The sequence below is a fragment of the Mercenaria mercenaria genome, chromosome 4 (genome assembly GCF_021730395.1).
Source record: "Mercenaria mercenaria strain notata chromosome 4, MADL_Memer_1, whole genome shotgun sequence".
Classification (NCBI taxonomy): Eukaryota; Metazoa; Mollusca; class Bivalvia; order Venerida; family Veneridae; genus Mercenaria; species Mercenaria mercenaria.
Genome location: NC_069364.1, coordinates 83,592,399 through 83,736,577, shown reverse-complemented (window position 1 = coordinate 83,736,577; position 144,179 = coordinate 83,592,399). Strand labels below are relative to the sequence as shown.

The 144,179-nt window shown below is 35.5% G+C and overlaps 7 protein-coding genes, 1 long non-coding RNA gene and 1 other non-coding gene across 13 annotated transcripts in view; 6 read left to right on the top strand and 3 right to left on the bottom strand.

Moving 5' to 3' along the window:
- The window catches only part of LOC123553543 (acetylcholine receptor subunit delta-like), a 16,529-nt gene extending 13,659 nt beyond the window's left edge, over positions 1–2,870 (top strand). The window contains exon 3 of the mRNA XM_045343250.2: positions 1,417–2,870. Within this exon, the coding sequence (XP_045199185.2) occupies positions 1,417–2,255 (839 nt within the window). The 3' untranslated portion in view covers positions 2,256–2,870. The remainder of the gene's footprint in view (positions 1–1,416) is intronic.
- A 12,453-nt stretch (positions 2,871–15,323) lies between these two features.
- On the top strand, positions 15,324–24,917 carry LOC123553542 (uncharacterized). The gene is made up of 2 exons (XM_045343249.2): positions 15,324–15,560; positions 21,957–24,917. Exon 2 carries the CDS (start codon positions 21,975–21,977, stop codon positions 22,965–22,967), a length of 993 nt encoding a protein of 330 aa, XP_045199184.2. The 5' UTR covers positions 15,324–15,560; positions 21,957–21,974; the 3' UTR covers positions 22,968–24,917.
- A 12,929-nt stretch (positions 24,918–37,846) lies between these two features.
- Positions 37,847–51,686, bottom strand: LOC123552329 (neuronal acetylcholine receptor subunit alpha-5-like). 3 transcript variants are annotated; one of them, XR_008370712.1, is made up of 8 exons: positions 51,043–51,686; positions 50,622–50,703; positions 49,819–49,957; positions 46,352–49,419; positions 45,233–45,391; positions 44,841–44,946; positions 44,173–44,296; positions 37,847–39,498 (listed from the first exon to the last, which is right to left on the bottom strand). XR_008370712.1 is itself a non-coding variant. In XM_053541843.1 (7 exons), the coding sequence occupies exons 1-3, from the start codon at positions 51,187–51,189 to the stop codon at positions 48,602–48,604; spliced, it is 1,104 nt and encodes a 367-aa protein (XP_053397818.1). In that variant the 5' UTR covers positions 51,190–51,678; the 3' UTR covers positions 37,847–39,498; positions 44,173–44,296; positions 44,829–44,946; positions 45,233–45,391; positions 46,352–48,601. The 3 variants fall into 3 exon arrangements, 2 of the variants coding, with proteins under 2 accessions (XP_053397818.1, XP_045197832.2); XM_053541843.1 differs by lacking the exon at positions 50,622–50,703 and having other exon boundaries at positions 44,829–44,946; positions 51,043–51,678; XM_045341897.2 differs by lacking the exon at positions 50,622–50,703 and having other exon boundaries at positions 51,043–51,678.
- Positions 45,709–45,781, top strand: Trnat-agu (transfer RNA threonine (anticodon AGU)). Its single transcript has one exon. It is a non-coding gene; the product is annotated as a tRNA-Thr (tRNA).
- Positions 51,687–61,627: 9,941 nt separating the features above from the next.
- On the bottom strand, positions 61,628–65,972 carry LOC123553541 (ninjurin-2-like). The gene is made up of 3 exons (XM_045343247.2): positions 65,801–65,972; positions 63,740–63,906; positions 61,628–62,891 (listed from the first exon to the last, which is right to left on the bottom strand). The coding sequence occupies exons 1-3, from the start codon at positions 65,808–65,810 to the stop codon at positions 62,502–62,504; spliced, it is 567 nt and encodes a 188-aa protein (XP_045199182.2). The 5' UTR covers positions 65,811–65,972; the 3' UTR covers positions 61,628–62,501.
- Positions 65,973–79,769: 13,797 nt separating this feature from the next.
- LOC123552327 (uncharacterized) lies at positions 79,770–100,532 on the top strand. Its single transcript, XR_008370711.1, has 5 exons — positions 79,770–80,066; positions 81,686–82,222; positions 99,113–99,180; positions 99,633–99,733; positions 100,406–100,532. It is a non-coding gene; the product is annotated as an uncharacterized LOC123552327 (long non-coding RNA).
- A 639-nt stretch (positions 100,533–101,171) lies between these two features.
- On the top strand, positions 101,172–103,974 carry LOC128545965 (uncharacterized). The gene is made up of 3 exons (XM_053541841.1): positions 101,172–101,263; positions 101,722–101,822; positions 102,495–103,974. Exons 2-3 carry the CDS (start codon positions 101,742–101,744, stop codon positions 103,023–103,025), a joined length of 612 nt encoding a protein of 203 aa, XP_053397816.1. The 5' UTR covers positions 101,172–101,263; positions 101,722–101,741; the 3' UTR covers positions 103,026–103,974.
- Positions 103,975–109,731: 5,757 nt separating this feature from the next.
- Positions 109,732–113,006, bottom strand: LOC123552326 (uncharacterized). Of its 2 annotated transcripts, none has more exons than XM_053541840.1 (3): positions 112,794–113,006; positions 112,235–112,568; positions 109,732–111,573 (listed from the first exon to the last, which is right to left on the bottom strand). In XM_053541840.1, exons 2-3 carry the CDS (start codon positions 112,427–112,429, stop codon positions 111,106–111,108), a joined length of 663 nt encoding a protein of 220 aa, XP_053397815.1. In that variant the 5' UTR covers positions 112,430–112,568; positions 112,794–113,006; the 3' UTR covers positions 109,732–111,105. The 2 variants fall into 2 exon arrangements, with proteins under 2 accessions (XP_053397815.1, XP_045197828.2); XM_045341893.2 differs by having other exon boundaries at positions 112,235–112,491; positions 112,794–113,004.
- Positions 113,007–116,857: 3,851 nt separating this feature from the next.
- Positions 116,858–142,317, top strand: LOC123552325 (E3 ubiquitin/ISG15 ligase TRIM25-like). 2 transcript variants are annotated; one of them, XM_045341889.2, is made up of 9 exons: positions 116,858–116,965; positions 123,888–125,013; positions 125,804–125,932; positions 126,724–126,871; positions 131,188–131,267; positions 135,938–136,119; positions 137,348–137,462; positions 139,407–139,563; positions 142,179–142,317. In XM_045341889.2, the coding sequence occupies exons 2-9, from the start codon at positions 123,900–123,902 to the stop codon at positions 142,183–142,185; spliced, it is 1,932 nt and encodes a 643-aa protein (XP_045197824.2). In that variant the 5' UTR covers positions 116,858–116,965; positions 123,888–123,899; the 3' UTR covers positions 142,186–142,317. The 2 variants fall into 2 exon arrangements, with proteins under 2 accessions (XP_045197824.2, XP_045197825.2); XM_045341890.2 differs by having other exon boundaries at positions 142,166–142,301.
- Positions 142,318–144,179: the final 1,862 nt, after the last annotated feature.

Genomic DNA, 144,179 nt, shown 5'->3' with positions numbered 1-144,179 from the left:
ACTGATGACGTCAAGCGAAGTTCGTAGCACATGGTTGATTTTGAATATCAGTATCGACATTTTTGTATATTTATGGATTTAACTGATTTATTAATGTAAGCATTTTCATCAAAGTTAATAAATACATACCTTAGAGAGTCTAAATATAAATAACGATTCTATACTGCTTATGGTTTATTTTATGTCAGATCAAAAGAAAAATGGATTCAAATATTTTAAAATTTTGATGTGAGCCCGTGGCATTTGATTTGATGAAATTATAGCATGACAGATTTCTAGCATGATTTCTGTTTAGGTTTCAATACGGGATTTGTTTCAGCTCAGAGGTCCGTAGCTTATAACCATCCCTGAAGCTGAAATGTTGTAGCTAGTAAACGACAAAGTTCATGCATATTTATATAGGACATTTTGTTTCTTAAATAATACGATTTGCTTCTTAATATTGTACAAGTCCTGTAATGGCCTGGAAAGAAGTTTATGCACATAGACTGTACATTACCAGTACAATAAAGTTTACTTTCTAAAACAAAAAATAGCATCTAAGGTTTGCATTGAAATCATGTTTTTATTTATTGTTGTTCATATAAAGTTTTAGTACACAAAACATATTTTCCTTTTGTGTTTGTTCTGTTACTGCATAAATCTTGCATAAATATTACGTACACAAATCACATGATGAATTCATAATTTTAGGCAACATGCAAATTATTTTAGTTTTGCTACAGTCAAAGTGCTCCGCCTACTTCAATACGAAGTTGGATCAAACTGTATGTTGTCACTTACGACAAAATGAAATTGTCAGTGCAAATGCCATTAAAGAACACATTTACCAGCAAATTGCAGGGGTTAACAAGAATACTCTTGATAATATCGCTTTCCTTCATTATGCGTCACAATGAAATGTTCATTGCATCGAGAAAATGCCTGACAAAATATGACATCAGTGACACCACAGCATGAAGTCAACATCTTTTCACAGGTCCACGACTTTCTCATCAAAATACAAAATTTAGTTAAAGTATTGTGCACCGGGAAAAGGCACGTCTCCGTTTTAAAATGCGCACCCGACTTCTTAAGATCCATTTTAATAACTTTCTCAATATTGAGCTAAAAACGTTATTGCGTAAGTTGAAAATACGTGAAAAAGCTAAAGTGACTATAGTTCACAAGATAAAGTGTTTTCTTTTGGATGTTATAGTTTCGAAGTTGTAGTAAACATAGGGCGAACTTAATCTGTGCAATAAGTAATTGTAAATAGGTTGATCATACAGATGAAAAAGATATTTGAAAGAATAAAGAAACATAGTGGCCATGAAGCTCACTGTTCTTTTTACCGTATGGCCATGTATTTGTTATTCTCTCGCGTAATATCTGTGTTATACATTGTATAATACATATGTTTTCTAAATATTTCAGGTGATATATTCAAATGCGGTTGTTCGATTGACCTGACGTCATTTCCATGGGATAAACAAAAATGCGCATTAGTTTTTCTTGTGTGGGGATATTCAGCGAAAGAAGTTGAACTTGTGGCAGCCAAAGACACTATAGACCTTCAGGGTTACCAGTCAAACGGTGTCTGGACATTGCTTTCAACAAAGGTATATTCTAAACGCCATCCGCAGAAATCACTTCTGGTCTTTGAAGTGGTTCTGCAGCGACGACCTGTGTTCTTTGTGGTCAATATACTCATACCAATAATGACTTTGAGTGTGTTAGAATTGTTTGTTTTTATCATTCCTATTGATTCTGGAGAAAGAATCTCCTTTTCTTTAACAGTCCTCCTTTCCATTGCTGTTTACATGACTCTTATCAGTGATAATTTACCACCTCGCGCTGAAATAATGGCGGCTATTTGCTACCTTCTGGTGTTTATTCTTATCCAAAGTGCATTTATTTGTTTGTTAAATATTGTGAGCGTGGCACTTTATCTCCAAGATATAGAAAAGCACCAAATTAGCACATTCTGGCGTATCTTTGTTCACATATTTGGTAGGGCTAATAGTTGCCGTCGACCAAGGAAAATTGATAAGAAGCCAAACATATCTGATGAAAACGATGATGCAGGGGATGAAGGCAGTTTTCAAAATATACAAACATCTGAAATGAGAGAGGAAAGTGCAATATCATGGAAAGAAGTTAGTAAAACCTTTGATCGCGTGGTTACAATATTCATGGGGTTGCTACTGTGTTTCGGATTTGGGATGTATGCATACCATGTTATTACAGGGGTAAATGATATTGAAACTGAATAGAAAAAAAAGAAGTGCGGTTGTTCTCAAAAGAATTAAAGTGAACCAATAGGTGTAGTAAGTATTTGTAACTTATCTGTAATTTAGCAGTATATTTAGCAGCTTGGAAACTGCAGATTAATATAAATACACCTTTTCTAATCTGCAACACAAGCTTATAAATGTGACATTTTGTTACAAGCAAAATGTGGAATCGAACGCTGATATACTGAAATATCATCAAGTTGTAAAAAGTGTTGTTTTATCATTAAATAGACGGAAAAGACAGCTGAAGCAGTGACTGTATCTTTATTGTGTTTGTTGTGATTAAAATTATGATATTGTGTCTAAATCCGTTCTCAACTCAAAATTTCAGCTATTGATATAAACAAAACTTTCATAAAATTCTCATTTGTGAAAAAATAGCCATTTAAAGTATGTAGAAATCAATTTCTACGTTGCTATCTTTGGAACTTTGAGACTGTATCTCAAAATGTATGTCTGAAAAGCAAATAACCTAGATTTTTGAATCTTAGCATATTTGTTTACTAGTAATGCAAAATAGCTTGAGCTCATGTTTCAACAAAAGACTGAGAAGTATGTACATGTTCAACTAGTAATATACAATTTTTGACAGCAATGCGACCTGGCAGTTGCACAATGTTTTTGTATTTCACTTTCACTTTCCCTTTCTCAATTTCACAAACATTTGGAAAACATGACAGCCAGTGTTATCTTAAATCACTAGCCCCTCACCAATATGGGCTCGATCCTCACTCGGGGCGTTGAATTCTCCATGTAAAGAAGACAACCAGTTGGCTCACGGAGAAGCATCTGGGATCTTCCTCAAACATGAAAACTAGAAAGTCGCCGTAAGACCTATAATTGTGTCGGTACGACGTTAAAGGCCTCTTGCCAATAAAGATCATTCCGGTCCGTCTCGACGCGTCGGTAGTACGATAGAATTTTTGTTTAAAAAAAAAAGAAACGGATCCCATGGAAATCGTTTTCACTTTACTTTCTATGTGAGGAATTGCAATTGCATTTGCAAGTTGAGAACCATTGTCGTTGTACTGCTGAAGGAAATTTCATCCTTGCGACATTTGATTCTTCCGTCGTTTTGTTTATAATTATAGTTTACAGACTGTCGACTTGACATTTTATTTTCTGATCAAGACACCATGACTTTCATTTAAATGTTTTAACAGTAAAATGAAATTTTAAAGTAATTAAAAACAGCCACTATGTTTAAAAAACAATTTTTTTCAGTGAACTGTAAATACAAAATGCAATTTGAAAGAAAAATGTTCTGTTTTTAGAAGACGTATACATAATTTTGACGTGATCAGACAAAAGAAAAAATACAAACTAAACAAATTTGACTATATTCAAACTGGGATTGCAGAAATTAACCTATCAAACCCCAATACATAAAAAAAAGTTCTAACCTAAATGAAACCGTTGGACAATCAAAACGAGATCTACTTTATTTTAAAGAGATAAACAGATTCAGTTCTCAATAACTAGCCGATTTTAATAAAACAATAAAATCATCTAAACTTTTGCTTACTGTTAACAACTGAATACCTCCACTTCATACTTCTAAAAGGATTTAGTTCTCGAAGTTCACCTTTATTGATGAAAGTCATTATTAACTCCGTCACACGTGGAAAAATCGAACGCTGATTCTACCGGGACTATTTCAATAAAAAAATGATAATATTTTAAGGCAGAAAACTGCACTACAAAGGAACCTTATATCGATGTTAACATAAAAACGCCATCAAATCCGGAGTCATTTTTTAAATTACTTAAGGGCTCAATTATACGGAATACACCACAGGGATAGTAAATTGTCACATCAAACTTATTATGAAACAAGAAGTATCTTTAAAAAAGATACACGGCCGCATTAGTCTACGCACACTTTAAGCTACGAAACGTGCATGCACTCTGCACTTTTACATACGATCGGGTATTTATAAAGCAAAAAAAGATGTACTTTTTAAAGTAAATTTTTCATGCTTTTATGTAGAACATATTTTACAGAACGCATATTTTACATCTTAAATATAATGATCATAATCTAGGAAACTTTGACAAAAAATAAGATTAAAGGAGGGGCCAAAAAGACGAGGGGGGGGGGAGGTGAAATTACCATTTTTGAAATCCGATCAAGGGATACGAAATGACCAAAATGGGGACTAATTGAATGGGGGAAGAGTTGACTAGGGGACGAGTTCACTGTAAATCGTTTACGGGAGATCACTCTGTATCAGAGTAGCCGAGCCGCAGAGGATTCCGTTTTATGACGTTTTACAAGCTATTTCCACAGGAGCCTTGCAACGGATTATACTGTCTAACAATACAGCTCAGCGCATCTGCACGCCCCTTAAGAGAATATTATCTATTCCATTCGGAAACCTGTGGAATTTTCATCCACCAATCAAAATGCACAGTTTTAATCAGCTGTTTAATGACCTTCACTCCAGATATAAACAGGAAGCAAAGATAAAATCAGTACCGGCCTGCGGCTGGAAAAAAATGCTGACCGCAATTATTACATCTTAAATGGCGGGTAAATGTTGTCAGATGTTAAAAATCAGAATCAAAATAATTATAGATACGTATAAATAAACTGCACTCTTTCTGTAGTATTAGATAGTTTTAACGACTAGTAAAAACCTTTCTTCAACTAATCCACCAAAACAAAATATCTGGTGCCGAATGTCAAAACCATCCGCATCTATAAGAAAAACAACTTTAAAATATATTATTTAGTGAAACCAGAAAAACAACTTTAAAATATATTATTTAGAGATAAACCTATTTAGCGTTGTAAAGATACCATCTCCTATACAAGCAGTTGCCCTATAAATGTTGGTCAAAAACTCACTGCAGAAACGTTCCTTCTTAATTTAGTTCCATCCTAACTGCCACTTTGTCTTAAATTTTATTTGAGGTTGCTTACTATAACAATGTTACCTGTTGACAATGAAATGAAATATACGTCTAAAATTTAGAATGAATTTTTGAAAGGTGTTGAAAAAGTGTTAAGAGATATATAAACGGAGCTACGAATCAATTGGAAAAGCAGAATAGTAGCAATAAACATAACGATTGTCGTGTATATTAGTTAACGTTGAATGTCATATTCTTTTTACTCGCAAGCGGTCTTGTTCATTTTCTTCTTTCGGTAGGAATTGATTCCCGATATATATGTATATAATATTAAATATCAGATATTGACTGAAATATAAATACAATTTACTATAGTTATTGTAAGACAACCAATATGTACACCTCTTTTATTGTAATCATTTTCTCATTCGGGATTTGAAACCCTTTATTATACGCCTCTTGTTTAAACAACAAAAACATCAATAACCATAATCCCGAATTATATATTCTAGACTCTAAACTCAATTCGTAATGCATAAAAAGATGAAAAGAAAATATTTTAAGAACATTCACTTTGTAACAAAGGTAAGCAAATGCAGCTTTAACTGTTTACCATGAAAAAAGAGAGCATTCTCTATACTTAGAATATTTAATTAATATTAACGTAGAATATACTTAGGGAAAAAAAGTCGAGATGTTGCTTTCAGTTGGTCATACGTATTCTTTATATAGTAAAATTTCATTCTAAAATATTTATCAAAGAACGTTTTCCAACTAGCAACGGATGGTGGTTATTTGCGTTCGTTTTATTTTCTTCACAGAAATTGTATGAATATCACGGTTACTTGTAGTCATTGCTTTAGGGGAATACTTTAAAAAGAGCCTATGGTATAATCAAGAGTCATCCATTCTTTACCTGAGCAAGTCTTCGCTTTCCTTGCATCCTTCCTTAGCAATCTTTTCTGAGAGGTGGTGTTTTGAGCTCCATTTGGCACATATAATGTATTTCATAAAGTTATTAAATGAAACATATTTCTACACTTTAAGCCATTTAAGTGGAGTTTTAGCCTCTGTCATATCAAGGATAGGATTATTATTCATCTATTATCTTCATCCTTGACGACACCCACCAAGTACTAGTCCTGTAGATTGGGCAATTCGCGATTATACTTCCAACCGACAGTGTCGGGAAGTTACGAATTCGCGAACAGACGACTGTAAAAATTGCCGAAATGTCTGTCGTTCATTGAAAAATTATGAACGATTATATTTGTAATTGTTTACTGCTTGAAACAGGTTTGCTGACATAATGGCTTTTTATTGGTATGGAGCTGCAGCTGCTTGTAAATAATGGATAATCGTATCAGAAATTAATTTCATGAAAAATGAAAAAGAATTACATATGTACCAGCAAGAACAACAAAGTAAATGTCAACAATATGAAGATGCAAAATAATCTGTAAGTTTGTTTAGAACTGCTAAAGTATTTCGAACAAAGATATTGTGACATCAAATTGGTTTTGCTTTACACAGATAAAATGGACAGTTTTGCTAAAACCATAGAAAGACTAAGAATAAAGTGCTTTTCGTTTTTTCGTTTTGTCACTTAGGCTGCATGGCATCAAATTTTCATACACCGCTCCAAATTACACAAGACGGTTTCAATATGCATTAGACGGCGCCAAGTTTTAATCATTCGTTCCATTTTACACTGCCGACTTGGGATCTAAGTGTTCCGGGTTCGAGCCTCACCAGGGACTGGCGACTTCACACATTGGGGCTAAGTACTGGTCATTCCCAGGAAAGAAAACCCCTGTGTATCGGTGCTATACATCAGACACGTTAAGGAACCAAGGGAGTCTATTCGAAGAAATGATAGGGCTTATTGCCCGGATAACCTTGTATCTTCACTCTGTCTTAAACTGCTCTCCCTTGAGCAAAACGTGTGAGGTAAGTCACCTACCTATACCTCAAAAAGACCGCTCGGGATGGCTAAACAATTACAAAGACTTGCAGAAGGCTTTCCGAAGATGCCGAGTAAATAACGACGGGTTTCCGAACATGCCGATGGTTTGCCGAAGATCCCGAAGCCATCCCGAATAAAACATTCGGCGTCGAAATTTTAAAACTTTTAAAAATTTGAATGCCGAAGTTTTTTCGATAGTGACTGCCAGAAGGGTTGCCAGAAGGACACGGAATGGTTCCAGAACATCGCGAAGACATACGGAAACATCCAAATTTTGCGCATTCCGCATTCTGGAAGCCTTCGGGGGCCTAGTGGACGGCAGGTCTAACATGAAAACGTGTCGCGTGTAAAACCCAGGTGCACATTTGAACTTTTTTGATTTTCACTATATAAGTATGGTGATAGGCATGTGACTTTGTCATTCATGATGAGATTAAAAAAAGCTTAATCATAAATATTAAGTGTAAAGTGTATTGATGGTACCGTTTGCGTTGACTCATACCTTCTAAGCAAATAACAGGCTTTTAGTCCCCTACTAATTATATGTTCACCTTATCAGAACAACATTCAAAACTCATGTTTCAGGGACCTTGTCATGGGATTTTGTGCCTTCTCCACAAGTCCCAAACCCGTTGAATATTTTCTTCAAATTTGGGTCAAATGCTCAAATCATCGAAACGACGTGCTCCATGTTCTAGGCACACTGATACACGGTCAAGGTCACTATTGAAGGAAGCATTGGAATTTCGTTTCCGTTCCATATGTCCTGGACTACTTCAGATTTTTCATGAAACTTGGCGTAGAGCCCTTAGGTAAAATCTTACCATGGAACCTGGCATTAACAACAGTAATTTTTCGGATGATAATATTAGCCGGTTAGGGACACTGTATTGCATGGCAATACTCCATTCACTTGTTTAGGACTATGTCAAGGTCACTGTCACAGAAATCGTCAATACGTAAAGAGTTTTTGTAACAGAGTTTTATTATTTCGCCGAATGAATAGATGTACAAGTGAAGTTGTTTGAAAGTACACTAGATCTAAGGTCAAGGGCACTAGGTAATGACGGCCAAATCCTTCTATTTGATTATAGGTCAGCTAAGATTCGTGGATGAGCATTTTTAAATCTTACGGCATGATTTTAGTGGTTTATTTATTCAAAGGTCAGATCATTACCTGTTACTTGCAAGTAACATCATAAAAATAACTGGCATAGAAATTACAAACAAAATATTGAATTTCATACTTTCATCTGTCCCTAAATATTACGTCATTTCCATAACTCATGTGGAATCCCTGTGATAGCTGAACAGATTTAAGTATTTATTTTTCTTTCAAAGAGGTTTCATAGAAGAATGTTGTGATGTTTTCATTGTAAGAACTATGTCCTTTACAAAATAAAATGTAATATGTATATTCTGATGGTCAACATGTTTTATTTTTAGTGAGTAACTTTTTGTCTGTCATTACCGTAACTATCATTTTAGCCTCATTGCTGATTTAAGATTTAAGAGCATAACACCCATTTGTAGATTTTGCCTACATGGTTCCACACCTTGAATTTAAAATACTTATTTAGACTAAATAAAGCAGTGATGTGACAAAATGTAAATAATTTGTCATTTCCGTAACTGTCATTTCCATAACCTGGTAGTTACGGAAATTACATTTTGTTATTAATAACAGAGATTATATTACAGAAAACAATTCTTCAATTAATGTTTTATACAATTGTTAAAAAGTGTTTTTGGAAGCCTTACTTTAAAACGGAATGCTAACGTCAAATATAGCACTTGCTAACCGTACTATGTCATTTCTGTAACGCTGATTGCGAGCAGATCTCTCATAATCTGTGTAAAAATATTTTTCATTTTACAAAGTCTTTGAACCTTTGAGACACGTTTGTTTTGCAAAATAATGTTTTCAATAATGTTGACAGATTCGTGTTCTAGTTAGGGGAAATTATAAGAAAATATCTGTGGTTACGGTAATGACAAAGTGCTTGGAAAAGGCAAACAAGAAACATATTTAAAATAATGCTATTTTCCCACTATGGATTAGTTTTCTACTTAAGCATAACCAACTGTACGTGGCTAAACCAAAATTTTCTAAATTACAAAGCTTGAAAATTATCATTTTTTATCCCTAAAAGTTAAAGAATTCATAGAATGACCCACAAATAATTACATACGCACTGTTTGTGTGTGGTGGTGGGGGAGGGGAGGGGTGGTGAGGAGGACGTCACTCATAAACACAGCTTGTATTATTCAAACAGCTAGATGATAAAGAGCGGCCCCAGCAAGAGACGAGTGGGAAAAAAATAATCTGAAACCAGGCATTTTCACTACCTATCTAACCTATTTGACCTCTTGTTTTGTCATGGCCCAAACTGTCGTTCTGCTATTCTGCTGGAGTTTTTCTACTATTCTGCCACCTTTGACCACCCCTACTCACCACTCCCAAAATACCTCCCGCCCCATCAAATAAAATATTTTCCAAGATATCCACCTCTGACCTTGACCCCCCCCCCCCCCCCCCCCAAAAAAAAAATCCCCCGCCCCGCGAAGATGTTCACTTTTGACCCATTGACCCCTCTCCCGCCGAATATGCCCTTGAAATTTCTCGTTCTGCTATTCCGTGGAGTTGTTTTGCTATTCTGTTAACTTCGCACAGACCCTCTGTTGAACCGTAATTTTCATACAACAATTCGTCAGATGTGTGAAAAAAATCGTACGAATTTCACACACACATTTGTGAAAATTTTGTTGGTACTAAGAGGTGGTTTAAAAATGGGGCTTGAAAATTTCACAATACCTACTTGTGACATATTCGTATGTATTTGTCAAGCAATGTATGAGGAATTCGTACGAAATTTTCACACGTGTGACGAATTCGTTTGTTTGAAAATTGCGGTTCAACAGAGCTCACCTAGTAGGCACAACTGCTATTTACTTTTGACCATTGTGAGAACTTATGGTGAACATTCAAGTAAAATCCACTGTGGTATTTTTGTCACTGACCGTTTCAAGGCGATGTTCATTGGTATTACTTCATATGTATTAATTGTCTTAGTTGTCTGTTTGTTAAAGGAATAACCATTTCTGATTTTTTCTCGCTAAAATACTTCATACATTTTAGAACGTCACATCTCAAAGATAGCATTAAGTTATTATAAGACATGGGAATCGCCATACATATACTTCGTTCACCTCTTTTATTATGTTCTACATCTTCTCTTCATCTGTCTAAAGAAAATGGTTACATTTTATACACCGTCTTCCAATTTTTCCTCATGAAAGATACATTCTGAATAGTCATGTTATATTTCCTGTACTAATAAAGAAATAATAGCCAAACCGTCTTTCAAAACCATTTATACACGATGGGCGATTAAACGTTGAGCGTAATTGTTTCGTACCACGTATAAGCGCCTGAGTGTATAAATAGTTTTAAACTATGGTTTTGCTATAAATTATTTCGATTCCTATACATCTTCTTTGTTTATACACGTATCGACCGGAAATGGTTATACGTATTGCTGAATAGTTTGAGTGCAAGTGATTGCGTTTTATACCCCAGTCACACATACGGCGCGGATAGCTACGTCTAACCACGGATAGAAACGCAGTAATTCGTATCGATCCGTACCTGAGCCGTACCTAAAAGTAGTAATCCGTATTAACACTTGGTCAAAACGTATTCAAGGCGTACTCAAAACTTGCAAGTTTCTCCAACTTTTGAACATAAACAAAAGTTTGAGCGATCCGTGGCCATTTGAGCGTGACTTAGTCCAACTTGGTCGAAACTTATTCATGCGTAGTTAAACGCACTAAACGTAGTTATCCGTACCGAAACGTACCTTGCCGTAGTTTGACATGTTATAAAAGATAATCGTAATGAAAACGCTGGCTACACGTGGCCTATTTATATCAAACTTACCGTCCCGTTATTAAACCTTAATGCGAACGTAGTCATGCGTATTGATCCTTAGCTTAACGTAGTTATCCGAGGCTGTCCTTACTTAAGCGTAGTTCAACGTAGTTCACCGCAGATCCGTCAACGCGCTGGGCAAGTTGTCAAGTCTAGTAAAACGTAGTTCAACGTAGTACGCCGTACCTATCCGTACTTTTTCGCGTCCTGTATCTTTTTGTTCCCCATTTCTCACCATTTTTCCCGAACTAAGACGTACTGCTCCGTACTTATCCGTGTCCACTCCACCACAGATCATTCCCATCCGCACCGTACCTCAACGCACGGACATATCCGTATGTGTGACTGTAGCTTTATTCTGCACAGCAAATTACCAACTCAGTTTGCGGGCAAATAAATCAGGACAGTTGCGCTAAGTGACATTTCGTTTTAAACTTGTTTTAAGTAATATATGAATATTTGATCAAATTTGGAAGCGCTATTTCTCGATGCGTACGTGACCAGATATCACGTCGACGTGATGTCAACATTATATTGTTGTGATGATTTAAGCATTGCCTAGTCATATTAGAATACAAGTCAAATGGTTTATCGCGGCCAGAAATTTGTACAAACCGGACAGAAGTTGCGAAATTGTCATTTGTGCAGGAAAGAAGCGTTTACCATAATGTCCAGTACTGGACAGGTATAGTGACCATGCACGAGGGGGTCCGATCCCCTGCCCCCCGCCCCCCCCCCCCCACCCCCCGCCCTTGAAATTTTGAAATTTAGCATTTCATTTTTTGCATTCTGGGACAGTTTTATGGACTAACCTGTTAAATTTGGGAAAATGATAAAATCAAGCTTTCTTGAAGGTAAAATTCTTAGTTTCTTTTAGATAAATGATATGAATTATGTCGGGGTCGTATGTAGCAACAGCCGCATATACTTTACATGCAGTCCTAATGTTGCCTTTTTCGAAAAACATTTTCTTTCCTTCTTGTCTTCTTTCCTTTTTTAAAGATTTTCCAGAGGGGTTCCCCCCCCCCCCCCCCCCCCCCCCTCTGGATCCGCGCATGGTAACATATCATGCTTTCTGTTTATGCAGGTAAACTTGTGTTTGGTTAAATTTCAACAGAGCACAATTGTCTGAACTGTGTACAAACTCATTACTGTTTTCTCAGGCAAGGGTGGAAAAAAGTGGTAGACAATGAAAGCACTAACAGTTTTATTAAAAAAAATAAACAATGAGACAAACATTTCCAACATCTTTGGACGGTTCAAAAATCCCATGTTAAAGATGACATTGGTAAAAAATGAAATCTGGCCAGATGATGGTGGGAATGGGCTAGTTTGATTAGAATTTGATAGAAAATGACAAATTAATTGCAATTTTGTTGAAAATGAGGAAATATACCAAAATACCACATTTTCACTGTTTTGAGTGTATTTTTTTCAAAAACTGCATATTTATAGGTTACTGAATGCTATTTTCTGGCCATCAGAGATAAAAGTGAACATATATAACAATTTAAATGTGTAATTTGCATGCAGATCAGAGTAGAAAATGTCAAAACAGGGCAAAACAAGGCTGAATTTAGGATATCTGCTTACAAAATCTGACGCTTTGTCTTATGGTACTGAAAATGCCGTAAAAACTTGGAAACTGTTGATATCAAGCTAAAACCTTGTATTTCTTCTTGCATTTGGGTTTCTTGTACATTTCAAATGAAACTGGCACACTGTCAGAGAAAAACGTTTTTCTTATAGGCATACAGACACTAAATAGAAAAATGGCGCGAAAAAAATGGTAGTCGCATAATGGCGGACACAAATAGTCCTCAGTTTTTTTGCTTTGTAGAGCTATTTTCCTTATTTTCTTTGCATTTTTTTTTGCTAAAATCACGTGACAAATCTATGCTTGACATGTAGGTAGCATTTTCATAATGAAATAACAACATGACAAAATTTTTCATGGAAACTTAGATCATACACCACCAGTATAATTTGGGGTCTCATTTTTTAGCTGATTTTGCAGTTTGTGTGTTTGACTGAAATTATTTTTCTTGCATCAAACATGACCCCCACTTTTCTTTTGATTTTTAGTTAACACTGACAATATTCTTCAAGAAAATGTAAGTTACAGAAATTTAAAATGGGTCCTGATGTGTGCTGCGGTCATTGGAAATAGGTCAATTTTATATAGAATAAAGAACAACAACTATTTAGTGTGTTATAACCTTAAACATACGATAAAGCCCGAAACGCGTGAAAACGTTCCGAATGTAAATCGGGTGAAGTAGGCGCTCTTATGTATAGAGTTAGATTATGCGTCTAGATTGATTAAACTGGTCGAGTCTACTTACTTATTACTTGAGGATGAAAAAAAACGTGTTTTTTTAAATGTTGCTCTTAAACAAGGGTGACGGTTGAACTCCTAAAAGTACAACAACATTTAATTCACAACAAATCGTACGGTATGTTCTATAATCAGTAGAAGCTAGTCGTATTTACGCTTATGAGACCTGTTTCACCCATAAGTAAAGAATTCACAGGTCCATCATGAAATATTTTCCCATTTTCCCCAGCGCGCATATACTTTACCTACTCAATATGCATCATCGGCCGCGATCAATAATTTTTATAAACGTTTTACGAATAAAAGTGGGGACTCGAAGTATTCGTGCGTATACGAATTCTCTATGTATACTTTCAGCATTATCGGCCATTACAGCTGAATAACAAAATCGCCTTCAGAGACAAAGTAAATAGAACAGAATATGCTACTTTATATGCGAATTGATCTCTTACAATATTAGGTAAATGAACAGGTTATACAACTTAACTAACCTGTTTTAATTTTGCAAAGTATGTTTAATTAAATCGGAATAGCCACTTTGCTATTTGCGATATGCACACTTGACCATTCACTTCGTAATTATTTGAAAAAACACATGTTTCCCAACTGTTCACTACTGATCATATATTGCACGTGCATGTAATAATAAATAAACGAACCATTTTAATGCTGAAATCATTTTTCTGAGAGTTGAACTAGAGTTCTGCTGAGAAGTAACATTGACAGATGATTTAAAAAAAAATTATATTAAAACAGGGCAGTTCATATGCAAAGTTTGTTTTATAGGAAACTCGCAACTAAAGCGTATATGTAAAGTAGATTTACAGCTATTAGTTGTAAAGTTAGCAAATGAAATTTTCAAGTCATACCAATAGATGTACTCAATAACATATCATTGCTCATATTATCAATAAATCAGATCTTTATACTTATATTTCTTTCTACACCATTTACTTTTCGACAACCGAATGCAATCAAAATACCTGCATTACAAAATACCAATATCATTTTATTAGCTCACTTGAGCATGGAGTGTTTAAGGTGAGCTTTTGTGATCGCCCTATGTCTGTCGTCCGTCGTCGTCAGTCGTCGTCCGTCGTCAACAATTTGACTGTTAACAATCTACAGGTCACAATTTTGGCCCAATCTTAATGAAACTTGGTCAGAATGTTACTCTAAATAAAATCTTGGACAAGTTTGATATTGGGTCATCTGGAGTCAAAAACTAGGTCACCAGGTCAAACCAAAGGAAAAGCTTGTTAACACTCTAGAGGTCATAATTTTGGCCCAATCTTAATAAAACATGGTCAGAATGTTCTCCTTAATAAAATCTTGGACGAGTTCGATATTGGGTCATCTGGGGTCAAAAACTAGGTCACCAAGTGAAATCAAAAGAAAAGCTTGTTAACACTCTGGAGGCCACATTTATGACTGTATCTTCATGAAACTTGGCCAGAATGTTATTCTTGATGATCTTTGAATCTGGGCCAAAAACTAGGTCACCAGGTCAAATAAAAGGAAAAGCTTGTTAACACTCTAGAGATCACAATTTTGGCCGAATCTTAATGAAACTTAGTCAGAATGTTACCCTAAATAAAATCTTGGACAAGTTCGATATTGGGTCATCTGAAGTAAAAAAAAACTACGTCACTAGGTCAAATCAAAGGAAAAGCTTGTTAACACTCTAGATGCCACATTTTTGGCAATATCTCTATGAAACTTTATCAGAATGTTTCTCTTGATGGGTCATGTGGGATCAAAATCTATGTCACCAGGTCAAAAAATCAAAGGAAAAACTTGATAACTTGTTAACACTCTAGAGGTCACATTTTTGTCTATATCTTCATGAAACTTGGTCAGAATGTTAATCTTTATGATCTTTAGCTCAGGTGTGAATGTGGGTTATGTGGGATCAAAAACTAGGTCACTAGGTCAAATCAAAGGAAAAGCTAGTTAAAACTCTAGAGGCCACATCTTAATGAAAACTTGATCTGATCTTTAGGTCAATAGGTCAGGTGAGCGATACAGGGCCTTCAGGGTCCTCTTGTTTTTTAATAATTTTGAACGCAATGATCGGTCGGCAGATCCAAAAACAATTTGTTACATTCTAGTTGTGTTGTCATTCGCTGATTATTCTAGATAAAGGACCCGAAACAGACTGTATGCTTTAGGATACTTTTTTAAAAAAATAAGGTAATTAAAATTTTATTTCATGGATAATCTAATATGCTCATAAAGCATATCTTTAATATACATTTGCTTATAAGAAATTCTTTTTTACTACTTATGACATTATGTATAATCATATTTAGCGCAATGTATTTGAAACAGAAGAACTTTAAAGTGATTTTTTTTTTCGGTTGTATATTTTCTGGTTAGTATACGTGTAATTAGGTTTCGCTTTAGCCGTTGCTGGAGGGGTTGACGCATGAGGGGTGTTGCATTTTTCATTACCTCTCATTAACAGAGTTACTAGTAATTAAACCGAGTCTGCAATTACTTTGCTCGTTGCATTCAATGCTTACAATGGATCTTTTAACAGAATATATTGGCATCAAGCTTAAAGTCAGTTCTCTTTTTGTAAGCTACAATGTGCGTAATATATAAGATTTAATATTTGTCTTAAGTATTATATATATATGAGTTATTGTAGTCTTACGTAATCTTGATATGCTAATGTGGCACTTCATTCCACTACCAATCTATAAAATATTTTATCTGCTTCCTTCTTATGATTGTTAAGTACATGTAAAACAGTTCTATAAACGATTGAATAATTTCTAAGTGTTGTCACTTTCTGAAATATACAAGTCTGACAAGTGCATTAAAAAAGGCCGAAATGAATACATGTGTTTCTAAACTTTATTCACATTCTATTTACTGAAAACTTAATGTTGTTATATTTTCTGGTTATGATGGATCATGAGTACATTTAATGCTTATGGGCAAAAGAGTCATGTTCAAGTCGGTGCTATGGGCGTGGGGTGTAGCACGTATTATCTGTTATGAACAGACTCGGTCAAGCTGAATCTGCTAGCATACACACTATCTGTAAGAATATAACATAATTGCTCGTATAGTTTTCTTTCTTTTCTTTTTTTTTTTTTTTTTTGCTAATCATAATGGTCTTAATACCACTGACCAGTTTTTAACTTTAAAATCTACCATCATCTACTTTCAGTTAGTTACACGGCAAACGAAGTGTTAGTTGTAGAATAATTAACGTCCGCAGTTTTTTATTATGTTAAGAACACATTGGCAGGACAAGGTCATTCTATTGGTCTATAAAGAATGCTTCCTTAACAAAATAAAAACAATTAATTTATCCTTACTGCTGACTGCTATTTTACCATCCCAACTGTTGAAACGAACGAGGCAGATTTAAAATGATTAGGGCAACTGGCTGCGTTTATGCACTGTTTGGCAACGTTAAGTGCAAAGTTATCACTTTTAAATCTGCATTGTATGTGTAAACGCACTTTACTACGGTTAATGTATCTAAGTGCGTGTTTATCCAGATAGATATGTGTGGATTTATGTGAATAGTTTTCTAAAGAATTAAAATTTCGAGTCATTAACGTATATTTGTAAAAACCTAGGTTAGCCTGTGTGAAATTTACCAATTATGTATTACTTTGTATTTTTAAATGGTGATTAGAAATCATTTTTGTCTTCAGTCTTGGGATTATTAGTCCATTTCCACAAAATACAAGAGCTCTTATGGAAATGATAAATAGCGGAATAGATCCTGATAAATCAAATGTGCAAATATTTGTAGTATAGACCAAGAAGAAATCAAATGATAGCGAAAGTGAACGTCATTGACAAGTTACGAATGATGAATTGTCATCCTTGCTTCCCCCCCCCCCCCCCCCCCCCCCCCCACACACACACACTCTCTCTCTCTCTCTCTGTCCACACACACCATTTATTCTATCTTTTACCGCCACCCCACCCCCAATTTTGTATTTTGCATGTAATGAAAAAGTACTTGTTCTTAGATTTTCGAAGCAAGCCGTCGTCTTTATTTTCCCGTTTCAGTTCCTTGGCGAGGCATGTCTGTATGAATGTGTTTTGGGTGTTCTTTGCTTCCGGGAAATCTAACGTTCTTACACACTGTATTCGTCTCATTGCCATCCGTCAATACGTGTATGATATATATGCCTTAGTTATAAATTTACTGAAGCACTAATAAATGTTAAAGATATACAAATAATTACTTATCTTACTAATTTCAAGGTTAGAAATAAATTCCGATTCTGAATAAATTCATTTGCTGCATAACGCTAGCTATTGCATTGAGAACAGTGTCGAAATAGGTAAGTCTATACTTATTCTAAACAAAGATCTATAAATATCCAGACTTACATATGTTCAAATATGGACCATATTTTTTAGAAGACTGCTAAAACAACTTTTATAGTTCATGAGTGGCCATATTTCAAACGGTTGTAACTTATTTAACCTTACATTATGTGCATGTTCACTTTATAGATTTGTTATTGTTAGGATTTGAGAGGTCCCTGTATAATATTGAATAGGATAGCAAAATTTGAAAAGAATTCAAAAAGCTATAGAATGGTCAGAGTATACTCAAAACAAAAGTAAGTCATCAATTTTATTTCATTGTAGTACAGTTCTGCAGATTTGGACTAGATCAGTAGTCAATCTTTTTTTCCTTCTCATTTTTAGCTTCGTGCTCAATGTGAGCTTTTGTGATCACTCTGAGGCCGTCGTCCGTCGTCAACAATTTCACTGTTAACACTCTAGAGGTCACAATTTTGTCCCAATCTCAGTGAAACTTTGTTAGAATGTTACTCTAAATAAAATCTTGGCCGAGTTTGATATTGGGTCTTCTGGGATCAAAAACTAGGTCACAAGGTCAAACCAAAAGAAAAGCTTGTTAACAATCTAGAGGCCACATTTATAAAATATCTCTATGAAACTTTGTGGGAATGTTAATCTTGATGATCTTTAGATCAAGTTCGAATCTGGGTCAGGTGGGGTCAAAAACTACGTCACCAGGACCAGCTTGTCAACACGCTAGAGACCACATTTATGACTGTATCTTCAAGAATCTTTGTCAGAATGTTTATCTTGATGACTTTTAGGTCAAGTTTGAATCTGTTTCTGGTGGGGTCAAAAACTAGGTCACCAGATTAAATCAAAGGAAAAGCTTGTTAACACTCAAGAGGCCACATTTATGACCATATCTCCATGACACTTAATCAGAATGTTAATCTTGATGATTTTTAAGCCAGGTTTAAATCTAGGTCAGATGGGATGAAAAGCTAGGTCACCAGGTCAAATCAAATGAAACGCTTGATAACAATCTAGAGGCCACATTTATGACTATCTTCATGAAACTTGGTCAGAATGTTAACCTTGATGATCTTTAGGTCAAGTTCGAATCTGGGTCATATGGAATGTGACCTACTGACCTACCTTCTTTTTATTAAGATACAGCCTTGAAATTTGGATGAAATGTACAGTTTTGCACGCCAATCTTAAAACTGACTTTCAGTGACCATGAATGTGACCTACTGACATACTTTCTTGTTTTTTAAGATACAGCATTGGAATTTGGATGAAATGTACAGTTTAAACACACCGATTTTAAAACTGATTTTCAGTGACCATAAATTTGTCCTACTGACCTACTTTCTTGTTTTTTGCTCACCTGAGCACAAAGTCCGTCGTCGTCAACAATTTGAGGGTTAATAGTCTAGAGGTTACAATTTTTGCCCAATTTTAATGAAACTTGGTCAGAATGTTACCCTTAATAAAATCTTGGACGAGTTTGATATTGGGTTACCTGGGGTTAAAAACTAGGTCATCAGGTCAAATAAAAGGAAAAGCTAGTTAACATTCTAGATGCGGCATTTATGAAAATATCACAATGAAACTTGGTCAAAATGTTAATCTTTATGAATTTCAGATCAATTTAAATCTTGGTTAGGTGGAATTAAAAACTAGGTCACCAGGTCAAATCAAAGGAAAAGCTTATTAACACTCTAGAGGCCACATTTATGACTGTATCTTCATGAAACTTAGTCAGAATGTTTGTCTTGGTGATCTTTAGTTGGAATCTGATTTATGTTGGGTCAAAAACTAGGTCACCAGGTCAAATCAAAGGAAAAGCAAGTTAACGCTCTAGAGGCCGCATTTATGACAATATCACAATGAAACTTGGTCAAAATGTTAATCTTTATGATTTTCAGATCAATTTAAATCTTGGTTAGATGGAATTAAAAAATAGTTTACCAGGTCAAATCAAAGGAAAAGCTTATTAACACTCTAGAGGCCACATTTATGACTGTATCTTCATGAAACTTAGTCAAAATGTTTGTCTTGGTGATCTTTAGTTGGAATCTGATTTATGTTGGGTCAAAAACTAGGTCACCAGGTCAGATCAAAGGAAAAGCAAGTTAACGCTCTAGAGGCCGCATTTATGACCATATCTTAATGAATCTTGGTCAGAATGCTAATCTTGGTCATCTTTAGATCAAGTTTGAATCTGGGTCATGTTGAGCAAAAAACTAGATCATTAGGTCAAATCAAAGGCAAAACTTGTTAACACTATAGAGGCCACATTTATGAAGTATCTCTATGAAACTTGGTCAGAATGTTAATCTGTTAATCGTGATGATCTTTAGGTCAGATTCAAATCTGGGTTATATAGGGTTTAAACCTAGGTCAAATCAAAGGAAAAGCTTGTAAACACGCTAAAGGCCATATTTACGACTGTGTTTTCATGAAACTTAGTCAGAATGTTTTTCTTGATGATCTTTAGGTCAAGTTAAAGTCTGAGTTAGGTGGGGTCAAAACCTAGGTCACCACGGTATATCAAAGGAAAAGCTTGTTAACACTCCAGAGGTCACATTTATGACTGTAACTTCATGAACCTTTGTCAGAATGTTAATCTTGATGATCTTTAGGTCAAGTTCAAATCTAGGTCTTATTGGGTTAAAAACTAGGTCACCATGTCAAATCAAGGGAAAGGCTAGTTAACACTCTAACAACCTGTATGACCATACCCTTATGAAACTTGGTCAGAATGTTTAACCTTGATGATCTTTCAGTCAAGTTCGAATCTGAGTCATGTTGAATGTGACCTACTGACCTACTTTTTTGTTTTTAAGATAAAGCCTTGAAATTTGGATGGCTTGTACAATTTTGCACACCGGTCTTAAAACTGACTTTCAGTGACCATGAATCTGACCTACTGACCTACTTTTTTGTTTTTTAAGACACAACCTTGAAATTTGAATGACGTGTACAGTTTAGCACACCGATCTCAAAACTGACTTTCAGTGACAATGAATGTGACCTACTGACCTACTTTCTTGATTTTTAAGATACAGCTTTGAAATTTGGATGACATGTACAGTTTTGCAGATCGATAAAACTGACTTTCAGTGACCATGAATGTGACCTACCGACCTATTTCCTTAATATTTTAGCATCTGTTTGACATTTGAAACATGTAGCTCATATTAATCAGGTGAGCGATCCAGAGTCATCATGGCCCTCTTGTTTATTTTCTTCTAACTTTACTTTTCTACATCGTTTTGATCATTCAACAGTGCATATCTTGTTGCAACCTGTCATAACAATAAAAATCCAGTTGTATGTACACAAAATGCTAAGGAAAAGGATTCAGATAAGTTACCTTGTAATATATTTCCTAATCCTAACAGTATTTGTTACAGTGCTGTTTATGTTATGTTTACTTGATTAAAATAAAAACTAATCTTTGGAGGAGTTGTTGGGAATGAGTATATTTTGGTTACGATTTTAAATTCAAACTGTTTAACAATTCTGTGTACGTCCTAATGAAAATATTTAAGATATGGAATGGGGATTTTCTACTAAACTGTTTTATCTTTATGTATAAAATCCTCTTCAAATGTATTTAACTTTACATAAATATATAAATTAAATTTGCATATAGAGCTACATTCATACTTAAATGCCATGCAGTAACAGTTGATTGTTGAGTAGGCATTTGTTTTATATGTCTAGACTTGCTTTATTAAGCAAACCTAAATTGGCACTTTATATGCCTGGTTGATAGAATGGAACCTAAATTGACAACGTCTGGTTGTTTGTTCGGGATTTTTTTAATTGGTGTGTTTGGTAGTATTTAGTTACGCAATATCTTTTCAAATTTATTTATTCACTTCTTATTTGTGCAGTCTGAAAATATGACAGCGTGAGATAAGCATTGAATCGTGCCATGTCTCAATTTAATACGAACAAAAGTGTCTGCATTTGAAATAAAATAAATAAAATACAAAATATAGCAATATGATATAATTTTTAAAACCAGTCAAAGATTAAATATACACTAGATTTTTTTTGTTAAATTGAGCAATCATGAAAAACGTTTGAAAATATCCAGTTTTCTTCATTAAGTAGACACGTTTGTCACACACGCTTGTTTTGCATGTAAATAAGCGTTCGCGGCATGTTAACATTATTACATATAATGCATTAAATACATTTAATGATCAATAAATCTAAATTCTGCACCTGCGTACACTATTCAATTCATATGGGATGTAATTGATGGCATTATTCTTTCAGGACAAAGCACAGCAGCAAATGTTTCAGTCAGAAGTAAATAAAAGTCTGCCTAAAATTGAAAATATAAATCGGCCGGAACAAGATAAATTTGACATGCGACATCAATCGGCCAAATCGTCGTCTTCTCGCTTAGCTTCATACAAGTCTGATCTGGAAGCCAATGTAGATTTAGAAGTGATCCAGCAGGAACAGCAGTCAGCTATGCAGCAGAGATTCCCGCGAACAGTTCAAGACAAAACGACACGGAGTGGATGTTCCTCAGATGTATCAAGTACGTCAACTGAATCGGAATCAATAACAGCAACGGCAGACCAGCAGGAATTACCAGGGGTTTTGAAACGCCCGAAACCATCTACTGGACGTGCTCTTAAGAGATCACTTTCGTTAAATCCAAGTAACTTATCAGCGGCTGCGGCACTGTCTAGTAAAAATCGACGGGCCTCGCAGTTATCATTTTTACGAAATCAGCAAATACTGGAAGACACTTTTGAAGAATTACCGACGTCGAAAGGAAATATGTCTGCTTCAGCTACGTCCCCTAACAGTACACGCGATTTAAACCAGTCAAACCCCAACAGTGCTTCGGAAGGACCCACATGCGAACAACCTGGTTCTAGAAAAAACTCAATAGCTGGATCGGAAAAGAATCTATGGGGAAGGAGGAAGATTTCAGTCCACAACATGATGGATTTTTCTCTTATGATAGCCAATATTGCTCAACTAAGAGCTCTCCTGACATCTGAAGGAAGCAAATACAAAAACTTTATACTCAGTTGTATAATCATATCTATGACTTTTCAAATTATGTTTGCAATCTGTATGATAAGACGTCAAAACATGAACGAGCACATAAATCAAGCGCTGAACAGCGATGAAATCAATGAAGAAGAGGAGGAAAGAATAAGAAACAGAAGAAGGTTAATAAGAGTCCTCGACGAAATTGGAAATTATCTGGTTCTTTTTATACTCGTTGCAAATGGACTCATAACTGGATTCGGATTCTTAAACTGATCTTTTGAATTCCTTGAAATACTGCAACAAAGCTTGTTTGATAGAAATAACACCCACAAATGTATGTCTTTGAATGTAACTGATAATACCCGCATAAAATCATTCATTACAAATGGAAATACTTTGACCACAAAGCTTAACATTATATTCAGAAAAATGCAAATTCACATACTCGCTAGACTACTAGGCATAGACAACGATTTTAGATAACAAATAGCCTCAGTTACGTTATCTATTGAATAAAATGTAGTTTTATACTGATCTGTTGCTGTGTCGAACTTTTGCCGCTATATCGCTATGATGATAAATGTTCAGATCATGGCTCTGACATAAATAATGTGTCCTTTATACTATTTTTACATTGTTTTCCAGCGTCGGTCTATAACGACTGGTAGCAATATAGTATCTCAAGGAACTGTGTCAATAATCACGTTTAATAAAATTGGAATATTATCAATTGACACGTATCTATATATTATATGAAGTTTAGCATTTTTAGGAAATACATAGATATATATTTTTTAAACCACAATTATATCAATTATACTTATTATAGAAAGAGGCGTTTTCTACTCAGCGTTATCATATTTCCTCCTTTGGGATCAAAGAGTCCATTAAATTTATACAATATATTACCGTCTACGCATATGCTGCAGGACATATGAGATTCCACCTATTTCGTTACATCTCACGAAAAGACTCTATTAAACCGAGTCCGTGATCGAGTGATTGTCACTGACTTCGACGTTGACTGGGGTCAGCAATTTTTAATAAAGCAAAGGAAACCAACCGCTAGCTTCTGGATTCTTGCAAAAAGCAGGATGGAGTAATGTTTCTTGCTGAACAGAGTCAGCTTTTGATGGTGAATACGTGTTGCAAATTTTAAAACAATAGCTTTGATAGTTTAGGAGAAACTTTGACCTAAACGCAAAACTTAACCAAGAAATCTGATATTTTCTAAGTCCAAAGTGGGCCATAATTCTTGCAAAAAGCAGGATGGAGTAATGTTTCTTGCTGAACAGAGTCAGCTTTTGATGGTGAATACGTGTTGCAAATTTTAAAACAATAGCTTTGATAGTTTAGGAGAAACTTTGACCTAAACGCAAAACTTAACCAAGAAATCTGATATTTTGTAAGTCCCAAAGGGGCCATAATTCTTGAAAAAAGCAGGATCAGGTTATGTCTCTTGCTTTAGAGAGTCAGCTATGGATGGTGAAAGAAGTGCTGCAAGTTGTAAAGCAATAGCTTTGATAAATTTAAGAGAAAAGCTGACCTAAACATAAACCTTAACCAGGCAACGTCGACGTCGACGCAGACGCCGATCAAGTGATGACAATAACCCATCTTTTTTTTCTCAAAAAAAATCAGATGAGCTAAAACTGCAAATAAAACGGAAACTCATCAAATACTGAAACAGCGCAAATAAACTAAATTGACGCAGAGCGATGTTGGTTTATCTGTCTTTCTGTCTGTCTCAACGTTACTTATTTTAGAAGAAATATTCCTTTTGGGGGCTATTATTCCTTGTAAAGCATTTCTAGCATGTGAAACGAATGTGTAGAAAAAAGAACAAAGATAGTTTTTGTCTTGTATATTCTATTATAAGGTACCAGATACCATTCTGATTTGAAAGAAAACACTCTGGATATCAAAATTCAATCAAGTGTTCTTTAATATAGTGCTCAAATTAACAACCGTAGGCTGTGCCTTATGTTCCACGGAAAAAATATAAAAAAAAACGTTGTGTACATTTGCGAGAGTTGGACAGAACCAATCCAAGACAAAAAACCTTTCAAGTTGGACGAAACCACCCTTCCCCCCGTTGAAATATCAAAACTCCAGTTAGAAAAGAAATATTATGATATTTTATATGTAATAATAACATAATAATCGTAAAGAATTACACCATATCAGATATATTTGCTTTTTATTTCTGAACACATAAAACGAAAATAAAAGAATATACATATTAATCTGCTTGATTTATTTCATGATTTAACTTTTTTATTTCAATGATTGTTACTTTATTGATTGATTTTCCTTTGATTTTTGTCACTAACGCATGCCAAAATATATCGATCAGGGGAACGATTAATTATTTCAAACCTTTCTCAAAACAGAAATTTTTAACAATATGCTTGTTTTGTCCAGTCCTTTTTCAAAATGGCAGGCGTTGTCAACCTTTGATTTTTTTTAAATTGCGAGAGGGTATCATGATCACTTTCTGCTGATCTTATATTTGCATATATTTTGTGGAATGGATATATAAAGTCTTCACACAAAAAAAAAACAGTTGTGATCCTTCTTGCTGATTAGAAAGTGCCTGTAACTTTGTTACGATATTAATCCTTTTCTACCCCTTCCCCCACCTACACCCCCTTTCTATATTTTACATAAAAATTAAAATGTACTTGCTGGATTTTTGAAGCAACCCATCTATACTTTTCTTCCGTTACAGCTTCTTTTTGTCGTGGGCCTACTTTGCAAATGCGTGGTTCTGTGGCTGTGTTTGTGGTGTTCTGTGTTTCCGAAATCTACCCTTACCTTTTATCTCTTGTATTGGCAAGTAATTAATAAATCATCCCAATGGACACATTCTAGTTATAGGCTCTAATGGAGTTGTAATTAGTGTTGTGGAAACACACCTTATACATAAATAGTGATTGCATCAATACATTTTATAACTTAAAAGCTCTTGATGGAATGCTTTTAACGAGGCAATTAAATTTTTCAAAAGTATGTAAAAGTCTAATATGGTTGGCTGACAAGATGTTTTAAAAACATTATTTCATCTAGCCGACTTCGGGGAATATAAATTATTTATAGTTTTAATGCATCACGCTATATTGCTATTGGCCCCATGCATTAAATGAAACAAAAATATTTTTGTTAGACTTTTAAAAATGATACAACCAGTTGTTTGCAAGTACTTCTCCCACACATTTGTTTGCTGTTTGAATGTTATCTGTGAAAAAATGTGATAGAATTGTCATGAAAATAAGATAAAGCTTGCAAAATGGCTATTTATGTAAGTATTTACATAGTTTTATAAATTCAAGTGTGAATATTTCCTGTCGGCACCAATTTAGAAAATACAAATGTAGCTCAGGTTTTACACAACCTAACTGTATGCAACACATAAAGAAATTAAGATATTGTGTTTTTTTTAACTATGACATTTGTCGGACAAAATTGCTGTGGAATATGAAACAGTTATCAAAAAATCTGGAAAGTAGATCCCTCGGAAGCACCGAGGCAAACAGTGAAAATTGCAGACTCACTTTGATTGAGTTTGTTCATGAGCAGTAATGCAAAGTTCATTTTAATCATACAATATGTAAGAGGCATGAAGGGGCAATTAGCCGGATTTGCCTCCGTGGTCCACTCAAATGTAGTCCATATCAATATATAGTGCAATTTTCCCGCCTAGTAAAGGCCATTTTTATGCCAGATATAAGTTTTATTGATGCTTGATTGTAAAAAGGAATGTCCGCAGATGATTTTAAGCTACGTTATATGCTTCAAAAGTTGATTTGAAGCTGCCTGGTGAAATGAAAGTGAAAGTAGGTATTTCCTGATGTCTACCTACGCAATATTAGCGTTTTCATCACGTGTCTCAGTCACGTGACCATGGTTTCACTGCATTATGGTCAACCCCATATTTTTTGGGTATATATTGATTGCCAAAAGGCGGACCTTCAAGACAGGGGTAGTCTCGCAGGAAGTGAAAGGCTAGAAATCTTGATAAAAGTATGTTATAAATTGTTATTTGATATAGAAAATAGTAGCGGAGGCATGTAATACCTTCATACCTAGACGGTGCTTCGTACCATCTTGGCGGCCATCTTGAATTTCTCGAAGGCTGAGCACCACTAAATCCGGCTGTTCTTTATTTCATTTAAAATCTACTTACATTATAACGGTTTTCCGACATTTTCTAGCATATCAGATTTTGAGAGACTTGTATTGTCATAAAGAACTATATAGCTACTTTAGAAAAACAAAAAGAAAAGGGGTGTTAACGTTTATATAAGAAAACTACAGTTCGTTAAATACAACCCGCTAAATGTTTCTTCTTTTCGCTTCTTTCAATTTCTCTATTTTACCTAGCATGCGATAGGAACATGCCGATTTTGATAGAATGTTACCGAGAGTAAAAGAAAACATGATGCTGTTGATAAAGGGCACGAGGAAATGGAGAAAGATTAGCACTATTTATAGTTGGACTACTAGACCAGCGGAGGCTTACATTTGATTTGGTAGTGGTCTGCCCCGAAGGGCACCTTAATTTGAGACTATCACCCTAGATTTTCTTGCACGTTAGCTAACCATCTTCACTATTCTACGACGACTTTAGGAAACCTCTCGTGTGCAAAGAACCTCTCTCAGATACTGTAGTAAGAAGCCAGGATACGTTTTAAATTGAAATCAGAAATAAAAGTTACTTTGAATGCAGTCCAGCGACTGCAGGTTATTAGAAAAGAGCAACGAATTTCACGCAGCATCATAAAACAAGAATAAGGTTTCTAAATATTTCCCATTCAAGTGATACAAAAACATAAAACATGCTGGTTTGTAAGTCACAATATGTACAAAGCTTTCAAAAGTTGTAATAAATTTTATTAACAGGAGACCTAGCTATTTTGATGATAGCTTCAAATGGTTTTGTTTACTCGATTAGATAGTTTACTTCAAATGTAGAAAATCCTCAACAAATATAATTAACTTTTAATTACTAAATATATAAATTAATTATGTATTTAGAGCTACATTCATAAGGAAATGCCATGCAGTAACAGTCGATTGTTAAACGTGGTAGTACATTTATTCTTGTTCAGCTATACATGTATACAGTGTGCACTAATTTCAGCCTAATACAGATTACTGTAACGTCACATGAACTTGTTAATTTTGTGTTTACATAAACTATATGTAATATTTATTCCTATTTTCAAATATTTTCCGGAAGGCCATTAAAAAGGATTTTCAGAATTGCTTTCAATGCCAATGTGATCCCGCCAAGAGAGAGTTTCGAAAAATCGATTATGACATTAAATAGTTTTGCCGTCTCTATATCATATCGCTGGTTTTATCTGAAAACCATTTGTGCTTTCAATACACATTATTCTGTGCAAATAATTGAAATTAAAAAGATTTCCTGAAACGCAGAGTACAGGAAACACAGCCAGATAGACACGTCATAAATAGAAATTTTTAACTGTAGTGGAAAGATTTAAAAAACAAACATCAACTACACATAAGTAAGATAAAACGAAACAAATAAACAAAATATATTTGGGCACGGCTCAGGGACTACCGGGGTCAAGGTCATCGATGTAAAGCTCAAATTGGTATATAGTATAAGTACCAAACATCAGGGGCTGTTCAATGCGTTTGAGGCATGTCAAGTAAGTCGTCCTTTAGTCTAGCAATCACATACTAGTAGTTTGAGTATATTGCATTGATATTGTGTTCCTTTAGGCAGCTTTCAAAATGATTATGATAGAAGTTTGGCCTTTATATCACAAACACTTGGGGCCTGGACCCCCCCCCCCCCCCCCAATTACCTACCACCCCCCCCCCCCCCCCCCCCCCCCCCCCCCCCCCCCCCTGGTTAAGATTAGCGAATATTATTAAGCATTTTAACATGTACTGAGCATAGGAGACGATCATAAAACGCATTTTGTAATAATTGTTTTAAAATGCATTTTTACCATCAATGCTCTTAAAATAAGAAGACATGAAACGGACACAGGGAACACTTGCTTGCCGCTTGAATCCCCGCTTTATACTGTGGATATCATAAACCGGGTACAAAAATTAATACGCTTATGACTATATTATACCAGATCATCACTTTTATGCTCAATACATATTAAAATGCTAAAACATATTCGCTAAACTTAACCAGAAATGTGGGACTGACGGACGAAGTGGCAACTATATGCTTACCTTTCGGAGAGCATAAAAATGACTGTTGCTGTTGGTTTTTGAAATGTGTGTGGTAAAATTGAACGAACAGTATGGCATAATTTAACTACTCTGTGAACCGTTCTGTTTTCTTGATGTATTCTTGGACATGCTTGAAGATAAGATTGTTATGTCAGATCCTAAGTTGTTATCGCCAGATAACAGTGTAAAAAGTGAGACAGTAACAGTCGAGAAGTTCCTGTCGATCGGTGTTGTACCATTGGAAAGCAAAGAAATATTTGTTGCTGCCTTCGATTTCGCCGCATTCGCAAAGTGGACATTGGACAATATTTTTCCGGAAGAGATCTTCTTTGAGAGAACTACAGTGTGTTCTAAGTCGTGTGTGCATTATTTAAAGTACCCGATCTCCAGTATAGTAATATTCAGGAATGTTTGCATTTAAACCTTTGATCCTGCTTTTTAAAAAAAAAATAACTAGGGACGAGGCATCTCGTACGTGTTGTAGAAGTGAATTTCATTCACGAATAGAAAAACGAAGGAAGGAATTTGAATACAGCTGTATGTTGCAAGGTAAGCTTCTAGTATTTTGATAATTTCGGAGTCTGTAATTAGAAAAGTCACCGACATTGACTGGAACGAGGTTAGAGAGGTAATGCGGAGAGAGGTTATTCTGCATTCTATAGAAAAGAATATGTTTATGTTTGCGTCGTCTAGGTTTTAAGGGTTCTAGTCCTGTCTCTGTATAAAAGTTTGCAATAGATACCAATTTTGTAGCTCCAGATATGATTCGGGCTGCCTCTTACTGGATTGCTTCAAGTTGTGATTCTTCATAGTTTGTTATATTATCCCAAACAACATCTGAATATTCCAGTAAGGGTCGTATGGAAGATGTGTAAATAGTTTCCAAAGATTTCCTGTCAGTTATGAATTTATTGTTCCTCATTATGTTTATCCGTTGCCATGCTTTCTGCTTTATATTGTCTATGTGTTGATGCCAGGTCACATCATTAGAAAGTGTTAATCTAATGTTTATAGGTGTCAGCTTCAGAGATTGCTATATAATTCATTTTCAAAGGAGGGTGAAATGGTTTTGTTGACTTTCAAGATATAAGAGGAGATTCAGTTGTGTTTGGATTGAAAGCCACCAGCCATGTGTCAGCGATATTTTCTTAAGGTCCGAATTGAGAGTGTCGGCTGCAATTATTGGATTGTCAACAATTATGTATCATCTGCAAATAGGCGAACAGTAGAATTTATCTGTCAAACAATACCATTAATGTGCACAAGGAATAAAAGGGGACCAAGGATGGGTCATTACGGGGCACCGTCAGTGATAGAAACAGTTTAGGAAAAGGCTCCAGGTAACACAACTTTTGTTTTCTATTTGACAGGTAATTATTAAACCACAGAAAGAGCTGACCAGGAATTCCTGTTGCATTACGTTTATGCAGAAGCCAAGGCCCCGATTCCAGAATGTGTCGAAAGCTTTGGATATGGCACAGAAAACCGCATGGACCTCTTTTGCTTCGTCAAGAGATTTGCAGAAGGTACTATATATAGTAACTAGTTGATTTACAGTTGAGTCGCCAGAAATAAAACCAGATTGCAAAGAAGTTATAGCATTATTAGAAACAAACGTTGAATAAATGGTTATAGATAAATTTTTTTCCATCACTTTGCTAATTGTACTAAGTAATGATATCTGTCTGTAGTTTAACACTTCCGCGAACAACCTTAATATTACCCGGACCAGTAGCTTTTCCTAATGTAAGTGATTGCAGTATCATGGCAGCCTCCGCTTTGGTTAGTGAAATAGAATATAGGCTTGGCGCAGTGTGATTTATATGTATGAATGAGAGTGGTTTGTTACTGTCATCAGTTGTAGTCTGTGCTTGAAAAAATGTGTTGAGTGAGTTAGCTTTATCAGCATTGTCAGTGTAGTATATGTATATGTCACTTTTCCAAAGACTGGTATTTGAGAGTTGACTAAGCTTGATTTAATTAATTGTTTGAGTGTTTTCCAGTAATCAGAGGGTGATAGTTGCTGAGATTTCAATGTGTCAGTTAGTTTAATAGACATGTTTGTTTTCGCATTTGTAATCAGACCGACAGTTGTTTGTACTGTGTCCAGTGTTCTTAATTCTGTGTTCTTTTAACTCTATCATACATCCGTTTTCTTTTCCTACTTTCGTTATGCATCCATTATGGGTCCTTCTGGCGAACTGTTATTTGTTTATGTGGTATAAACTGTTCTGAAATATGTTTAATTTTCTCTGTTATATTTTAGTGTATATTTGACCCAATCAATGTCATGGCGAAACAGTGACTCCCAGTCTACAAGAGATGCTTCCCGTCGCAGAACGCCATAATCAGCATTATCAAACTTCCAGGTTTAAATCTCCAGTTTTAACCATGTGTTGTATACCAGTACCGTAAGCTAGTCCGATTGAATTTTCAATATTAGTGAGTACCATGGGTAATGAATTAGGAGGGTGATAGAATGTCCCATAAAGTAACTTTTTGTTAAAAACCCTTATTTAAATCCAAATGCATTCAACACAATGTACTTCTGAATCATATCTTCTTCTTGCAGGAATGTAATTCTTGACACAGACTAATACTCTTCCATGAAAATCACGCGTCATCTATTTCCGCTTCTTAATTACAGCTAACGAACCTAAATTAAGTAGGAGAATGAAAACGGCAAGGAAACTCTAAATTTACTCTCGGGGCCGTCTTATCAATATCGTAACTTTACGAGAAACTTGCGAGGTCCATTTCTCGTAAGTTCCGATTTACGAGAATATTTATGATTCTCGCAAACCGTCTTATCAACGTCCTCGTAAGTCCGCATATCGCAATCCTCGTAACCTCGTAACTTTCTCGTAACTCGTTAAACACAGTGACGCAGTCTACATTTTTTTTAACGTCGTGTAAATAAAACGGGCACTTGCTTAGTAACAAAACAACCGGCATAATTTAAACATAAGCATGTAATAAAATTTATGAATCTTATTTAATAAGCATAGTTTATAAAAGTTTTCTTCGGCGGAGAGTTAATGTTTAAAATAAATGTGTTCCAAAACACAAACAAAAATATTCGCACCGGAAAACTAGTTAGTTGACATGATATTCAAGTGTTCATATTTCGTCTGTTTGAATTCGGACTGGTAAAAAAGCAATTTTTATGCGTACATCATATTCAGAAGATCTGACGTTGTGTAAAATGAACAAAGCACAGGGTGTAGTTCTCACCTGTACGGAAGCCTATTAGGGACATTTTGTCTTAGTTTTTATGCATAACCTCTTATATATGACATATTATGTGTTACGTGTTATCAGTTACCTCTTACATGTTACGTATTACCTCTTAGGTGTTATATCTTGTGTGTTACTTAAGGTTAGATTTGCCTAGTTCTCAATAGGGAAACAAAATTGGCGGATGTAAACGTTAACTGCTTGTGGCACTTAACCCCTTTTGGTGACCACTAGAGCTAAAACTAGAAAGAAGTTTTAAACGACCTATGCTATGAACAGCATGATGGATCTTGATCAAACTTGCTCTGTACCACCATTATAAGGTCATTTCCAGATTTGTTTCAAAACGCGCAATGGTCCCCTTTTAGGGGCCTCTAGAGCTAAACACAGACATACCTTTAAACATGTTTTTATGAAGTCTTTTGCTGAATTATCATTAACCTTTGTCTGTAGTTTAAACTTGGGGCATTTGATCCCTTTCTGAAACCATTAGAGACAGAAATAGAAGTACTTTTAAACAACTTTTTCTGCTGACCACTTGTTTACTATCATAGTATACATATGTAGGCAAGACTGAATAACTAGGACAAGGTCTTTAGCTTAGTTATGGCGTTTTCTTTTGGCATAGAAATTAGTTACGGTTCGCATACAATTCCATTTTTTTTTCTAAAATGCTTGATATATAACTTCGAAACTTTGAACACTTTCTTACCATCATTGCCACACATTGCCTTATAGTTCAAGATATATCCTGATCCACAAATACAGGTAGATTGTTTGTCTTATCTATCTTTTATTTTTTGTCAGATATTTTGAACCCATACTTCAATCAATTCTTCGAATAGTCCAGTCAACCGACAGCTTTTTTTATTGTTGTTTTATGGGAGACCTAAAATTGTTCTTGTCAGTACGTCTGTCCGAATATATATCATGTATATCTAAAAAAGTATTTAACCTAGAGTCACCAGACATAGGATTGTTATTAAACATTTTACGTTGTACTTCTGGTGTTGTAGTTTGAGTTTTCAAAGCCAGACCATAGCCATGACTTAGATAAAATATACTTACTGTAAAAGGAAGTCGGGGTTTGACTGTTCCTAAAAATAGAGAATGGCTTAAACTGGCGCAAATGGGCATATGCAGTATAATGTATTTCATTACTGCCCATAAACAGACTCGATAAAACCTTTTTTTCCCCCTAGTGATTCATTTCAGTTTGTTGTCGTGCAGGATTATATATTTCATTACTGCCCATAAACAGGCTAAATAAACCAATTTCTTATCTTGCTGCATTATATATTTCATTACAGATCTTGTGCGTCGTCTTTTCTTAACTGCGCAGTTAGCAATCTCTGAAATAACTTATGTGACTGAACACTATATTTATACAAACTATTATAAAGTACGATAGCCATAATAAAGAGTGTCGGTGCGACGTTCAACCTAACCAAAAATAAAAAAAAATAATAAGGAGTATATAAGTCCTTAGACATTAGATGAAATACCTAATTCCTAATACCTTTGACTTGGCATAAGATGAAATACCTAATGCCTAACACCTTAGACATAAGATGTGAGATAAAACATCTAATGCATAATTATATATATTTTATATATGCAAGAGCTGATAAATAAGTCATTAGTAGGAATTCGCAGTTCGCGCCGTACTAAGGACTGAAGTTTTCTTCCAGCGTATTTATAACTTCACCAGTATTAAGAGCTATTTAACACCTTACACCAACGTTTAAAAACAAAACATTTATCACTTCATCAGTTTAGTGTCCCTTTTTCAGCTAAGAATTTCGATGAAAATATTTTTAAAGTGTACGTGCGATTTTTGCTACAAATCAATGTACTGCGTAAACCCAAGTTGTAATTTACATAAAACTTCCCTGAGGCAAAGGAATTGGTTCAAACGTCATAGAAGTGTCCCCTAACCAAATCTGTATCATATCCAATAGTTTCTTTATTTTCACAGATGCAATGAAAACTAATATGAGCCGCGCCTTAGAAAACAAACATAGTGGGTTTGCGACCATGCATGGAAACCAGTCAGCATGCTCATACCGCGCATCGGTCAGGGTCCTTCTGTCGATTTAAAACCTATTGCAATTAGTAAACTGTTATCGTACGCATGGACTCTGACCTACAGGCAGATGCCAGGTGGTCTGGATATGCTAGGCGCAACCACTAGTGTTTCACATGGCGCGGTTCAATGATGATGAAATGAAAGATATTTCCATTTCGTTAATGATTAAATCAGCATTTTCTTCAACAATGTTAATTGTCTTCTAGCATTTGTACATGTTTGAATTTGATCCCAAATTGGTTTTGTGCGCATATATAGACATTCTGAGTCTTGGATATATAGTATATCTTCTATGAATCCACAAAATTTCACAGATTATGAATCTTTTTGCGATCTCCTTGCCAATAATCTGGTAACAAATTACATTAGACCATGCGGAATGTAGATTCAAGTTAACAGAGCTATTCGGTCGAGCTTTGTGAAAGAAAACTTTAAACATTCCACATATCAGTAAAGGATTCAGTTCGTGTTTCCCGCTTTACCTCTACCTTACGAGTATAATCTAAGAGGTAATAAATAATACGTAGCGCATAATACATCAAACATAAGAGGTAATGCATAAAAACTAAGACAAAATGTCCCTAATAGGCTTCCGTACACCTGGGATAAACATGTCACTTTTTTTTTCAAAACTAGTAGGAAGTAATTGTACGGATGTGCAGCCTATATTGATCCTCGATGTGTTTTCTGATCGCCCGAGAATTGGTTTATCGTGCGCAAATGATAAAGCATGTTTCATTTTTAAATGATCTGATAATATTTTAAGTAGATATATTTTACAATGATCGATCCTACCATAGAAGAAATTTACAAACAATTCGAAAAATCGTGATTTTTGCGAGTCTGGATTGTGCGTTGGTGTATAATCTGAAATACATTTTCATTTAAATCACAGTCATTTGTATATAATTGTGTAACCACAAGGCATTAAGTCATCTTTTTATCAAACTATAATAATGTCATAGCCTTTATTTTACTATTGTCATAGCAATTCCCGGCGTCGGTTCGTTACTCTCTTTCTTATTCCGTAATATAAAAAGCCTAACATAATATGAAATAGGCCTAATACAAAATTGCACAAACAATAACTCACGCATTGTGTAAAGAAATACAAAATACAATATCAACAATATATCTAAATATTTTTTACCACAACTGAAGTGAATTAAATAATTCAAAATGATTTGAATTCAAAGTAGGCCTAATAGTATATGTAAGATTTACCATCTTACAATTAGGAGTAGAAATATATCTGGAAATTAGATCCCTGGAAAGTAAATCGTAGGAGTAGAAAGACTGTTCTGAGGGCCGAAGGAATTCGGCGGTGAAAAGTGCAAAGGGATTTAAAAAAGCAGACCAATGTATTTCTTTCTCTCATTCAGTTTCTCATTAAGACACGACGATTGGACATATTAAAAAGAAAGAAAAAAAAAATGGCAAGTGTGCACAAAGACTGCATGGACAAACACACGGATGAATTGCCTCTGGAACCTACGTTAATATCTGTGATATTACGTACATTACCGTGGATCCCCGATTCAATAAAATAGCAGACGACACAAACATAACCCTCGGGAACCTCCGTTAATATTCGTGATATAACGTACATTACCGAGGATCCCAGATTCAATGAAAACGGAAGAATAGGCGAGCGGATTGATCAGGCGACGCTCAAACCACTAAAGCTTACTGGTATCGTTTGAAATGTTAAAATAAAGATATAAGTCATCAATTACGATATTTTCGGTTTACTCCGAGCTACAGTAAAATGCTAATGTTTGCATTGTGAATTTGGATGACGAAAACGGCCATGTATTATGAAAATTTAAAATCATCACCAACTTTCTTTCTTAATTTTTCACGGGAATGATACCTCCAGATCTTTCTAGAAAACTCACTACTCTCACTCAAAATCTTGGAGCCATCATTACCATCACCCGTCTTATACTTCCTTTACATACGTGTATTCCCTAACTAAATTTCAGTTTTTCAACGGTCTAAATCCGGAAACGCGCCTTTTGTGAAAATTCACTTTCATTTCCAAGAAATAATGTTTATTTCAGACAGAACTGTTATGTGAAAATGATACAAAACAAGACATTTAAAACTGACTGCTGAACTGAGACCTATGCATGTATCATTGAAGACTTTATATAAAATTTATAGATGTGCCATGAAATAATGTATAGAAGTATGGTTCCTTGTTACGGTCTGGATATTGATAAGTATCACGCAAACGAATTGTTATAATTTGAAGGATTGTGTAAGAAAAAGAAACTATTGATGTGTATAGGAGGTCAGGAACATACCCTGGACATAACTTGAGGCAATTTTCGGACATTTGGGAAAACCATAGGACAGGCAATGGAGCTGATATACAAACTTAAAATCAGTACAATTTTTTTTACATAACCTGAAATGATTTTGGCCCTGTTAAATGCCCTATAATCAACAGAGGATAGATACACCATTGAAAAAGATCCGATCTATCAAGGCCCAATTTGCAAGATTTTCAAGTCCCTCTGGGTAATACATATGAGCCGCGCCATGAGAAAACCGCATACGCGCAGTCTAGTCAGGATCCATGCTGTTCGCTTTCAAAGCCTATTGGAATTAGAGAAACTGTTAGCGAACAGCATGGATCCTGACCAGACTGCGCGCATGCTGGTCTCGTTCCATGCTGGTCGCAAAGCCACTATGTTGGTTTTCTCATGGCGCGGCTCATATATGCTTAAAATAACTATGAATGTGTAGAAATATACACAAGACAATGTACAGTACCATGTTTCCATGCATTGCGTTGCACCAGTTGCTTGGTAAGATTAATGAATGGTGTCTCCGAGTGGTAAAGGTCGCTGACTTCGAATCACTTGCCTCGCTGTGGGTTCGAAACATCACGTGAGGATGTTGTCAGTATGGCTAACGGGAGGTCAGTATTTATAAAAGTGTCCACTCGTTCTTAAAAGAATGCCCGGATGGGCACCTGTGATTAATTATTGCATGTACTATTCAGAATTTTTCTAACTGACAGACATATCTGTCTTACTCTGTCGAAATACTTGAAGTTGACAGGACAGGTGTACAGAAACAGTGTGCTAGTTTCTATGATTTCAACTAGTGACGTATATTTTGCTCGCAGATGAACAGTTTGTAACTTGAATTCATCAAAAGAAAAACATAAAGTAGAAAATGTGACATTAGTTGTAAACGTGTATTTTTGCGATTTGATCTAGTTTTTGATCCAAATTTCAGACTTGGTCGCGATTTTATGAAAATAAACATTCCGGCCTTGTTTCGTACAGATCATGACGAAATGACACTTATGGCTGTTTCTTTCCTAACCTAGTGATAACAAAAAACTTCCCATACTCCAATACAGGTTCAAACCCCGGCTTAGTATGTAAATCATATGAATGAGCATCTTTTTCGCTTTGACTTTGACTCATCAACAGCAAACACCTCAAGTGTCATATGTTGAAAATAGAAAATAAGTCTGTGAAGTTAGGTTTTTGTTGTTGTTTAATTCACACCGACAATTATTTTCCAGCTTTGATGGTGAATGAAGACCCCAGGTGCCCCTCCGTGCATTATTTCATAATAAGCGGGCACCGACCTTCCGTAAGCCAGCTGGATAGCTTCCTTACATGAAGAATTCAACACCCCGAGTGAGGCTCGAACCCACGTCGGTTAGGGGTAAGTGATTTGAAGTCAGCAACCTTAACCCCTCGGCCATGGAGGCCCCCTGTGAAGTTAGAGTAGGAGCAAGTGTTCTATAGTTATTAAGCAGAAACTTTTCAGTCTAAGGGTCAGTGACCCTGACCTCCGACATACTGACACGTAAAAAGTATAGGTCATTTACATTCAATCTTCCTAGGACGTTTAAAGGCTGTAGGCTAAAGGGTTCTTCAGGTATTGGCCAGAGAACATTTTCAGTCTAGAGGTCACCATGACTTTCAAACAACTGACCCGTAATGATCATTTGATGACGACAGGAAATCATATTGTAGTTCTAAATCTGTCAGCTACAGTACTCTTCAAGTATACAGCAGACAAAGTTTTCAGTCTCAACGTCCTTGTGACAATAGAAGTCTACTTACCACAGACAATTCTATAAAGCTTAGCGTCAGTAGGCCAACGCACTCTTGAAATATTGGTCGGAAACCGTTTACAGTCTCAAAATTACTATGAAAGTTATTCCACTGATCCCAACTACAGTAAAGGTCATCTGCTGTCTACAGGTAATAGTCCCATTAAGTTTGACTACTGTAGGCACAAGTATCATCTAGTTATTGATCAGACAAGGCAATCTGAAAGACAGCTGTCCGCCGCCGCTGTTATAGATAGTGAAAGGGCTGATGGTAATGGGTGGAAGCACTGACGTTGTTAATTATATGACAACATCTATGAATTTGAAAATTCTTCAAGGGGTTTAGAAGATACAGAGCAGACCCAAAATGAAGGCTCAAACATTTGACCTCAAGTTGTGACCTTGACCTTCAGCCAACATGGCTGACTCTTAAGTTCTTAAAATTGTCTTGATGAGGTGATCAATTGACCAAAGTTTCATGAAAATAATTCAAGGGGTTTGGGAGAAACAGAGCTCAAACCTTTGACATTGAGCCAAAACGGCTGACTCGCAAGGTCTGCATATTGTCTTGATGAGATGATCATTTGACCTAAGTTTCATGAAAGTCCTTCAAGGGGTTAAGGAGAAACAGAGCAGACACGGTTGACTCATACGTTCTGCACATTGTTTTAATGAGGTGATCATTTGACCCAAGTTTCATGAAAATCCTTGGAGGGGTTTAGGATATATACTTAGCGATAGAAATGTAACGGACGAACGTCAGGACAGAGACCATTCCTATTAAAACGATGCCGACAGACCAACAATGAGCAAAACAATTCACCACATATTCTTCAAAGTTGGGCATAAATATGACCTTTTGACATCTTCTCCCTATACGAGATTCAGAGACAAAAGCATTTGGCTTGTGAATAATGGCCTTAGAGCTTGACCTTTCAGCTATTGACCAATCCTCCTGTTACAGCGTTTATGTTTAGTCATTTTAAACTGAACTTCACGGCATACATTTATGTCTGTAATCATTCAGTTAAGTGGTAGCTTAAAAACACAAGAAGTTGTCTGTGTTTTTCAAATTGTATTTCCATTTAGAACTTTATAATAAATTTTCAAAAATCACAGCTTGGCATTCAGTTCTGTAAACACCATGGCCAATCTTTGATGGATACCTGAAAAATAAAAAAAAAGAAATCAGTCAAGATACACATATTCGTAAGAGCTGTTAGAAGAACGTGTATGCCCCCATGATGGATTGTTCCTCTGATCTGTATGACCTTGACCTACTAATCCCCAAAACATTTGGGATCATCTACTTCTTAAGCCTAATCATACCATGTATGGTAACTGTAAGTGCAATTGAGTACACCAGCTAATGTGACGGACGAATTAAGAAGGTCCAAGACCTTCACCATATGACAGTGAATATATTTATGACACAGAGAATCATGAATAATAACATTTGTGATCAGTATAAAAGCATAAAACAGATCATGTGCCCTCACTTGAACAAATTTGAGAGATGACCTTACAATGATGCTATAGATCAATTTTAATGAAAACTAGAGTTGTCACAGGAGTGACGAATTATACCCCCACAATATGTCCTTGTCACAAAAACTAAGCCAATGTTGACAGTGAACATGCTTGACCTTTGACCTACTGACCTCAAAATCAATAGAGGTAATTTGCTGGTCATGATCAACCTCCCTATGAAGTTTCATTATCCTCGGCCCAAGCGTTCTCAAAAGGTTTAAATGTTCCGGGTCACTCTGACCTTTGACCTTTGGAACTCAAAATCAATACAAATCATCTGCTGGTAATGATCAACCTCCCTATTAATCCTAGTCCCAAGCCTTCTGAAGTTATTGTCCGAAAACCGTTTAAATGTTTCGGGTCACTGTGACCTTGACCTGTGACCTACTGAACTCAAAATCAGCAGGGGTCATCTGCTGGTCATAACCAACCTCCCTAAAATTTTCATTAAACTAGACCCAAGTGTTCTCAAGTTATTATCCGGAAACCGTTTAACTGTTTGTGTTATTGTGACCTTGACCTTTGACCTACTAGCGTCCAAGTTAAACTTGACCTGTATTTTATCATGTTACACCTGATCTTAGACCCAAGCGTTCTCATGTTGTCATCCGCAAACCGTTTAACTGTTCCGAGTCACTGTGACCTTGACCTATGACCTGCTGACCTCAAAGTAGAAACTGACCTGCATTTCATGATGTTACACTTGTGTACCAAAATTTATGATCCTAGGCCCAAGCGTTCTCAAGTTATCATCCGGAAAGCATTTAAATGTTCTGAGTCACTGACCTTGACCTTTGACCTACTGAACTCAAAGTAGAACTTCACCTGTATTAATTTTCATGATGTTACACCTGTGTATCAAAATTCATGATCCTAGTCCCAAACGTGTTCTCAAGTTATCATCCGGAAACCATTTAACTGTTCCAAGTCACTGTGACCTTGATCTTTGTCCAACAGACATCAAAGTCGAACTTAACCTGCATTTTATGATGTTACACCCGTGTAATAAAATTAATGATCCTAGGTGCAAGCGTTCTCAAGTTATCATCCGGAAACCGTTTAACTGTTCAGGGTCAATACGACCTTGACCCTTGACCTACTGACCCCAATTTCGAACTTGACATGTATTTTCTAATGTTACACTTGTGTACCAAAAATTATTAAAATCGGTCAAGCCTTTCATGAGTTATCTTTCGGAAACCATGACCCCACATGACCCAGTTTCAAACTTTACCTAGAAATAATCAAGACAAACATTCTGACAAAGTTTCATAAAGACTGGGTCACAACTGTGGCCTCTAAAGTTTTCACAAGTATTTCCTTTGATTTGTCCGGGTGACCTAGCTTTTGACCCCACATGACCCAGCTTCAAACTTGACCTAGAAATCATCAAGGCAAACATTCTGGCCAAGTTGCATAAATATTGGATAATAACTGTGGCCTCTAGAGTGTTCATAAGCTTTTCCTTCGATCTGGCCTACTGACCTAGTTTTTGACCCACATGACCCAGTTTCAAACCTGACCTAGAGCTCATCAAGACTAACATTCTGACCAAGATTCATAAAGATTGGTTCACAAATGTGGCCTCTAGAGTGTTCACAAGGCAAATGTTGATGCACGACGGACGCCGGACAATGACCGGTCACAACAGCTCACCTTGAGCACTTTGTGCACTGGTGAGCTAACAAAAAACAAAGTTCCATAACTCAGCAGAATATATGTTAACTCTTATCATGCTGGACACGACTGATTCTGTCTGCGACCAGTGTAAATCATGATTAACCTGCACATCCATGCAGTCTGATCATGATCTGCACTGTTTACCATTCAGTCAGTTTATTTTTCATAAGTACCCCTTTTTACAGTTAATGGTACTGTGACTAATTCATTATAGGAATTAAGCAGGATAAGGGTAAGACCCTAACATGCACAATGCACAACTAGGGTTTGTACTGATCACATCTGAACTAGCTTCAAGACAAGGAGTTATCTACTTCTTATGTATTTTTAGCTCTGGATATACCAAGTTTGAAGAAGATACATTCAGCTGTTCATGAGAAGTGTAGGTTAAAGGTATTTCTATTTTTAGCTCAGCCTCTAGCTGCCCATAAAAGGGGACCCAAGTGCCCTCACTTTGAACAAACTTGGGCGAGGACCTTTAATTAATGCTACAAACCAAATTTAATGAAGATCCATCAAGCGGTTCATAAGAAGAAGTCATTTAAAAGTTTTTCTTCCTTTAGCTTTTGATGGCCACTAAAAGTCAAGAAGAATCTTAGAAAACTATTTAATTAAAAGTCCATGACAGGATGTTACTGACCAAGTTTTGTGTAATTCTGACCGGTAGTTTCAGCGAAGAAGATGTTTAAACGAAATTACTAACACAGGAAGCCGGGCGATGTACAACGAACCATCCATCTACACTAACAGCTCAACCTGAACAAAGTTCAGGTGAGCTAAAATGGTGGCACCATTCATGAAATACCGGTGCCAGTTGTGGACCTTGTGTCATGTGATGTGGGTGATGATGCCAAACAACTATTTTAAGTTTGAATTAAAACCATTTAATAATAACAAAGGTAGATTGAATGTTCATCAAAATAAAACTTTTACCTAACATTTAAGTAACAAGATGGCCAAGATGGCCTAAGGTTGCTCACCTGAGTAACATACCATAACAGTGTAAACATGTTTAACCTAGTGATTTCATGGAGACAAATATTCTGATCTATTTTCATTAAGATTGGACCAAAAATGTGTAAACAAGCTTTTTCTTTTATTTTACCTAATGACCTAGTTTTTGGCCCTACATGCTTCAATTTAGAACTCATTCAAGATTTGATGAAAACAAACATTCTGACGAAGTTTTGGGAAGATTGGAGCAAAAAAGTCGCCTCTAGAGTGTAAACAAGTTTTTCTTTTGATTTTACCTAGTGACCTAATTTTTGACCCCACATAACCAAGATTCTACAACATTTAGGACTTATTGATAACAAACATTCTGACAAAGCTGTATAAAGATTTAATCAAACATGTAGGCCCTAGAGTGTAAACCTTTACTTTGATTTGACCTGCTGACCTAGTTTTTCATCCGAGGTGACCCAGATAAAAAAAAATCATCTGAGATTTGATGGAAACAAACATTCTGAATAAGTTTCATGCACATCAAATGACAAATGCAGCCCCTATTGCAGACACAATGTTTTTCTTTGACTTGACCAGGTGACCTAGTTTTTGACCCCAGATGGCCCAGATTCAAACTTTATCTGGATTTCATCAAGAAATTAATTCTGATAAAATTTCACCAATATCCATTAAAAACGCAGCCCCTATTGTACATACACCCGTTTTTTTGTTTATTTGACTAGGTGACCTAGTTTTTGATCCATATTAACCCATATTCAAACCTGACCTAGAATTCATTCAGACAAGCATTCTGACCAATTTTCATGAGTTTCAAACTTAAAATGTGGTCTCTACAGTGTTAACAAGATTTTCCTTTGATCTAGCCTAGTGACCTAGTTTTTAAAACCACATGACCCAGATTCAATCTTGGCATTAAGATCATCAAGATAAACATCCTGACAAAGTTTCATGAAGATTTACCTAGTTTTTAACTCCAGATAACCCAGATTCAAAGTTGACCAGTCCTATAGATTATCAAGACAATTATTATAACCAATTCTCATCAGGTTCCAACTTAAACTGTGAACTCTAAAAGTATTGACAAGATTTTCATTTGATCTGGCCTAGTAACCTAGTTTTTAATTCCACATGACCAGTTTCAAACTTAGCCTAGAGACCATCAAGATAAACATTCTGACCAAAATTCATAAAGATTGAGTCACAACTGTGACCTCTAGTGTTTACAAGCTTTCCTTTGATTCGACCGAGTGACCTTGTTTTTGACTCAACATGACCCAGATTCATTCTTTAAGTAAGTACAATTTGGCATAATTCATTAAAAATTTGTGTATTTTTTGGGACCTTGTGTCATTATGATGTGGGAGATGACGTGGAACAACTGCAATGTATTTCAAGTTTTAATCAATTAATAATTAATAGAATGAAAAGTGCACTGAAAATTTAAACCTGGAATTTTTAGTACAAAAGGGGAATAATTCATGGAATACTGTGCCAGAGTTTTGTCCTTGTGTCATATGATGTGGTTTTAAGTTTGAAGAAATCCACCTTGTACTAACAGGTGTAGACATGGATGCTGATGCCGGGGCAAGTAGGACAGCTCTCCATATACTTCATACAGTCAAGCTAAAAAAGCTTCAAATGAATTCAGTTCAGCAAGTACTTACTTGACTTGCATGTAGAAACTCAGTAGATAACAGGGCAGCATTAACAAGGAGGTGTCTTGGGCCGTTGTTCACTCAGAACTGTCTTCAATAGGATGTCTTGTACAGTTGTCAACTCATATAATACCTGAAAAAAAAAACATATATACATGTTTTTCCATCAAATAATGTAAAGAACCACCCTTAACTACTTCAACTGACTGACCAAAATTGTTCCAACCCTCATTTTAATTTCTCTAGATGAAAACAAATATCCTATTATCTTCTTTCAGTCATAATCACTGTGTTACTTTAGTGCAATTTTCTGAAAGAAGTTTAGTTGAATGTAAGAATTGTTTACAATTTGCTCTGTCTGCAATTCTAGTTTAAACACTGTATTGTGAAAAAAAAATATGAAGAAAAAAAAACTGATGATCTACCCATATCTAAAACTTTGGTATGGGCAAAACAATAATTTCAACCTACAGTAATATATAGAATATGTATATGCCACTCTGTTAGTTTCTACAGGATGCCATAATGAAAATTTGAAATTTGAAATTTACAATTACTTCATTTTGAACATTTTATAAACCTAAATTGACATTTTCATGGTTCTATATGACTGTATGAATTCAAGAGGAAGAAAAAAAAACTCATTGGCTTTTTTTGTCACATACCACCAAGAATACCTGACTAAAATTGGACTGGGAAACAAGACGTCTGCTTTACGCCATGCTGCTATCTGCAGTTGACCGAGATTCCAGGACCTCAACTCTGTTCAACATTGTCCACTATCTGTTACAAAAAAAAATGTCACTGTTTAGAACTTTATTTATAATACAATATTAAGAAAACAGAAAGAGTTGATTTAATGCAACAACTTACCTTTGAAGGGTTATAATGACTTTGGTTATAATTTGGCAGCCAATTTTTTTTATCATGAACATAAAAAAAATATCAATTTCTTGCTATTTCCTATTTTTTATAATTGTTACCTCAATAATAACTCATATATTTGTCATAGGTTTAAATATCTGCTTAACAGTTTAAAAGGTATTATGGATTCCATTCCTTTTATTACCTCTCTTTATGACTTTGACAGTTGACTTGCAAAATCTCAGTTTGTGCATAAGCCCATGTATGCAGCACTCTGTCCCAAAAGTTTGCCTTGAGCAGTGTTTTTTTTCAGGTCTGGTTACTGCACTGAGCAGTATTGTTGTCTGTAATTTCTTCTGGCATTCTGCAACATAAATAGTTTTAAAGACATTATAATAAACTGTGATACCAAGCTTGTGTGATAAGAACGTTTCATTTGTAACTTACATTGCATGACATATGTAATATCACAAATATGTCAAATCAAGATTTCAAGCCAGATACAAAACCCCTAGAGGACTCTCGACTAGGCATTGGGTTACCTGATGATTATCATGCAGGCTAGGCGGCGTCCTGTTAATTTATTGGAGGGCAAGAGAATTCCTTTACTTTATTATCCAGTAAACATATGTTCAATACAGACAAGTCATATTAGTTGTGTAGCGGTTCTCGTATCGGGTGGCCTCGGTAGCTCAATTGGTAGAGCGTTGGCACAGTAAGCCGAAGGTCCGAGGTTCGAATCCCCGCTGAGGCTGCACATTTTTCGTGAGACTGTTACATTTGGGGGCTCGTCCAGGATGCTCACCCTTGAAGCCCATGCAGGGCAAAACAGTTTGGCTGGGGTGTGAATCTGAATTCGGTTAACAGTCTGCGGCAGACATTGGCCAGGAGTGCTAATGTCTTGCAATAAGAGGGAAGGTGTGTAGCGGTTCTCGTATCGGGTGGCCTCGGTAGCTCAATTGGTAGAGCTTTGGCATGGTAAGCAGAAGGTCCGAGGTTTGAAACCCGGTCGAGGCTGCACATTTTTCCTGAGACTGTTACAGTTGCAATACTGTCAAACATACCCTTCGAGTTCAGGCATTTGTCCGTATCGAATATACTCACTATAGATCATTGATGCCTATTTAATTTATTTTGTATTTTTATATTAAAATCAAGTCTCATGCACATTCAGTTTCTTTTATTATATAGATGATAAAAAACACTGATACGAAGTAAATAGGGTACGAGTCGACCCCAAATAACCGTTGATGATGAATGTCTGCAATATCGACACTAATAAAATTATACCTAAATAACCGAATATTTCTACAATAATTATTACCAGCATGTCCCTCCAACTGATCTGTCAACACAGGAAACAGCGAAGATAAACAGAATTTATGTGCTCAATATTTCCTTTACACTCGCTTCCGCTTCGTGTCGCACTGACCCAAAGCGCGTGCTTTTGTATGATCGATGACGTAGTTCATCCACTGTTGTGCAACATGTACACGGAAAATCAAGTTTTACTGCTGAACAATCTGCAGTATTTTCGACAGAAAGTTTCGTCGTGGTTGCTCACACGGATGCCGCCATTTTATTTACGATATCGTAAATATTTACGAGACCCCTGACAATCTCGTAACTTTACGAGGATTTTATGTAGAAACTTACGATATCGTAGCTACGATAATTTTCATAAGACACCTGTCAGACTTACGAGAACCTTGCGAGAGACTTACGAGAAAGATACGAGAAATATTCTCGTAAGTATCTTGATAAGACGGGCCCTATGTCTATAGCTGGAGCTAATAATCTGACTTGATTCAATTACGCCAGCGATGCGGCAGCCATTTTGTCTTAATCAAAATTCATGTCGGAAAATTACTAGATCTAGCAGGATATGGAGTATATCCTGTCTGCACGTGACGTCTTTTGACCAATAGATATGCAAGAAATTTGTAGAAGGCGAGATATAGAGAATATTAGGTTACTGTCTTTCTTTACTTAATTTATCCACCTCGCCTCCGAAAGGTTTATCCCCCTCGGCAAGCCTCGGGCGGATAAACCTTTCTCCAAATCGCTATTTATCCTGCAGTCAATAAAATATGTGTATAATATATATTTTCTTATAAAATGTTTTCTATACAAAAATAATCCAGATTTTCACTCACTTGTAAATTCCTACGCCCTTGACTGCTTGATCCAGTTACTCATAATTCCTTACAATAAAACATTATTTCGTACCTCATACTTTGCCTTCTGAGGTTCTGTGCATTATAGATCATCGTGCTAACAGGGCATTCGTGTACAAAACAAGCAGAATGGTTTTGACTCTATATCTTAAATTTACTCCGTTTCCGTACAAGACAATGTGAGATAAATGAAATTCCTTCCACCATGAATGGTTTAGATCCAACAATTACAATAAACGACTGCTTAAATCTGGTTATTTGTGTAAATTTTTAACTAAAATGAGTGAACGCCAAAAAACACAAAGTAAGGGCGATTCACCCAGACTTTAAAAACCGTCACCGTGCCATTCTGTATTGAGGTTTACTTGGATAGAGACAACCATTGTTTTTATTTTTTTACCGTGGCTGTCCTCGTAAAATGATAAAATGTTCTGAGCTTCGAATAGTCGGCCCAGTTTACACTGCCTATAGCACATATACTTGAAAAAGTAGTCCGTCAGTTGCATTGACGGTATAAACCTGTATTGACCGAATAAACCTCAAGTTTACACGGCAGGCAGATATGGCCGGATAAATGCATAGTGGTAGGATAAAAAGTCATATATTTTACATTGCACTCTACACAATAGACTGCTTTTGACAGGAAAAGTCTACGTTATTTTTTGAACAGCCCTCGTATGTATCATTAGCTGTACAGACATTATATGTATAATTATCTGCACAGAGATGGCTCGATTTGTTTGGCAGCTAAACAAAGAAGAAGTTCAAGCTCTGTATATTCTGCGATAAACAACGGTTGACGCTCGGACCGGTAAGAGAGCATTATGACGTCGTATTGCCACATGACGCCCGGTTCAATACAACTCAAATAAATGAAGCCCGGCATAATTTTTATCAAAATATTTAAATAAACGCCCTCGTGGATCAATTCCTGCGCATCTGAAATCTAAACCGTGATAAATTAGACAATAAACCACTCGAAGCCCTTAATTGTTTGTTAATTACAAAATGAGCACAAAACTTTAGCAAACATGTTCCAACTTAATTAAACTTTATTATCATTTATATCGATTTTCGAAATATTTTATTTCTTACCCATTACTGTATTTTGCCGTTCCTAAAATTAATGTGAAAAGGAATTTACCATAAAATTTAAACAAAACGGACCCGGTTTTTTTTGTTCTGTTTTAATTCAAACCAATTAGCAACATATCTAAACACAAATAATACCTCGACACTTAAGATATATATTTTATTCATGCTAATATCAAAGATACGTGTTTTAAATATAAATTGATATATAACAAACATTTCTTTTTTTTATAGAAAGGTTAAATTGTGTTTGTTTAGCATATTTCATTACGGCATATTCAGCAAGACAGCCCATAATGGTATATTTATATGCCGTTATATGCATGAAATGTAAACATTGAAAATGCAAAAACTAAAAATATTATCATAACTACTAAGAAAGTTTGATCAGCCATTTTGCTAATATCTTTCCAAGAACAAGATCGCTGCGTCTTGTCATTGAATTCAGAATGATTCATACAAGCATCGTCTGTCTGGTCCGATGCGTCTTCCGGCGTCTCTTCTTTTCCGGTTGTTATTTTTTTCTGAAAACAACATTTTATTGTGTTGCAAAGCATAAAACACCTATTCCAGGCTTTGTTCGGCGCCGACTCGTCATTGGCTTTGAAATAAAGCTTTATGCTTATGATATTTAATAAACATATCACGGTACTTTGCACCATCACAAAGAACAAAAAGTAACAAATGGATGCCATTGTTTCGGCATTGGGAGGTAAGTTTGCACTAATCAGTGTTAGGAAAACTCCAATGGAAAGAAGCAAAGTCAGAGAAAAGGAGATTCTCTCCCCTGAGTCAATTGGTATTATAAAAACTGCTAAATTTAGCACACTGAATGAAACAATTGGCAATAGAATATTGACAACAAAAAACAAAGGCCGGCGTTTCAGTACGAATTCAAATGCCAGAACGGATTTGACTGGATGATACTTTGTGTAAACCCGCTTACTTAACAATATCCACTGGCCGTTAGTTTCAAACTGATTCAAATCTATAATAGCTGGCCATGCTATCAGCTGGATCTCATGGACCTTATAAGCCCAAACAGTAAACTCGAGAGTACATGTCTGTATATCCCAAGGAAAAGATGTTAGATCAACTGAACATGTGCAGTGGAAAACATCAGCTGAAATATAACGGACATATTGTATATTAAGCATTCAGTCAGCATTAAAGTCATTATATAAAATACTGCCCCCTATCCGAATTGTCGCATAGTTAGATTTGCTTTACCCGGTCTTTATTAAATATTCTAGAATCATTACCTTCCTCAAATTAATAAGATAACTGTATGAAAAACTTTCAAAGGCAATTGACTAAACATAGATTATTGTAATATAGAACTTGGGGATCTCAATGGTCTTAAAGCAACTGAAATGGCATTGACAAACATTGTTGTTGTTAAAAGTTTTCGAACTTCAAAACTGTCATACACCGTCGGATATATCAAATAACAGAAAACTTATATAGGATTTGAAGGACTGTAATTTACGATTAAGTTGATTAAGTTGAAATGAATCATTACCAACAGACCACTGAGCTACACCGTTATAAGAGTGCTTGGTTAAAAGCCTTGAAATTTCGTCGCCAAGGAATTGTAGTGTCTTTGATGGATTAGCAACCACGAGTTCAGGTCTCCATACAGTGTCAGCGGCAGCATACACCTGCACAATACATAAATGAAAATCGAAGGTTATAGCAACCCATTGTGCCAGTTTAGATATACTTTATCTGAGTTTATGATTCTCTATTTGATAGTTATGCATTACATATAATGGTAAATGAGAAGCCATACATTACACCGGTATTGATAACGTTTCATAAGTATTGAACTTGCAAAGTTGTGGCAATTTGTCTTTCGACACCTTTCGGGGTTGTTTTTTTTTCGCAGAGATTGTAGAATCTGTGTGTTCGAATGTCCGAACAAATCTTTACCCAAGCCTCGTCAGTGGCAAATCTATGTATTTAAATTTGTCTTTTGTTGGCCATTATTTTATTAATCTCGTTTAAATTAAATAAATGCAATACGAAACGACACTCATGTAAAATGCTCTATATAAAGAATACTACTAGTTCTGTAGTTTTCACTTACAATCTATCTATTTCTGTGATAAGGTTTACAGAATCTGTAACAGAGTCCATACCTTAATTAATTTACATTTTTTCTTTTTTCACAAAAACTGTCATATGATACCATAACTCCAATTCAGTAAAGGTACCTATGTGTGCATTAATCGCAACGGTCTACGTATTTAGTGGTTATTTTCAAACTGGGATAAATATAGATCTATACCATACATTTGCTCCTTCTATACGACAGGATTTTACCGTATGTTTGTTGTTTCTTTTTTGTTGTTGCCGATGCTGGAAAATCTCGTCTTACACCCAGGGGTGTAAGATAACTCTCGTGCTGTAATTTATGAATGAATGCGTATATTCGTAAGCTACGATAATAAAATAGTGCTTAAAGGAAACGCATTCGTTTTATTTTATTTATTCTATTTATTAAAGAATACGGTATGCAAGAAAAAGAACCTACCACTTGTTCAAGGGACGGATGGAAGTATCTGCCGCATCACCGCCTAAACAATTACCCTCGATCCAGATATTTCCATCCGCACCTTGAACCAGGGAAAGATTCTTATAATATTTTATTTATTGTTTCTATCATCTTATCTCTTTCCAAATTCTATCTCATGTATTCCATTCTGTATTTCTGCTACAGCTTATATTTTTCAAAACTACTCACCACTTTTGTATTATTATAAGCTTCCGGGATCCAAACTAGTCTTTCATCAGTCCATTCTGTAAAGAGGATTCCTTGCAATTGCAGCGTTTCATGAAGATCATCTAGCTTTTGAATATACTGGAGCGCAAAACTGAGCGTAACATTCATCGTTTTAGAAAGGTCATTCTGACCACGAATTTGTTTATTATAAACGGTTGGTTAAAATAAATTACTTAACAATTTATCCACGTCAGAAATCGTTTCTGCTGTTGAAAAATTTACATTTGTAAGAATAAAAGCAGAAAATAATGTATTCAAGAACACCACAAGGGTCTGTTTGTAAAACATACTTAGACTTGCCAAGTTATTTGATATTTCAGTGCATGAAAAATAAATCGTTTAACCTCCTCGTGAAATTTCCGATCCAATTATAAATTGATGATAAGCAGTCAGAAAACTTTGAAACCTGCTTTTAATAAATTGTCCGTTGTTTCGCACGAATTTTTTACTTTAATCATTTATCAATTCTCCCATTTCGCATCATCATGATACAAAAAAGTACGTTTTCACGTTTAGAGCACTTATATACATAAAAACCTGTCAGTAATGACAACTGAGCCGTGCCATGAGAAAACCAACATAGTGGCTTTGCGACCAGCATGGATCCAGACCAGCCTGCGCATCCGCGCAGTCTGGTCTGGATCCATGCTGGTCGCTAACGGTTTCTTTAATTGCAATAGGCTTTGAAAGCGAACAGCATGGATCCTGACCAGACTGCGCGGATGCGCAGGCTGGTCTGGATCCATGCTGGTCGCAAAGCCACTATGTTCGTTTTCTCATGGCACGGCCCAATTGTTATTTCTCCAAACTAATGGGATTGACTAATTGCCTATCGATTTAACTCGTCTATGGTCAATTTAACATTTGTTCAATGGAAACTTTTATCATATTTGTATTTCATTGATTTTGGAAAAAGCTTTTATGTATGTTCTTTACGTTTTACCACCATGCCATTGTCTATATTATGACCCTATTAGATATCTGTTACAGCCTACAATCGCGCTATGATTTTGATAATTAAGCGTCTATCACGGACGATTGTATGATATGAACAAAACAGAAGTCCGTAAATTATACCGAGTAAAATGAATTAATTCTGTTTATGTTATATAAACAATGGCTATTATTACAGGACTCCAATACAGTTTATTACATAAATTGCCGGTCCATAGTCTGCGCTATGTGAGAAGATATTTTACTGTAAAGTGTATTATTGTGTTTATATATAAGAAATCAATCATTGTATATAGCCCTATATATGAACAATTTGTAGCCGTTTTCCTTTTTGTCATGTGATATATTTATAGGTTATTAGCTTTGTATCGGGAAATATGCACGAGTTCTTCAGCGGAAATAGCGCAATATTCTTCCACTGAAGAACGAGTGCATATTTCCCGATTCAAAGATAATAACCTTTTTATTACATACGCATCTACATGTATAAACATGTATAAATATTATTATTATTATTATACCAGATTTGTTGAGCGCCCTTTTCATATGGAATATACGTTCAAAGGCGCTTTACAATTAAACATGTGACACATCGAAGATATGTAGGAAAATAACAAAACATGACATATGCAATCACAAAACTGAAACTGAACAATTTGATTAAACGCCTTTTTTATAAATGATATATTCAATGGCGTTGTACATAATAATAATAAATAATAGTTATTACAACAATATCAAGAATGAACAATGATAATATTTACAGCCTTACTGTAACAAACAGCCATGACCGCACCCCTATCCTTGAGGTCGTTTTACCCCTATTGCCAGTACCAGTGCTTTAAACATCTGGTACGCCCAGACGGGCTGCATATAGTGGTTCAACCTCCCGGTAAATGGTGCCATCATGTACTGTATTAGATAGAAATACCACACACTTCAAGTGAAACTCAAGTCTTGCGAAAAACACACACATAGAACGTCATAACCCTTAAAATGTGACATGATGAAATAAAAGCTGGATTGTCAATTTAGTTAATTACATGATGAATTGTACAGTTAAGAGATCTTCGTCAGCGACGAATGACTTGCCGTGGTTCTGTATTACAAAAATAACAATGGCATATTTATTATGGGTAAAACAGTCACAGTTGGTATCTATGTGTTGTAGAAAATTTTGAAAAGGTGTGTTTTGAGAGCTCTTGAATGAATTAAGTGATGAATCTTTTCTGAGATTGTCAGGGAGAGAGTGCCATAGTTTTGCGACGGCAACCCTGAAACTTCTACCCCCGTAGGTAACCAGTCGACATTTTTGTGGCACAAGGGTTGTTGCTGCACTTGCTGACCTCAGATTTCTAGTTGGCACGTACACCTCCAGTAAGTCTCTCATATACACCGGCGACTGTCCATGCAAGGCCTTGAATGTTTGAATGAGAATTTTGTATTTGATTCTATCTTGTATTTGAAGCCAATGAAGATCTTTAAGGATTGGTGTTATATGTTCAAAACGGGTTGTTTTCGTAATAAGACGTGCAGCTGTGTTTTGGACATTTTGCAGTTTGCTCGCTGTTGATTTTGGCACGCCGTACAAAAAAGCATTGCAGTAATCTAATCGTGAGGTCACAAGCGAGTTTATCAGGGGTTTTGTGGCTTCAGTTGTCAAATATGGTCGAATATGACCAACGTGTCGTATTTGGCCGTAGCATGTTCGAGTCACAGAATTAACATGATGGTCCATGTGCATGTTCGAATCAAGCGTAACACCAAGGTTTCGAACAGTTTTTGATGGTCTTATGCTCGATTCGCCAACTTTCAGTTCTAGATTTTCAACATGTTTGGAGTGTTTTTGACTCGAAAAAAGAATTACTTCAGTTTTGTCTGCATTCAATTTTAACATGTTTGAATTCATCCATGAGATGATTTCTTTTAGGCATTGTTCAACTCGTGTGATTGTGGCTGCCTTTGATGCTTGGTCAACTGGTTTAAACGATAGATAGAGTTGGGAGTCATCTGCATAAAAGTGGTGGTTTAGACCGTGGTTTCTACAGATGGACCCGACTGGCTTTGTGTACATCGTGTAGAATTTTGGGTCTAGAACAGATCCTTGAGGAACACTGAATTTCATAAGAACTGGTTCAGAGAGTTTGCCATCGATGCATACTGTTTGGTAGCGGTCTGTTAGATATGATGCCACCCATTGAAGGGGTTTATCGGCGAATCCAAAATTAAATTCGAGTCTGTGAAGAAGGGTGTTATGGTCAATGGTGTCGAATGCAGCCGACAGGTCCAACATCACAAGTACTGTGACGTCACCTTTGTCGAGGGATTCGAGAATGTCGTTCTGAACTTTTAACAACGCGGTTTCAGTTGAATGAAATTTTCTGTATGCTGACTGGTTTATTTCATGTAATTGATTGTTCGTCAGCTGTTCCTCAATTCTTCTGTTTACCACTTTCTCAAGGATTTTTGAGAGGAATGGCAGATTGGAAACAGGCCTGTAATTCTTGAGTGTGGTTTGGTCAAGACTTGGCTTTTTTAACAATGGTCTTATTCGTGATGTTTTAAATGATTCTGGCACGGTTGCACTTTCTAGAGAGATGTTAACAATTTTCGTCAATACTGGGAGATGTTCGTTTATACAAGATTTCAAGAGCCATGTAGGAAGAGGGTCTAATTCACATGACTTATTAGCTGACTCATGTAAATTTCATATATATGTTCAATAGCCTGAATAAAATTGACAATACTGAACTAAATAGGAAAAAATAGTGCAACAACACAAACTGAATTACGTCACGCACCCGATATGAAATCCAGGCGTCAGTGTATGGAAAAATATTGACGTTTCCAGTACCAGTGTAACTTAACGGGGAATAGAAACGAGTATGTAATAATACTGAATGTATGCATTATAGAAATGTATATGCTGATGCTCCCCACATAAAGTGGGACTCGTGCTTATTTGTAAATAAACTTGTATGTATAAACTTGTATGATCGATCTACATTTAGGCTAATAAGTAAAATATAAAAAATAAAACCGGAAATTAATTTCTAATCTCTATAATAAAACATGTTTTGAATGACTTTTTAGTATTGATCGGCAAGTCATTTAGTGTGTGTATATTATTTTATTTCATACGTATGTAGATTTAACCAGTTGATAGCTTTTCTTTCTTCCGTGTGACTAGTATTGCAAAATGTATGTTCCGTCTTTTAAGAGTATATAGAGCATTTCGTCTGCAGATAACTGTATTATTTAAACACAATGGGATATCTTTCATATTTCTGATTGAGACATTTAAGTGTGAACACTCAATATCTTAGTAAAAACATTTCGTATCCGATAATCATGGTTTCGTATGGAAATCTGATGAAAAGTTGTTTGAATTTAACAGTGTTGAGTATAATTTTAAACTGGACTCGTACACAGCTACAGCAGTAATAACCCATACTCATGCAAATACATGTATTCATCCATGTATTCTTAGCACTTAAATAACCTCATAAGATCAGTCAGTAAAATGCCTTTCAATCGCATGCAAATACATGTATTCATCCATGTATTCTTAGCACTTAAATAACCTCATAAGATCAGTCAGTAAAATGCCTTTCAATCGCGATCTACCAAACGACCCTATATAATTATGGCCACTAAATTCTCCGGGCCTTTACACGCTTGTGTATAGGAAAAATTAGTAATGCGTTTTGTGCATTCTGTGCGGGCAAACTATGAAAACACACTGCGTGGTTACCAGATGTATGCATATAATTATTTTGAAGATGTATTTGTAACTGACAAGAGAAATCTATAAAGAGAGAAACAGCAAATAGAAAATGTTTTTATTTTCACTAAAATGTTTTTGTCACTCTAAGGTCAAACATGCAATGTGACGTTTGTCGTCTTTGAAAGGTCATTCTTGCATAAAACTACCTTTAATCCCCCCGAACCTGGGCATTTTAAAATCGCACTGTCCATCCGTCCACGTGTGTGTTCGTCCGTGTGTCCGTGTAAATTCTTGTCCGGGCTGTAACTCTTCCATTCATAAAGGGATTTTGAAATAACTTGGCAAAAATGTTCACCATAATAGACCTTCTGAGTAGGTCTTCTGAATTAATAGAGTATTCAGAATGGTAGGCTGGAAGACCATTCCCTTCTTGGAAGGCTTAAATCGAGTCCGTCTAACGTGTCATGCACAAGTCCCAAACCCCTAGCACCAAGGTCAAGGTCACACTTAGAGGGCAAAGGTTAACACGGCCTGTTTAGTGTCCGGTCTATAACTCTGCCATCCATAAAGGGATTTAATAAATAACTTAGCATAAATGTTTACCATAATGAGACGACGTGTCATGCGCAAGACCCATACCCCTAGATCCAAGGTCACGGTCACACTTAGAAATCAAAGGTTAACGGTGTCTATTTCGTGTCCGGTCCATAACTCTGCCATTCATCAAGGGGTTTTAAAATTACTTGGCATAAATGTTCCCCATCATGAGACGACGTGTCATGTGCAAGATCAAGACCCCTAGCTCTAAGGTCAAGGTAACACTTAGATGTTAAATGTTAACATGGTCTGTTTCTTTTCCGGTCCATAACTCTGCCATCGATGAAGGGATTTTAAAATTACTTGGCATAAATGTTCCCTATAATGAGATGAAGTGTCATGCACAAGATTCAGACCCCTAGCTCCAAGGTCAAGGTCACACTTGAAAGTCAGAGGTGTTTCTTGTCTGGTCCATAACTCTGCCATTTATCAAGGGATTTGAAAATAATTTGAAACAAATGTTAACCATATTGAGAAGGTGTGTCACGCTTAAGACCCGGGTCTCTTAGGACAAGGTCAATGTCACGAAATGATATGTGATATTTGCGCAGACAACTGTAGCATTCTTGGGCACGCTTCGGGGGCATTTGTCACCAATAGTGACAGCTCTTGTTTTTACTGAAATCGCCCATGTATTAAAAGGGGGAAAAATCGTGTACAAAAAAAAGGCAAATCACATACTGTTAATACATGATTTTATTTTTGAAATGATTTTCCAGGAACGGATATATCCTTGCGCAGACGGAAATCTGGTATCTGTGACTTGTTTCTTCCATAAGGCGTAAAAAAGAAATTGTTTGTTTCCGGTATCCCGACCTACCCTAAATTTTTGGCCCGACCCTAAATGTTTTTATGGCCTTGGAGAACATTTTTTTCAACTTTTTGACAAAAAGTTGCAATACTGCACTTTTTATGCTTTAAACATGGTCAGTGATGTTATAAATCAACTTACTGATGCTCGAGAGGCACAACCCCCCCCCCCCCCCATTTGTATTCATTTTTTGACACAAAAATAATTTCCGAAAGGTCTCCCTTCAAAAAAAATCCAAAAAACAAAGTTTTTCCGACCTACCTACCCTAATTTTTTTAGCATGTTACCGGAAACAAAGAATTTTTTTTTAGGCCTAATAACCTTTTTGTAGCAAACACGATGCAATCTAATCCATTATCAGTTACCAACCCAAATCGCACTGCCTCCAAACAATGTACTTACTCGCTCCATACCTTTTTTGAACATCAGCGTAGTTCATTTTTGTCGATAACCATGAATATTTTGAATTGCGTGTAACTTGTGCGATTGTTTGATTTTAGGAATCGTATTCATGTGTTTGGTAAGTATCAATGGGTATGTTGTTTTTTTTTTCTATTTTGTCGCACAGTTCATATCAATTTTGATAGCTTGTCATTACGTTCGTACTCATCCGTACTCGAAATGTGTTCGTATGAATAATTCGAAAGTAAAGTTCGTTTTCCTGTTTGCCAAATGTTTTAAGTAATATGCAAAATTATGGGTAATGTCATGTTTGTAACGAGAAATAAAAAGCCTTCAGTACATGCTTTTGTTATATTGTTGTTGATTTGTTGACCCCGGTTATGGATATTTAAAACATGTTTACCGTTTCTAAGAACAACAGACTGAATTTGGAAATGTACCGGAATCGTAAAGTCATTACATAAGAAAACAGTACATTTAGTCGTCGTGTCATGTTTTTATGCCTTCGGTCTCGGTCACAAGCATTTCAATGGTCTTCTTCAGACGTTAATACACGTGTATTATCCCAACATTCCGACCGGGAATTTGTTTGTCATAAACAGCTGGATAAGATGCATCATTTAACATCATATCAACGCTAGAAAACAGTATCTCCTTTTGCGGGATCTATGTTCATAAGAATACAAGTTGTAAGCAATATGGTCACTAAAATCTAAAGCTTTTGACGGTTTTGATCAGAAAAGTCTGTTATGCCAAGTTTTATTTAGAAGAAATCTATTTATTATTTTTCTGTTTTTATAAGATTTTGGTGAGATGATATAGGAACAAAAAAAGGTTTGTTTTTTTAATTCGTACACATGTTTTGATCCACGTGTTCTTTTTCTGTATTGTATTACTGGTTTGTTTTCTTGTTGTTTTTTTTTTTTGTTGGTTTTTTTTTTAGTTTTTTTTTTGTATGTTTTCTGCTACTGTTTTTGTTGGGTTTAACGTCACATCGACACAATTATAGGTCATATGGCGAGTTTCTAGCTTTTGATGGAGGAGGAAGAACCTTGCATTATTTCATCACGGTGGGGCACCTAGGTAAAGCCACTGACCTTCCGTAAACCAGCTGGATGTGGTCCTCACATAAAGAATTCAACGCCCAGAACCCGCATCGAATAGGGGCAAGTGATTCGAAGTCGGCGGCCTTAATTACTCGGCCTTGGAGACCCCTATTTTATTAATAGTGTAAGTATTTATTCATTCATTTAACTAATACACACTTTGCATGCTATCATTCACAATAATGCTAAAACAATCTTTAAAATATTTTAAGAAGTTTTTTTTCCATCTCTACACACTCAGAAATTGTCTTCTCAGAATTATTTTGAACGAATAATTACTTATTGATTTACTTGATATATGTCAGATTCTCATCTTCAGTAAAATTATTCATTGTTTATTTTAACATAATATATCGATTTTAGACAAACAGCTTTCACCTTCAGTAAAGTAAACTGGATGATCCTTTCCCGGATTTGTAACTTACCCTAACACTGAGTGAAGTATTGTGGTTAATAAGGCATTAAGGTATAAAACTATTAGATATCATTTTAAAACATGCATAAAAAAGATTACCATTGTCTGTCGGGAAACAAATTTACATGATAGTTGGCCCAATTTTGCAGTGCTGTCTTTCGAAATGTATTCAGCAAACTTTCAGTTATTTACTGCGGCAACAGATGTAATATAAGACATTATTATTCAACTTTACAATATTACAGACTGTATATTGCAAACATCATATGAAACAATAATACAAAACATAACTGAGCCAATATGAGAAAAACAGGGCCAATATGAGAAAACAGGGCCAATACGGAATTCAAGCATTTTGATTGGTTTAAAAGAGAGGGCCAATACGGAGAACTCATTTCCGTTAGATTTTTAAATGACGCCATTTTGTTTTACATCAGAGTTATAGGAATAAGGTCAGTAATTCGGTCGAAAATGTGCTTCCGTGGTGTTCGAAAGAAGTCCATAATAAATAGATCCTAATTTTCCCATTTTTTGCGCAAATTCGTGTAGAATGAGTGCTTTAATCACCATTTTTCACTACTAGAATACATTCTGCATGAAATGAGACGGTTTTCATGTTCATACACCCCACATGGCAAGTTTTGCAGATCGAAACCGGAAGTAGGTGTTTACTGCGCGGACGAGAACAAATATGCGCCATTTTTAGGGTAGCAGACCACAACTGACTGGCATTTCACTAGGAACTACATAACCCCCTATTTTCTTTTCATTTTTTCGTTTATTTGTGATAGAACTTTCATGAAAAATAGGTGTAGGAAAAAGTGATGTTCTCTAAAGAAAAGTAAAGACGATCTGAAGTTGTTGTTTTTTATATGAAACAAAGAAGGATTTGAATTACTGACCTTTAACCTTATAGATTACAGGTTTTTTTTCACATTTTGACAAAAAATAATCTGACATGTTCATGTAATAACCAAGTATGACTGAGCGGATGTACGCCTTCAATCATAGATTACAACGATATTTTCACTTATTCGGTACTGTGTAAAATGCAAGTGTTTCCTGTCAGAAATTCTGGCAGTTGTCAAGGAAAATAATGTGAAAATACGGAAACTCAGATTAATTTAAAGGATGAGACTTAGTTTTAGCAGACATTTTGATATTATGGACTATCTGTGCAATGATAAATAGCGATTCAAATACTGGAAAGTGGATGAATAAATTGGCGACCAAGAGTGTCAGTTGTGAACTGCATAAGAATTAAACGAGGCATGGGAGTGTATTATATGTGCTTGGTTGGTTGTATTATCTTGATCAACACATATGTGTACAATTTTGTGTCTCGTTGCATGCAGCCTAAAAGGAAATGACTTAAAAGCAGTTTTACCACAATTCATATGATAAGATAACTCACTAAAGAAAATAAATCAGAATTCAAAAAGGACATTCAAAAAACAAAGGTAAGTTCTATCTACTCTTGATTATATCACATCAAAAATATCTCTAAAAAATTATTCTCTAGTACCTACATACAACTCATTAAGTTTTACCGGCTAAAATGATTATGATTTCTAAAATGAGTCTAAACAACTTGTCAAGATCTTTCACCTTAATACCCCAGTCACACATACGGCGCGGATAGCTACGTCTAGCCACGGATAGAAACGTAGTAATCCGTATCGATCCGTAACGATCCGTACCTGAGTCGTACCTTAAAGTAGTAACCCGTATCAATCCGTACCAGTCCGTACGGCTCAAGTACGGATCGATACGGATTACTACGTTTCTGTCCGTAGCTAAACGTAGCTATCCGCGCCATATGTGTGACTGTGGTATAACGTGCAGAGCTACCATAAGGTAACTCACAAAGTTCTTATACTTTTACCGCCAACAGTCGAAAGTTGAATAATAATATTACCTAGTTATTTGTCCTCGGGCAGTCGTATTGGCCCTCGGCCTACGGCCTCGAGCCAATACGACAACCTTTGGACAAATAACAAGGCCATTATGAAATTGCTTGATTAATAACATTATATTACAATACGTTCTACAACGGCAGAGTCCGTGGCATATTTGAATGAGCCACATAGATTTTAATGAAACTCGAAATCATATAGAAACGGTTTTCATTACAGTTTCGTTGCAGTCTTGAATGGACCCGTAAACGTCGTTCTTGTTTTAAATATACAACTATTACTCGTTCGTACATATATTTGTGTCTTTGTATCCAATCTGTTGTTTGTACCCATGACAACATTCGAAAATACTTGACAATCCGATATGATTTGATTATAGACACACATATCCGATATTATGACGCTAAACGAACGGAATTTTGCAATAGACACGCGCGATATTGTCTATGTAATCAATTATATATGGATGTGAATACCTATTTAGTCGACACTAATTACATTAAATCCTTTCAAAATGTATCTAAGATCTCCACCATCTGATTAGGAGTTTTAGTAATTTTATTTGTCAAATCAATTTTGAAGCTAAAGATGATATAAAATTGTAAATAAATGAGAAAAATAATTTGATTTCGATTTAATAATAAAGTTTGATTTGTCAAAGGAAAAAACACAACATCCAAGTAATAGTTACACTTCTTATACAGCATTATGGATGACTGATTAAAAAACAAATTGTAAGAAAGCATACAAAACAGATAATTCATATTTACATACACTTTAAACCCGTAAGACAACAGAAACTTACAAAATAAGAAAGTCATTGACTACGAAACAGATTGTTCTTGTATATGTGTACATACTCTAATACCACCAAAGTTATTACAACAGTCAGTCTGTGCTAATGTTCCATTTTCATGTAGACTCAGTTACAGTCACATACATCTAAAATGTTGAGTTGTTGCTAAACAATAATTACCAGACAAAGGCAACGTTTTCTGTGGCACCAAAATATAAGGACACAGTCATTTGTAATCACATTGCATCATTCAGATGGCGACAATGTAGCCATATTCGTTGAAGTGTAAAATTCAGCATGAAATACATTGCAGTGAGACAAACGCAATTATTCTTCAAATCAAATATCACAGAAACAATTATGAAAGTTGCGGCATTAATTTAAGTGTCCCTTTCGCTACCTATCAACTAAGCACAAGTTTAACTATAAATCATTGGAACTACGACCAACAATGTAGTGGGTTTACAAAACGGATTTCCTTATCATACATACATGTATATACATGTATATAAATTTCGAATGAATTTGAATAATTTTGCATATTGTATTTCGTCTAGATTCGTTTGTAAATATAATTCAAAAGTTATCTTATTCTGTGTCATTTTTAGAAATATCGTCGAAAGGCGTTTATTACGGCTTTGTAGAACTGTGTTGTCCTTTGTAACATTTAATGGTTTATTTTGGGCTGCTGTTGTTCTAACTTTCCACACCAAATCCAGCGATGAAAACGTTTGACACAATTATAAAGAGAACGAGAATACTGCCAGATCTGTCCAGCCATTGGGCAAGCCATTTCTTCCGTTCTATTTGTGGACCTGGTTCTTTAGGTAATATTTCAGGTTTGCTTTGTTCTTCCAGAGTTTTTTCGACAGACCAGATAACTAGCATGCAGATGGTGAAAATTACTTGCAGGCCGATAGACATGCAAATGAATGTGAGGAGAAGGTAGTAGTATTTGTTGTTCTCCGAGGCAAGAAGTGCTTTTAGCTGAGACACATTGGCCATCATAAGAGCGACGTCCATCAGTTGGTGAATAAAGTTGCGCTTACCAACATAAGCGTTAGGAGCTGGGGCAGGTTGTAGGTTCTGAAAAAAAAGTGTTTTCATTTAGTTAAACTAAATTTTGTTAATGCAATATGTTCGTGTTTTATATATAGGAATAAATTGGCTGTTTTGACCGTTTCTTTCTTCGATATGGGGTTTTCACGTTTTTCAAATTTATATCATTTCTTTCAGAGAATTTGGTTACTTGTTCACCACAAGCGACTCATAACGTTTTAGATATGAGCCATATGCAGACAAAACATCGTTTGGTTCCAGGACACTAATAGTTATCTCCAGCCAAAAAGTCGTGGAGAAAAAAAACTTACCGGTTAATTGAACTCGTTTCATCTCTGTATCTGCAGTATTGTTCCCTACTTTCTATGATGAGCAACGACACAATTTCAGGAGATTTTTTTAAGTCAAACTGATTTGTTTTAAGAGGCTGTATTACTTCATTTTTTTTTCAAAACATTTGTTCTAATGCAACAGCTAAACCAAAACTTCTGTAAGTTAATTACAGAAAACTATTAAACAGTAAAGTGTTTCATATATAATACGACAGTAAAAAAGCAGTGTCTCTAATTAGTCCGCATCTATACATTCTTATCTTTAGCCCAGTTAATAACCTTAATTTATACTATAGTACTATTTACATTTATTCATTTGAACTCGATTGTGCTGAAAGGTGTAAATTTATTTGAACTAGTGTGATGAGAAGTTTCGATCGACACCCTGTAGAACCCAAACCACCTCCTGTGCTATGTGGCCGCGACCTTAACAAATACCAATTTTTAGTTCAATTTACTTTACATTTAATAGCAAAGTTGGAGATTCCCTACTACAAAATATAGCGGTTTTGTTAATCAACATATTCAACTTATTGTAGATACCTTGCCTGTATCAACTTCTTCCTCTCCTAGATGAACACTATTCATATGTACAGTCAATGTATCCGCCTTGTCTTCAGGTGCTTTCGCTGCTGTATTATCTGCTGCCGGAAGTGCGGTCATACCGCTCTCATATCCCATTTCTTTTGGGCCACCATTCAATGCGCTGTCTACAAAAATGTCATTCTTTTTTTGCATGATGGTTTGTCAATATAGTTCAAAACGAATGAAATGGGATTTCCACAAATGTAATAGGACAAAAGCAGTAACGGAAACTAAGCGTTTTCTGTTGTCGACCGAATCAAGCATTCAGATTGTGCCTCCATTTGATAATGTTTTCTCCGTATGTGATATGGTATTTCCAGGCTAATACGGGAAACCGCTATAGTTACGGCCGAAAAATACCGAAGTAGATTTTTTTGGAGATTACATTATAGCAAGGAAATTGTCGAGCGTAATTACAGTTACGTCAAAGAAGAATGTTGGTTGTTTCGACATTTAGGCAGCTACAAGATATAATTATTGGTCTAATTCATTAAAGAAGCCACCAATCTAATCTTTGAAATTGTGTGTTGATCAGGCAAAGGAAATACTACGTAACTATCTGTTTCAACATTTCTATTTACCGCTCTTCAAATTTCAGCTTGAAATTATATTGATTTGTGACTTTTTTTATATCTAATATATGTTGCAATCTGATTTCGACAGATCCTCGCAGTTTATTGTTTTATTCGTATAATAAATTCAATATGATCACACACTCGTGTAAAACAGTAGTACATTTGAGCTGCGCCATGAGAAAACCAACATAGTGGGTTTGCGACCAGCATGGATCCAGACCAGCCTGCGCATCCGCGCAGTCTGGTCAGGATCCATGCTGTTCGCTAACGGTTTCTCTAATTGCTATAGGCTTTTAAAGCGAACAGCATGGATCCTGACCAGACTGCGCGGATGCGCAGGCTGGTCTGGATCCATGCTGGTCGCAAACCCACTATGTTGGTTTTCTCATGGCACGGCTCATTTGTACAAATTAGCTGCTATATGATGATACTGCGAAGTCATTTTGTTTCATTGACGTGCAATTCCGTGGGGTTTTGGCAAAATGGCTAATTTTGTTGAATATGAATTCGTGAATTTCAAGCTTCGGTATTAAAATGATGGGGTTACATATTTGTTGAGAATGATGAAAACTAAAAACATCAACGAAACTTTGTCACCCACGAATATCAATAATTTTACAAAATGGGTTTTTGCGTGAAAAACGTAACTGAACGAAAAACACTTGATAAGGCAGTCACTTAAATTTCTTTGTTTAGTCATTCTTAAAGCAATGGTCTTTGTTATAGCATCGTCTAAATCTATCATTCTTTTTCAATTGTCTTGAGATGAAATGTGTCATTCTTGTCCGTCTCAACGGTTCGGTTTAACGATAAGATTTTTCTTTAACAGAAAAAATACCAAAGTGTTCGAGCTTCCCGAGCAATCGCAAATGCACTGGCAAACTGGGAACAGCTGTAGCAGTACATAAACCCAAACAGACTCTTTCTAAATTGAAGTGCTTCTCCTTACCACGTGCTTAGTCGATGGTATACCAGTAAGCGCAATTCGTAGATATTCCAGTCTCATTTATGTGCATAATAAACGGGTTGCTGACTGGCTTTTACACACAGCCAACCTTGTCAGTCATTGAAGATTAGGAGCTATGTTTTCTAACGGTTATCAAATTATGTTTAAAGGAAATTGTTTTAAACATATCGCGATGTTGCGCTATTACTTCGGGCACTGTACGCTGTTTATTTGAAACATTACGTATTTTTCAGCCGTGTATTGTCCAGTGCGTAAATTAACATGTACTATAACAAACTTTTCTTGTATGTATCATACATATATTGATCAGTTTCTTTGTCTCGTAAAATTGTTTTATAACTTTTTACTTGTATTTATCAAAATAGATTTATCAAAGGTAGACAGAAATATGTATTTGTCCACATTGCATGATAAAAGTACTAAAACATTGAACTGTGAGGTTTTTATGTGATTAAGTATAATTTGAAAATTTAATACCTGCACTCATTTTCTGTCAGAAATTAATCAGCAAGACGTGTCTACCCTAGTTAAGTTCCGCACAAAAATATGTATATTTTCATTGTTATTATATTGGGGTTTCTTACTTTAAATCCATTTTACGACGCAAAACACTGTGCTGACATAACTTTTAAAAATAAGTTTTCCTAATAGATATATGGCACGATAAGAATAAATATATTGGATCAAATTAATCAAAAGTGAAAAGCTATTTGATACAAAATAAATATAAGCTTCGATAACACACGTTTTATCATTGAAGCCCCAATTTCAATGATAAATCTATATATAACTAAAACACAAAGAAATTGTCCTTCTTTGTTCCAGCTAAAGTAGAATAAATGTAACATATGCCTTTGTTGTTTTCTTTACATTTTGCAAAGAATGTACCGTGTGGACAGGATATAGTAGCATAATGACTATGGATTCATATATATGTTTGATCATTCGGACGGTATAAATAAGTATTTGTTTTTGAGTGAATTTAACTCTTACAACAATAGCTTTGATAGTTTAGGAGAGAAGTTGACCTAAATATAAAACTTAATCAATAAATCTGATATTTTCTAAGATCAAAAGGGGCCATAACTCTTGCAAAAAGCAGGATGGAGTTATGTTTCTTGCCATGCTAAATTTCTAAAATGGACTGGTCCATCATTCAATTTGGGCAGTACCATTTATTATTTGATGGGGTGTTCACTGGAAATTTACTGACTAAATAGCGAACAGTGCAGACCAGAATACAGACTGGCAGATATATTAGAAATCAAATTCCTCGGGAGGAAAGATATTGTCTATGTTGCAATAATTTAGACTTTGAAGACGAATACCATTTTGTTTGTATATATATAGATGTTACGCTGATATTAAAAAGACATTCTTAAATAGTAAATATTTTAGACGTCCTACAGCGTATAAGTTTATACAGCTCCTAAATTCTAATAACAAAACCGAACTTATTCAATTATCTAGATATGTAACGGAAGCTCTAACTATCAGAAATGTAATTGTAACTGTCGAACGATGATATTTCATGTTCATTCTCCACATGTTTTCTATTGTATCTGTAAATATATTCAAGTCTAAAATACTAAATATACAGTATTCCTTATGCCATGTTTATTGTCACGTTTGCATTATATATGTAAAGGATATGTTTCGCAGACGATGTACTAAGTCTTAATAAAGTATTTGTTCTGTTTTGTTCTGTTCACAAATATCTCGGTCTTCCACCAATAAACCAATCAAAAATAAGTGTGTTCATTTGTACTAACACCAGCATTTTTTTAATTTTTTGCACTAAATGTTCTTTTTAGGAAATATCTCGTATAAAGTGCAAAAAGTACAAGTATTTAAATCACAATACGCTGACTATTATGTCATCTTCTGATTTTAGACAGATCATACTAACAAAATGATGATCGGAGAAAAAAATACCTTCTAAGAAATTAAAGGTCGTCATTGACATTTAAGGGCTCATAATGCCTTTGTGTATAGTATGGCTGTCACCTTTTTCGTTGTAAACATAAAATATCATAATTTCTTGTTAAAACCTACTTCTGATAATTATTTTCTGTCATATTTGTCAAAGGTTTGAATATTCTTTAACACAGGAGAGAGTAACATATTGTTTTTGGTTACCTCCCTTTATGACTTAAACTGCAAAAGTTTATGTGCAGTATTAAAAGTAGCGATTTTCTAATCATGTAATTTTGCATAGCATCTATTTGTAGAGCTGTTTCATCTGTTTTTAACATAAAATTGAAAACCTTATGGAACTTTAAAAATGGTGTAGTGTTCAAACTCATTAAATTATAGGAATAAAATCTTACTTAATTTTATCAAACGCATTATAAAACAAAAAAAAATTCTAATATTATTATTTGACAAAGACAGCCATACCGTTAAACTTTTAGCGCCAACTTTCCGAAAACTGTCGATTTTTGGTTAGGTGAGTGTTTGTTTAACCCTTACGCTGCTAGATTTCTATACTGAACTTGCCCATCTTTCATTTTGGACAGCACCATCAACTTCTAAAAGGGGTGCATATACTGACTGAATGGCAAACAGAGCAGGTCATTTGCAGGCGGATCATGATCTACACTGGTCGCAAAAGCAGGATCAATCGTGTCCAGCAGGAAAAGAGTTAAAAACCAAAATTGGTGTATCATTTCTACAAACGAAACATATCAGATAGTAGACGAAATTTGAAACATGGAAAGAAGTTGCAATCTCAAAAGATACCAGATAAAAGGCGCAATGTGAAACATGGAAAGAAGATGGAATCTCAACAAAAATATCAGATAAAGGCGCAATGTGAAACATGGAAAGATGTTGCAATCTCAAAAATATCAGATAGTAGGCGCAGTTGCAATCTCAAGCAATATCAGATAGTAGGCGCAATTCGAAACATGGAAAGATGTTGCAATCTCCAAAATATCAGATAGTAGGCGCAGTTGCAATCTCAAGCAATATCAGATAGTAGGCGCAATGTGAAACATGGAAAGAAGATGGAATCTCAACAAAAATATCAGATAAAGGCGCGATGTGAAACATGGAAAGATGTTGCAATCTCAAAAATATCAGATAGTAGGCGCAGTTGCAATCTCAAGCAATATCAGATAGTAGGCGCAATTTGAAACATGGAAAGAAGTTGCAATCTCAAGCAATATCAGATAGTAGGCGCAATGTGAAACATGGAAAGAAGTTGCGATCTCAAGCAATATCAGATAGTAGGGCTAGACGCAATGTGAAATATGTAAAAAGGTTGCAATCTCAAAAAATAGCAGATAGTAGGCGCAATTCGAAACATGGAAAGATGTTGCAATCTATTTCCCGCGATCGTGTCATTTGCGGTGAAAAGCGATAGGCCAAAATATTGCGTAGAAAAATAGTAGCACTTCGCTGTTTTTTTTCAATGTATAAAATGTGGAAATTTATCGACGGTGTCGATCGAAAATCCCGAAAAATAAAAAGTTGGTTTTCAGGAGAGGCAAAAAATAATTTTTAGTGTTTTCCCCGCCTTTTCTAAATCAAAAATAAAATACCGAATAATGAATTTTTCAGATCAATTTCTGAAAAAAGTAAACAGCACAGAGCATCCATACTTGCAATGCTAATTGGTATTTGGATGAGCTACGTGCTTGAGTACTGAAAAGTATCAAAAAGACACTTGTAACTTAAGAAAATGTTGAAATTCACTATTCGGCATTTTTTCCAATCAGCGAAATCAATCGGCATTTTCTATTTTTCTCATTATCCGGCATTTTATTTCTTCATGTTTCACCTCTTTCTCATTGGCTAATTGACCCCAGATTTGGAGAGTATGTGCGCGGGAAAATGCTGAACATTATTCGGCAAAGAAAAAAATAGGCATTTTCGTTATTCGGGATTTTCGATAGACACCGTCGTTATGTATTTAATTATTTAACAATATGTTTTGTATTAAAAAAATCTTTTTCAATCAGGCATCCGTACTTTATTTAAAGGTATAAAAGACCCAAATTTAAATTTCGAATATAAAAACATGAACAGTTACAACATATACTAGTAGTTTATGTAAACATAAAATTAAAAAATTTATGTGTATTAACAGTACTATGCATTAGGTTTAAAATGTACAAACTGTATACATGTAAAGCTTAACAGAGTATCAAATGTGTACAACCACTATTTAAAGATGGAAGTGTTTTGACAATCGACAGTTACTGCATGGCATTTAATTATAAATTAAGTAACATATATATTTAGTAAAGATATATACATTTGACAAGGGTTTTCTACATTTGAAGTAAATATCTAAAGATAAAATATTTTAGTGGACGATGGCCATTGGATATCTTATATGTTATGAACATAGGCGAAATCTTATAATAATAGTCCATTTCAAGGGGGAAAATATAGTGCAGATATAGTGGACGCAACTTGACCCCGATGGTTGACCTTTGCATTATAATACATAATGAGGCACAACCTATTATTGAAAAGGAGTGTACGTAAAAGACGAGCTGCACGAAAAGAAGGAAATATAAATTTATGTAAATATAAATTAGTGTATTTGAAAGTTTTAACTGATCAAATGTAAGTATATATACTTTGATACTGCAATGTATACACACTTATTCAATATAAATATACATGGCTACCCTAAGCACCATTGATTACTATAATGTAATAATCGATATGAATAATCAGCCTAAGGTCAACCATCGCGGTCAAGTTGCGTCTACTATACATACGACTAATGGAAATGTTCGGTAAATAGTTTATAAAAAAGAACATGTATGCATCATTTATCCAGACAATTTTTTATCACTATGATATAATGTACTGACGGGGCCTCCGTGGCCGAGTGGTTAAGGTCGCTGACTTCAAATCACTTGCCCCTCATCGATGTGGGTTCGAGCCTCACTCGGGGCGTTGAATTCTTCATGTGAGGAAGCCATCCAGTTGGCTTACGGAAGGTCGGTGGTTCTACCCAGGTGCCCGCTCGTGATGAAATAATGCACGGAGGGGCACCTGGGGTCTTCCTCCACCATAAAAGCTGGAAAGTCACCGTATGACCTATAATTGTGTCGGTGCGAGTATCTAGACTCTCACTCATCTGTGGATATTTCGCTAGACTCAGTTGTACACGGGTGGGTGTGGGGATCTATTTGTTGACAGTTTTATCCCATGTCAGGGTAGTTTTTAAGTGAAACACTCCGCATGGTATTACTACACCCTTAACACTAGATTTTAGTGTTTAATTTATATGATTTCAAAAAGAAACTATACTCTCAGAACTGAAAGAAACGAGCAGTACTTCACGAATGTAATTGTATGGTTTTCAAACTATGTTTCAGAGATGACAATAAAGTAATTGAATACAGCTACGTATTGTAGCAATAACTTATCAACAAAAAAACGATATGTGGATGCTTTCAAATTTTAAGTGAAACGGCTTTCTTGTCCAAGAGAGGTGTGTAAAGCGAAAAACCTTGTTTACACACTGCGTTTATTCTTAAAATGTAAAGGATCGGTAACAGATCAAGGAGATCGGACAGTGCAAAACTATACTAAGTGGATATCTTATTATCTTATATGTTATTGTTATTGCGCCAAGCGTTGGCAGCAGAAATTTGTGCTCTTGATATTTTGATTATTCTGTGAAAACCAGTGACTTTAGAACCAGGAATTTTTTGCATAGTGTTTTATGAATATATGTAGATAACATTTCTTTGTTTTTAATTGTATTTATTCATTCGATAGTGGATTTTATTCAATAAAACAATTGGATGTACAATAGAATAGACTGCTTTTACCTGTAAAATAGTGTATATTTTTAGTGAACACAATTTCACAACATAATGTGCTTTATAAAGTATAATAGAGGCCAATTATTGAAATTGGAAAACATACCCAGAAGGTTGTTACGACCCGACAAAGAAACTCTGTCAATTATCAAAGGATTAGTATTTTAATGACAATCATGGCCTGTGTGTTAAAACAACATTACACGAATTTGGGGTATCATCAGGATTAACGCCAAATTTGAACTAACCCAGAAGTACAATGTAATTCAGACTCGCGTACCACTTAAGTAAGAAATATCAACAAAGAATGTTGATTAAAAAGAACAATGATTATTATCCAACAAATAAATAGTGAACACCAAAAAAGTTAAGCCAAAAATATAAAAATTTGTTGCACTTACCCATAAGATCCTTGAAAACAAAACGACAAGCCCGTACTTTAATACTCGAATATCAATCTTACTGCTGTGACAGAAGACATTTTAGAGCACGCATTCACTCGATATACGCCGTTTGACTGTTTCCAGTACAAACAAGAGCAGGTGAACAGCCTGTCAAAAGTCAGCTGAGTTGGGATTGACCCTCAATGTTTGAAATTTGTTGATAATGGTAAAAGTGTTCATTCAACTAGTGCAATCGTGTTTGAATCATTAAAATCAGATGATGTTAAAGTCAGTACTGACAAACAACTAGAATTACAGGCCGTTTTCAATGCCTTTCCCCCACAAAGAAAAATGGTCAAACAAAATAAGAAATCTGGAACAGCCAAATACTAAAAAACGTCGCATACAGAAATTCATCATAACTGCGATCTGAAATTTCCATTTAGAATTCCTTACTAAGGTGAACTCACAGTTACATGGTGTTGGACTGTGGCTGCATCAACATGTGGAAACCCTCCACGCTCGATACGGTTCATAACCCTGAACGGTGGTCATTCACAGAGACAAAAGTATTATAATCTCTGCAGTTATGAAATTCAGTGTTATCAGGATAGTCAAGGAAAAATATACCACATGACCAATGCCGCGGTCATTTATACTGCACGAAACCCCTCCGGTTAAACGACAACTTTGTGACATCCAAAATCTATCGTTACGTTGATAGCACAAAGGTGACAATCTATCATCCCAGTTGAATTTGCCAAAAACATCAGGGTTCAAAACCCGTATCATTTTTACAATTCGAATTCCTTATCTAAAATTAGAAATACAGAAGCGCTCTTTGGTCAAAAACTGACGTCACCACACTTAAATGACTCATCTGCGTCCAGGTGTTTCAGCGCATACTTCTACATTAAAATTGAAAAGTAAGTCAGAATGTAAATGGGAGACTTTGGACTGTGCCTTTAATTTTGTATGCAGATCATCGCATCGTGTAAAACAGTTAAAAAAGCAAGAACTGATTTTACTTCTAAAAAATAGAATCAAGTGAACGATACCAAAAAAGCTTGTTCAAATAACGAAACATTCATTGAACGGTCTCAAGTGAAGCGGCACTTCCATCAGGCAAGAACCCAGAACTACTAGCACAGGAGTTCAGCGATTTCTTCATAGATAAAATAGAAAAAATCAGAACTAATATTGCATCCCAGGATCAGAATGAATCATTTACTCCAGAAGACGGACGCATATCACTCTGTGATACCGCGCGTTTGACTAGTTTCAGTCCAGCAACAGAGGAGGAGGTGAAAAAGCCTGTTCAAAAGTCAGCTAATAAGTCATGTGAATTAGACCCTCTTCCTACATGGCTCTTGAAATCTTGTATAAACGAACTTCTCCTAATATTGACGAAAATTGTTAACATCTCTCTAGAAAGTGCAATCGTGTCAGAATCAGTTAAAAATCACGAATAAGACCATTGTTAAAAAAGCCAAGTCTTGACCAAAACACACTCAAGAATTACAGGCCTGTTTCCAATCTGCCATTCCTCTCAAAAATCCTTGAAAAAGTGGTAAACAGAAGAATTAAGGAACATCTGACGAACAGTCAATTACATGAAATAAACCAGTCAGCATACAGAAAATTTCATTCAACTGAAACCGCATTGTTAAAAGTTCAGAACGACATTCTCGAATCCCTTGACAAAGGTGACGTCACAGTACTTGTGATGTTGGACCTGTCGGCTGCATTCGACACCATTGACCATAACACCTTTCTTCACAGACTCGAATTTAATTTTGGATTCGCCGAAAAAACCCTTGAATGGGTGGCATCATATCTAACAGACCGCTACCAAACAGTATGCATCGATGGCAAACTCTCTGAACCAGTTCTTATGAAATTCAGTGTTCCTCAAGGATATGTTCTAGGCCCAAAATTCTACACGATGTACACAAAGCCAGTCGGGTCCATCTGTAGAAACCACGGTCTAAACCACAACTTTTATGCAGATGACTCCCAACTCAATCTATCGTTTAAACCAGTTGACCAAGCACCAAAGGCAGCCACAATCACACGAGTTGAACAATGCCTAAAAGAAATCATCTAGTGTTAAAACACGATTTTTCTATATTTTTTTTCAATTCTAATAATAGTATGCCCTTAATCTAAAACAGTAGATAAAATAAAGAAGCGCTCTTTCTTGGTCGCAGCAAAAACTTTGACGTCACCACACGTTAACATGACGTCATTCTAGCGTCAGAGTGTTTTAACAGAGACAAACATACTAGATCTATAATATTATTAGAATTGTAAATCAGTAGTGGTTAGTCAGGCAGATGATAACATATGTGGAGAATTTGAATGTGCTTTATTTTGTATGCAGGTCCATCTGCATCCGTGTAACGCCAGATAATGAATCATTTTTATGTCGCAGTACATTAGCTTATCTTGCATGTTTTCTACATATTTTCTCAAAAATACCGGGAATGCAGTTTTGGTGCAATCTAGTATTGCTTAACACTAAACCACCTTTTAACGTTATGACATTTTTCACTTTTATATATCCTATTAATAGATTTTTAAGGAGTATAATGGTCTTCATGTGAAACCTGCCGCTCGCACCAGATAAAACATTACCTTAAATAACTTAAATTTCAGTAAAAATGAACAGGTTTTCTTACTACACTCAACAGTGCTGATAATATACCGAAAATGAGCGTACAATATACCGTGACGGGGAACGCTCAAAATCCCCTCAGTCAAAAGTCTGAACAAAAAATGACATAGTGGTCAAAACCTCATCAGCAGAAATAACAAGGTGGTCATAAACCCTTCAATGGATAGTTAAAATCCCCTTGGTAGAAATGATTAGTTGGTCAAAATCACCTTGGAAGAAATGATGGGGTTGTCAAAACCCCCTCAATATGATAATAATCCCTTTTACTCAAACTTCTAATTTCTCTTTGATTTTTGTCATTTTGAAGACAGCAATTGTGCTGACTAGGGGACTATTAGGAAATAGCAGTTACGTGAAAAGAGTACCATTTCACCATGAAATAGACCCTTCTCTACAAAATATTGAATGGACCAGGTGAGAGGTTTTAGAAGCTAACTTTTATAAAGAAAAACTTAAAAGATAAACAAATATACATTTCTATATCATTTTAATGCATGTCGTAATTTTACTATTTTTTGCATAGAGTTTGGCGAAATATAATAGATTTCATGATAATGTAACATAACATTTTCAGGAGTTTAGGACAAAATCCCCTGCGGACAAAACCCCCATCGAATTTTTACCAGGAGGACGAAAAAACTTTCGCTGAACTTTACAGGGAGGACAAAACACCCTTCGCTTTTTTACAAGGAAAGAAAACTCTCCATCCTAGTATCAAAGTATAGTACATATTATTTTTTATTATATTCTGCTGTTATATAATCATCATTTACTTTTATCATTACTTCGATTTGTAGTTTATCAGTGTAGTTAAGCCAATATATTTAATATAACACAAAATAAACAAATTTTGAAAATGTTAATGTTTCAATCAATATAATATTTCCAAAATGTTGACCTTTATTCGTTTTGGGGAAAATGTTAACACTAATTGGAATATTTTATACAGTAAAGTTATTATCATCTGGACCTTTCTTTTTGCTTTCGTGAAAGGTTTACGGTGATCTTGTTTTTGAGGTATGATTAATTATGTATATGTATATGTATATATTTCTCTAGGTATGACATTGTTTATGAACATGGCAGAATGTTTCTTGTAGTATGGTTACATATAATTATGTGTCTATGTGTAACAAATTGACATATGGGCCTTATTTTATCTGTAGTGTAAATGCAGGTATTGCATCATCTTTTTGTAAATTTTTGAGTTATTGAGGTAAATGTCAGATTTCACGCATAAAATACCTCTAATGTTTTTCTGTATTTCATAACTTAAATGTCCATGTAAATTTCATTAAATTCTGTTCAGTAATAAGGTGATATTTTATAAACTTCAGTAATTTATGTTTTTATCCCCAAAACCACTACAATGGGCCTCAAATTGTCAATTTAAATTCGCGCCAAAGTAGTTAGATTCCCCGGCTATATCGTGAATCCCATGAAAATAGAAATAGTAAGAGTTCACGCATAGGCCGTGAATCCCATGAAATTTAGTATTTGGCGGGACATTACCCTTTAAATAGACTGGACTAGATATGCCTTGCGCACACCACCTTCCGACATTATAGACGAATCTATGTCTGAATTATTTTCTTGCTAGAAATTTATGCTCGATCGAGGTAAGAAATTTATTTGTTAGATTTTTGTATGATTTTTGCATTACGATTTTTATTTGGTAAATTTTTGTTCATTCTACAGAATTCTGTAACATTTACTTTTCGGCACATGATTTTAGCTAGTTTCGGTATGTTAGGATAATTTATTAAATTTTTTAGACTTTTGTAAATTATTTAGAAAGAGGAGTCTAAACGTTTCGTTTATATAAGATGTTAGATTTATACTGAAATTTGTATCGTGATAATTGTAAAGCACTGTTTCAAAAACTTATGTCAAACATTTTGTTAATTATGGAACGCCATTACTGCATTGTATTGTTATGTTTAAATCTATATGGCAAGTCTAGTACCATGTATGTAATATATTATTGTAATTTGTAATTGTGTGCCAGTCTATAGCACATCTAATTAATGTCCGTTGTAGTGTATGGCATTAGATATTATATGGATGCCAACTATCATATAACGTTTGATTTACATTGAATTTTGTTAATTTGTAGTTGTAAATAATGGCTGCAGTTTATCATGTTCGTATCTATAATGTTTCATCATATACTTTTCATATCTTTTTCATACTTTAACTTTAGTCTTTTAAGTAAGTAATCTTTGTAATAATGGAAGTAATAAGTGACGTATTTTAATCATGTGACGTTTGAACTTAGTAGCACATATGTTTTGTATAAGTAGCACGTATTATTTATGGAGCCTACGGAGGTATGTGGTACCCAAAGGAGCAGTTATATGCCCTGACTTATTTGTTTTGCTATGGTGCTTACCATATGTTATATATTTTAGCTTCTTCCGCCAGACGATTTTTCCTGGTGATGTCATAACCCGGAAGTACAATGCCCGGGGTTCACTTGTCTTCACTCGCCTGGATGTGATATTCCCAGCGCAGAGCTTACATCCCATGGTTGTGCCGTAAACCGCAAAGACGCTGATTTTTGTTATCCTCTGAAGTCAGCTCAGGGATGCAATCACCTACCACCATAGAGAGCCAACACGGAATCAACGTATTCACGGTTTAAAGGGACTGAATTTAGAGATATGTTTTGTTTGTGCTACTTAAAGTTCACAATTAAATTAAAGAACTGTGTCACGTCAGATTAGAATGGAACTATAAGAACTTTTGTATCTAGAGATACTGAACTTTTTTTTTTCTTCGTATAATCAGTTTTTTTTTCTTTTCATATCTATTCATTGTTAATAATCATCTTTTGTAAATAAATTTGTAAATATTGTAAAGGGTGTTGATTTGTTCTGATGGTTACTGTCGCCGGTACGGCCTTTCCTGTCACACTATTTAGATACCACTTCTGTTATTTGAATTGCATATTTAGCAAAATTACATGTAACCTTCTCCGGCTATTTAGAACATTTGTCATTAAGTTTCAATATTATTTGTTAATATCACTGTTCGTCATATTACTACCATGCAATGTTTTTCCTCATGGGCTTCTTAGCCTAATGGAATGAAATATAATAAACTTGTAAACTTGTATATTAAGGTATGATAAAAGGTGTAACAAATAATTATCAGCAAAACTATTGGTTAAATAAAACACTTTTTGATTGACAAATTTATTAATTAATGGGTGAAAATGTATTGCAAATAATTACCAATAAAACATATTATAGTCGAGTCTCATTATGCTCGAACCCGGATCGCTCGAATACTCCCGTTCGCTCGAACTCGTCGTCCGGTCCCGATCTTATTTCTCAAATATTGTGTATTGTTCGACTCTAGATGGCTAGAACACCGATAACCTGTATGGTCCATTGAGCTTAATTACAATGTAAATCACACCTGATGGGTCGAACATACAATTGTCTGCCACATATCTTTTCATGATACAAACAATTCGCACCTCTATTACACGCTGTTATTTCTTATGTCAGTACGCCACTGCTGCAAGTAACAGTCTAATTATTTTAAAACTCTGGCAGACGAGATCAATATTACGTTTGATGACGAAAGTGAAGATTTTTTAGTGAAAAAGAGGTCGCCGGATGACTTTATTTTTGATGAATTAGACACTATTATAATAATTGCTGAAGTTCAACGCGCGATTAAAAACCAAAAGCGCGCCAAGCAGGCTCAAGTGATGACATGATTAATGAATATTTCATTGAGGCTGGGGATATTCTTGCTGCACATTTGGTGGACTTGTTTAACATTATATTTTCAAGTGGTTATTTTCCGTCTGCTTGGATGGATGGAATAATCATTCCTTTGTTTAAAAAAGGTGATGAAAATGACGTAGATAATTATAGAGGAATTACACTTCTTACAGTAATATCAAAGTTTTTTACATCAGTACTAATTACTAGACTTACAGACTGGTGTGAGGCCAACAATATAATTACTGATTCGAAATTCGGATTTTAAAAGGGTTTCTCTACAACGGACGCCATGTTTTGTTTGCACGGGCTAATTGAGCATAGTTTGAATAGTGGTAAACGTCTTTTTCATGGTTTTGATGTCTGATTCTATAGAAGACCTTCGGCAAAGTTTCTATGAGCTCTACACATTATATTATGAACGATGGGGATTAAAGGTGAACACTGACAAAACTAAAGTGATGGTATTTAGACGGCGGGGTAGACTGAAAAGAAAAGAACAATGGACATTATAACGGAGATCAATTAGAAGTCGTTGACAACTTTGATTATCTTGGCACAGCTTTTAACTCAAACGGGCGTTTTGATTTAAATACGCAAATGTTAGTAGGTAAATCGCTTAAAGCAATGAACACTTTATTATTCAATACCAACTTTGATTTTACACCTAAAACCATGTGTGGTCTTTTTGATTCATTTTGTGTGTCCATTCTTAATTATTCGGCAGAAGTATGGGGTTATATAAAGTGTTAAGAAATTGGGAGAATACACTTGAAATTTTGTAAACGTGTTCTTAATGTTAAAATTTCTACATGTAACACCGGAGTATACAGTGAACCTGCCCGTTTCCCATTATACATATAAGCCGTTTTATTAGAACCATTAAATATTGGTTTAAGGTTCTTAACACGAAAAATTGTGTAATAAAACAATATATGCACTAACGTTAAATGATGAGAAACAAAACTGGGCTCAAAATGTAAAACCTTGTAAACATAAATGTGAACACTTTTATACCATATTTTAAGCAACGGTTGATAGATACTTTTGTACAAAACTGGAACAGTAGTTCAATTAACAATAGTGTATTATTTGTTTACAAAAATGTGAAGCAAGACTTTGAATACGAGGAATACCTTAATACGGTGACAAATAAGAGGTATAGACATTTGCTGACCAAGTTTAGACAGTCTGCACATAAACTGCGCATTGAAACTGGGAGATATGGCCAAAATAGACTTGAAAGAAGTGAAAGACGTTGTGACATTTGTGGAACAAATGATATTGAGGATGAGTTTCACTTCATTCTGAAATGTAAAAAGTATAAAAATGTTCGAAAACGATATATTGATCAATATTATTTTGATCGTCCTAGTGTATTTAAACTTGTTGAATTGTTTTCATCAAAGAATGTGCAAACCTTGAGCAAATTAACTTGTTTTATAAACTGTGACTTAAAAATAAGAAGTAACATAAATAGCTTTCTGATAAACAGTCAGTATGCTGTTTTGTAACTCTTTTTTCATTTTTATTATAAATTTGTAATGTGACATCTTTGATATACATGTACCTATTTTATTGAGAAAAAAAACGTACCCAGCTACCTTAACGCATGCTATGATTTAACTGTACCTATTTTCGTGATGATAGAACACGTTTTTTATCTTTTATAAGAAGGGTACCTGTTAATGTAACCTCATTAAAGACTATCATGACTGAGAATGATGTTAAAAAACTGACCAATTTGAGTCGATTCATATCAACTGTTTTGAAAACCGTTAAAAACCCACCTGGCAATTTATAACCTTTAAAATCTTAAAATATACATGTGTATATTCATATTGAAAATAAATGCTACCTATAGTTTACTGACAGATATTTATTTGTTTAGTTACACTACTTAATACTTTTGTATCACAAATGTGTATTATACATACTTGCTTATTATATGTACCTTAAATCACATGTATTCTGTGAAGAGTGAACAATAAACTGAAACTGATAAAGTTTAGGAATGTGGTGTAGAAAGATTGTCTAGACTACACGGGGCATTTCTTTGCTCCATTGCGTTTGAAAAGGCTGGTTGGCCGTAATTAAACTTAAACATTGACCGATAGTGGTAGACATAAGGATTGTATTATAGCTATTACACAGGTAAGAGTATATTTTTATCCTGATATCAATGCATATGTATATCGAAGATTTCAGCCATGTACCCAACAAATTGTAGTTTCTGTTCATTTGCTGATATTCAGGTGGTTGATAATGTTTTGGACCTGAATAATAATTTTTACATCAAAGTATTTTTGCTATAATTCGCAGTGCGTACTTCGGATTTGTCATAAACACTTAAACTAAGATTATGTAGTGGTAAATCATACATTAAAATCCTACGGGATCATTTATACATTTAAATAAATAGATTTACGTCTATGCAAGTATGCTTGAACAAGATATTTTGCACATTTTCTCACTATTGCTTGAACAAAATTTGCAAAGTCTGTCATTGATGGCTTCACCTGTATACCTTCCTGTCTTAATACGAAGTGGGAGTATTCCACATCTGAATTGTGCGACAATTGATCGTTCATATTTTGACACATTTAACTTAACATAAGTCTCCAGTTTTGAATACATCTTTTAACTGTTTATAAGTTCTCGACTTGGGGGTATTTCCGACGGTGTTTTTCCACTGACGGCTATATAGATCAATCAGTCTCTGTTCTGCCACCCGAAGGTCAATTATTTCTTTGCTATTGTAAACATTCAAGAGATCGAGAGAGGTCATTATAACCTTAATCTCACTGCACCAGTTATTGTTGCACCTTTCATAGTCATATTCGACTCTTTTCATACAAAATATATGCGTTCAAATAGTAAATAAAACAAGATCATCATTAGTTTTTGCTTAACGTTAAATCACATTATATACACTATTAAAGTAGAGCAATCCCTTTTTCAACACGAGACAAACCTGTCCTGATTTTGTTATTTTTTGTTTGTCGTTTTTCAACAGTATTTCAGATTTTATTAAATTTAAATATACATTTCCAATATTGTTCCTTAAATAAATCTATAACAGAATATATGAAAACAGAAAAAATTCATCAATGTTGCTAAAATGTGATTGACCAACTTCAAGTCCATATATATATACGTTTCCAATGCGAATTCTATTTCCTCGCTGGCCAAGTGGATACGTGCTCCGTTTCGTACATTTTCGTCGTTAGTTCGATTCCCTGACCAATATGTTTTATTTTATTCTTTATTTAATTTTTGAAACTGTATTTAATTTCTTACTTATCACTTTGTAAGACAACTGAAGTTAGTTAATCAAGATCTAACTTTTTCATTAATTGAAATAAATATACCTTGTTACCAGGATAAATTCAAATTAGTTGAACCGTAACAATTTATTGTATTTCGTGTAAGTTAATGTTTTAGCTGCTACAATCTCAAGTTCGTTTATTTCTGCCCCTTTGAGTACAACTTTTATCCAGGTTTGAAGTACATGACCCTCCAAAGGTATTTTATATTGAAAGAAGAAAGAAGGAAAATTGACACACGCTAGTAGTAAGCTTATTTTAAAATGAATACGTCCCCAGTGTGAAAACGAATTTTTCGACGGTTTTTAAAATAATTAAATTCTGAAAAAAAAACGACAGTTAAGATCAATATTTTATAAATATTAAGCTTTTTTAAATCCTTACCAATATGTAAATACGAAATGTGATCACATGCAACCAATCGACGCTGTTTATTTTCCAATACAGGTACAGCTCGTTTAAATGGGTCAACCGTGTTGATGTACTTATAAAATAGACTGGCCCGGTTTATAGGTTGGTCAGGGCTACGATATGTATTGTATTTTACTGTCCAAATATTTCTATAAAGGGCTTCTTCCCCTTCCGTTTGGGTCCGTCTATGTTTACAAACACGTTTGTTCATTTTATGGACTGCAAATCCAATATAAGCTTTGCAATAGAACTATGACGGATTATCTTTGAACATCCCTGGACTTATTGTACTCAACTGCCACATTATCAAAGTTTATTAGTTTTTTTAGTACAGTCCATAAAATAAACAAACGTGTTTGTAAACATGGACGGTTCCAAACTGAAGGACAAGAAGCATTTTATAGAAATATTTCGATGGCAAAATACAATACATATCCTTAGCCCTGACCAACCTATAAACCGGGACTGTCTATTTTATAATACATCGACCGTGTTAACCCATTTAAACGAGTAGTAATGTCAGTGAGAAGAAATTGTTTACAGACTAAGGATTGTATAGCTATTTTTACACAGGTAAGAGTATGTTTTATCTTGATATTAATGCACACGTATTCTCTGATCATTTTGGCTGATAATCGGGGGCGCAGCTGAACCGAAATATGCACCATGGATGGGTGTGTGGAGTGGGGAGGGGGGGGGGGGGTTCTGGGGGCATGCTCCCCCCCTGGAATTGTTTTAGCTATATATACAGTCCGTGTCTGATAACTTCAGAGTGACTATTTTGACGAGTCCAAGTCAGGAGGGTAATCGATAATTATCATTTATCTAAGTAAACACTTTTATATTATACTACTAACTGAAACGCTTACTTTAAAGTAGAAGATTAGTACCGGTCGTAGAGAGTTAGCCTTACATGTGCGATTCTTTTATATTTCCGTTGTCGCGTTGGTTCGAATCCCACCGTGATTTATACTTTTTTTAAATCCTTTATCTATGTTTTAATTACAAATACTTTTTTTCAAAGACAATTGAAAATATTCAAAATGCAGTAATACAGCACTATGGTATACAATAACGAACTAAAATATGAAAAAATGATGATGCTTGAAATAACCTCCAGAATATTTTGTAGTATGCATTAAGCATCATTCTTATACTGAACAGTGTTTCTCTTTGCAAAAATACGTGGACACCTCGGACATCTTGACTACACTAATACTGGCAATATACCAGAGAGAAATTTAACCTGCACGGAATTTCCGAGTGTTTCCGTGACTATGCATTCATAATACGATGTGTTTACATAGAGCTGATGCTTGGTCCCCTTTGAACAGAAATGAATTCAATAACATTTCTATCTAAATAAATAAAAATATATTCCAGGAGAAATGAATGATTATGGTTGTTACCCTGAAAGAGAAACAACAAAAAAAAACCCCAACAACAACATTCTCCTCGATTAGAACCCACGGCCCGCAATATTCGATATTTCAAAGACTAATGCTTAACCACTGAACTACCGGAACTGACTGACCTGTTGCAATAAAATATACCTAACATTATTGTTTATGTAAGCTGCTTTACCTATTTTGTTAGTTCTAAAAGTCCAGAAAACATAAACAAACGTGACGTCACTCCGAAGTTATCATACACGGACTATAGCAACAGTATTTTCAAAATACGGTTAATGATTTTCGAGTGATAGATCGGGGAAATGTTTTCGCAAACAGAAGTCTTTAAACTACATTGTAATTATTTCTCAATGGTACTAGACATTACACATTCTGTATAAAAAGTGCACATTTTAGACAGGCTAATAGTAAATGTATCCCTGCTCACCATCAGTAAAACTGAGTGTTTGTTTATTTTACTCAACGTTGAAATTGTTGTTACATGCTACATTTGTATTTTTTCCTGTACCGGAATCATTCAAATGTTTGTTTTATATCAACATTGTGTTATATACTTATATTCCCCTTATTGTATAGAAAACTGCCTAGGTAAAATAAAAGAAATGTTCTGTTCTGTTCAGCGAAAAAAAACTGTCATTACTGATATTCTTGCAGTCTCCAGAATTCGTTTATAATAAATTGAACCCGCTTCGTGGTCTCGACCTAAAAATCATTTTGGCTTTGACTGTCTGTTACATTTATGGTTGTTAAGTTGATGAATAAATACTAATTATATTGAAGACCCTTTAAGGTTAACAGACGAAGCAATTTTTTTTTAAAAAAAAAATTCCGACAATGTAGATTCTAAATAAATAGAGGATATTTGCTTGTTTTAGTGTAAGGTCGAAATAAATTTCACCGAGTGAATATTATAATGCAATATTTTCACGAGTGGCGAAGCCACGAGAGAAAATGTACATTACATAGGCGTAGGAGCAGGGGGCGGGGGGGGGGGGGGCAGCGGGGGCCAGGCCCCCCAAAGCTAGGAGAGGGGGGGCCAAAGTATAGTTTGGCCCCCCGAATATTTTGGAAAAGAGATATAAATTGCAGTCTTATATAACATTTACTTAGCATCATATAATTCTTTTCAATGTGATTTCTGATCTGCATTTTGCCTTCCCTTGTATTCTGACTAAACATGTCTCTTTCCCTAGTGTGAGTACTGAAATCTGTACGCGCCACGCCAAGAATCGTTTACATTTTATAAAAATAATATATCATTGAGCGCAATCACTACAGTTCCGGTTTGAGCGTCTGCAAAATCAATGTAGGCCTAACTATTAAGCCTGTTTACGCATGTAAACGCAGGGGTTCCATTTGACCCGGGACCCCGGGTCCAGACCCGGGAGATTTTCAAAAGACGCTCAAAGGACCCGGCAGAATACTTGCCTGTGCGTCCTTCGGGACCCGGGGGCATTTTCCTTTGATAATCCTTTCTCTTAGCATTAATTTCCTGCAGTAAAACTATTTCCACGATAGACACGTGTATTCAAAATAAACACTCGCGGTCATGCCCTCCTGCCTTTCTGCCTTTGATCTCTGCTAAATCCCGCCCTTTCTCCTGTAGACATGCCTCGCTGAGTTTTTTATCAGCAAGTTACGTCACGGCGAGTGCACATAGGTAACAAGAATCAATGAAGTGTTGAGATTATTTGATAAAGCGAATCATGTGTACTGTCAAAAAAGGCGCCAATTATTAAATTATCGTAAGCAGCTGATTACCGAGCATGTGAAAGGTGCCCTGCAAGGTTTTTTCATGCCAACTTTAAATTAGACCATTGTTTAGTGATCATATCGTAATTTCAACAAGAAACTTCACAAATTTTGATGAATTTTGAAAGCAAAAATAAGTTTAGAAATGTCCGTTCACGGTCTAATTACCCCCAGATTCATATCATATTTCCAAAACTTCCTTAAAAAACTTGACTTTCAATGCGTTTTTAATTATAATATCAATCATTATATTGAGGAACTTATCGGCTGACTTAGCTTGTTTTCGTAAACGAGCAAAAAACGACATTCGAGACATTCTAAATATACCAGTATCGATTGTACATTTTGTGTAATCATTTATAGAGATTAGCAGCTGTATTATAATTAAAAATTTAGATGGAACATGAGAGAAAATTAATACAAAAGAGACAGAAATTGAAAAAGTATATTTACCAATATTGAGATATAATGACCTAAACTGACATTTACTTATGCTCATATAATGTCTTTTTATGTTTTCTTAGTAAGATTTCTTCCCTATGATCTGAATAAAACATAGTCTTCTATGGACGTTGGACAGCGCACTCCTGTATTTTAAATGACCCTCAAAAATTTTGAGGCCCTAAGTTCCGGTGACTCTGCAATTTTCGGGCTCTAGTAACCCCTGTAAACGTTATGTATTTTTTTTGTTTTTCATTGTTCATTCAAGGGAAATGATATTTCCACAACTTTATACCACAATTAGACAAATGCAGTGCTAATTGATTGTATGTCCAGGGCTTCAACAGAAGAATGTAAAAAAATGGCACACTTAATTAGAACAATACATAATATGACTGATTAGACTGATTAGGACAGTTCAGTGCCTAGTCGTATGTGTATCATCAGAATAACTCAATGATTGCTAAAACATAAAGGTTTGAGAGGCCTATGGCCCAATTAATCCCTGTACAATGCTTTGAGGCTTTGTCACGAATAATGTACTGAGGATACCTTGCCGCTAACCCCCCCCCCCCCCCCCCCCCCCCCCCCCACACAAACCGCCGGTCGAAAAGGTTTCCCCCCCCCCCCTCCCCCAAGTTAAACTTGCTCCTACGCCCATGCATTATGGTGTTCACGAGTAAAATATATTTCGATCTTGCACTGAAACAAACAAATTTTCTATTTATTTTATACATTTTCAATGTTTTAACCAAACTGTATTCAGTTTCTCCGCGCAACGTCACGTGCATCGCATCAAAACGTCATAATGTCGTGACGTCAGGATGTCTTTGTAGAAAAAACTATAAATAGTTCTATTACGTTTCCTGATTTCTTTTACAACTGTAAATATTTATGATCCTTTTATTATGTTTATGCATCTTTACCTTTACTGAAGAATATTTTGCAAGAAAATTCCTATCATTAATAATTCATATCATTTCGCATTGAAATGTAGTTTCGTACTGGTCAGTGAAAAATAAAAGTGATATTTTCAGTGAAAATATCAATTTTATTTCACTGATAAATTTCAGTATTTCACAGTAGAGCATAAAATAAATGGGAATAATTCATTTTTGACACCGCGTATTAACTACCTCCTTTTGACACTAACAAAGGGTAATGTTTTTTGTAATGGTTCGGTAATTATTCTTACTGACGAGACAATCAGAATAAGTCTGTTTACTCTGAATCCCCCTTAAGTCCAACTTTTAATTGCATCTTTAGAAGAAAAACAACACTTTTTCGTAGTTTCACTTCAGAAAATAAAATGTACACACGTGCGTCAGCTCAGCTACGCGCCTGATGATTAGTCACTGATCTGTCTAGCAATACAGAGTCTATATAGGTTTTACTTCCAAGTATTTTTGCTGAAATTCGCAGTCTCATGTTGAGGATGCGTGCATTTGATGAGATATTTTCCGAATACGTGATTGATTTTTGTCAGCAAGGTAAGTAATTACTACTGAATTTCACTGCTATAGAAGAATAGAACATTACTTTTGATAAACAGGTAGGCCTACTGTGTATTTGCTTTGACAAGTGTCACATGCGTAAATTCTGAGCTAAAATACGTAATAAAATGGCCACCTTATCATTCGTGTATTCGCCTTGAAAGGCGGAAGGCGAACACACGACAACTGAGCTGTTTTCGACCTTTCGTTACTTCGACCCGCCGACACGAACACACGACAAATGTTTCTTGTAGGGTCTGCCTTAATACAGTAATGTGCAGTAATGTAGCAAAATGATGCGTAATGGCGCAAAATGGGGCGTAATGTATATATAAATTTAATACCAGAACTGAAATACTTGAAGAGTGCATATGAAACATTTTCTATCATAAATTGAGAAGATTTTTGTATAAAAGGTAAAACATATTATCTAGATAGCATTCAAAGCTCAGGGCGGCGTAATGATGCCCCGTAAGACTGGTAGAAGCGTAATGTATGTATAGATTTAATACCAGCTATAAAATACTTGCACAATGACATCTTAAATGGAATACAAGACATTATCTTTCATAAATTGATGAGAAATATCATTTTATAAATGGCAACACACATTACTTGATAGTATTCAAAGGTCAGGTTGGCGTAAGACTAGTGAAAACGTAAAATAGGTATAAATTTAATACCATCGATAAAATACTTGCACAGTGACATCTTTTATGGAATATAAATCACTGTCTTTCATGAATTAATGAGAAATATTATTTTATATGTGCTAAACACATTAATTCGCCGGGTTACAGCAAAAACTAGTATCTACACATGCTTGGTAAAATGACTTTTTAGCTCACCTGAGCAGTGCTCAGGTGAGTTTTTCTGATCACTCGATGTCCGGCGTCCGTCGTCTGTCTGTCTGTCTGTCTGTAGTCCGTCGTCTGTTAACATTTAGCTTGTGTATGCGATAGAGGCTGTATTTTTCAATTAATCTTCATGAATATTGGTCAGAATGATAACCTTGATGAAATCTAGGCCAAGTTCAAAAATTGGTCATCTCGGGTCAAAAACTAGGTCACTAGGTCAAATCAAAGAAAAACCTTGTGTATGCGATAGAGACTGTATTTTTCAATTGATCTTCATGAATATTGGTCAGAATGATTGCCTTGATGAAATCTAGGCCGAGTTTGAAAATGGGTCATGTCGGGTCAAAAACTAGGTCACTAGATCAAATCAAAGAAAAACCTTGTGTATGCGATAGAGGCTGCATTTTTTATTTGATCTTCATGAATATTGGTCAGAATGATTGCCTTGTTGAAATCTAGGCTGAGTTCGAAAATGGGTTCTCTCGGATCAGAACCTAGGTCACTAGGTCAAATCAAAGAAAAACCTTTTGTATGCGATAGAGGCTGTATTTTTCAATTATTCTTCATGAATATTGGTCAGAATGATAATCTTGATAAAATCTAGGCCGAGTTCGAAAATGGGTCATCTCGGGTCAAAAACTAGGTCACTAGGTCAAATCAAAGAAAAACCTTGTGTATGCGATAGGGGCTTAATTTTTCAATTGATCTTCATGAAATTTAGCCAGAATGATTACCTTGAAAAAATCTAGGCCAAGTTCGAAAATGGGTCATCTGGGGTCAAAAACTAGGTCACTAGGTCAAATTGAAGAAAAACATTGTGTATGCAATAGAGGATGTAGTTTTCAATTGATCTTCATGAAATTTGGTCAGAGTGATTGCCTTGATGAAATCTAGATCGAGTTTGAATATGGGTTATCTGAGGTCAAAAACTAGGTAACTAGGCCAAATTAAAGAAAAATCTTGTGTATGCGATAGAGACTGTTTTTTTCAATTGATTTTTATGAAATTTGGTCAGGATGATTGCCGTAATGAAATCTAGGTCGAATTTGAATATGGGTCATGTGAGATCAAAAACTAGGTCACTTGGTCAAATCAAAGAAAAAACTTGTGTATGTGATAGAGGCTGTATTTTCAATTGATCTTCATGAATTTTGGTCAGAATGATTGCCTTGATAAAATCTAGGTTCAAAAACTAGGTCATATCTAAGAAAATGCTTGTTTTATCGCAAGAGACCAATTGTTTGGTCCAATCTCAATAAAAATTGGTCAGAATATTTGTTTCCATTAAATCACTAGGTCAAACATGTTTTACACTGTTATGGTGTGTTTCTTAGGTGAGCTCTTGTTTTACATATATACATGTATTTTGGTCATTTGCACATCGTCACAAATTTTTAGACCTATAGGAAATGTCGTTTTTTGAGACATTGATTTGTGACCAAACCAAGTATTGATTTTCTAGAGATTTTCCGAGATCATAACCTCGTATCTTCATATACTTCCTACACTTCCATGCATATATAGTAAAACAAATCAGCAATAAGCACGTATTTCAAAATACTATCACTTTGCATGAACAATTTCTTCTAAACTTAACTCATTTACTAGAGCAAAAACCACGTTTTTAGAAATACGAGCTTTTTGCTGGAACAATATGGAGTGCCATTGTGTATGATTTTGGAGCAAAAACAAAGCATGAAAATTTGCAATGCAACACGTCAGTGATAAGTTAACAAGCAGTTGGTGCAGAAACCAACTATTTAAAACTGCCGGGTTTTTGCACTGACAGATTTTCGATTAAATTGCTTAAATGTCAGCACAACTCTTGTATAAACAGAAATGACAGTTTTGCTCCAACCATTTATCAAAATTTAGCATCAAGTAAGGTTACAGAAACAATTTAATATATAGAATTTCAATTTGCAGTGTAATGCTCCCATTTTCAGTTTGGAGAAGGTTAATGTCGGCTTTATAATTGCTTTTTTAACTGTAACTGGTTTTCTGCAAACTAGTCAAGGTAAGAATATTTTATTTCAGACAAATTTAGACTATATTCAATATTATTTATAGTAAATTGATAGACAGTTTTAGGGTAATAACTTCTAAAAATCCAATATAAATATCTTGTTTTATATTTTGTTTATAAAAAACAAATTATATTTTGTTCAGTGTAACGCTTAAACAGAACACTCCTTATGTAATAAATGTAACATTTGAGAATCTTATAATTTTCATAGATGTGGTCTGATTCTTCAAATGAAGGACAACCGATAGAAGATGTGATGGAACTAGAAAACGAATACACACACAGTCAAAGGTGCCAGACTGAGTTTTGTAACACAGAAGGCGGAAATTCAGCTGTAGAAAGTCAGCAATATAGCGGTGAAAACGTAGCAATAACAGTAAAGGTTGAAATCAAAGATGGTGGAAATGATGCTTGTGACAACTGTATATTACCTGAAAATACAAGTTATAAGCGACACAACATAGTGATGTATAATAACTTTGACAAGGGTTATAATGGTGCTCGGGAAAATGAAATAACAACAATGATTACAAGTAATGATAATGAAACGGTGCAATGTAACATAGTGATGGACAGTAACGTTAACGACAGTGAAAATAGTGCGTATGATAGAGAAGTACTACCTGAAAATACAAGCTATAGAAATGACGCAATACGACGTAATATAATGATAGACAGTAGCTTTGAAAACCAAAACAGTTCAAGTTACAATAAAATAACACCAGGAAATACATACAAGCAATAATGATGATGCAGTGCAAAGTAACATAGAGAAGGACAGTAATGTTGTCGACGGTCAAAATAGAGCATGTTACAATGAAATAACATCAGGAAATATGGTGCAGTTCAAAATAACGCAGGGATGGACAGTAATGTTGAAGACGGTCAAAATAGTGCATGTTACAATGAAATAACACCAGGAAATAAAAACATGTGACACAGTGCCAAGTAACAAAGTGATTGACACTAATGTTGAAGACGATCAAAGTGTATGTTACAATGCATTGACACCAGGAAATACAAGTGATAATGGTGACGCAGTGCACTGTAACTTAGTGATGGACAGTAACATTGAAGACGGTCAAAATAGTGCATGCTACAATGAAATAACACCAGGAAATATAAGCAATAATGATGATGCAGTGCAATGTAATACAGTGATGGACAGTAACATTGAAAACTTTCAAAATAACGCCTGTGACAATGGAATAATACCAGGAAATTCAAACATAAATAAGGAAAAGAAGGTAGTGAGTGACAGTAATGTTAATGACGGTCAAAGTATTGTTTGTGGCACTGATTTTGCACCTGTAAATACCAGCAATAAATACAGTACTGTTCATGGTAACATATTGATTAACAATGATATAAATGAAAGTCAGAATGTTACATGTTATAGTGAGTTGACAAAGGAAAATATCAGTTAACAAAATAACGACAGTATGAAAAGTACAAGAAAATATCGACGAAAAATGAGGCAAACAAGAAAGTAACTGAAATACGTATCTTCTGGTACAGACGACAATATTCCCCTTAGTGTCTATGCACAGAAACAAGCAAAAATGTGTGGTACCAGTGATAACGACGAAACATACGTTCCAGTATAAAAAGACTTAAACTCTACAGACACGGAGTTCTACTCTGATGTATCTGATAAAACTCGAAAAAACATTGATTTCATGCAAACTATCAAGGAATCATTTACACAAGCAAAGAAACGAAAAAATGACAACAACAAAAAAATACAGAATGTGAAAGATATCAATATGGTTCAATCATTAGTGCAGAATGCCATTATAAAAGCAAACGAAGGAAGGGTAGACCAAGTTTTGAAATGCAATGGATTGAAGAGACGAAAGATCTTGCGTCACGGCAACTGCTTTTTTGATGCAGTTTTATTCTCGGGTAAAATAAGTGGAACAAGTCTTGAATTGCGTCAGTCTTTATGCAATCATCTTGAAGAGCATGCCGAGGAATATATGGGATTCCTCTTAAACTCATTTAATCCAGAAGATGAGGAATCATTCATTATGATGTATTTAACAGAAATCGAGCACCTGAAACAAGAAGGATATTGGTCCAGTAAAGTAGCTGACTTTCTTCCACTTGCTCTTGCCAACATGTTTGGTTTCACATTGATAATATACACAAGCAAAGTTGACCAGCAAATGATTAAAATACAACCTTCACTAAATATTGCATCAAGTTCAAACACAGACGAAATATGTCTTGCCTACATATCAGTACCAAATGTTCTTGAACACTATGATGCATGCGAAAAACAAGAAAGTCTACCGTTTGCATGGACAATGAATGCAGTAACTGCTCTGATGCGCAAAATAACAGCCCGGATGAAATATTTATTACAACGCCAACATCACCAGAAGCAACATGCTCCACGCAACGAGATATGTGTACTCAAAGAAAGAAAGCTTATCAAACCAATCAGGAAAAAAACATTTCGAAAACGTAAAGCTACCCCTGAAAATTGGAAACGAAACATACGCAAGTCACTAAAGTTGAGTGGCAAAGATTATATATAAGCAACTAGAAAACATGTTTCTAAGAAAACAATGAAGGATTGTGACTGTTCACACTGTAGATACAAGTGCAACAAAAAAATGTACCGATGAGGAGAGAATGAGCATATTTGAAACATATTGGGCTATGGGATCATATGAAATACAAAAAGATTTCATCTGTGCCAGAGTTCAAGAGAAAGAAACCAAATCATTTTTTGATGAAAGTGGGCAAACTGTTATCAAGAAGAAACAAATAGCAAGACATTATTTATTTGAAATCAATGGAATTAACATTCGAGTCTGCAAAAAGTTTTTTTTTTCTAAAAACTCTAGATGTTGGCGAAGCATATGTAGTACATGCACTAGCTAATAAAGTTGCTGGTCATTTTGAGGGAAATGAACGACGAGGAAAATACCCATCAGCTTAAAAAGCAACAGATGAAAGTTTAGGCAGTGTCATACAGCATATTGGGTCTTTTCCTACTGTAGCCTCGCATTATATCAGAAAAGAGGCGAAGCGCAAATATCTTGAATCAAACTTAATGATTAAAAAAATGTATGATCTGTATACAGCGTCATGCCACCAAAAGGAACAAACACCAGTGAAACTGTCAATGTACAGACGAATATTTAATGAGGAGTTTAATCTCTCGTTTCATGTTCCTAAAAGATCAATGCAATTTGTGCGCAAAATACCATGTAGCTGAAAAAGATGGTGTGTTAACAGATAAAATGAAAGAAGAGTTCGAAAAACACCAGCAGTGTAAAATAACAGCTCGGGAAGAAAAGGAAAAAGGCAAAAACTTAGCCAAGCAAGACGGTAAGATACACACATGTACCTTTGATCTACAATCGGTGCTGTACACCCCCTGTAGTTTAGTCAGTGTAATGTACTACATGAGGAAGTTGTGTTGCTATAATCTATCAGTTTACAGTTTGAGAAACGGCAACGGATCATGTTATGTGTGGTCAGAGGTTAATGGGAGGAGGGGTTCCTGTGAGATTTCGACGAGTGTATACCTTTATCTACAATCTCTACCACAATCATTTGAAACTGTAGTATTATATTCGGATGCATGTACAGGACAAAACTGAAATCAAATTATGGCACCCAGTCTGCTGTATGCGGTAAACACAATCGAGAATATTAAACAGATAGATCACAAATTCCTTGAATCTGGCTACTCTCATATGGAATGTGACAGTATGCATGCTGCAATCGAGTTTGCTAAAAATAAGATACTCAGATAAACATTCCAAGCCAGTTTGACACTGTGATAACCATGGCCAGACGTTACAAGCCGTACACTGTTGTGCCAGTAAAATATGGAGACTTTATTAATTACAAACAACTTAAAGCAAACAACATCAAGATCAAACATTCTGACAGTGGAGTGAAAGTAAACTGGACGGAAATGAAGTAGATCAGGTTTACAAAAAAAAAACAATTCACAGGCTTGTTACTTCAAATATGGTATGACTGATAAGGATTTTGAGAGGATACAACTCACAAAAGATAGTCAACTACCAGTCAAAGACCCACTACCGAAGCCTTATAAGAGCAAGCTTCCAATATCAGTCGCTAAAAAGAAAGACCTCTTAAGCATTTGCAAAAAAAGGAATTATTCCCAGCGAGTTTCATGATTATTTCAAGTCTCTTCCAACAAGTCAATCGACAAAAGAAGTGCTTGCAGAGCCAGACCTTGAGGAAAGCGATGTAGACACAGATGATAATTAAATTAAGTGAACTATTATTGATGAAAGCGGAAAAATAAATAATACACAGATTATTTTACTATTTTTGAATGCTAGGAGTAAAGACATATACCAGATAACTCGACGATATTGATCGCTCTATGCTTCCATAATGATTGGTTATTGAAGAAATGTGATTTAGATATTGTTAATTTTCTTTCTTTAACACTGTTAAATAAACAGTCAAGTATTCTATATACTGTCATTATAGTAATCCCAAAATCTGCTATAATTGTTATGGCAAAATATTATCTCTGAAAATACTGTGTTTCTACTCAGGTTTTCGCTCCGTATTTTTAGCTCACCTGAGCAATGCTCAGGTGAGTTTTTCTGATCGCTCGATGTCCGGCGTCCGTCGTCTGTCGTCCGTCAACATTTAGCTTGTGTATGCGATAGAGGCTGTATTTTTCAACTGATCTTCATGAATTTTGGTAAGAATGATTGCCTTGATAAAATCTAGGACGAGTTGGAAAATGGGTTATCTGGGGTTAAAAAGTAGGTCACTAGGTCAAATCAAAGAAAAACCTTGTGTATGCGATAGAGGCTGTATTTTTCAACTGATCTTCATGAAATTTTGTCAGAATGATAACCTTGATGAAATCTAGGCTAATTTCGAAAATGGGTCATCTGGGATCAAAAACTAGGTCACGAGATCAAATCAAAGAAAAACCTTGTTAATGCGATAGAGGCTGTATTTTTCAATTGATCTTTATGAATTTTGCTCAGAATGTTTGCCTTGATGAAATAAAGGTCAATTTTGAATATGGTTCATCTGGGGTCAAAAACTAGGTCGCTAGGATATATCAAAGAAAAATGTTTTGTATGCGATAGAAGCTGTATTTTTTTAATCGAGGTTGATGAAATTTAGTCAGAATGATTGCCTTGATCAAATCTAGATCAGATTCGAATGTAGGTCATCTTAGCTCAAAAACTAGGTCACTAGGTCAAATTGAAGAAAATGCTTGTTTACACTTAAAAGACCACATTTTTGATCCAATCTTAATGAAAATTGGTCAGAATATTTGTTTCCATGAAATCACTATGTCAAACATGTTTACACTTTTATGGTGTGTTTATCAGGTGAGCGACCTAGGGCCATCTTGGCCCTTTGTTATACATATGGTTAGTGCGTAAACCACTCAGTTTTAGTTAGTTACAAAAAAGACAAAATCTTTGTAAAAATTAAAATCAATGATAGAGAAATCGGCCATAAATCAGCCAATAGTGTACGGTGTATGAGATATCAACGAGGAAACAATGCCCACGTGTTATGCTTATGATATAGATTGTACAATATGCTATCTATCTCTATACACGCAGTTTCGTTATAGTTTTCCTATTGGTAAAAAAAAGCATATTTATGTCAAGGTAATAACAACCATCTAAAACAAGCAAAAACTAGCTTCAAGATTATTCCGGATTTACATAAGAACCAATACTGTTAAACTGAATGATTCGGAATTTTTATGACAAGAAATTAGGTGACGATATCGGGAGAAATACATTTATCAAATGGTAAGGTCATCATTTTATAAGATTCTACTTAGGATTGACTCATTTTACTCTTTTCAGAGCATATACGTAGTAACTGATTATTAAAAGTTAGAATCCCGGTTTAGAACAAAAGCCTAATCGGCGAGGCGCATAGTGCCGAATGGATTTAGGTACGGGGGAGTGGGCGCTCTGCTCATGTGAGGGGGATCCCCCCTTGAAAATTTTGCACTAGATATATATATAAAATGGGTGTCTCTGATGTATTTTCTTGTCTAATTTTGAGGTACAGTAGTGGGTACATCCATCGTTTTATGGGGTAAGGTTGGTTTCTCCCTTGAAAATTCTGAAATAAAGGTGTGAAATGATGGCCTATTGTGCATTTTTTGTGTAATTTTGAAGTACGGGAAAGGGTTCATCCATCGTTTTAGGCGGTGGGGGTCATGGGGTTTCTCCATGCAAATTTGAAATATAGGTATGAAATGGCGGCCTCTAGTGTATTCTCTCGTCTAATTTTGAGGTACGGGAGAGGTACATCTAGCGTTTCAGGGGGATAGTGGGATCGCCCTTTGGGGAAAAAATTGAAATATAGGTATGGAATGGTGGCCTCTTATTTTTCTTGTGTAATTTTGAGGTACGAGAGGGGTACATCGTTTTAGGGGGGTCTGGAGGTTCCTCCCCCCTGGAAAATTCTGAAATATAGGTATGAATGGTGGTCTCTGGCTCATTTGTTTGTCTAATTTTGAGGTACAGGAACGGGTTCATCAATCGTTTTAGGGGTGTCATTGGTTGTCTCCACCTGAAACATTTTGGGATATAGGTATGAAATGGTGGCCTCTGGAGCATTTTTTATCAAAATTTTGAGGTACGTGATGGGTACTCAAAATGTTGTAGGGGCCGGATCTCCCCTTCGAAAATTTTGAAAAATAGTTATGGTGGCCTCTGGTGCATTTTGGGTCTGAATTTTGTTATTCCTTTGCCAAAATAGCTGGGTGCAACTTTGATGAGTATAGGTCACTCCTCAGCCAACTGAAGGTTGGGGGCACGGGCCCCCCTGGATCCGGGCTTGCTTTTTATGTATAATAGTAGAATATAATAGTTACTTTGGTTTTGACTAACCTTGTTGAAAAAAATCAACCACGTTTACGGAAAATATCTTATCACTTAATGGCAATATCAGGTGCACGCATCACCACCGTGAGTCTAACTAACATGCTGGCTAAAGGTTAAGATCCATTGCCCCAAAACCCTTCCCACCCCTTAAAAGTCCAATTCTAACCTCCTCTGCTGCTAAACATTTTACCATGGTTTTTAGTGAATTATTGAAATATTAGAGTGATATATATCTGGTATTTTAACATGAAAAATATGAAGAAACTATAAAATGAGTAAATTTAGTCAAAACATGAAATAGAAAGAACATGTATTTGTTTCGCATATAAGATCAAAATATATTTCACTCATGAACACTATACCTTACATTTTAAATATTACATCTGGTATTCATAAAGCATCTTAAGTATAAGTTTTGACTTAAGTTTAAGATTTTACTTAAGTTTGTGGTGATTTCAACTTAAGTCTAAGTAAAAACTTAAGTTCTAGTCATAAAACAGCTAAAACTTAAGGTACGTAAGAAATGACTTAAGTCAGAAAATAAAATAGCGTGGTGAGTACGATTAAAGTGTTGTTTTCACATAAAAAGCACTTTAAAAATAATTGTGCATATTGTATCTGTCTGAAATTAATGTTGTTTTTTAATGTTTTCGTCCACAATAAAAAACAAGAAATACTTATTAAGTTGTTTTATGAATAACAAATATACTTAAGTAAAATAAATTTCTAACCTAAGTAATACTTAAGTAAATAATCAATTTCTTATACTTATACTTAAGATGCTTTATGAATACGGCCCCTTGTGTTCACTCGTGAAAGATGATATCATAATCTTACCCTGAACAAACAAATATCCTCTGTAAAGATAATGACATAAGGAGAAGGGGGTGGGGACGGCACTCCGTGGCCAAGTGGTTAAGTTCGCCGACTTAGAATTACTTTTCCCTCACCGATGCGGGTTCGAACCTCGCCCAGGGCGTTGATTTCTTAATGTGGGGAAACCATCCAGCTGGATTACGGAAGGTCGGTGGTTCTACATAGGTACCCGCTCGTAATAAAATAATGCACGGGGACACCTGGGGGTCTTACTCCACCATCAAAGCTGGAAAATTGCCGTATGACATATATTAATTCGGCGCGATGTGAAACCCAACAAAACAAATAAAAAAAAATAATATGAGGTAAATTAGCACAAAAGGAGCCCCGGTTTCCAGCCGTGAGCCCCTCAGCAGATAATAGCTAGAGTTGTTATAAAACGTTTAACCTGAACAACATTCAAACTTGCTTTTGATTATGATCTATATAATTAGTGATTTTAGTCTAGTGAATAATATATTGTTTAAAGTCACTGAATATAGAAAAATAGCATTAATTTACAAATTATTTCTAAAGTTGTGTATTTGGAATAAACAATTCCTAAACTTTCAAAAGAAAAAAGAAATAGAACTTCCATTAACTAATTATTATTGTCAAATCCTGAATATGTGAGAATCTTTAAATAAAAAGTGCCATATACAATTTTTTATACAGCAGTGTTACATACATGAAAAAAAAATGAAATTTTTCTTCTGTCACTTTAGTAAGAAGTAAGGTAACTTCATAGCCGTTAATGCATTACCTTGTATAATGGAACCATACACTGAAAATGCATAAACCCTGCTGTAACAGTGAGCAGTCAACTGCCAAGATCTAGCTAGGCCTTTAAAGTTGTTACCTGATTTACTTTTACATGTACAATAAATGTACGTATGTATTTTCAAGGCCATGTTAGAGGTCATTAGTAGTAGTCTACATCTCTTTGGTACGGTGTTCCTTTTGGACAATCATGACTTTTTATTTAATACTAAACCGCGATGCACGGTGGACACGCAAAGGACCATTCTATCGCAAATAGAATATTGCATCAATCGTTTTTCCCTAACTGCAGAAATGACCTTAACAGTTGGGAAAACTTTGGGTAAATGAACAGACTCAATAAAACCGAGCCTGCAACATTTTCATTTTTTGTCGAGTTGAACGACCTGTGGAGTTCCTACTTTGTCTATTTTATTATCACAGAAGAGTTGTTTGTGCCGTATGGCGGCCCGTACCTTAAGTCAGGGCTGTTATATTTCGCTCTTCTCTGATCGTTCAGCACGACTCTTATGTTGTGCTATTGGTACTGTTTATTTTTTCGGCTTGACCATTTCAGCCTGGATGGTTCCAATATTCCCGCTTTCATAGCTTTGGGTATTGTATAATCATCCCTTGGATATTGTGCCTGCTTTTTAAGTTTGTCTTTTGACAGTTTCTGTGATATGCAGGCTCCGTAACCTCAGATCCCCTTTCTAAATTCCGTTTTGTTTTATTTTGCCCATTGTTTTCTCGTTTTTGTACTTGTAACATGTGTAAATGTTGAGTTCTGATCAACCCGGGGCTAGAGGGCGTGGACGGTAGCATGCATTTCCACTACCGCCCATGAACAGGCTCAATCAAACCGAGCCTACAACATTTTCATTTTTGTCGTGTTGAGCGACCTGTGGAGTTTGAACTTTTTCTATTTTCCTATATGGGCTGCTTTACATTAGTCTAGCAGTTTTAGAATCACACATATATTTCCAGATTCGACGGTTCCTGAAGAGTGAGTGAGTGAGCTGGGTTTTACGGCGAATCTGTTCTTGAAGAAGCAGGTATGATACTGAAGACATTTTCTAAACAAAAACATCCTAAAACGTAACTGTAAAGATTTAATCTTTAAACTTACAATGTTAAGGTCCGTCCCAGGTTAGCAGGTTTTGCCCATTGGTGTCTTGTTATATCTAATACAATGTTACAATGTGTTTCAACACAGCTAAAGAAGCTTAAACTTGTTTAACTACTTTGCTGAATATTTCTGAAAAAAAGTCCTTGTAAATTTATTCTGTTTAAAATAGAAACAAACACGAATATTTAGAATTATTTCAAAATCTGACAATGTATTATCAAATCATAGCAAGGATCAACTATTGAAGTAACTTGAGGGTCCACTACTCGGTAGAGATATTAAAGTATTTATACTTGAAAAAAATACTTTCAGCCAACCTTTAGAAAACTGACCATCGCACTACTAATATAATCTCACGCTTTTACTTTGTATTTGCAGAAACAGGAAAAATAATAGAGATGGCTACATACGATCCTAAAGGTAAGAAAACGAAGGATTCTGAAGAAGGGGAAGAAGATGATCTGTTGGACGTGATGCCTGTGAGTGATTAAATCAGCCAGATACCTCCCTATCTTAAAACTTTTGTAATCAAATATTTTTTCTCTTAAAATCTCAATCTCGTCAGTCTAAAAGAAACATTTTAAAAGAAAGCGGTTGCATAACGAAAACAAGCCAACAGAAAGTCAAGTCGTTTAAGTTATTAAGAAAATGGCACGTTTGGTGCTTTTGACTTAAAGGTACATATTTCGTACTTGAAAACATGAACTAACTATTATATAATTCATGTAAACATAGATAAAGACTTTATTTGTATTAACAGTACTATGTATTAGGTTAAAAACAGTATAGACTATATACATATAAACTGAACACAGTACAACTGTGTACTACCACTGAAAAACTGGAAGGACTTGAACAATCGATTTTACTGCATGGTATTTAATTATGAATGTAGCTCTACATACACAATTAATTTATTTAGAGGGAGTTAAATATATTTTTTTGATAATTTTCCACATTTAAAGTAAATAATCTAAATATAAAATATTTTAGTGAAAGATTGCAATTGGATATCTTTAATTAGCTCGTTAACGATATTAATCCCATTGCCTATGTTTAAAAAATCTATGTTGAATAGTTAGAAATAACCTAAATATTTGTTATAAATCAGATGTTTTGTTATAGATGCATATTCGTGTAAACTCTTTCAGGGCAGAAGTCCGAAAAGAGAATACGGTTTCAACGCCAGAAGTAGCATGATTCACAAGTTAATTGATGTTGGCTGTTAGCGGCCAACTTTGGACAACTCAAAGTCGTCGTTTCTTCTGATGCAAACCATTTATCACACGAATTGGTTTTAACGTGTTCATGACAAGTCTACATTTTTTTTAAGCTCGTTGATGATCAATGGTACTCTATGAATACAAATTTGCTGTTTCATGAAGAAAGAACAAGTTGAAATCATCAAAGAACAGAGCAATCAAAAAATCAAGCTACGACCATCGCTGCAGGAAGCTTGGAAGTTATGCAAGGTAATTAATACAGAAAGAGAAGGTTGTTTTTGAAGTATTACGCGATTTGTCTAAGGCTGTTATTGTTGTTTCTAATGTTCAGCCTCGGTTTCTTTGGGAGTAATGCGACAGCTTCACGGAAGAACTATCGCAAAATTCCGTTATATTGGGTATTATAACAACCCTTGGTATTGAATGCAATTTGTATTTGCTTTTGTGATATGAGTGTATGATCTTTCTAATTCCGTTTGTTTATTTTGCATTTTTTGTTTTGTATAACATGTGTAAATGTGATTCTGATCAACCGGGGCTAGAGGTGGACTGTAGCATGCATTTCACTACGCCCATGAACAGGCTCAATCAAACCGAGCCTACAACATTTTCATTTTTGTCGTGTTGAGCGACCTGTGGAGTTTGAACTTTTTCTATTTTCCTATATGGGCTGCTTTACATTAGTCTAGCAGTTTTAGAATCACACATATATTTCCAGATTTGACGGTTCCTGGAGAGTGAGTGAGTGAGCTGGGTTTTACGGCGAATCTGTTCTTGAAGAAGCAGGTATGATACTGAAGACATTTTCTAAACAAAAACATCCTAAAACGTAACTGTAAAGATTTAATCTTTAAACTTACAATGTTAAAGGTCCGTCCCAGGTTAGCAGGTTTTGCCCATTTGGTGTCTTGTTATATCTAAATACAATGTTACAATGTGTTTCAACACAGCTAAAAGAAGCTTAAACTTGTTTAACTACTTTGCTGAATATTTCTGAAAAAAAGTCCTTGTAAATTTATTCTGTTTAAAAAAGAAACAAACATGAATATTTAGAATTATTTCAAAATCTGACAATGTATTATCAAATCATAGCAAGGATCAACTATTGAAGTAACTTGAGGGTCCACTACTCGGGTAGAGATATTAAAGTATTTATACTTGAAAAAAACACTTTCAGCCAACCTTTGAGAAAACTGACCATCGCACTACTAATATAATCTCAGGCTTTTACTTTGTATTTGCAGAAACAGGAAAAATAATAGAGATGGCTACATACGATCCTAAAGGTAAGAAAACGAAGGATTCTGAAGAAGGGGAAGAAGATGATCTGTTGGACGTGATGCCTGTGAGTGATTAAATCAGCCAGATACCTCCCTATCTTAAAACTTTTGTAATCAAATATTTTTTCTCTTAAAATCTCAATCTCGTCAGTCTAAAAGAAACATTTTAAAAGAAAGCGGTTGCAGAACGATAACAAGCCAACAGAAAGTCAAGTCGTTTAAGTTATTAAGAAAATGGCACGTTCTGGTGCTTTTGACTTAAAGGTACATATTTCGTACTTGAAAACATGAACTAACTATTATATAATTCATGTAAACATAGATAAAGACTTTATTTGTATTAACAGTACTATGTATTAGGTTAAAAACAGTATAGACTATATACATATAAACTGAACACAGTACAACTGTGTACTACCACTGAAAAACTGGAAGGACTTGAACAATCGATTTTACTGCATGGTATTTAATTATGAATGTAGCTCTACATACACAATTAATTTATTTAGAGGGAGTTAAATATATTTTTTGATAATTTTCCACATTTAAAGTAAATAATCTAAATATAAAATATTTTAGTGAAAGATTGCAATTGGATATCTTTAATTAGCTCGTTAACGATATTAATCCCATTGCCTATGTTTAAAAAATCTATGTTGAATAGTTAGAAATAACCTAAATATTTGTTATAAATCAGATGTTTTGTTATAGATGCATATTCGTGTAAACTCTTTCAGGGCAGAAGTCCGAAAAGAGAATACGGTTTCAACGCCAGAAGTAGCATGATTCACAAGTTAATTGATGTTGGCTTGTTAGCGGCCAACTTTGGACAACTCAAAGTCGTCGTTTCTTCTGATGCAAACCAGTTTTATCACACGAATTTGGTTTTAATTGCTCTGTCAATATGTCTACAATTGTGCTTTTTAGCTTGTATGATAGTCATTTGGTACTATGAATACAAATTTGCTGAATTCATGAAAGAAAGAGACGAAATGTTAGAGTCACAAAAACAACAGAGCGAAACAAACAATCAAGCTACGACCTCCGCTGCAAAGAAGTTGGAAGCTATGCAAGGAAAAATACAAGACAAAGAGAAACGGTTGTTATTTTGGAATATTACAGGATTTGTCTTAATGGCTGTTATTGTTGTTCTAAATGTTTGCCTCAGTGTTTTCTTTGGAGGAAGTAATGTCGACAGCTCCACGGAGAATATCGGCAAAACACGGTATATTGGAGTAATTAACGGAACCCTTCAAGTAATTGAATGACATTTTATATTGCCTTTTTGGTGATAGAGATTTGTATCTATTAGTTGCGTGTATTTATTGAATTTTTATATGCGTAAATAATCACTTTGGCATTAAATGTATTTATTTCAAATGATACTTGCTGTGCATATAGAGGATATAAGGATCATATATGACTGCCTGTGAGGAATGGAAAACCGAACATTAGCGAGGTTTTTATCCACGCTTTCTCGAGAGTTGGGAAAACACCTGCCTTTCTCAGGCAACAATGTTAGATCAATTTTCTTGCCCACCGTGATATTACTGCAATATTTTCAAAGACTATTAATTAAAAATCGCTCATACCCTATCACGTCATGATATATAGGGTAAAGATTATAAGATTCTTTCACTGGTTGTAAGTGCAGGTGGGAATATCCGGCTGGAGGGTAACTGTGTAGGAGGTAACAAAGTTTCAAAGTTTATGGGCATCTGACATGACATAACATATCATACAACAACATGGCATATGAAAAAAGATGTCATTATTGTGAACAATGTAGGCCTACGAGGCCCTGCCAGGTTAACGCGTAAACATGTACCCGGCAGCCGGATATTCCCATCAGCACCTACAGCCGGTGATGTCTTTTTCTTGCATGCCATATTCATGATAGATCTACAATAGTAATGAAAAAATCAAACGAATGACTTTCTTTAAAGTAAACAGGAAAGACGGCATCATGACGTTTCAAAGACAAATAAGATGTTTAGTTCCGGTTTTGTTTTATTATTCGCAGCGTAATGTTATGTATTTTTCATAAAATAACGTTTTTATTTACTTGAGAAATATACTTAGGCGAACAAAGAGGAACTATCGAGGTGTTTTAATTTTATCTCGTTTTATCAGGAATAATGTATATATTATATCTATTTATGTCCCTGATTTTATGTAATAAAATATAAATGTTTGCATAAATCTTCTAGATGTAGATCTAGTTCTTTATACGTCATTCAAAGCAGGAGAGTCATCTTACACCCCGGGGGTAATCCTGGGATCTATCCAGCACCAGTGAACCAGTCTGGTAAGAAAAGATGATTTGCTACCCGGATAAATATGTCTTTCCCCGCTAGGTAGGCATGAATTTTCAATCCAGAAGTTTACGGGTTAGGGAAATGTTCCTTGTGACAAACTGAAAAATGCATTAGATATACGCCTGTAGCACTTTTCTTTTCCGCCAATTTCCTGCGGAAAAAGTTACGTGCGAAGGCAAATGGTAAGAAATCAACGAACACAACGGAATAGTAGAAAAGTAATGCGAGCCGTGCCATGGGAAAACCAACATAGTGGGTGTGCGACCAGCATGGATCCAGACCAGCCTGCGCATCCGCGCAGTCTGGTCAGGCTCCATACTGTTCGCTTTTAAAGCCTATTGGAATTGGAGAAACTGTTAGCGAACAGCATGGATCCTGACCAGACTGCGCGGATGCGCAGGCTGGTCTGGATCCATGCTGGTCGCACACCCACTATGTTGGTTTTCGCTTGGCACGGCTCAATTACAATGATGTTATTATAACAGTAAATTGATCTGCAATGAGTGGGTTTCGCCAGGTCTCTATCATACGAAGCACTTGCGCCGAGTGTGACCCGACTTGGCAAAATCCACGAGAGTCGAATGCATTTTTGCAGATCAAGGTGCTATTTTTAAACACATACATATTTCTAGTCAGTCAAAATTGACTATAATTTTACATAAACAAGACTGAAAACTCGTTTGAAACTGTGAACGTGTTGACCCACAGAACATTCAGACGCCAACATTACATCATTACCGATTGAATATTTTTCCGTATCCGAAGGGAGTTGAATACGGGGCTTTGTATTCGTTAGTGAAATATATGCTGTATTTGAGATAGAAAATTCACAGATATAGAATAAATAATATTATTATACCCATATAAATTCTGTAAAACATCGGCTAGCTTGTACTTCACAATCCGTATTGTACCTTTGTATTGTATGTTGCCGGACTGCTTTCTATAAATATCGCACATGAAAACTTCACTAAGTTCCATTTTAACATCAATAAACATTGAAGATTTCGTTCAATAACAAAAACAAACAAACAAAAAGGTGGAGGTATATATTCAAGGTTGTGACTAAAAACAGATCTGGTGCGCCTGTTATATATACCAGACTCCGGTATATACCGGATTCAAGCGATTTGAACGAAAATTATCACACACACATACACACGCACGCATGCACGCACGCACACACACACACACACACACGGACAATACAAACAGATAAAGGAACATAGTGGGGCACCGCATCGAAACGGCCAGTGGTAAAACCACCACTTGGGAGCTTCAACCGGTTTATAATGCACTTAACCTCACTCTTACCCCAGCCATGTTCCAAAGTCACAGGACAGTGTAAATAAAAGTTATCCCCGCCAGGTGAAACCCTAACATACGCAAAGGCAACAGAAGGCGTGTAATGTAAATTCTCTTGTATATATATATATATATATTTAAATACAATTCTTAAGAACCTAAAACGCATGTACTCAATGCCTTTGCAGAAGACAGAGCAACAAGGGAAACACCCTTGAGGGCCGACGAAACTGGCCAGAAGATGGAAATCAAAATAGCCCAGGCCTGGTGGGATTTAAGAACTACCTATCATAGAGTCCTCCACCTGTTCCGTCAGACACAATTAAAGAGGAAAGCGTAGCGTCCAACTTTAAAAGGGTTGAACACCAAGCATGCGATGTGTCTCAAAATAATTGGGTCATAACCTCTTTTAATAAAACGTTTAATTACTTTACTAAATACAACTGGAAAATTGCCATGACCCAAAATCTTACGAAGTTTGTATACCACATCCCCATGAAAAACAGGTTTTGATATACCTTCTCGCAGAAGTGTCTATAAATTGCAATTGTATTTTAAAACAAAATCTGAATTGCGATAGTAAAATTTAGCAAAGTATTTAGGTAATTTATAATAACGGTAGCCCTGTTGAAGAAGCTTATTTGTAATATATTGATTACGTTCATTGAAATCCTCAACATACCCTATTTCATTTGTCAGTCAAACTGCTTACAAGAATGCATTGACATAATAATGATATATACATTGTAATAATAGCACTAATTATAAATCATAATAAAAATGATCATTTTTTCTTTTGATCAGTTGTCAAGATATACGGACAGCTCAGACCATACATACTGTCGAAGAAAAAATCCCTCGTACGAAAACTTTAGGTCTTTCATAGCCGCCTACCCAAGCTGAAGATTAATGGGTAGGAGCACGTGTCTTGAAGTCATCAATTATATATATTATACATGATTTATATAGCTAGAGCATCCTTTTCATGATAAACACGAGGTGCTTAACATTGATGCTCTGTATTCAATGAAGGCATTAAGTACATGCGTTTATGGTTCTTAAGTTTTTGTTTTTAATTAATTTACAAGAGCATTTTTTGTTTACATGCCATTCCTTCTATTGCCGTTACGTATATAAGGGGTTCGTCTGGCAAGGATGACTTTTATTTACCCTGTCTTTTGATTTCGGAACATGATGGGGGTTAAAAATGAGGTTGGGTGCAGACTATAAACCAGTGTGGCTCTTTCCACTGACGTTCCAAGGCGGTGCCCCATTGTGTTTTTTTATTTGTTCATTTTGACCCCGTTGATTTGTCGTCTGTACCTCCTCGATGCGTGCGCAGTTTTAGTTTTAGCTGGCTGCGTTATTGGAGCGTGTTTGCCTGTTGAGTATTTATTCTTTTTTTTTTCATATATCCATACCTCTTATGTAGAATGTATTTCTGACATTAAAAAAAACAGTAGTGAAACACCTTAACAAGTTAAAGCATAGCAAAAGTTCCTTCTAGGGCACATCTATATAAATATATAATGATCATCTTGTAAAATTTTGGTTGCAATGTCTGTTTTAAATATGTGGAACCCTAGGATAGGACGCAATGACAAGACCATTCTACCTTATCGACATTCCGTATCACCCGTTTAAGCGCCCCGGGGGAGGGGGTGATACATTTTGCACCAAGGGGGCGTTTATTTCTGCACCAAAATACAAAAAAAAAAAAAAAAAAAAAAACACTAAAATTTTGAAAAAGATCTATGTTGTTTTCTATTGCCTGAAAAATGTCATGTCCGCTATTTCCACAGTATGTACGCTAACATAAGTTGTTAAATCCAACAAAGTAAATCCTTTACCACTTTCAGTTGAGTAAATACGGCAATTAAGAAACACTGGCTGTACACATTGACCCGATTTAAACTCAGTCCAAAAATGTCCATGTGTTACTGGTAAAGTGTTTTGAGAAGTTTATAGAGATGAAAGCAGACTATGACAGTAGGGGACATTAAAACTGAATAATGGACATTTTCCGGAACTTGTTTTTTAACTAACATGTAAAATGGATATTTCACGGAAGTGTTTGATTTTAATCAGTTACTTTTTGCCTGACTTCTTCACCCCTTCAAAGCTGGTAAGTCATTTTTGTGCTAGATATATGGTGGGATCCTATTGTACTAGTGATTTGATGAGCTAACAGGTTCCGACCTCGCACACAACAAACTTAGTGGTCATTGATCAAGTAATTCACGACTGTAATTTAATAGTATCTGTCCTAAATCTCGTGAATGTGACATCCGGGCATTCGATTCGTGAATTTGTTGCACACAATGAGAGGGTCGCAATGGGGTTTATTATCACATATTAAACATGCATTCGAAGGTAACGACATATTTTAACCTTTGTGACAAATGAGATGTTTGGCCTGTTTCAACAACACCACTTTTCCATCCTCGGGTTTAGTAATGTGTAATCCGCAGAGCGCGTTCAGCCAGAGAGTCGCCTCAATTAGGGAAGAATAATTCTAATGTCAGAAGTTATTGCTAAGGTCACGGAGTTTGATTTAGCTTGTAATGACAACAGCTTTCGAGATCAATTGCTCAGTCAAGTGTGACTTACCGAATCTAAGTGTTCCTTCTCAAGAGAAGAGAAGGAACAATAAGTACTTTCCAAACATAAGCAAATGCCCATTTTTCATCCTTTCGAGTCTTTCGACATATTTTTACCTTAACGTAAAGACTTACCCTAAGCCCTCTTTACACAAGGGAAACAATCTGTTTATAAAGTGAAATTGTTTAGTGAACACCGTTTGTTAATCCTAATCCTGTCCATATTATACCAGTGCAATGGAAAAGTAATCTATCAATGTTAAATGCTATGCATGATAAGACAGTCATGCATTGAACAGTCCTGAAATTGATTTCTTTGGTTTTCTCATATTTCTAGATGTTTTTCCCATACTTTGACGCATATATATTGATAGAAGAGAGTGTTCTCTTTCCAGCAGTAACCTTTTCAGTATATTTTACCTTGTGAAATTCTGTGGGTTTTGACTTTTTCAAAATAATCGTCTGTTTGTTGACAAATTTCAACACAAAAAATGTTGAACTTTCCCCAGGGCATTAACTTATTTGATCTTTACATAATTTTCTATTCAGATTGTTAATCCTTAGGGCAATTATGCATAATTAAGCATGCTTTTTTCCTGCGTAGAGGTAAAAAGTGCATGATTTGCATGGTGTACTAGGTCAATAGCCACCTAAGCCTACAGTAAAGTCATAGCGGAGTTGTTTCCAGTTTTTCCAAATATTTTACCCGGGATCATTTTTTTCAGCTCAAATAACTCTTTTACCGAAAATGATATCTGAAATATTTTTTCAGTCTACATACTTTGATGCAGTTAGCTATACATGTATCTAAAATAGATAGTTCCTACTTGAAGTTTGTATTTTTAGTTACAGTGCCTACTTAACGGGGTAAAACCGTAGAAGTTCGAGTAAGAATAATAGTATCGCATGTCACATTTCAAAACGAAGTCTGAAACAAATGTATATTTGTATTACATAACTTCAATTTAACTCAAACATTTTTTTTTATTTTGCGAGCTTTTTCATATTAAATATCATGTGATCTCATAATTCGATTAAGCTGAAAGTTTGATATCCTTAGGACGGCCAGCACATATTTATGCAATCTCGCCAGGCATATGTATGTTTTTGACAACACAGAAAATGACGTCACTCGACCTTCTGCTATTTCCGGAAGTAAATAAAATGAAAGTAGAAATGCTAAACTTGAAAACGAAAGCCGCATTTTGATTCGTAGATAGTCAGGGGTCACGCGCAGGGGTCACCCCGTCTAAATGTATGCGCGTGGACTTCTTTTTTTTTCTTTCTTTTTTTTTTTTTGCTATTGGGGAGCCAATTTTCAGCACTTTATTACGAATTGAAATTACCTGGGCTTTAGTACAGCATGTCAGCTTTTAATCTATGAAAAAATATTTGAGCTCTGGATAAACAGAAATCCCACAGGAGTCCGTAACGGACCAAGGGTACATTGATAATTTTGGAACTTCATCAAATCGCTCAAAATGTCATTTTTGATGTTGTCTGAGAGTGTCAGTATATGCCTCAGATGTAAGATATAATCGTATTTGAGAGCTGCAGACCTAGACATTTCAGAAATATTTTCAAAATATGTTTCGTGTAATAAATGTTGTTTCTACGGAAGCGTGAAAGGGCCATCAGACGCTAATACGTTTTAGTACGTTAAGGCTGCGGAAAGGATATGGATATGTTCCTAACAATATATGCTTAAATGTATTTAAAATTTAAAATGGGATATTGATATTGGCAAAGACTAAGTGTTGCGATAGGTTTATTCAACGTTATTATTTTGATAATAACACAGATAATAATCCCACCTGGCAATTATCTTTGCACCTTTACTACACCAGTTAAAAGGAACAATGGACTAACTGTATGGTTAATAACTTGGTGATAAGTCATCTCATTTAAATAGGTTTTTTTCAAGGTAAATACTGAAAGAGTTTTTTTTCTTGTTTTTATGTATGATGAGAGATATGGTACAAATAACATTATATCTAAATTCAGCTTAGATAATGGTTATCATATTACTTAAAACATTTTCTGATGTCATACAATATTTGACAACTTTTTCCAAGTCAGGTAAGTTCTTCCTGCAATAATCCAATTATAAGTGAGAATTAAATATTTATCAATGACTTGATAAGTAGGACTATCTGCAACAAGGGCTACATGGAAATTGAATATGAAGTTTAAGAAAAGCTTAAGAACATGCTTTAAAATGATCAGATTAAGACTTTAGTGTCATTCTTAATCATAGATAACATATTTGAGCACTGAACGCAAGTTTTTTAAATGTTCTTCACAATATCAAATTTTAGCAAGGTACTATCTCTGAAATGTGTATTGTATGTGGCACACTGAAATGTGTCTTGTATGTGGCACACTGAAATGTGTATTGTATGTGGCACACTGAAATGTGTCTTGTATGTGGCACACTGAAATGTGTATTGTATGAGGTACAATATTTAACAATGTAAACCACGTCAGTTTTTAAAAAATCAACTAATGATTATGTCTTAAGCGAACAATTAATAGTCAATGTTTGAACAACATTTATATGAAGTTTCATTTTGAATATGTGTAATGAAGGTAATGGTAAATAATTATGTCGAACAAAACAATTGACTGATATTAAGATTTCAAGACTAGCATAGATTATTTATCAAATATTTCAAATATACTTTTTAACATTCATTCTAGGGGTAAAAAATGAATACACTTTTACCATCCGTGCGATTTTATGCTCAGCAATGTTTGTATATTCACTTGTCTGCTACATTTTTCTTCTAGACTCAATTAATTGTGTTTGTTTAAAACAATCGCATGTAGTATCTATTAACATACGTAGTATTTGTCGTAAATACTCGAAACATATGCAGTATGCAACGACATTCTTAAAATTGCATAATTCATATATACTTTTGAAAATCCACAAGTTTAATCTTTGGATAATGCATATCAGTTTTAATCAACAGAAACATGTATAATCTAAATAAGTGATGGCTGTATAGCACAGGGCTTATCCTCAACTTGATTCAGATTAGAAAATACTAAATGCATGATTCTATGTACAATCTCTGTTCAATTCATTCATATTGAAATCTGTTTCGAATGCAACAGTTCTTTCAAAGCTTGACCTTCGTTCCATTTAACAGAAGTAAAACCCTTTCGACTCTTCCTGGCTCTTTTTGGCTTCCTGGATCCCCGTGTTCCTCAACCCCAAACCCGGTTATAAAAACATTAGACACTATAATCAGTAGTACCAAGATATTTCCAAATTTGTCCAGTCTTTCTGCCAGAATTCTTCGACTTTCGTCCACTGGGTGACTTTCTTTTGGAGATTCTGTTAGGTGATCTTGTAGTTTCTTTTCTATGGACCAAATTATTAGCATACATATTGTGAATGCTACTTGGAGTACTATGGAACTACAAATGAAGGCGAGGAGAATAAAATAGTATTTATCCCCTTTGTCCATGGATAAGAGCGATTTCAGTTGGGAAACATTTGCCATGAGAAGTGCCACGTCCATCAGTTGGTGGATAAAGTTACGCTTTCCGACGTAAATATTAGGAGCACCCGTGCTTTCTAAATCCTACAAGTGTAAAGTAAATAAATTACTCATAAAGAACAATTTTGCTGAACGGTAGTATATCTAATACATTCATTCATATTATGTCATAAACAACAAAGTACGATATACCTTCTCTAATAGTCTGTTATTGACAGACAGGATTTTTATGTCTGTTTCTTCCCAAATTTAACAGAATCGTGTTGTGAACTTGTTAAGAACCTGCCCTCGGAATGTTTGGATTTACATTCCCCATTAAAATGATGCAGTTACAAAAGATATGCATTATTACATCAGAAGGATTTCAATGTACCCGAACACGAGTCTTTAAAACACTTTAATTTTGTTGATGCCCATTGAAATCCTTTCTCCTCTTTTATACAGATAAAATACATGATTTGCATTAGAAAGTTACGATGTGTCTCGTACAACAAATCCTATAAAGAGTTACTCTGATTTTGATCAAATTATTCAGTTTTAATCATGGCCTCACTTATTTACATGTAAAAGTAAGTTTATTTGTTATCTTTCCTCTGACAAATCCGTTAGAAACATATAGATCGTACGAATGCTTTTAACTCAATGTTGCTTCAGAATAAAACTTACATTAATATACAACATAAAGCAAAATGTGAAAAACACAGATTTCTGTGGCTAGCACACAATATCAAAACGTTACATTTACTTTGAATCCTATATCTGCCTCGTCCTGTGCAACATCGGTGGCGTCCTGACCTTCTTCTTTAGATTTCAAATCGTCAAAGTTCTTTCCGGTATCAAGTTTCAGTCCTTCAATTCCATCGTGTACATCCATTTCAAACTGTCCGGCGTCGGGTGTCAGCTGCATCTTGCTTACAGACTTTTTACTTTTGAGTGCCATCTTAGCGGCAGCTAGTCGTGAAAGGGTTCGGAACTGAATTTTAGGTTACAGACGCAAGAGACCTGTACCGATATTATATCATTCAATGATTTGAAAATGAAGGCCAACTTTAACCGTGAAGGTTAGATTGTATATAAACCTGAAAAATGTTTTGAGATGGACAGAGCATATGCGTATATCTGCTGACCAGTGTAAAACGGCATAGAGAATGAAAGATATATATGGATAACCAGCAGTGATTGCTTTAGAGAAATAACTTCTGAACTTATAATAAACGGTAGTTAAGATAAATTACTTATATATTTTAAGCATTTTTTAAACCTTACCAATACGTACATATGAAATGTGCTCATAAATGTCTTACCTCTTCTACCTTTACGTTTTGAAAAGACGTTTTAGTCTCTGACAGGTGCCGTTGTTGTCAAATCGTTTTGTCTGTTTCGCGGTTACATATGTATCCAAAACATTAGACATAGTTAGAGTTTATCGTATATATCAATTTTAAAAACAATTTTATTTTAAGAAATTATCTGCTGACATAAACTTATGTCGGTCACTTAATCTTTGAAATTGGTTCAATATAACAAATAATACGTTATCAACAAATTGTTTACATTTGTACACTGCACTCGTATGTCGCTAGATACAACGTTATGGGGTTATTACCAACAGATAAAATGACTTAAATATTATGGCCAAGAGAAAGATAAAGCCGTTAGAAGTCAGGTATGTTCCATGATGACAAAAGACATTGAAATTCATAGAATACCAGGACTTTCAGACTGAAAACGACTTAAAAGTATAAAAACTGAATCTAAATGTCTCTTTCTTATTAATAAACTATTTATGATAATAATAATACAATTTTCTCGTTTTAAGTAACATTTACCATGACGCCGATGGCCTCAATATAAGCTACGTTTCTAATCTAAGTTTCATTTCATTATCTTTATCATCTTCAAAGTAACACTGAATTTCGTCCGATGTGTTTTACGCCACCTGTGCATGTACCCATCCATCTGATCACAGAATAACTATGTTTTAAAAACGTTTGTTAAAAACATGGCCGAAAATGTCATAGCTGTTTTGAAACGTTTCTTTGCGTATTCTTTGCAAATGATACACTACTGGGAGAACTTTGATCGAGTTCCATTTACTTCTACTTAATGTGCTACCAGTTATATTCGGGACTTTTAAAACTTAAAAGTAATCAATGTCATTTTCGGCCTAAGTTGGCCTTGATTTTATTTTTATATGATTAAAATTTAATAAAAACGGACGCAATGATCCTGTGCATTTTATTTAAAAATCTGACGTGAAACTTAAAATAACTATCAACGAACTGATAAAGGGTATTTGGCAATGTCATGGGGCTAATATTGACTAGGGATTAGTAACGTTTTTTCCAATTTTCTTAACGACAAACATAGAACATTCTACAAGTCTGAAAATCCTTCTAATGAACAACATTATTCCACTTAGTTACCACTCAGTTTTCACATGATACCAAAGTTCGAGGCGAACACTTCAAGCATCCAAGTCATACTGTCACGTAATTTGAAAAATGCTTGCATTCTAAAATGATAATTTTCATACTCAGTAACTCACAACTACACAAACTTATAAATGCTGTAGCTTTTGCTTGACATTTTTCAAAAGAAATAACAATTGAAATAATTAAAATAAATTGCGACCATCAAAGACCTAATATACCACCGTAACTTAACGTTTACCATTGATCATGTGCTATATAATGTGAAAAGATTTAACAATTTAGAGACTTAAAATACATCCATAGGTAATGTTTTGCCAATTTCTATCTTAATCAAATGTATGTTTACAACCCTATTTGAAAGAACAACACGATCTACTGCGGACATACAAAGGTTTTGTAGAACGTTAATGGAATATATTGCAATCCCCTCTGAAATGACATTTGTTTGCTGGTTTTCTTCCGCCTTTGAGCGCCGCTGTGCGAAAACCAACGATAGATCTTTGACCAGCACGGATCCAGACCAGTGCACACCTTTATAGTTCATTTGTCCTCACATCCATATCGCTTGTTTATCATTTTCAGCACATGTATGCAACTGTTAAGAGACCAGTATGGATTCAGATAAGACTGTACGGATGTGCGGAGTGATCTGGATCCATACTGGTCGCAGAACCCTAACGTTGGTTTGTGCTCAGCGGGGTTCATCTCTTTTAGTTTCAATTATTAGAAAACTTGAGCATTGATGGTAAAATTATATTATGATCTAAATGTTTTGCATACTGAGATGAAAATTTAAAACCGACCAAAAGTTTCTGTAGACATAAATGGTGTATCGATATGGTTCACAAAAGCGAAATCTTCAAATGTATAAGGATTTCATGCAAAAACATAAAATTTATAAAGTACTAGGTTCAACCCATAAAATATCTGATCTTGTATACTACATCAGGCTCTTGATAGCATGGCGATTTTACCACACTAAGACTTTATTTACTCCGATACGACGGCTAGAAGCAAAATTGACAAATACCAGAAATATATATAGCAGACTCCAGATGCCTCGCGACGCGCCTGTAGAGTAGGCTATAGTATTTATGAGTACCCTACTACATGTATACACTTTTTGATATTTGTATGAAACATGCGGATCGATGTCTCATAGCAAAGAGAATATGTTATGTATAGTTAATGAAGCTTAACTTTCCCGTTTAAAAGGTACTTTTATTTGACTAGAGTAAATAACTCTTTAGTTTCTTTAAGGGAATATTTATATACTTCTATATATAATAATGTCAACTCCTCTCTCGAGTGTTATAGACACTCTGAAAATCTGATAAAAGAAAATGTCGACAAACGTTATCAATGTAAACGAAGTGTAGATTGAGAATGCATGTGATTTATAATAGTGGTTTTCCACTGTTAAATCCGTTGTACATCATTGTGTATTATTATTTATTATCACTTCAAGATTGGGCAGACAACTGAGGAATGAGATTCAATGCAACAAAATGTTACCTTATGTCAATTCATCGTAGCAAAGTACCATCAAACTAGACAATTACGGCGTTCATGGTAACATCCAGAAATGGATTCTATCCTTTCTGATGGAACGCGAACAAAGAGTTATTGTTGAAGGGGAAGCATCATCGTCATGTAGAGGTGACTCCGGGGTATCCCAAGGAACCGTACTTGGTCCTCTACTCTTCCTATGTCATATCAATGATCTTCCCAAAAGTGTGACATCCCAAGTGCGTCTATTTGCGGATGACTGTTTACTTTACCGGCAAATCTCGTCATATCAAGACCACATAACTCTACAGAAAGATTTATTATCACTTCAAGATTGGGCAGACAACTGGGGAATGAGATTCAATGCAACAAAATGTTACCTTACGTCAATTCATCGTAGCAAAGTACCATCAACCTACAACTATACATTGAACAATCATTTTCTACAACAAGTGCAAGACAATCCATACTTGGGAGTTCTTGAAAATAAGTGTCAATCTGAAAAGCTTTCAAAGAACAAGCATACATTTCCCTAGTTCGATCTGTGTTAGATTATGCAAGTGTTGTCTGGGACCCCCACCTCCAGAAAGACATAGACAAGCTTGAGGGTGTACAAAGGCGCGCAGCGCGTTTCGTTTCTAACGATTATGGGCGCAAAAGTAGTGTTTGTAACATGATGACCTGAAGTGGAAACCCTTAAAGGAGCGCCGACGAGACCAACGTTTGGCATTCCTACACAAAATCGTCTACGACCTGGTGGCCGTCCCCGCTTATGTCCTCCTGGAATACAACCCAAGGCAACAAGGAAGATCCAACTCTAAATCAGTTAAACAAGTGACGATTGGAACTCATTACCGGACTCAGTTGTAACTTGTACCAAAAATGATACATTCAAACGTGCTCTCTTGGACTATAGATCGCGCGATTAACATCTTACATCAAGCGCACACACACCCTCGATAAAATTTGCTCATAAGTGAGATAATTTCGAGTATCAATATAATCCAAATAATAGGACGTCCAAACTTATTCTGCATATTTCTGTAAATAGGAAATCCCCAATGAAATCCGTTGGGAACATTTTTGGTACATGTACAAAGTATTTGTAATGATTACATCTCTGATAATGAATTTATGTTGACATTAAAGTTTCTACATGAATATTAATGTCTTATTTATGAGAGCAAGTAAGTCTGACCAGTACATTATGACTTTTTTTGGATTGTTTAATGTCAGTAAAATGCAGATACGGGTAAGGCTTAGAAGTTAGAGGGATGACAACTAAATAAGATCAGATCATAAAATAAGTCATCCCGATAAGCCAAATGAGTAAGGCTAGTATCAATGCCGATACAGGTACACTATGGTAGTGCTTTCATAGAAAGTAGTGACGTCTAAAACAGGGAACCAGATTATCTAGAATAATTGTACATTGATTATTCCCCTTTATTTAATCACGCCATTTGCAATGTGATTTCTCGCGGGATATTTGAAACGTTGTAAAATTTTAAATATTAGATATTTTCCTTCAAGTAAGTATGTTATACTTTTTTGCCTTTATAATTTTATTGAAGAAGTTCAACAGTCATGCAGTATTTATAGATAGATAGATAGCCTTGAGAGAGAGGCTGGCGGTGGTCAGTATGTAATTCTATTGCCTCTGCCCCATTTTAACTGTAGCATACTGTCTTTTTTAGCTTTTATCATTTTAACATTATAACATATCATTCTTTAACAACTGTTTCTCTGACAACGCCGCCCAGTGATAGTCGGAAATCGACGGTTGGTTGAAAGATGTAGATGTAGATGTAGATGTCTAACTCTAAGAATTAAAGAAAGCGTATATTTACAGATTGTTAAAAATTTAATGATAATCTATAAATTTACAGATTTTTCACCAAAATTCAAGACTGAGTGTTTAAAAAACTGGTTTAACTATATTCTGACACAGAAACTTAGGTGTCAGCACAACACCCCCTCCCAATCTGCCCCACAGGGGTTCGGCTCATGCCTAGGTCCAGTCCCTACCCTATAAGAAAAACACAAGGGAAAGCATTTCACCTAGAGCAAAGTTCTATGTCCCTTCAGTTTTTCGCTTGCTGTATTTTTTCTAAATAAATATTTTCTAAAACTATATATTCCATTTGTTGTCTATCAAATTCTGCGCACGACGGTACCAAATTTTCTTACATGCGTGCTAGCAAACGCGAGAAAACTGCATCCGAACTTTCAACAATATTCCAACAGTGTCCCTGGTAACGTTCTATTGATTTCCGCTGTTTAGCAAGAGGGTAGAAAGTTGATGAAAAAATCTGGACATTTTCAAAGTAATTGAAACACCGTCTTGTCGTTACTGGCCGAATTATTGGGGCGATGACCGCCACCCCTGCCGCCCCAGTTGCGACGCCGCTGGCCAACCTTCAGCCAATATATTTTCACCTTTTAAATCATACTGAGCACATGTCCCGATCATACAACAACTTCTGTTACAATTTCAGCATGTTTAGAAAAACTCTCATATACTATCAATGCTCGGAGAAACACAAGACGACTTACTCCTAGCGTTTCAACACAAATTGCTTGTCCAAGAAGTACGAGAATAGATCCGAGCTTGATGATGTGCACTGAAATTTACCAACACATCCGGGACACAGACGATATCATCAGTGGTTATGATAAAAATACTCACCTTGAAAGTCATCTGCCGCAGTGGTCGAGAGGGCAAAGGGGCTGGTTCAGAATCAGTGTTCTGACTCATGTAAAATATTGCATAAATCACGTAAAAAAAATAAAAATCCCGCATATATTTTTTACCCCGTGCGAGATCGTGCACATACGAAAATGCCGAGCACGAATTATTATAGGTTAATGTGGAATCCCAGCCTGAGGTTTGTCCTAAAAATAAACCTTGGAAATACTATGTTCCCGGCGAATCGATTGGCTAACTGCAGATGTTTGCTCAGTGATGTCATAAAAATGTAGACGGGTTATATTTTAACGCCCCTGGAAATGAATTAGCACTTTAAAATGGTAACCAATCTAATCTCTCTCCGTCTGCAAGAAAGTCGCAATTCGAGGCTTTACGGCAAATAATAAAACATGTGATACTTCGCAACAACTGACACTACTAATGCTAAAGTTCAGAAATTTTAAAGTAACCAAAACGTTTCCAAAATAAGTGGTTGTTGGAGTTTAACCATAAATAGAAATTTTTATTTATAATTTTCATACCCTCAAAAATTGAGATTTACCCCAGTTTTTGTGTTCAGGGAGTAAGTTTACCCAAAGAGCTATAAAAATAAATAGATTGGCAACTTGAAAGGTATATAGAGCAAATCTCGCCAACCTCCCGTGACAAAAAAACGAGATCTCGTTTACCGGAAGTGGCGCTTTCTCCAGGCGCCATTTTGTATGCGAATGCAATTATTCATCGGTAAAATAATTATCACCATATGACTACGCTTCTTTCGATGGCAAAAAAAAAAAACGTGTACTTCGTGTCTTAAGACCATTTCACATTAAACTAATTTTGTTTTAGAAGCTAACATGTATTTTAAATGTAGTTTTAAAGGTACAAATTGTAACTCAATGCTAGCCGATGTTTGTTTTTAGTAAGATAATGCCGAATCACGCTCTGACACGAGCTCACGCGAGATTACAGCCAGTTGCCATTCTGTGTATTTTATACTACTTTTTGGTTTACCCTTGAAAAAAATACTGAGTGGGATCACTGAGAATACAAGTTGTTTTTTAGCTTGACTTTTCAAAGAAAATGTAGAGCTATTGCACTCGCCCCAGCGTCGGTGTCGGCCTCAGCATCGACGTTGGTTAAAGTCAAATATCTCTGTTGCTATCAAAGTTTTTGACTTAAAAAAGGAGAAACAATCCCCATAACTCTAACTTGATGTCCTTTTTTAACTAAATAGAATTTTTTGGTTAAAGTTTTATATTAAACGTCCAATATCTCTGTTGCTATCAAAGCTATTGACTTGAAACTTGAAATATAGTTATTTACTATCAAAGGCTACACTATAAGAAACAATCCCCACATGGATAACTCTGATTAGAATTTTGACAGATTTAGCCCCTTTTTACTGGCAAAGCTCTAATTCAGAGTCAAGCACTTAGAAAAGTTGAGCATGCTATGAGTGATCTGTTTTTTTCTTCTGTTTTTTTAGCTCATCTGATTTTTTGAAAAAAAATGATGAGTTATTGTCATCACTTGAGTGGTTGTCAGCGTCGGCGTCTGCGTCGGCGTTGTCTGGTTAAGTTTTATGTTTAGGTCAGCTTTTCTCCTAAACTATCAAAGCTATTGCTTTGAAACTTGGAATACTTGTTCACCATCATAAGCTGACCCTGTATAGCAAGAAACATAACTCCATTTTCTTTTTGCAAGATTTATGGCCCCTTTTGTACTTAGAAAATATCAGATTTCTTGGTTAAGTTTTATGTTTAGGTCAACTTTTCTCCTAAACTATCAAAGCTATTGCTTTGAAACTTGGAATACTTGTTCACCATCATAAGCAGACCCTGTACATCAAGAAACATAACTCCATCTTGCTTTTTGCAAGATTTATTGCCCCTTTTGGACTTAGAAAATCAGTTTTCTTGGTTAAGTTTTATGTTTAGGTCAGCTTTTATCCTAAACTATCAAAGCTATTGCTTTAAAACTTGTAATACTTGTTCACCATCATAAGTTGACCTTGTACAGTAAGAAACATAACTCCATCCTGCTTTTTGCAAGATTTATAGCCCCTTTTGGACTTAGAAAATATCAGATTTCTTGGTTAAGTTTTATGTTTAGGTCAACTTTTTCTCTTAAACTATCAAAGCTATTGCTTTGAAACTTGCAACACTTGTTCACCATCATAAGCTGACCCTGTGCAGCAAGCAACATAACTCCATCCTGCTTTTTGCAATAGTTATTGCCCCTTTTGGACTTAGAAAATCCTTTTCTTGGTTGAGTATTATGTTTAAGTCAACTTTTCTCATAAACTATCAAAGCTATTGTTTAAAACTTGCAACAGTTTTTCACCATCATAAGTGGACACTGTACATCAAGAAACATAACTCTATCCTGCTTTTTGCAAGAATGATGGCCCTTTTTGGACTTAGAAAATCATGGGTAGGACAATATTTCTATTACACAAAAAAAATCAGATGAGCGTCAGCACCTGCAAGGCGGTGCTCTTGTTTTCAAATGTAATATTTCTAATATTTTCATATTCTTTTTAATGATATAATCTCAAGATTAAAAAAAAAAATCATTTGAAAAAAAAGATTGCCCATGTCGGGGAGCGAACCCACAGCCCTGACAAAAACCTACAGCAATATGAACCAGCGCCTTAGACCTTTCGCACTCAGAGTAAGTTATCTTTAGTTTTTATTGCATAATTAATTTTTAAAACCTGCTGAATTTGTAACATAACATATTTAATGTTTGAGATATTTGCTCAGTGTGTTTTAAAAGACTAAAAATATCGGCTGATATCTGGCAGGGGCGGGGGCTTCACCTGCAAGTGTCTGCCAGTGTGTATTTTGGCACATAATGGCAGCTTGAAATTAATTGATTTACTTACGGTTAGCTCAAGGGAGCTCGAGGTCGGGAATGCAGACTTTTTGCAGCCTTGTCTGGCCTTTATATATAATGACAGAACTTACGACCTTTATGAATATAGAAACTTTGCATCATATTCCTAGAGGCCGTAAGTTCCCATCAAAATATAAAGGACGGACAAGGCCGAAAAATCTGTGTCCCTGACCTTGAGCTCCTGTGTGAACTAAAGTGGCTAAAAAAAATCACAAATGACCTTTATTTGTGCATACTGTAAATAAAGTAATTAATTTAAAGCTGTGGTTTTGAGAATAAATGTAATTTCTGCAGTTTTCATACAGATAATCTGTAAAGTTACAGATAAAAAAAAATCAGATTATCTGTAAACTCAGATATTCTGAAAATATACCGCTTCCTTAGAGTTAGACCAGTTCAGTCCTTTAGGGTTGAACAGTGCTTTAGGGTATAGCGGATTTTAGAGCATAGAGGGTAAGTTGATAACTTCTGCAGTGAGATTTCAATTATTGTATAAATTCTCATCTAATTCTCGGCAATGGCTTGCAGATCGTTAGTAACACATTCAGACAAACATTTTATTAAATGTTTGCATGTATCATTTTTCACAGGTCATCTGATAAATATCAAAGCTATCCTGTACTGACTAAACCAGTGTGTATGTTAAAAACATCAGTGAATGAAAAGTATTTGATTGAAATCTAAAAAGCTGATTTTCTTCTCAAAGAGTATACATTATAATTCTGATTTATAGTAAAAAATCCAGGGAAGTTGTTTAGATGTGTTTTTTATAAGTACAATGTATGAAAAATTACCAAAGTTACAGTATCCAGGATACAATATCTGGAAGCCATCAAGCTGATTTTCTTCTAAAAGAGTTATTAGAGTATACATTATAATTCTGATCTTTAATAAAAAATCCTGGGAAGTTGTTTAGATGTGTTTTTTATAAGTATGAAAAATTACTAAAGTTACAGTTTCCAGGATACAATATTCAGAAACCATCCTCCGTGCCAGGGTAGAAGTACCGACCTTCTGGAAGTCATCCAGCTCAGGCTTACGGAAGGTTGGTGGTTCTACCAGGTGCCCACTCGTGATGAAATAATGCACTGAGGGACACCTGGGGTCTTTCTCCAGAATCAAAGCTGGATAGTCAACCAAATGACCTATACTACATATGTGTCGGTGCAATGTTAAACCCAACAAAATAATTAAGCTAAAACTATTCTGTACACACTAAAGCAGTGCATGTGTAAACAATGGCAAGGAGAGAAGTAACAGATGAATTTTTATTAAAAGCCTATTGTTTTGAAAAGAATAGTAGACATTTTACTTCTAATAGATACAAGTTACTCTCGATCATTCTTATGGGGGGAAAAACTAACTAGTCAATTCTTTCCCCCCACCCTCGTCAATTTTCCTGGTTAGTCAATTATTTCCCCTGTTATACCCCAGTCACACATACGGCGCGGAAAGCTACGTCTAGCCACGGATAAAAACATAGTAATCCGTATCGACCCGTATTGAAACGTACCTGAGACGTACCTTAATGTAGTAATCCGTATCAGTTCGTACCAATTCGTACGGCTCAGGTACGGATCGATACGGGTTACTACGTTTCTATCCGTAGCTCGACGTAGCTATTTGAGCGGTATGTGTGACTGTGGTATTAGTGAATTGGAACTGGTTATTCATGGTTATCCTTAACTAGCCTGTTTTTTATTTCCGATAGTAGGTTTTCATTTAAATTTCATATAAAATAAGAAATATGTTTCATATTTTGTCTTAATTAAAGAAATATTTTTAAATGAACATATTTCAATTTCTGTTGTATTTTTTTTAAATTGATGGCCTTTTTCCTGTTTTAATTTCTTCTAAGGTAAGGAATTTACTGCTGCTCAGTTCTTCTCCCACCTACCAGTACCTGACCAGTTAGGTGGGGAAAGAAATTGACCAGTCAGGTCTTCCCCCCGCCCCACTAGCTGGTACTTGACCTGTTAGGTGGGGGAAGAAATTGACTGGTCAGTTCTTCCCCAACCCCCCTCCCCCCCCCCCCCCCCAGACCAGTACCTGCTCTGTTATGTGCGGGAAGAAACTGACCAGTCAGTTGTTTCCCCCCTAGCCAGTACTTAAATGTCAGGTGGGGGAAGAAATTAACCGGTCAGTTCTTTCCCCCCTTAGCCAGTACTTGCTCTGTTAGGTGAGGGAAGAAAATGACCGGTCAGTTCTTTCCCCTCTAGCATAATTATACTTGACCTATCAGATGGGGGAAGAAATTGACCAGTCAGTTCTTTCCCCCCTAGCCAGAACTTGACCTGTCGGGTGGGAAGAAGAAATTGAACGGTAAGTTCTTTCCCCCCTATCATATACTAATGATATACTTGATCTGTCAGGTGGGGGAAGAAATTGATTGACCGGTCAGTCCTTTCCTCTCTAGCCAGTACTTGCTCTTTTTGGTGGGGGAAGAAATTGACCAGATCATTTACAATAAGATTTTGTCATTTTTCATTTCTGAGAAATTAGTTTTGTAACATTGACAATTGTGTCAGTCATAAACAATTGTGATTATTTGAATGTCATGACTAAACTACCATTCAAAAACTTCTGCAAATAAAATACAATCATGTTGGTGTAAGTTATAACTGTATTGAGTGATTTTTCACTAAGTTATGCCGGTTTGGTTACAGTGCATAATGTCTACTGGTACATGTGTAGAGATTCAGTCTAGGAGTCAAACTCTTGTCCACTCCCCCAAGCCACTGGTTGTATTTCAATAAAACTTCACAGCATGAAGTGTGCTAGTAAATCCTTGATTTGCCCCAAGATTCATCAAAAATAGCTGTATCCAGTTTTCTGATATTCATTAGTGTTACTTTTCATTTCAGCATCAGTATAGAATGGCATCATCTATAGAGTACAGGTCACTGTACCAGGGAGAAAAATTTGAAGAACTTCTCAAGTGCCCTATATGCTATGAAGTCTATAAATCACCAAGAGCTTTAGCCTGCCTTCACACATTTTGCGAGCCGTGTATTAGTTCCTACATTGAAGGACAGGACTCAGGCAAATATGCTGCAGGAGACTTACCTTGCCCTACTTGTAGACAGATCACAAGAATCCCAGATACAACTAAAAGCCCAAAAGATTGGGCTAAACTGCTACCCTACAATTACACCATTTTACCGCTAATTGAAGCTTATAACGATAGAACTGAGCAAAAGAATAAAAATAACAAGAACTGCATCTCCTGTTCAGGGAAAGTAAGCGAATTTTTTGCCGTTTGTGAAGATTGTGCTGGAAACCTTTGTTCGAGGTGTACCAGTCTTCATGAAGAGTTGAAACTCTTCAAAGATCATGACATTATTAGAATCAGTCTGGATTCTGACCACCGAAATTGTAGTAAACATTTAGACAAGAAAGTGGACTACGTATGCATACATCACAATGAGCTCTTATGCAGTACATGTGTGGTTGTTAATCATAGGACATGTGATGAGATTAGAGAGTTAAAAGACATTGTAACTAAAGACGAAGTAAAGATAAAATTTTGTGAAGTCAAAAGCGAACTGGAAGCTTTGCAGACATTTTTATTTCAGTCTGTAAATGACATTCTGACTGAAAATGATCAGTTGAAAGCTAAGGCAGCTGAAAATAATGAGACAATTAAAAAATTTAAAGAACATGTTGATAATTTGATTTCGGGATTCCAGCAGATGCAGTTGCATGGTGTACAGGACAATGAAGAAAAAACTCAGGCTTATTTTATCCAATGCCAGAAAACGCTCGGCAAAGTTCAGAAAATTGAAAAAATTCTAGAAGTATTGGAGCCCTGTACCCAGATGACAAGTCTGTTTCTAGCGTTAGATGGGTTCTCACTTCAAATCCAGGGTTTGCAGGAGCAGATATTGTCTATTAAAGGAGCTGGGCACACAGACATTGGGATGCCAGCAGAGTTAGAAGCTTTGATCAACATGGTACCTCAGCCAATCCTGAGCATCTGCAAACAAATGGGTATATTATAAGTTACAATGAAATCTGCTTTAATATATATGTATGTTTCATGTAATCAATATATATACCAAGGTCACACTTAGGATAGTGAAAAATGGGTCTTTATTTGCAGTAATCGTAAATTAAAACAGGCATAGTTTTGCATAGATGTGGCTGTATAATGGTTCACTCGCTTTAATTTAGTGTAATGTAGTGACTCTTGTGCCCCTAAAAAATCTAGTAAAAGTTGAAGGCACTGACCTCCAGCTTTTGGCTAAAAATATATTTTTCTTTCATATTGAAGTTTGGTCATATTATGAACATTAGAATATGAATTTCTGTTTCTAACTATTTTATAAATGCTAAATTAAGAAAAAAAGGTGACCGCGTCTGGAATTGAACCAGGACCGCCGCGGCAGTAAAGAAATTTTCCGTTGTCACTACCAATATCTCTATGGAGGATTTAGGGTACAATGCATGTCGACGCAGTTTATCTCAAGTAAAGTGTTACAAACGCTTTTCGATTTTCATCGTAAAATTTAGTAAAAACAACTACTACTCGTGTTTCCATATATAACATATAGTCTGTCAGTAATTAAGTTTTAAAGCATTCTTAAGAAATATAGCAATAATTTCCAGATATCTAACACAAAATCTTTTCTTTTTTTTATTGTTGAACCATCTGGAGGCCAGTGCCTTTAAGGTGTTGGGTATGTGTTTATCTAAGGAATAAATATGTAGAATTGTTTTATTATAGTCTATTAGAAATTGTAAATAAAGTTAACCCGAGTTTTGTTTCTATTGACAACAGAGCAGATGGAAATGAGTTCAAATGATGGGAAAACTGAAGGTTTTCAAGATCCAGCTAAAGAGGTTCCTGAGGCTACAGCTCTCGAGAATATGAAAAAAAAATTGCAAAAAGATGAACAGGCACAAACAGGTAGGACGTACTGCAATTCTAGACCAAGCTGAGGATGTATTAATAATTTCAGATAGGGACTGTGAAAGATTTTGCATTGGCTCATAGAAAGTATCTATCAACAGCATATCTAACTATAGGAATTAGGACAAATTCACCCACTGACTTCTTTGTAATGAAATCATTGCCTGACTTCCCCCATGACATAATCACCATTTGACCTCCCTGTGACAAAGTCACCCCTGACCTCTATCCACGGCAACATCACTCCTAATAAAATTGTACATGTAAAAGTAACAAAATATTCTTTTATTTCATGCTTTTTAAGGGTTTTAACCTTAATTTAGACATTTTGTAGTTCTGTACCTGTGAAAAACATATCGAGGGCTGAGCGCAATACTGCCATAACTCCTTCTTTATTTAATAGACATTATGGCAGTATTGTACTCAACCCTCAATATATTGGTATTTATCATTATGAAATTGCAGTGTTTTGGGGACCGTTTTGTTTGAAGCAGTGAAAATATCAATTTCATTTCACTGATAAATTTCAGTATTTCACTGGAAAGCATAAAATAAATAAAAGTTAAGTCAATTTCTTTTCAAGTGTAACATATATGAATAATGTTTTTATTATGGCACAACTTTTCCCCCATTTTATTCATTATGGAGCAATAATCCCCTCCTAATGGGCCTTGCCACCATTCCCAAACAACTGGAGAAAAAAAGGCATTGCTAGTTATTTCCACAGAAATACCTGTATCATTCACTGAAAACCATGTAATAAGTATCAATATTGTTTCTAATGGCAGTTCAGCAGTCAAGAATGAGTTCAACTGATGAACAAACAGATTGTCCAGATCCAAATGGTGAGCTTTCTGAGTCAGGTGATACATGTCAGCTGTTTGAAAACAGTCATGCAAATCTGTCTAATTTTCCAACACAAGAAGAAAATTGTAGGTATGTTGGTAAGCTGAAAGATGGGACAGTTGTATTTAAGCAACATTTTCGTTTTACTCTTCTGCTTTTCTTGTATTCTGTTAAGAGATTCATTTAAGGAACAAAAAGCCTATAACATGGAGGTAGATCGCTTTTTTGCTCACCTGAACTTTGGTCAGCGTGAGCTATTAGTTTTTGTTGATGGTCCTGCATCCTGCATCAACATTTTTACTTAAACATCTTCTCCTCTCATACTGCTGGTCAGAATTACATCAAACTTGGTCAATGGCATCCTGGCATGGAGCTCTATCAGGTTTGTTGAGATGATTCACGTTGGTCCCTTTTAGGGGTCGCAATAGCAAAAAATAAAAATAATAAAACTTAAAAGAACTTCTCATGAACTGTTGGATGGATCTTTATCAAGCTTGGTCTGTAGCATCAATATTAGGTCTTCTTAAATATTTTTTTCAAATTGGGGCACTTGGTCCCTTTTAGGGGCTGCTAGAACTTAAATTAGAAATACCATTAAATGACTTCTTTTCATGAACAGCTAGATGGATCTTCATCAAACTTGGTCTGTAGCATCATTGTAAGGTCCTCCCCAAGGTTTTTTTAAATGAGGGCTCTCGGGCCCATTTTTGGGCCACCTGATTTTAAAAATAGAAGTACTTTTAAAAGACTTCTTCTCATGAACTGCTTTATGGATCTTCATCAGACTTTGTCTATAGCATCATTATAAGGTCTTCTCCCAATTTTATACAAATGGGGGCACACAAATGGTCCATTTTAGGAGCCACAAGAGATAAAATTAGGAATACATTTAAACAACTTCTCATGAACTGCCTGATGGATCTTGGTTTGTAGCATCATTATAAGGTCCTCTCCCAAATTTTTTTGAATGGTGGCAGTTGACCCCTTTTAGATACAGCTAGGTCTAAAAACGAAAATACCTTTTAACAACTACTTATGAACCGTTTGATGGATCCTTATCAAACTTAGCCTGTAGCATCATTATAAGGCCCTCTCCCAAGTTTGTACAAGTGGGGACAATTGGCCCCTGTTAGGAGTTAAAAATAGAAATTCCTTTAACTGATTTCTTGTCATGAACTGCTTGATGGATCTTCATCAAACTGAATTTGTCTGGTCAGGATCCATGCTGTTCGCTAACGGTTTCTCTAATTGCAGTAGGCTTTAAAAGCGAACAGCATGGATCCAGACCAGCCTGCGCATGGTCTGGATCCATGCTGGCCGCAAACCCATTATGTTGATTTTCTCATGGCACGGCTCAATTATGGTCCTCTCCAGAATTTGTTCAGTTATAGGGAGCGTTTGGCTCCTTTAAGGGGATGCTAATGTTAAAAATAGAAATGCCTTTAAATGACATGTTCGCATGGACCGCTTAATGGATCTTCATCAAAATTGATTTGTAGCATCATTTATTATAAGGTCCTTTACCAAATATGTTCAGTTAGAGACACTTGGTGCATCACAGCAAAATATAGAAAAAACAACTTTAGATAGATTTATTTTTAATGAACAGCTGAAAAGATTTTCACCAAACCTAGTTAGAAGCAAAGTCAGATGGTTAAGGTTCTCTTCAGGTGAGCGACTTAGGCCCTTTTGGACCTCTTGCTATTTCAGTAGATTTTGTTATTTCATAACTTTATTCTTAGTAGATATATTTATCAATATGATGAGCTTTTTATAGTTGCAGAAAACATGTTCATGCAAAGTTTCATGACAAAATGCTAAAGTAAGAAAAAAATGGAAAAAATAAAGCTTATATAGCAATCAGAACTGATTTTTTTGGTGAAAATTTAGTTCTCTCCAAAATATCTTAAAATGTGAATATTTTGAAAGTTGTCAGGGGAATAAACTAATATCCACATAAAATTATGCTTTTTGCAAAATACCCTAGTAAAATTTAAAAATACAATGTGTGTTTAAGGTAGTAAACTTTGTAACACCTTTATTGAAGAAAATCTGCACTCGTCATTTCTGCCAATATCTGACTTATTTTAACTTACTGAGAAACCAACTCAGTAGCCTAGTGTTAGAGCACCGGGGCATTATGCTTCATGTGTGGGAGGTCATGGGTTTCCTCGCTTGGCGCTCCGCATTTAGAGGATAGTTCAAGGACTGGTCAGCCCGTTGTCAGTATAGTCGTTACTGGGAGGGAAATCATGTGACAGTATGATATTCCAGTGAGGCAGCACTATAAAGTTAGGTATTGTGCTCACTGCCACAAGTAGACATTTATCATCGTTTATATGATTTGAAGACGCTAAACCTGAACACACACACACACACACTTAGGTATTGGTTTAAACAATATTTATTTTCCAAATATGCATTTCATACAAACATAATAATATTTAATGTGATAGGATTGAGGTGTACGCTAAAAGATTGTATTAAAACCTCTTTCCTGACACTTAGGTATTGTCAATGTCATTTATACATTTTATGCCAAACTAAGTAAGTTGAACATTTTTGACCCAGTGACTATGAACAAGCACTTTAAGAGTCTACATTAGACTTTAAAACATGATATATTAGAGTGTTTTTCCCCTATGAGGAGAGCATGCCCAGTGTGCCATTTATTTTGAGGTAAAATAGCATGACGGTCAAAGGGGAATAAAAATAACAAGAGCTGTCCCTAAGACAGCCAAGCTCGACTATTTGAAATATTGTCCCAGAGGCAGGAAAATATTACCTAAAAAGGTTAAATATCAAAAGAGTTTTAAGTTCAAAAGGGGGAATAATTTGACCAAAATGCATATCAGTTATGGGACTTGCTGCTATCAACTAGTTTTATAACCCCTAAGGCACATGTGAAGTTTCAATTCAATATCTGCATTAGTTTTGGAGATAGAAACTCGCATGTAAAACTTTAACCAGAATTTTCAAAGTCCAAAAGGGGGCATAATTTGCCCAAAATACATGCCAGAGTTATGGAACTTGATCAAGTGAGGTTAGTAATTGATCTAGAAAAAGAAAAAATAAGTTTCAAATCTATATGCCTTTTAGTAATAGCTGTATGTACTTGCACGCAAAACTTTAACCAGAATTTTCTAAGTCCAAAAGGGGGCATAATTTGGCCAAAATGAAGGTCAGAGTTATGAGACTTGCTGCTATCAACTAGTTTTATAACCCCGAAGACACATGTGAAGTTTCAAATCAATATCTGCATTAGTTTTGGAGATAATAACTTGCATGTAAAACTTTAACCAAAATTTTCTAAGTCTAAAAGGGGGCATAATTTGCTCAAAAAACATGTCAGAGTTATGGGACTTGACCCAGTGAGGTTGGTAATTGATCTAGAAAAAGAAAAAATAAGTTTCAAATCTATATGCCTTTTAGAAATAGCTGTATGTACTTGCACGCAAAACTTTAACCAGAATTTTCTAAGTCCAAAAGGGGGCATAATTTGGCCAAAATGAAAGTCAGAGTTATGGGACTTGCTGCTATCAACTAGTTTTATAACCCCGAAGACACATGTGAAGTTTCAAATCAATATCTGCATTAGTTTTGGAGATAATAACTTGCATGTAAAACTTTAACCAAAATTTTCTAAGTCCAAAAGGGGGCAAAATTTGCTCAAAATACATGTCAGAGTTATGGGACTTGACCCAGAGAGGTTGGTAATTGACCTAGAAAAAGAAAAAATAAGTTTCAAAGCTATAAGCTTTAATTGATGGCTGTATGTACTTGCATGCAAAAACTTAACCAAGGTGTGACACCGACGCCAGGGTGAGTAGAATAGCTAGACTATTCTTTGAATAGTCAAGCTAAAAATATAAAGTCTGTTTAGTGAAAAACTGCTTTCTTTGCTACTATGCTACAGAAAGGAAAAAAGCCCTTTGAATACAAATCGGCAAAGGGAAAAGTACAATATTTTATTATATACCTATACAAACAGGCTGAAAAAAATGTCAGTATTTTACCTTTTGTATTGCATGTTGCCAGACTACTTTCATTTAATATGACCCAACACATTTCTATAAATAGCGCACACAAAAAACTACCCTCAGTTCTATTTCAACATCAGTAAACTGTTAAAACATCAAAGATTTCATTCGATAATAAAAGGGTCATTATTACAGTTGCTATATCTGGGATTTTGTATTCGGCTCAAGTGGATTTTACCAAGTCGGATCACTCGGTGCTTTCCCACCTTGTTATCCGACCTGGCAAAATTCACTCAAGCCGAATACAGCATCACAGATCAAGCTACTATAATGATAACCCTATTATATGTTAGCATTGCAGTTATATTTATTGTACATTTTATGTTCAAATTTATGTATATATTAACTGTATTTTTAACCATGCAGTGGTGGAATCTCTCAGCAAGTATTATGGGTAGAAGAACATGATAAGTTGACCATCCTGCTTTATCACCTTGCCAAATCAGGTATTATGGTTTGTTTAAAATTTGTAGTTTTAATGCCCATGTCAGAACCACTTTCAAAGAGGAGAGAGTAATTCTGTTTGCTTTTGTTGATTGATTTGTCAGTCTGGAGACAACATATCAGTAATTAAGGTCACAGTGACCTCTATTAGACTATAAAAGTTTTTCAAAAACAAAAGAATGCTTGTGCAGACAACCATCAAACTTAGTAGCATGATTGTCTCTGGCTGATTTATGATCCCTTCTAGCTCCACAATTCGTAGAATAGGGGGGCTATTCTACTCGCCCTGACTTCAGCGTGAGCTTTCTTGGTTAGTTTTTTGGCAACCTTTGTTTTTCTGTCATATCTTTGTTACTATTGCTTATATCTTACTATAACTTCACATAAACAAAGTCCAGCATACAAACAAAGTATATGCAGGGGCTGGGCTTATTATACATAAGGTCAAGGTCACCAAGGTGTTACACTTTGGTTATTTTTAAGGTTAAAGTTTTTCGGCAACCTTTGTTTTTCTGTCATATCTTTGTTACTATTGCTTATATCTTACTGTAAGTTCACATACATTGCCCAGCATACAAACAAAGTATGTGCAGAGGCTGGGCTCATTATACCCAAGGTCAAGGTCACCAAGGTGTTATACTTACGTTATTTTTAAGGTTAAAGTTTTTCGGCAACCTTTGTTTTTCTGTCATGTCTTTGTTACTATTGCTTATATCATACTGTAAATTCACATAAACATTGTCCAGCATACGAAGAAAGTATGTGCAAGGGCTGGGCCCATTATACGCAAGGTCAAGGTCACCAAGTTGTTATACTTGGAATTATTTTCATGTTAAGTTTTTCGAAAGCTTCGTTTATATACATATCTTTGGTACTTTAACAGATAATGACTTGAAATTAAATATATTTCTTTATTTCATCATCAGCATGTGTGGTTACAATCCCCATAACTCTTATTTTATTTATGACAGAATTATGTCCCTTTCATACTTAAAAGTTTTTTGGCAAACTTCGCTTACTGGATATAACTTAAGTACAATATTAGATAAAGACTTGAAACTTATTCTTTATCATCATCATCTGCATGTGTGGTAACAATCCCCATAACTCTGATATGTATTTTTGACCAAATTATGCCCCTTTCATACTTAAATTTTTTGACAAACTTCGTTTTCTGGACATAGCTTTGGTACTTTATAAAATAATGACTTGAAACTCAAAATATATCTTTACCATCATCATCTGCATGTGTGGTAACAATCCCAATAACTCTGTTTTGTGTTCTTGACAGAATTATGCCCCTTGGTGTATCTTCCTTTCAAAGTAGAGGTCTCTTATTGAGACATATATTCATTTTACTGTCAAATCGCCGAATAGTGGAGCGCGCTGTCTTATGGACAGCTCTTGTTCATTATATATTTTAGCTTACAAAAGTCAATTATTTCGAAGTAGTTTGTCTTGTTACAAGATTTCTAATTAGGAAATCACAAGTTTGAGTCTATCTATCTATCTATCTATTTATACTGCAGCGCTCCTGTCTGCGAGTATTATGTGCAGCTGCGCGCCTGTACAAGAAGTTAAAAGTAGATTGGATAGGAGGATAAAAGTAATACACGGTGTGTATTGCAGTATAAATACAGTTGATAGTGTTAAAAACAAGAAGGATTTACAGATAAAAGCAGTTTAAAAACAGGTCTATCATGTTAAGCATTGTGTACAAGCTTGGTCACACCCTGTTTAAACTGATTCAGGGTGGGGGCTTGCACAAGCTGTACTGGAAGGGCATTCCGAAGTACTATGGCGGCTGGGAAGAAAGAGTACATAAATAATAATTACAGGGAGTGAGGATCTGAGTATAGGAGTGGGGATGCATATATCTTGTTAGATGGGATGGGGGGCTGACATAGGGGGGGAGTGGCACAGCAACCAAACCATTTACTATCTTGTAGAACATAAGGAGGCGTGAATCAGATCTCCTATCTTCAAGGGTACGTCATCTCAGCTGACATAGCATGTTTGTGACACTGCTGTAAGGGGAGTAGTCATGATTTACCCATCGCGCTGCCCTCCGCTGAATCATTTCGATCTGGTGGATGTTTTGTTGGGTGTAAGGGTTCCAAACACATCTAGCATATTCTAGCTGTGGCCTGACTAGTGATTTATAAGCTACTTCTTGAATTTTTGGGTTCTTGCATGGGATATTTCGTTTAATGATGTTTAGTGTTCGGGTAGCTTTGGACGTGACTAAATTGATGTGTTTATTCCAATTTAGATCTGAGGATATAGTGACCCCAAGGTACTTTGCATCAGGAACTGTTTCCAAGACTTGGCCATTGAGTGTGTAATTTGATTTAAAAGGAATTTTTGACCTTGTTATGTTCATAACAGTGCACTTTGAGGGGTTGAACTCCATGTCCCACTTACTTTCCCATATTTGTAACCTATTTAAGTCTTGCTGGAGGATGTTTTCTTGGGCAGAACTATTTACAGTTAAGTAGACAGCAGTGTCATCGGCGAATAACCGAACCTGTGAAATTAGATTTTCAGGCAGGTCATTAATGTAGAGTAAGAATAGAAGGGGGCCTAGGATGGAGCCCTGTGGGACTCCAGACGTTACTGGAACTTCTTCTGATGTTTCACCATTCACAAGGACAGACTGGCGCCTGCCAATCAAAAATGACTTGACCCATTGCAACGTGGTGCCCTGAACACCATGTTGATGAAGTTTATACAGAAGTTTCAGATGGTTAACCTTGTCAAATGCTTTAGAGAAGTCCAGAAGGATCAGGTGGCCTTGAATTAAGTTTCTGGATAGATCTTCTACAAGTTCGAGTAACTGCGTTTCGCATGACCTTTTCTTTCTGAACCCATGCTGTAGGTCATAGAGGACATTGTTAACCTGGAAGTGCTTGGTAATATTAGAGGCTATGATATGTTCCAGTGACTTACAAAGGATGCAAGTTAGGGATATAGGCCGGTAATTTGCAGGATTGCTTTTGTCGCCCTTCTTAAATAAAGGAGTGACATTGGCCTTGGTCCAGTCAGCTGGGATAGTGCCCGTGTCAAGGGACCTTTGAAAGAGCTTAGTGACTAGTGGTGAGATTTGTTCACTAAGATTTTTAAGAAGGATCGGCTTTAGACCAATGGGACCACATGCTTTATCTATTTTTAGGGACGAAAGGAGTTTCTGAACACCATTTATGCCTATAGTGACCTTTGGCATTTTGGGATAATTTGGTTGGTAATCAGTTGGTATGGAGAGTAGAGATTGCACTTTCATTTTACAGAGTTGGCCCAGTTTGAGAGGTGACATTGGGGTGAACACGAACTGGAATTGATGATTGAGGATATTGGCCTTCTTTTTATCATCTGTATGAATTTGACCGTTTTCTAGGAGTGGGGAAATGCCTTGGGAGTCTTGCTTGGCATTTTTGGCAAGAGAGAAAAGTTTCTTACAAGAGAAATTTTGACCTGTTTGTGAGTTATCCGGATCATCTTGACATTCTAGGACATAGTCTATGTAGTTATCATGTGCTTCTTTGATATTTTTCCTGACAAGATTTTTAAAATTTATGTACTGGGTAATGTTGTTTGACCTTTGGGTTGGTGTTGTTTTTGACCTTTTGGAACATCTTATTTCGTTTCCTAATCTGACGTTTAATGCTTTGGGTAATCCATGGTAGTTGGGGTCTTGAGCCTATTCTCTTGGTTGGAATGAATAGGTTTGTACCTTCGGATAGTCTAGAACAGACAGTGTTCCCATTGTGATATTTTTAGCTCACCTCAACTGTGTTCAGGTTGAGCTATTAGTATAGATGGTTGGTCAGGTGTGGATCATCCAGCTTCCTTTGTCAACATTTTACATAAACATTTTCTTCTCTGAAACTACTGGTCAGAATTACACCAAACTTGATAGGTCAAGGGCATAAGGCCTGAACCATTTCCAACCAATAACTTGTGAATCATTTGACCCAGAACTTTTAAAGTTGATAGCATGATTTGGCTTATGAAGTAGATGACCTATTTAGTTTTTGGAGTCAATAGCTCAAAGTTCAAGGTTGCAGGGACATGAATCTTGAAAACAGTTTCTGCCCAATAACTTGAGAACCACTTTACCCAGAACCTTCAAATTTGATAGCATGAGCTGACTCCTTTTGTTTTAGGGGTCAGAGGTCAAGGACACAGGGACCTGAACATTTAAAACTATTATTGCATGGTAATTTGAGAATCACTTCACCAAGAAACTTCAAACGTGACAGCATGATTGGGCTGATTGAAGTAGAAGAACCTATATTGTTTTGGGGGTCAGTAAGTCAGAGGTCAAGGTCACAATGGTCTGAACCTTAAAAAACAGTTTCCACATAAAAATAACTTGAGAAACACTTAACCCAGTATCTTCAAACATGATAGCATATTTTGTCTTATGAAGTTGATGACCCCTCTTGTTTTAGGGGCTAGTAGGTCAAAAGTCAAGGTCATAGTGATCACAGGACTGAAAATGGGACAACCCATCATGATTGTCATACCGGTATGTGTTTTACGAACAGCTCTTGTTATTTCAATTTGCATGTTGAAATTTTATTCTTGCGGATTTATTCAACAACCAAATCTTTGAAAATTAGTCCCTTGCATATACTGTTAATTATACAGTATTATACATACACATGTTTAGGCCCAGGCTCATTAGTCATCATTTATGTGGAGACAAAAGATGGTGCAGATGCCCTGGAAGAATTTCTATCATTAAGGAAATACCCGGTGACAAGTATCCATGGTTCCCATACACGCAGAAAAAGAGAAGAAGCTCTTCGATTGTTCAGCACTGGGGAGAAGCCAATCCTAGTTACAACATCGGTAACACAAAATTCATAAATAATGTGGCCATATTTTATCTAAACATGTTATAGAAAGCAAGATGTAGAATTTACAGATAATTTTATTAACACCTGCCAAGGGCTTTATAGTGTTTTATTTGATGGTTTATGTAAATGCATATCCAATTAGAATGCAAAAATTGTTGAAAATGCAATTGTCTGTTTGTTTATGAAATCACCAAAAAAGTGTCACTATAATTACACAATCTACAGAACTAAAAAGACGATGTTTATCTTATTGGTGCAGTAGATGGAAAACCTGAGAGCAATAAAACTCATTGGAACTTTTTATCATAAAAGTTAAGTGACCATGTTTGTGCAAAAACTAACATTTTTTGCAGCTGAGTAGTCTGTGAAATTACAAATTTATGAATGGAAGTTGCTAGCTAATGCAGAGTAATGCTTAACCTTTTTCTTAGTCCCCACCTAGTGTGTCTGTCATTGACAGTGTATGAAACAACTTTATTTGGGATATATATAATGCCCACTTCAGGGATGTGATTGCCAATTGACCAAAAACGAGGAAATAAGAGGTAACCCTCAACACCTTTCAACGATATTACAATTTTTGAACTTTAGTCTTTCCAAATTTGACAACTTTTTTTTCAAAACTTTCTCTTCAGAATTAGGAAATCAGCTGAAAAGACAAAAAATCACATCCCTGCACTTCAGATTGCAAAAAATGTTACAGACTGGTGAATGAATAATCTGTATGTTCCTCCACATTGTACTGTAGATTGGGTTATATTTGCAATTTAGAGATCTTACTGGCCAAGTGGTAAAGGTTGCTGACTTCAAATCACTTGCCCTACAGCACTATGATTTGAAACATTGCTTAGGTTGTAGAAGTCATCATGTGAGGAAGCTGTCCAGCTGGATTATTCTAGCCAGGTGCACATCCATGCCTGAAAGAATGCCTAGAGGGGCTATCTAGGGTCTTCCTCTACCAGAAAAAAGCTGGAAAGTCACCATAATGTTATGACCTGCAGTTCTGTCAGTGTGACATTACACCAAACTGAAACACATAAAAGAAATGTTCTGTTTTGACTAGTTTTTGTAAACATTGCCATATGTAAATTGAAAACGTTCAGCATTATCTCTGCAAATTCTTTTCAAAGCATTTAATGTGTCTGTTGTGTACAATACTGAAGTAAAAGTAAGGCAAAAAATACCATTATCTACATTGTAGTAAATTCAATTGTTTTTAGGTGGCTGCTCAAGGTAAAGATGTCCCCAAGGTACAGCATATTGTAAACTTTGATCTTCCCAATAATAAAGATGAATACCTCAACAGAATGTGTAAACTTGACCTAACTAGAACAGGTATGTATTCAATTTTGCTGTTATTTATACGACTCCTGTGGGTAGCTAAGCATAAACATTTACATATTTGCACACAGTTCTTGTTAAGAAATGTAGAAGTGCTTTAGATTGAAAAGCTGATAAAAACAGTAAATATCAAGCATTAGGGGCTATTATTAACCTTACTGGGAACTGACTCGGTGGACCAGTGATACAGGACCGCAAAACGAAAGGAGGTGTGTTTGAACACTCTCCTACAGGTTAAATTTCTAACTTTATCCAGCTGAGTGCCCTGTGTGTAGATGTTTTACACCTAGCACTTTGAAGGGAAGCATCTGGAATTAGAGCATCACCTATATGTTGCAGAAGATGCTCCACTCTTCTCCACTTAAATTACATTTTTCTGGAGGAGAGGCTAATATGAGTAACCAATGTCCACTATAGATAAACTTGAATACACAAATGCTTCCTTTATGTAATTTATTCTCTAATGGCTTATTAACAATCAATAAATTTGCAAGCAAAATGAAAGTGTTCTTGACCTGTTTCTTCCTGATGTTTATTAGATTTTTAGCTCGACTATATCAAGTATGGAGAGCTGTCCTACTCGACCCGGCATCTGCGTCCGCACCTTGCTTAAAGTTTTGATGCACTTTCTCTTTATCTCGGTAATTGCTTGATGAATTTGTTTCAAACTTAAAACAGTTATTCCTCATCTTCACCCACAACTTATGGCACAAGGGCCATCACTATCACACCAATATTTCAGGAATTATCCCCCCTTCTTACTTAGAATTTCAGGTTAAAGTTTTGATGCACTTTCACTCTATCTCAGTTATTACTAAATGGATTTGATTCAAACTGGAAATATGTGTTCCACATCATCTCCCACGTCATATGACACAAGGTTCATAACTCTGGTACCAATATTTAATGAATTATCACCCATTTTACTTAGAATTTCAGGTTTTATGTTTTGATGCACTTTCACTCTATCTCAGTTATTACTAAATTGATTTGATCCAAACTTAAAATACTTATTCCACCTTATCATCCACATCATAATTATGACACAATGTTCATAACTCTGGCACCAATTTTTCATAAATTATGCCCCCTTTTACTTAGAACTTAAGGTTAATTTTGATGCGTTTCCACTATATCTCAGTTATTACTAAATGGATTTGATTCAAACTTGAAGTAGTTGTTCCACATCATCACTCACATCATATGACACAAGGTGCATAACTCTGGTACCAATATTTAATGAATTATGCCCCCCTTTTACATAGTCTTTCAGGTTAATTTTGATGCACTTTAACTATATATCAGTCATTACTAAATGGATTTGATTCAAACTTGAAATTGTTATTCCACAGCATCACCCACATCATAATATTATGCCCCCTTTTTGCTTAGAATTACCCCCTTTTTGCTTAGAATTATACTTATTTAGTGTTTTGATACACTTTATCTTTATCTCTCTTATTACTTAATATTTTTGACACAGACACAAGCTATTGTCCATGGCAATATCTTCATTCACCATTGGAGTCATTAAACACTCCAGTGACAGTTCCAGCTTCCTCACATGTGCCCAGTTTCACTGTCTAGCATCGAAATAGTCAAGCACGCTGTCTCCTGTGACAGCTCTTGTTGTCTATGCTACAGCCATGAAAACCTGTGTTTTTCCAGACTCAACTACCAAGACAAGTTGTTCATTTGTGTATACTTACTAGTCCTAATAATTGAAAACCAATTTGGGAGACAAGGTTAGTGTTCTTTCCATCAGTCAGTGACCCGTTTGTACAGCAAAATCGGAGGGAAAATGGGCCAACAATATAAAGGCAAAGCAGGAAGACAGAACCTTTTAGCTCTGTGCCCTCATTTTGTATTTTACAAATCCATGTTTTGCAATCAACATTTACAGCCAGTTTTTACATTGAAACATCATATTTATTTCAGGACTAGTAACTTCATTCTTCAATGAAATGAACAAACACATGACCAGGGACTTGATTCATGTGCTTGTTGATGCCAGTCAAAGTGTCCCATCCTGGCTTGAGTCTTTTGCCAACAGTGCACGTCCGGTAGCTGCATCAAGACAGAGGGCCTATTATAGGTAATTCTTTATGACTACTTGGACTAAGTTAAAGAAAAGAGCTTGGAAACCAGTCTAAAATTTAAAGCACCTGATTGGTTGATATTTTGAGCTCAGCTTTGAAATTATCCAATCGAAAGGTTGCATTATGTGACAGGTCTCAACATTTTTTTGTGCCAGTTTTTAAAAAACAAGAGGGCCATGAAGGCCCTGTATCGCTCACCTGACCTACAGACCTAAAGATCATTAAGATTAACATTCTGACCAAGTTTCATTAAGATATGGTCATAAATGTGGTCTCTAAAGTGTTAACTAGCCATTCCTTTGATTTGACCCCGTGACCTAGTTTTTGACCCGACTTACCCAGATTCGAACTTGACCTAAAGATCATCAAGTTTAACATTCTGACTAAGTTTCATGAATATACAGTCATAAATGTGGCCTCTAGAGGGTTAACAAGGTTTTCCTTTGATATGACCTAGTGACCTAGTTTTTGACCCCAGCTGACCCAGATTTAAACTTGACCTAAAGATCAAGATTAACATTCTGACCAAGTTTCATTAAGATATGGTCATAAATGTGGCCTCTAAAGTGTTAACTAGCTTTTCCTTTGATTTGACCTGGTGACCTAGTTTTTGACCCGACATGACCCAAATTCAAACTTGCCCTAAAGATCATCAAGTTTAACATTCTGACTAAGTTTCATGAAGATACAGTCATAAATATGGCCTCTACAGTGTTAACAAGCTTTTCCTTTGATCTGACCTAGTGACCTAGTTTTTGACCCCACCTGACCCAGATTTAAACTTGACCTTAAGATCATCAAGATTAACATTCTGACCAAGTTTCATAATGATATGGTCATAAATGTGGCCTCTACAGTGTAAACTAGCTTTTCCTTTGATTTGACCTGGTGACCTAGTTTTTGATCCTACATGACCCAGATTCAAACTGGACCTTAAGATCATCAAGATTAACATTCTGGTCAAGTTTCATTAAGATTGGGCCAAAATTGTGACCTCTAGAGTATTAACAAGCTTTTCCTTTGATTTGACCTGGTGACCTAGTTTTTGACCCCAGATGACCCAATATTGAACTCGTCCAAGATTTTATTGAGGGTAACATTCTGACCAAGTTTCATTAAGATTGGGCCAAAAATGTGACCTCTAAAGTGTTAACAAGCTTTTCCTTTGATTTGACCTGATGACCTAGTTTTTGACCCCAGATGACCCAATATCAAACTTGTCCAAGATTTTATTGAGGGTAACATTCTGACCAAGTTTCATTAAGATTGGGCCAAAAATGTGACCTCTAGAGTGTTAACAAGCTTTTCCTTTGATTTGACCTGATGACCTAGTTTTTGATCCCAGATGACCCAATATCGAACTCGTCCAAGATTTTATTGAGGGTAACATTCTGACCAAGTTTCATTAAGATTGGGCCAAAAATGTGACCTCTAGAGTGTTAACGGTCAAATTGTTGACGACAGACACAGGGCGATCACTAAAGCTCACCTTTGAGTACTTCGAACTCAGGTGAGCTAAAAATGGACATGTGACGGCACATATGTCCGTCTGCCAGTCCATCATATTTGTGTCCGGAGCACAACTCAATAACCATTCAAGGTATAGACTAAACTTGACAAATTGGTAGATGGCAATGAGAAGATGTGCAGAGCACATAAAGCAGGTCGGTAGGTCCAAGGTCAAAGCCACAAATGAGCTCAAAAGGTCAAATTTGCCCTTCATATTACGTGTCCAGAGCATAACTTGACAATGGTTCGAGGTATTTACTTTAAACTTGGCATAGAGGTAGGTTGCAATGAGACGAAGTGCAGAGCACATGAAGCAGGTTGGTTGGTCAAAAGTCAAATTTGCCCTTCATATTTCATATCCAGAGCATAACTCAGTATCCATTCAAGGTATTTGCATCTTGGCATATAGGTAGGTGGCAATGAGACGATGTGCAGAGTGCATGAACCAGGTCAAAGGTCACGGTCAAATCTGTCTGTCATATTTTGTGTGCAGAGCATAACTTGATAACCATTCAAGGTAATGACTTCAATCTTGGCATATGAGTGCATGAACCAGGTTTGTAGGTCAAGGTCAAGATCACAGCAAGGTCAAATATGTTCATCATATTTTGTGCAGAGCATTTGATAACCATTAAGGGTATTAACTTGGCATAAAGGTGGTCTGTATATCAAAGGTCCATCTCCCCTACCTGCTGCCACATTACATCCCCCTCCCATACCACACACGCACACCCAAGAAAAAAATTCTTTTAAAACATCCTCCTCCTCTGATCTAGTAGGTCAGGCATATATTGCCCCGCTTTGCAAAGCTCTTGTATAAACTGTGATCGTGCATGAGTTCTTCTATTTGCTGACTCTTAAGTATTCACACTTTCATGGATGTCGTAATAATAATAATATATAAAGGAATATAAGAAGGTAAGTTAACTTAAAACTTTGTGAAAAAGAGAACAGAATCTCACAACCGCTGATTTAATAGTCTGACAGTATTACAACTTCGTCCGTGGATATGCTCATCTTGCATTATAATTTAGGATATATGCCTTGTTAGAGTTAACTTTGTGTACGATAAAAACATGTCTTATAAAGTTCTCATTGACAGGTCTTGAAGTAGAAGCAACCAGCGGCAATTTGGTCATTTTCCACAACAACATGGTTACTATGGAAACCAGCAGTACAATCCTACCATCCCCCAAGGAAGACTAGGCCATGTAAGAAATTGGAATCTGACCTTGGGAAATTAAAATTGTAATTTCGAAATTATAATATTTCAAATTATTTTGCTGAAAAAAAAATAATGTAATAACCAGGATAGATTAAAAATGTAATGATTGTAAATATTTTGTTGGTGTTAGACTTGAAGCAGTAATTTGTAAAGATGAGTAGATGTTATTGTTACAACAAGATTGCAAATATTATGTTAAAAGCAAAATTTCATATCTTAGGTAGTAAAACTGAACGTCCATACACTTTAATGACTATTATTATGCCTAAAAGTAGAAGTATATGGGGTTTTATTGGAGTCCTGCATGTCCTTCCATCCACTGGTTTATCTGCCCATCAGGTTTTCTCCATATTTACCATTTATAATTAACCTCATCAAGATGACGTGCATAGCAGACATGCCAGTCACTTGGTCCAAGGTCTACATCTTATTTTTAGGTCCGAGGTCAAAAAACTTAATTTTGACTTTGCTCCTTTTTGTCTAAACTTCTGGAAAGATTTTCATAAAATTGGGATCAGTTATATTCCACATGGAGACAGTGTGTAGAGAACTCAACGCAGGTCACTAGTTCCAATGTCAAAGTTCATTTCTGATACGGTTTCTGCTCCTTATTGTCTAAACTGCTTGAAATATTTTTCTAAAACTAGTGTCAGTTGTTTACCTCATCAAGATGGCATGCAAAGCACATGACCCAATTCATAAAGTCTAAAGTTAATAGCACAGAGGTCAAAGATCAAGTAGTTTTTAGCTCACCTGAGCCAAAGGCTCAAGGTGAGCTTTTGTGACTGCTTGATGTCTGTCGTGCGTAGTGTGTCAACAATTTCTAAAAAAAATCTTCTTGAAACCACTGGGCAGAATTACACCAAATTTCACAGGAATGATCCTTGGGTGGCCCCTTTCAAAATTGCCCAAAGAATTGAAATCCATGCAGAACTCTGGTTGCCATAGCCAAAACTGCAAAGCATAGAGCCTTGATATTTGGCATGTGACATCATTTAATGGTCCTCTATGAAGATTGTTCAAATTGTGCCCCTTGGGTGAAAGGAGGCCCTGTCCCGGGGGTTCCAAGTTTTACATAGACTTGTAAAGGAAAATTTTTTTAAACTTTTCTTGTCTGAAACCACAAGACCTAGGCCTTTGATATTTGGTATGTGGCATTGCCCTGTGGTCCTTTACCAAGATTGTTCAAATTGTGCCCCTGAGTGGAAAAGACGCCCCACCCAGGGGGTCCCAAATCTTACATAGACTTATATATGAATTTTTTTAAAAAATCTTCTTGCCTGAAACTGCAAGGCATAGGCTTTTGATATTTGGTATGTTGCATTGCCTTGTGTTCCTCTACCAAAATAGTTCAAATTATGTCCCTGGGGTAGAGAGGCCCTGCCCTAGGGGTCCCAAGTTTTACACAGACTTGTATAGGAAAAAACTTTAAAAATCTTCTTGTCTGAAAGTTCAAAGCCTAGGCCTTTGATATTTGGTATGTAGCATTGCCTAGTGGATCTCTAACAAGATTGTTCAAATTATGCCCTTTGTGTTAAAAGAGGCCCCACTCTGGGGGTCACTTGTTTATGAGTTATATAGGAAAAAATACTTAAAAAATTATCAGGTCATATTTCCTAGACTGTTTAATGATAATTACCTGATGACCCAAAATGATAAGGAGTCACTTGACTGTGGCCTTGACCTACTTTCTTGTTTTTTTAAGATAGAGCCTTGAAATTTGGATGACATGTACAGTTTTGCATACTGATCTTAAAACAGACTTTCAATGACCATGAATTTGACCTACTGACCTACTTTCTTAATATTTTAGCATCCGTTTGACATTTGAAACATGTAGCTCATATAACTCGGGTGAGCGATCCAGGGTCATCATGA

What these genes read in the sequence shown, in the direction of transcription:
- LOC123553542 (XM_045343249.2), top strand. Translation starts at nt 21,975, where the DNA reads ATGTTTCAGTCAGAAGTAAATAAAAGTCTGCCTAAAATTGAAAATATA.
- LOC123552329 (XM_053541843.1), bottom strand. Translation starts at nt 51,189, where the DNA reads ATGAATGTTACGCTCAGTTTTGCGCTCCAGTATATTCAAAAGCTAGAT. An exon ending in CTTATAATAATACAAAAGTG is followed by an intron (nt 49,958 to 51,042) that starts GTGAGTAGTTTT and finishes TGTATTGTGCAG; the next exon opens with GTGTATGCTGCCGCTGACAC. An exon ending in TGTAGCTCAGTGGTCTGTTG is followed by an intron (nt 49,420 to 49,818) that starts GTAATGATTCAT and finishes GTTATATTTCAG; the next exon opens with CTGATGTTTTCCACTGCACA.
- LOC123553541 (XM_045343247.2), bottom strand. An exon ending in AAGAAGTTGATACAGGCAAG is followed by an intron (nt 62,892 to 63,739) that starts GTATCTACAATA and finishes CTTTTTTTTCAG; the next exon opens with AACCTACAACCTGCCCCAGC.
- LOC128545965 (XM_053541841.1), top strand. Translation starts at nt 101,742, where the DNA reads ATGGCTACATACGATCCTAAAGGTAAGAAAACGAAGGATTCTGAAGAA. An exon ending in ATCTGTTGGACGTGATGCCT is followed by an intron (nt 101,823 to 102,494) that starts GTGAGTGATTAA and finishes AAACTCTTTCAG; the next exon opens with GGCAGAAGTCCGAAAAGAGA.
- LOC123552326 (XM_053541840.1), bottom strand. Translation starts at nt 112,429, where the DNA reads ATGGCACTCAAAAGTAAAAAGTCTGTAAGCAAGATGCAGCTGACACCC. An exon ending in AGGCAGATATAGGATTCAAA is followed by an intron (nt 111,574 to 112,234) that starts GTAAATGTAACG and finishes TTACACTTGTAG; the next exon opens with GATTTAGAAAGCACGGGTGC.
- LOC123552325 (XM_045341890.2), top strand. Translation starts at nt 123,900, where the DNA reads ATGGCATCATCTATAGAGTACAGGTCACTGTACCAGGGAGAAAAATTT. An exon ending in ACACAAGAAGAAAATTGTAG is followed by an intron (nt 126,872 to 131,187) that starts GTATGTTGGTAA and finishes TTAACCATGCAG; the next exon opens with TGGTGGAATCTCTCAGCAAG. An exon ending in CAATCCTAGTTACAACATCG is followed by an intron (nt 136,120 to 137,347) that starts GTAACACAAAAT and finishes AATTGTTTTTAG; the next exon opens with GTGGCTGCTCAAGGTAAAGA.